The sequence below is a fragment of the Columba livia genome, chromosome 2, assembly GCF_036013475.1.
Source record: "Columba livia isolate bColLiv1 breed racing homer chromosome 2, bColLiv1.pat.W.v2, whole genome shotgun sequence".
Taxonomy (NCBI): Eukaryota; Metazoa; Chordata; class Aves; order Columbiformes; family Columbidae; genus Columba; species Columba livia.
The window spans coordinates 136,024,730-136,168,908 of record NC_088603.1 but is presented as its reverse complement, the minus strand read 5'-3'; the positions used below and the strand labels follow the sequence as shown (position 1 = coordinate 136,168,908).

At 40.1% G+C, this 144,179-nt stretch overlaps 4 protein-coding genes across 10 annotated transcripts in view; 2 read left to right on the top strand and 2 right to left on the bottom strand.

The window, feature by feature from the left end:
* Positions 1 to 7,535, bottom strand: part of OTUD6B (OTU deubiquitinase 6B) — a 14,609-nt gene extending 7,074 nt beyond the window's left edge. The window contains exons 1-3 of one of the 3 annotated variants that reach the window (XM_065053957.1): positions 7,069 to 7,225; positions 5,816 to 5,968; positions 3,963 to 4,117 (exon numbers count right to left, since the gene is read on the bottom strand). In XM_065053957.1, coding sequence (XP_064910029.1) covers positions 3,963 to 4,103 — 141 coding nt within the window. In that variant the 5' untranslated portion in view covers positions 4,104 to 4,117; positions 5,816 to 5,968; positions 7,069 to 7,225. The other 2 variants (XM_065053958.1, XM_065053956.1) reach the window with 2 other exon arrangements.
* Positions 7,536 to 23,512: 15,977 nt separating this feature from the next.
* Positions 23,513 to 48,128, top strand: PIP4P2 (phosphatidylinositol-4,5-bisphosphate 4-phosphatase 2). 2 transcript variants are annotated; one of them, XM_065053952.1, is made up of 7 exons: positions 23,513 to 23,841; positions 29,767 to 29,912; positions 31,183 to 31,289; positions 32,903 to 33,026; positions 38,719 to 38,771; positions 45,346 to 45,436; positions 46,545 to 48,128. In XM_065053952.1, the coding sequence occupies exons 1-7, from the start codon at positions 23,736 to 23,738 to the stop codon at positions 46,686 to 46,688; spliced, it is 771 nt and encodes a 256-aa protein (XP_064910024.1). In that variant the 5' UTR covers positions 23,513 to 23,735; the 3' UTR covers positions 46,689 to 48,128. The 2 variants fall into 2 exon arrangements, with proteins under 2 accessions (XP_064910024.1, XP_064910023.1); XM_065053951.1 differs by having other exon boundaries at positions 23,531 to 23,841; positions 29,764 to 29,912.
* A 13,153-nt stretch (positions 48,129 to 61,281) lies between these two features.
* On the top strand, positions 61,282 to 75,620 carry C2H8orf88 (chromosome 2 C8orf88 homolog). Of its 3 annotated transcripts, none has more exons than XM_065053954.1 (6): positions 61,282 to 62,075; positions 65,134 to 65,226; positions 66,004 to 66,074; positions 70,087 to 70,171; positions 71,504 to 71,610; positions 75,339 to 75,620. In XM_065053954.1, the coding sequence occupies exons 2-6, from the start codon at positions 65,148 to 65,150 to the stop codon at positions 75,375 to 75,377; spliced, it is 381 nt and encodes a 126-aa protein (XP_064910026.1). In that variant the 5' UTR covers positions 61,282 to 62,075; positions 65,134 to 65,147; the 3' UTR covers positions 75,378 to 75,620. The 3 variants fall into 3 exon arrangements, with proteins under 3 accessions (XP_064910026.1, XP_064910025.1, XP_064910027.1); XM_065053953.1 differs by having other exon boundaries at positions 61,283 to 62,141; XM_065053955.1 differs by lacking the exon at positions 61,282 to 62,075 and adding an exon at positions 63,230 to 63,253.
* A 1,067-nt stretch (positions 75,621 to 76,687) lies between these two features.
* NECAB1 (N-terminal EF-hand calcium binding protein 1) lies at positions 76,688 to 134,919 on the bottom strand. 2 transcript variants are annotated; one of them, XM_005499498.4, is made up of 13 exons: positions 134,728 to 134,917; positions 130,404 to 130,428; positions 118,543 to 118,651; positions 106,005 to 106,030; positions 103,571 to 103,668; positions 94,433 to 94,569; positions 93,753 to 93,865; positions 90,294 to 90,370; positions 84,988 to 85,041; positions 83,370 to 83,482; positions 81,201 to 81,278; positions 79,973 to 80,064; positions 76,688 to 77,062 (listed from the first exon to the last, which is right to left on the bottom strand). In XM_005499498.4, exons 1-13 carry the CDS (start codon positions 134,767 to 134,769, stop codon positions 77,034 to 77,036), a joined length of 993 nt encoding a protein of 330 aa, XP_005499555.3. In that variant the 5' UTR covers positions 134,770 to 134,917; the 3' UTR covers positions 76,688 to 77,033. The 2 variants fall into 2 exon arrangements, with proteins under 2 accessions (XP_005499555.3, XP_064910022.1); XM_065053950.1 differs by lacking the exon at positions 79,973 to 80,064 and having other exon boundaries at positions 134,728 to 134,919.
* Between the last annotated feature and the right edge of the window lie 9,260 nt (positions 134,920 to 144,179).

Below are 144,179 nucleotides of genomic sequence, written 5' to 3'. Positions count from 1 at the left end.
GGGAGTTGATGCTTCTCAAGGAGGATGACAAAGCCAATCCCATAAAGGTAAAAACTAGATGTCATCCTTGAAAACATCAATCCAAATAACATAGTTGAGAAAAGAAAGCAATCACACATTTCAAAACAAAATCCTTTCAGGTAAACCTATGTCTAGGGCAAAGATTTTAGCTTAAAGGTCCTCTATCATAAAGTTTCGACAGCTTATTTAGCAAAATGAAACAAACTCTTAAAACTAATCTAAGGTACAGGTAAACAGAAGCATTATGTCTAATGCTCATGCATTAATCATCCACTTAAGCATCTGTTATTTTAAAATTACTATGGAAGATTTTTATACGGTCATAATTCTCACCATCAAAACAGCTTTTTTTGACAAGAACTCTCAGCAGATGTTTCTCAATCAAATCTATTTCCCTAAAGTCATTCAGAAATGTTTTCACACTTGTTTTCAAACAAAAGTACATTCTGCTTAATGCTGTGTTAGGTCACTAATCAGAAAACACCTAGTCCAGACAGTGTCAGGCAGACAGGTTTTTGTTTCTTCACAAGACTTCACAGTATCACAGTATGTTTGGGATTGGAAGGGACCTCAAAAGATCACCTAGTCCAATCCCCCTGCTGGAGCAGGAACACCTAGGCGAGGTCGCACAGGAACATGTCCAGGTGGGTTTTGAATGTCTCCAGAGAAGGAGACTCCACAACCTCCCTGGGCAGCCTGTTCCAGCGCTCTGTCACCCTCATTGAGAAGAAGTTTTTTCTCAAATTTAAGTGGAACCTCTTGTGTTCCAGTTTGATCCCATTACCCCTTGTCCTATCATTGTTTGCCACCAAGAAGAGCCTGGCTCCATCCTCGAGGCACTCACCCTTTATATATTTATGAACATTAATAAGGTCACCCCTCAGTCTCCTCTTCTCCAAACTAAAGAGACCCAGCTCCCTCAGCCTTTCTTCATAAGGGAGGTGCTCCACTCCCTTAATCATCTTCATTGCCCTACGCTGGACCCTCTCCAGCAGTTCCCTGTCCTTCTTGAACTGAGGGGCCCAGAACTGGACACAATATTCCAGATGGGGTCTCACCAGGGCAGAGTAGAGGGAAAGGAGGACCTCTCTCGATCTACTAACCACCCCTCTTCTAATACACCCCAGGATGCCATTGGCCTTCCTGGCCACAAGGGCACAGTGCTGGCTCATGGTCATCCTGTTGTCCACCAGGACCCCCAGGTCCCTTTCCCCTACACTGCTCTCTAATATGTAATTTCCCAACCTATACTGGAACCTGGGGTTGTTCCTGCCCAGATGCAGGACTCTACACTTTCCCTTGTTAAATTCCATTAGGTTATTCCCCGCCCAACTCTCCAGCCTGTCCAGGTCCCGCTGGATGGCAGCACAGCCTTCTGGTGTGTCAGCCACTCCTCCCAGCTTAGTGTCATCAGCAAACTTGCTGGTAGTACACTCTATTCCCTCGTCTACATCGTTAATGAATATATTGAATAATATTGGCCCCAGTACTGACCCCTGAGGCACTCCACTAGATACTGGCCTCCAACTAGACTCTGCACCATTGACTACCACTCTCTGGCTTCTCTCCTTAAGCCAGTTTGCAACCCACCTCTCTACTCTATTGTCTAGATCACAACTCCTCAACTTAGCTGTGAGGATGCTGTGGGCGACTGTGTCAAAGGCTTTACTGAAGTCAAAGTAGACCACATCCACCGCTCTGCCATCATCCATCCACCTTGTTACATTCTCATAAAAGGCTATGAGGTTGGTCAAGCATGACTTACCCTTGGTAAAGCCATGCTGACTGCCCCAATAACCCTCTTATCCTTGATATGCCTTGAGACGGCACCAAGGATAAGCTGTTCCATTACTTTCCCAGGGACAGAGGTGAGGCTGACTGGTCTATAATTACCCGGGTCCTCCTTCTTGCCCTTTTTGAAGACTGCAGTGACATTTGCTTTCCTCCAATCCTCGGGCACCTCCGCTGTTTCCCCAAGACTTGGCAAAGATAATGGAGAGCGGTCCAGCAATGACTTCAGCCAGCTCCCTCAGCACCCACGGATGCATCCCATCTGGACCCATGGATTTATGAATGTCCGGACTATTTAATTGCTCCCTAACCCAGTCCTCATCGAGTAAAGCAAGCTCATCTATTGACCTGGCCTCATCCGCGGTCTCAGGGGTACAGGGCTCCCCAGGACAGCCTCCGGCAGAGTAGACAGAGACAAAGAAGGCATTCAGTAATTCTGCCTTCTCTGTATCTTCTGCCACCAGGGCACCCACCCCATTCATCCATCAGTGGGCCTACATTGCCTCTGGTATTAGTTTTATCTGCTGTGTGTTTGAAAAAGTTCTTTTTGCTGTCCTTGACCCCTCTCGCCAGCTGTAATTCTAAGGAGGCCTTGGCTATCCTAGCTGCCATCCTGTAACAGCAGCCTTATATTCCTCCCAAGTGGCCAGCCCCTGCTTCCATGACCTGTAAACTCTCCTCTTCTGCTTGAGCATACCCAACAGATCCCTATTCAACCACGTAGGCCTCCTGGCTCCCTTCCTTGACTTCCTACGTGTGGGGATGCTCTGATCCTGAGTGTGGAAGAAGCAATCTCTGAATGCAATGCAGCTGTCTTGGGCCCCTTTTCCTTCAAGCAGTCTTGCCCATGGGATTTCCCCCAGCAATTTCTTGAAAAGGCCAAAGTTAGCCCTGCTAAAGTCCAGGGTTGCAATTCTACTTGCTATTCTGTTCCTGCCACACAAGATGCTGAACTCCACCATCTCGTGGTCACTGCAACCCAGGCAGCCCTCAACCTTTACTGCTTCGACCAGACCCTCCTTGTTAGTGAGGATGAGATCCAGCAGTGCACCTCTCCTAGTCGGCTCCTCCACCATCTGCATGAGGAAGTTATCATCAATGCACTGGAGGAACCTCCTGGACTGTGGCTGGCTGGCTGAATGGTCCTTCCAGCAAACATCAGGGAAGTTAAAATCACCCACAACAACCAGGGCCTGTGACTGTGAGGCCACTCTCAGCTGCCCATAGAAGGCCTCATCAACTTCCTCAGCCTGGTGGCCTGTAATAGACTTAAACAGCCAAAAGACACACACTCACAGACAACTGTATTGCACCAAATTAGCCGTAAGCTCTATTCCTATTTAGGTAAGAGAAAGTCTATGAACAGGCCCACTTGCACAAACAATCCTTAAATTCAGGCACGTGACACAGACTTATTTGCAGTACTGGAAATACAGAATTAAGTTTATGGACTGCAAATTCACTACGACAAGAGTTTCCAACACTCTACTTACTAATTTAGTGTTAAAACATAGGGGAATTTTTGTGTGTCACACAAGCATTTAATAGTATATAGTTACTCATGTGGTCATATTTCCTGCAGCTAAATTCGAACAATGATTAGTCTCTGTTAAAAATTAAGTGGTTTGCCATCAACAGCACACTGGAAGCATTTGCATATGTAGCTACATTGCCAACATGGCAAAACATTAGCACTTAAGAAGACAAGTCTCATCACAGAAAGTGTCTTTTTACAAAAAGGTCAGTTACACAGTTCACAGAACTGTAAGACAAAACACACAAGGATCAATTAAATGCATATTGAAGGCTAACAATCTAGTAGTCTACATAAGATAACCAGAGTGACAATATAACAGAAACTTAAAAACAAAACAAACACCACACTACTTTAAAATATGGGGGCTACTAATGCGGCCTTAAGAGGAAACCCAAATACTGCTAACTACAAAAAACCCCACAGTTAGATGCCCCTTTCTATCAATGCCCACCCACTGTAACAGCTGAATCTTTCTAAAGATCAAAAGAGTTGCCAATACTGTAAGGAAAAGGAGAAATACTTTAAACTTTTAGTCCATTATAATTTTCAAAAGTTAAAGAAGCCCTAACACAAATTGTACCTGTAAAACTTCAGCTGAAGTTAAGGCACCTACCTTATTCTGCTCAGGTGAAGCTTCTTTCAGCTGCTTTAATTCTTCCTTGTGCTTCTGTTCAAGTTCTGCTTCTAGTTTGGCAACTTCGTCAGCCAACTGTTTTCGTCTCTTTTTATCATTCTTGGGAACTGCATTTTTCATGCCTTGAATTTTTGCTGTTAGAGAAGTAGTGTAATAAAACATTATCTCTAAATATAGATACTCCACAGTCATTGCAGAAAAGAGAACTGCAAGCCACACAGAAAAAAAATTATAAATATCAACATACTAGTATGTTTTAACAGTTTAGCTGTGACGCTGCCTGTTACGATCATCACATTTTAAATCATCTGTATTTTTCTTAAAACGTGCAAATGCTATACCTGAATAAGACAAAAAATTGTGCCAGGTTGCTATTATAAATACTTAGAACTTCTTCAACACAGCAGACCTCAGCCTATTGCCTTCAAAAAGATTATTTGAGCATTGAGATGTCAAATCTTGTCACAAGAAAGATGTGTAAATTTTTAATCACACAAGTAGCAGATTAAAAGTAAACACAGAGTTCACCTGTCCTTAAAATAGTTTCTAAAAGCAAAATGGATGTTCAAGAAGAAAAAAACCTCTCAATTTGCTTTAACTCCGCAAGTGTTTTTAGGCTGTAAGTCATGGCTCCATTTCTCAAGTCATAGAATAGGCTGGTTAGAAAGGCTGTCCAGAGGCCATCTAGCTCAACCTCTGCTCAAAGCTGGGCTGAATTAAAAGCTACAACAGTTTACATTAACTCAGATGACCATGCAGTCTCCAGGGATGGACATTCTTCAGCCTTTCTGGGCAATTTTTTCCAAGGTTTAACAAATCTTGTTAGAAAAATATTTTCCCTTTTACCTCCCAAGAGGAGTTTTCTTGTCACCACTTTCAGCCATTGCCTCTAGTTCATTCTCTCCATCCGTCATGCAGCGGAAACTACAATCAGAACTATGTATTTTTTTCTTCTCCAGGCTGAACAAACACAGAACCCACAGCCTGTGTTCTTACATGAACACCCTGAGAGCTCTTGTAACTTCTTTATTTGCTCTTTTGGAGTGACAGCACCAATTACTTAACACCCTGCTCATTATTCCTTACCTGTACATTTTCCTGTCCTTCACCCTTGACTAACACAATTAAGCAGAAGATGATGGGCATGATAATGAATCTTTCAAGAAGAGGCAGCAAGAATCCTCACACTGAAAGATTTATGTTAAGATTCAGCCTCATAGATGCATCAGCTGAGTTTGACAGACAGAAAAGCAGTTTTGTTCATAAAAATTAACATAATGGGGGAGAAGGAAGTCCAAAACTGAAGAGGCACATATAGATCCACAAGGAAAGTATACAGGCAACGGTGGAGACAAGGATTATCAGCTGGAGGAGATGCTGAATGCACCTTATGTTAATTCTTATGATCAAACTGTTTTGCTATCTGTCAAACAGTTAATCATTGTATTTATTAGGAATGTATTTTTCAAGTGGGAAAATGTGTGCCTATAGGTCACCAGCCTTTCCTACCTGAGAAGACTGGAGCTCTGTCTTTTGTACAAACTCCCATCTTTAGGTAGTGTAGGACTGCAATTAGGTACCCCCTTATCACCTGTCTAGGTGGAAAAACCTTCTGTTCCTCAGACTCTCCCAATCAATGTACCATGTGCTCCAGCCACCTAACCACAATGCTTGATTCCTACCCCTCTTTTAAATCTGAGGAAAATGCTTCTCAAAACAGTAAATTCCTGTAGATTTAATGACAACATGCAGCCCAACAGTGTCTCTCCTCTCCTTTAATTCTCTAACTGATAAAAGGCTGCACATTGAACTCCCAACACAAGGACATGGACCTGTTGGAGTGAGTCCAGAAGAAGGCCATGAAGATGATCAGAGGGCTGGAGCACCTCTCCTGTGAAGACAGGCTGAGAGAGTCCAGGTTGTTCAGCCTGAAGAAGAGAAGACTGGGGAAACCTTAGAGCAGCCTTCCAGTACCTAACAGGGACCTACAAGAAAACTGGAGTGAGACATTTTACAAGGGCATGCAGTCATAGGGCAAGGCATAATTACTTTAAAATGAAAGAGGGTAGATGTAGATTAGATATAAGGAAGAAATTCTTCACTCCGAGTTGGGGGAGGCACCAGAACAGGTTACCCAGAAAAGTTGTGGCTATCCCACTCCTGGAAGTGTTCAAGGCCACTGTGGATAGTGAACAACCTGGTCTAGTGGAAGGTGTCCCTGCCCATGGCAGGGGGTTTGGGACTAGATGATCTTTAAAGTCCCTGCCAACCCAAACCATTCTATGATTCTACAGGTCTATTTCATTATATACCAAAAAAGCCAAACAAGAAAAAGGCTGTATTAATATACCAACCATGGGAAAGGCTTAACAAAAAGATTACAATGAACTATAAAACTCAACAGAATCCAGCTAACTACTTAGTCAACTGCAATAAGGTAGGTAAAACATGGCTCATGAACAGTTCTTATGCACCACTGTAAGACCACAACACAGGTCTTCTACTGTAGATACTTTATGGAGGCTGGACAGAACGTGGAAGTTTCAGATCAGCTGCACTTTGAACGAAGACAGCTGTCTAGGCAGCAAGGACCTATATGCAGGCTTTCCAATCTAAAATGCCTTACAAAAATACACTTCCTTTAACCTAAAAGCAAAGTAGCTAAAACTTCAACATAACACTAAGGGTCTGCCACTGTGTTACGAATGCCAAGCACTGTCAGGCTCCCAAGACTACCGCACGGCTCATCCAGCAAACCTCCCGCATGACGAGAACCACACCCAGCGCAAAGCGCGGCTTGGACACCAAGAGCGGCATTTCCCCCACCGGCCTCTTCTCCTCTCCCGTCCGCTCCGGGAGGGCAGCGCAAGGGCCACTCCCACCCTTTCCGAAGCCGTGCGGCGGCAAACGCGCCGGCCAGCGGCCCTCCCGCTCCCCCGGGGCCTCCAGCTCCGCTCCGCGCTGCGTCCGCCCGGGGAAGGCTGAGAGCGGGACGCTGAGCCCGCCCCGCCGCCTCCTCCCGCCGCGGGCGCCTGAGGGAGCCTTCTCCCCCGCCCGTCCTTCCCCGGCTCCGGCCGCCCCTCACCCTGGAGCTCCCGCTTCTCCTTGCGATGCCGCTTCACTACCCGCTGCAGCGGCCCCTCGGCCCCCGGCTCCTCGTCCCCGGAGCCCTCCATGGGCAGCCGGACACCGGCGCCCGCCGGACGCCCTCACGCCGCGGCGGCGGCGGTGCGCGTGACCCCCGACCCCGGCACGAGGAGGGAGCTCGCTGCGCTTCCGGCAGCCCCCCCCACCTGGCACCGCCCACCGGCGGCAGTCGCGCGGCAGTCGCCTCAGGCGGGAGGGAACGAGCTGCCAAGTGTGGCCTTCCCGTCCTCCCTCCGGTTCTCCCCTCTCCCGCGCCCTCTGCGGCTTCCCCTCCCGTTGGGGCTGCTCCGTGTGCTGCTCGCTGTGCCCCAGGAGCGGTGGTGTCGCCGCCACGCCGGCGGGAAGGGCGGGCGCTTCCCCCGCTGCTGAGCCCGCGTGTTCCGGGCCGTGCGCTGGGAAAGGGAAACGTTTATTTTCACAGAATCACAGAGTCACAGAATGTCAGGGATTGGAAGGGACCTCGAAAGATCATCTAGTCCAATCCCCCTGCCAGAGCAGCAACACCTAGATGAGGTTACACAGGAATGTGTCCAGGCAGGTTTTGAATGTCTCCAGAGAAGGAGACTCCACAACCCGCCTGGGCAGCCTGTTCCAGTGTCTGTCACCCTCACTGAGAAGAAGTTTCTTCTCATATTTAAGTGGAACCTCGTGTGTTCCAGTTTGCACCCATTGCCCTTTGTCCTATCATTGGTTGTCACCGAGAAGAGCCCGGCTCCATTCTCGTGACACTAAACCTTTATGTATTCATAAACATTGCCCTCGGGTTGTGAGAGTGCGAGAACAGCGGCGGATGGAAAAGGCTGTTTTTACAAGAAAAGTGACCCCGCTCCTCATTTGTGTCCACCTGAGGGAAATAATGGCGGGGCTGCTTGTTGGTAGCTCCTGCCTGGTAAAGGACTAACATGGACACGTCTTCACTGAGGAAAAATGGTACATTTAGGTCAACTAGAAGTAAAGAGGTAAATCCTATTAAAGAGGAAGGCTGGAGGTGAGAAAATAATTGGTTGGGTTTTTCACATGATTTATCACCTTGAGGGAAAAAAAAAAACCAACAACTTTTTGTGCAAAATACACTGCACCCTTTGTGTGTAAGTCCTTTACATGAAGTTACTTAAAAGAATGCCCAGCAAGACTCCGGATTTTCTAAGTTTTGATGTTTCTGATTTGTATCTGCTCACCACTGTGAAATTATGTCTCATAAAGAGTTATGTTTTTATTACAGTAAAATCCAAACTTCCTGGTTGGGGTCAAATCCCTGTCTCAAAGTAAGAACTACAAATTCTTGTTGAGTGCTAGTGTGGAGTGAGATGCTTTGCAGTGCAGGCACCAACATTATTTTGTGGAATGTTCGGTTCATCTGGGCAAAACATAATTGATAAACTTTAATATTTTAATTTGGTTTAAAATTATTCAAATTGAGCAAAAACCTTGCTAATAGAGACAGTAAGTCTGTGCTTAAGTGTTACGGCATTGGTATTATTCATCTACATTCTTATCAACAGATTCTCTACAAGAAGTACAGTGTCACGTGCAAAGAAAGGCAATGCATATAAAGCAGACTAGTAAGATGATAGATCAAACTCTCTTGCTGTACAGAGCCACCCAACTTTTAGACCCCCCCTTTACAATTCTGTTGAAATGTAAATATTTTTATATCTGTACCTAGATATATAATATATTTTACCCTTACCTCCACTTGCTCTTTGTTGGAATAAAACCAGCTCACAGACTAGATCGGAAAAAAAGAAGTTTCATCCAAAAGGAATGGGGGATGGGGCGTGACTTTTGGCTAGGAAAATAGATTAGCACTGAAAATTGCTAGGGTGGCCCTATAAATATTTCTATATACTACCAGTAAATCCAGAATAAGGACAAATCCTGATTAGATTTGCTTTGACTAATATATATATGTGCTCTATATAATTTTGTCAATGACATATATTTGTCCACACATGTAGGTATATATGATTATGCTGACATTTAATACATGTTCCTAAAATGCTCTATATTAAAAAAATAATAAACACTGTGTTATAGCTTCTACATTTTAGTTTCCTTTGGAACTTCATAAAATTACAGCAAAGAAAAAAACATTGTCTTTTTTACCACAACAAGACACTGTAATTAGGTGTTCAGACATATGACCCAAGCCCATTATTGAAGCCAGCTAAGCTGTTCTGTGTTTTGGGAGACTACAGGCTCAAGTCTTTCAGGAAAGAAAAGAAAATAAGGTAGCAGAGGCTCCTTCCCTCCAGCGCAGCTGTCCCCAGTCAAAGGAAGGTCCCTGTAGTGACTACTGTTTCTAGTCCACACTTCTCACATATCTTTAGCAGTAAAAAGAGCGTAGAATAAATACCAGCAACCAAATAAATAAATACCTCAGGTGACCAAACATGAAGTGCTAAGTGATGTTAAATGTAGGTTGATTAAAATTATCTTACCATACGCTAGCCTCATTTGAACAACATGTATCTTAATACAGTTGAAAAAGTGACACAGGAATGGAGATCTTAGGGCACCCTAAGTGTGAGCCAATTTATTTTAGAGAAGAGTGGTACGATAAATGCTGGGGAGGTCATGTTGCACAGCCAGCTGAAGATGAGTTTCCTTGGCTGCCATGAAACTTAGAATAAATGAAAGCTATTAAGAAGAGCAGCAGAGGCCCCAGACTCGATGCCAACTTCACAGGGCCCCAGTCCTGGCCTGTGGGGCTTGTTATCAACCTGTGGTGAGAACCAGCCCTATGAGCAGGAGCTTTGCACCAAACAGCTATTCTGAAGTGTTTAATGTGGGATAACAGCAAAGGCCTTGAAAAGATTGGAATAGGTTGAAAATAGAGGACCCAATGTTATAAACAACTGATGGACAATAATTGGTTGAAAAAAACACAATATTGCACGTTATGAAGATGAGCATGCCAAAAGGAAGCAGCAGCTTTGCAAGAGAAAAACAACCAAGCAACAGGAAGAGGCATTTACTGAGACCTGAGAAAGTAATGCTCTCCAGTATCACAAGATGTACGTATGGCTTAGGGAGTGGAGACCAAAGACTGCCAGTTGTTCAGAGAGCATCTTATAAAAGGAAAAATATTTTAGTTTGGGGAAACTGTCACCATGGGGATCTGCAGTCATGACGTCTCTGGGATTGCCAGGGCTGCAAGCGTGCCACCTGCCCTCCCTGCCTGTGCTCAGGGCCCCAACACTGCCTCCTGCGCTGCCTGTTCCAGGGGCCTCTCCCTGCCTGCTTGCTCCAGGATCCCTGGCTCCTCAGGGACCTCTTGACCTGCCAGCTCATCAGGGCTGTGTATATCAGGATCATGTACATGTGTTTTTTCCTCCACAAATTCTGTGTTTTTCCTCTCTGACACTCTTAAAACACTTACACAGAACCTGACTGCATGTAAGCTCAACTTGGCTAATTATGATTCCTGGGTAGAATGGGTTGTTTAACTGTTGGTAAGGTCATAATAAAATATAATGGTTAGAAGCTGAAATGAAAAAAAAAAATAAATAATAAAGAACTGAATTCTGAGGTAACTAACTGTGAAGCACTTTATCTGGGATGTGATAGGTTCACTGTCACACAGGTCTTTAAATCAAGACTGAATGCCTTCCTATGGATATGCAGTAGCTCAACTGTAAGTTATAGAATTCATGCCAGTAACATTTACTGACATTCTTTCAGAATTCAAAGAAGTTCAACTGGATTGCTGTAACAACCCTTTCTGGGATTTCGTTAATCTTTTTTGTAGGAACTTGAACCTCTCATTGAAAACAATGCTAGCTGTCAGATCCTCTGTACTAAGCAGAATCGGTATTCTACTGTCAGAATTGAGATTTTCAGAATTAAGGGGCACTTTTGAAATGTGACTATTGTCAGGTAAGTCACTGAAGTCAATCACTGAGGGCTACCCTTGATAACAGCTGATTTGGACAGTGAATTAGCCAGCTGTCATGTTCTCTTGGTTTCATATTTCTTTTCTGGGAGGAAAGCATGCATAGCTATTTAAAGTATTACACTTTGACATCCTTTCTAGTAAATCTGGAAGGCTGTTTGTTCATTGGTGTATTATAAATAAGTTTATGTGGGACACCTAGTACTTCTGTCACTCTCTGAAAGACTTGATTTTGTTTCTTCAGTTGCAAACCCAATAAGGTAATGCTTTGTGGCAGACAGTTTTCGTGACAGCACTAAAGAATATCCAAATCTTACTCAGCCATATGATATAAAACGTTCATCACACAAAGAAGCTGTCTTACAACTTTTAAGTAAGTGTGCATCTCATTTCCCTCCATTATCTCTAAGATGTTTCATGCTGAGCATTGAAGTGAATTACAGACTGGTTGTAGCCATACACAAAACTCTTGAAGTGGGTCTGTTGTTTCACTGAGGTTTCGTTTAGAGTTTTCTGATTTATGTACTGCATAACCACTCAGTCTGGGTCGCTTGATGCCAAATATTGAAGTAAAAGTAGCTAAACTTTCCTCATTGTCAGAAAATTGGCTGCTAGTAAGATTTGCAATCGTTCTACATGAACTAAGGAGTACATGTGACCTTGCAATGAAGCCTTCCCAGAACATGAAGATCAGTACAGTACATTCTATTGGGCTCCTAAAATTTCCTAGCTATATATTTTTATATATATAATATATATAGTATATATATTATACATTATTTAATGTGCTATATTTGTTGTCTGAAAGTTCAGTTATATTTGTAAATGAACTAGCCAAGCTTTTCCTGTTGTTAGTTTATGTTTGCTGGAAATAGTACTATTAGAACAGATTTTTGCAGCAAGACATGCAACTAAGATCTCTCATCTGTGAAACTATTATCTGATAATTTTTCAATTCAATTTTTCAACACAAATCTGACAAGCGTCAGGACCTAACACAAATCCAGTCACTTAATGAAATCTGTAATGAGTCAGATTTATCAGTTAAGCAAAACGGGGTTTTCTTTTAGTGGATTTGACATGTTGGAGCTCACAAAGCCCAATGTATTTACCTTTACTATTTGTAGCACCAGAATGTGTAAGAAGAGTTTCAGGTCTCTGTTCATGCAGACACAGTCAGGGTCATCCATTCTTCACAGTTATCTTACAAATGCTGGGGTGCAGAGAAACTGTGGCTGTTACCTGAGGACGTCCTTGATTTCTGTGAGGACTGCTATTGAGAAATGTGTGTATTAGTGGTAGGACAATTTTGCCAGCCTCTGCAATTGTGTCATTAGCTTTGCAGTGTTTTGTTTTCTTAAATCTCAGCAATTGGAATGGAGCGATTTTATGAAAATCCAGGAGTCCTGATTTTCTTGGATGTATGACTGCAGCATGTGCCCTGTGTTTGACAAGAGGTGATGTGAATGAATCCTAAGTGCTCAGAAACAATAAGCAAAGAGAAAAAGCCCAGCTCCAGCTCTTCATACTGCTTTTCCGTAGGAAAAAAAATAAAAAATGGACACTTGGGATTTCCAGTACTTAAGTACAACCACTTAACACATTCAGCAGAGACTGTCAATCACAGTTTCACAGGGTTAGCACTGAATGTCATCACATTTTGCTGGTGTAGCCTTGGCAAGAATCTTGGCCAATAATTGATGCTCTGTTTAAACCCCTTGAAGCTGCCATCATTTTCATTATCGTCTTTATTTACTTTCTAGACTGTGGAGCTGCCAGCTATAGTTCATGCTATTGCTATAAGACAATGAAAGTGAGTGTCATATGTAAGCAGACGTTTTTTTGCCAGATAATCTTCCCAGATCTCATGATAATGAAAGAGAAGAAAAGAGGGATGCTAGGTACTCCTTAAATTGCTAAAATATATAACTTGACAGTTACTATAACCTCTGAGACTCTCAATGTAGCTTTCAATAGTAAGCATTCCAGCTAAAATTGCATTTTACTACTATATAGACTTCAAGACAAATATGACTACAAATTTGTACCATGATTTGTGCAATATGATTTCTCGTATTAGTAAACTACAATTACACCTTAGTCCAGACCATTGCTGTCCATCATACAGACCACTGATTAATTGTCTCCATCAGTATCACAGCTTAATCCAAAGTATTTGTCTATGTCAGACAAACTGCTGAAGTCCTTGAGCAGAGAACCCACACATATATGCATACACAGCAGCAATGAGAAGGCCATGGGGGCATTCAAGAGTAGACCTGTGGGATGACAATCCTAAATGCTGGTGGTCTGTGACTAGTTTCAAGTCCCACCTAGTGTACGCACCCCCACACATTCAGATCTCTAACTAGGAACTTTGTCTACAATGCTGTGCAAAGAACTCGTAGCTAGGACTAAGTTTTGCCCTACTAATTTAATGTTTGAGCATAAGAATGAGGAAGCCACCAAAACAGATCCTTAATTAGGAAATACCTTTAGTATGGACATGGCAGATAGTACGATTACCAGAAAATTTTTATTCTCAGATTCATTTTTTTTTCCCATGTTCCTTGTTAGCATGTGTGATTGCATCAGCAGCCCTGGCACTGCTCCAGCTGAGTATGGCTGGTGCTGCAGGCTGGTGGAGCACAGTCTGGCCAGGGATGAAGCACCAAGTGAGACCCATCCTCTAATCCCAAGGCTGGGCTACCATTACCCTCCACAGGACTGAGAATTGGAGTCCACCCATAGTGCTCTCATCTGCAGGCTACCTGGGAAGGGAAGAAAGGAATGTGTATAACTTAAGTACCTTAAGGACAGGGAAAAGAGAAGCAGAAGAGCCAAAAGTCTGGAGACCCGGACAGGGGAACGGGAAAGGGAAAGGGAAACCTCTGACAGAGAGCTGTGAAAGGAACATTGGCTTAGAGAGGCTGTGACAAGAGGAAGGAAGATGAGCGCTAGTACAGAAAATGGAAGAGGGAATTGGAGGAGGCATATTTGACAAAGGGACAAAGGGAATTTGCAGAACAGACTTTTTAGTAGAGCCTGTTGCAATAGGGCAAGAGGTTTTAAGCAAAAAGAGAATAAATTCAAACTAGATATAAGGAGGACATTTTTTACAATGAGGGTGGTGGTTGCCTGGAACAGGTTGCTCAGAGGAGTTGTAGATGTCCCATCACTGGAAACATTCAAGGTCGGGTTGGATGGGTCTCTGAGCAACCTGATCTAGTTGAAGATGTCCCTTATCATTGCAGGGTGGTCAGACTAGGTGACATTTTAAGGTCTCTTCTAACTCAAACTATTATATGATTCTACACATTTTAAAACAGAGGATGAACAATAGGATTAGGACTAGTCAGAGAAGGAGACAGGGAATCATTGATCCCTATCACAGACAGGTTGAGTCGGGAGACAGCTCTGGCAAGATGCAAAGCTGCAAGAGAACAAGAGAAGATTTGGATAAGCTGAATGAGAAGCCAGAGAGAACCAAGGAATCGTTCATGTGGAGGAAAAAAGCAAAAGGTAAAACAGGGTAAGGACCTGGAGTGAAAAAAAAATCAGTGCTGGGGCAGGAAAATGGTAAAAAGAGATTAACAAAACAGATGGATGAAATCCAAAGCCCTGCAATGCAATCCTAAAGTGAGTGGGCCACACAAATATTCTGATTGACATGCAGAGACATTGCTGCACACACTCCAAAGAAAACTATCACACTACATTCAACATTTACAAACAAAGAGCTGATTAAATTGTTGATGAGTTTGATAACAGACTGTTTGCTCTTGCAGCATGTTGGAGTCAACATCCTCTATGTGGAATGATTTATGACTGAATTGTGGAGAGGGATGAGATGGAGTAAACAACAAATTATTAGACAACAAGTGCAATTGAATTATTTGAATAGGTGCAGAACGAATAGAGGATACAGCGCTTGGTAAATGAAGAGAATAGGTCAAAGGAATCATGAAGCTGCACATTACAATGATGGGGCTGCAAGTACAAGAGCTCTACTTCAGATGTTTCAAGCCAATGTCGGTACTTAACGTCAGCCATCTTTCAATCCTTTCAAACCGCTTCATCAAATTTTCCAGATTCAGAGAACCTACTAATAAGCACCTGCCAGAGCTTTCTATACCTTTGCTATGTATCATAGGGGAGTAAAAAGAAAATCCAAAGTTTTCCCCAAAACCAAAGCATGAAATAAACAAAGCTGATGTGCATTTCCATTCATCTTAGTACACATTTCACAAAAATCCTTTTCTATACTTAGAAGAAAGTGTTACTTACAGAAACAACTGACATTATAGCTTCCAGTGTTTATTGTTTCTTTGTTTGGGGTTGTTTGTTTGCTTGTTTTTCTGTGTGTTTGGTGTTTTGTTGTTTGTTTGAGGGGTTGTTTTTTTTTGTTTCTTTGTTTAGGTTTTTGTGGTTGTTTGGGTGTTCTTTTGAGGAGGAGGAGGGAAGCTACTTTCAGGGCTTGAATCTGTGCCAGAATTGAATTTTCAGTTTCCTTGGAAATCCTAAATCATGGCCTTTGAACTCCAAACTCCTCAACTTCCAATAGCATGCTCTCAAAAATATGTTGGAGGATTGTATGCATTCTTGCTTTGTCATCCGTTCTAGCAATGTGCCAAAGTGCCCAGAGATGGTGCCATGTCTGATCGACGTTAGATGCTAAGGGCGCATCAGAGAACATAGATATTATAAAATTCTTACGGAAGGTTGTTGGGGTTTTTTTGTGATCTGTAGTAGACAGCATACTAGAGACCTCAAATGGTAGAGCAGGTCACCTGGGACGGCTTATGGAAGGAAGGCAGGGCTGGAAGTGAAATAGCTGCCTGCAGGAAATAAGGGAAGTCAAATGAATAGGAGCATGATGCAAGGTCTTACTGCTCTGCAGGGAGAAAACAAAATATTACTTCACTGAGTTAACTGGTAGCAAGATCACAAGAAAATTGTGTCATTGGCTCCCAAAGCTGATGCACATCAAAATAGCTTTTGCAGAGATACACTGGAACAACTAAGTCTCTGTTTTTTTACCCCCAGATAAAAAGATCACAGGAATCAGATAAAAGTATCACAGGACTCATGTTTCACTCATTATTAGCAGAGTAACGATGGACAAAGGATTCATGTTTATTAGCTCTTCATTAGGATAACTACTTATAAAGATGCTGCAATGGCATTAACTTCATTGCACCTTTTTTCAGGTGTGTGAATCTTGAAGCCTGTCTTTACCACTGGTAAAGGATTTTTTTCTATTCAGTTATTACCTTAATTGCACCATTTTGCATTCTTTCTCCCTGCTATACCTCCTGCATCTTTTCCCCCACAATCTTAAGATTTGTCAGTTGATAAGGATAAATAGCTCCCAGCTCTGGTTTGACCTTTCCCAGGAGGATATTGGGTTTTATATCAAAAAACAGTAAATTATTCATCTGCTGAAGATGACGGTACTATTGGCATGCTTTTCACATCTTTTCCATCAATGTGAGAAAAATGTATGTTTCCACTTTTCCATTTTCCATCTGTACTGATAAGATCTAGATATAGGAAAAAAAAAATGTATTTATGTTATTTTTATTCTTATAGCAGGAAATTCAGCCTTGTAGTAGCTGGAGTCCCGCCAGGCTTCTAATTCATCTGGTTTCTCAGTGCTACTACGTTTTGCAGTTAATGACAATTTCCTTTTTATTGGTGGCTGTGATTAGACTAGCTGTTGTCACCCTTGCATCACATGCTGAGAGACACAGAGTAGGACTCGATATCTATAAAACTAAATTATTTCTTTATGAAAATAATTAATTGAAGAGATTCTGCAGGTGCAGCCAATATTTAGATGCAAACACGCAAACAATTTAATTTCTGTGTATCTACACTAAACTCATCCTCCCCCCTCCCCTTTTATTTCCCATACAGTTGTATGGAGGTTTCCTAACTCACCGAAGTCTTGCAGAACCTCAAGCTATAGCGGAGCCAGGCTCAAGGCACCCAAAGTTCTTTAAGAATTTCATTCAATGGGATTTCCAACATCTACACATTCCTTCACCAGCAACATCTCTTTTGGCAGCTCTCAGTAGTAAAGCTTTTCTTAGAGACAGGCTGTCACCAGCATTTTCACTTTTCCAGTCTGATTTGGAATGTTTACTTCCAAAGCACTGGTGATTCAAAGACTGCCAGTTAAATATGACTGGTCTTGATCACGTTTGAGCACTATGTTAACAAACACAGTTAAATCTGAAAATCAGCACTGTGCCACTTCAGTCCACACAATCCATATCTCTGTGGAACAGTCTTTGCAATAGAATTTGCAGTATTGTCATGAATCTACTAAGCATCAGGTCATCAGCAAAACTGCTACTTAACTGAAACAGAGATTGATCCTCACAAAAAAAATAAAAACAAAGTAGCAAGCCTTGTTACTCTTTTTTATTATCCTGGACAAATAATGAACTTCTTTATGTTACTCATCGACTTCTGAAATGGAGCAACTCTCCAGTGAATATGTTGTATGAAACAAGTTCTGGTTGAAATTGAAGAAGACTGCTCATTGAGACTGAAATCGCAAAGGGAATTCAAGGCAAACAAATAATTATCCACACTGGAGTTTTACCAAGATGCTGCTGTTCTTGTGATTTGTGTCATGGGATAGCTCATGATCAAAAGCTGTCATAACCTTGACTTCAGTTTTAAGCTTCTTTCTTTATACTTACTCTCCACCTGGTACCAGAAGGGTACAGCTGTTTCTTTCCTCCTTAGAGCAAAGGGTGCCATCTACCGAAGCACCAGAAGTATAATAACTTTAGATCTTTACCTTGGGTGTAGATTTTTCTTGGGTGTATCTTTTCTAGGTATTGACTAAGCCTGATATTGCTTGCTTTCATGATGAAAGTCTCTGAGGTGTTTTTGGCTAAAAAGTAACTCAAATCAAAACTGAAAAAAATGCTCAAATAAAAACTGAAGACAACTTTCTTCTTTGTTGTTCCCTCCAAACCCCTACACTCCAAACTAAAAATCAGAGGTCAAGTTAAAATTGTATATGATGCCAACATTTAGAAGTGTCTACAAATTTGGAACTGTCTAATTACCTCTGTAATATTCATCCATTCAAGAACAGAAAAGAAAGTAGAAAAAAATGAATTAAAAGATTATTCAAAAGCTATTAGTACAATACAAGTTGACTAATGTTAGTAAACAAATTGAATTATTTTACAGAAGGAAGGGATCTAGATACAAGTATTTATTAAGTAGCAACCTCTGACAAATAATAAAGGAAGGAATCCTGAGTATATGTAATGTGATTAAGAGAAGATAAATATATTAAGACTTTTGAAAGCAGGTGGTGTCTTCAACATCACCAAGAAAGTGCTTAGCAGTTATGGTAATGCACTGATAGGGAGCTGGGCTGGAAATAAATTTAAAACCCATAAACAGTTTTCCTGCCAATCAAGATTACATTTTCCAGTATGAACTGCTTCTGAATTGAGACTAAAAATTCCTCCATTATTCTAAAAATAAGGTTAACTAGAAAAGCACCAAGACTGTAAAAGAAATGACAGATGTGCAATCAGGAAAAGATGATAACAAGAATAAGCTTTACAAGAATTGCAATGAGAATTCTCCCTTTGTGTAAATGAAAACATCTTTACCGTGATAATTTCTGTCTGTCGTAAAATTAATGCAATCCAGTAAATTGCAGCTTTATAACAGCAGCCTCCATACATACATTTGCATGAGCACTCTTTAGTGACAGGAATAGAATATACAGGATAAAAAGTTACCAAAAATAGACTTGTCGAGTCACTGGTCAAATGGGTAGCCATTGCTTTTGGGAACAGAGGGGTGGCGACAAGCAGAGGCCGCAGCACGACCCATCCTGCTGCTCTGGTGTGCTGCTCTCCTGCTGGTGGCCCTGCAGGTGGGGACGGGTGGGTTGGAGGAACCTCCGCTTTGTGCAGCATCGGCTGCTGTCAACCTCACAAGTCATCACTGAGTAACATAATGTTCTTTGTCTGTGCTTTGCCAGTAGGAGGGTGACTGTAATGGGATGAGCAGTGTTGATGGGACTAGAGATAGAACTCTTCTGCACATAAGCAGTTTGTAGTTAATTCCTGTCCTCTGTAGACTTACTATCTAATTTCTGCTGTATGGCGAGGAATCAACCCTTTCTCAAGTACAGACAAATATGCAGTTGTATGACACTCCCATTTTCATGGTGCTTGTGTACTTTTGCATGTGAACAAATGTCAGACACTTGTATTAAAATTACAAAAAAATTAAACATGACAGCATACTAACAACTCCAGAGGCTATTATTGCGCATATCAATGCCAAGTTACAAACCCATCTTAAGTCAGGAGTCTGTGCTAGGTTGTGGCATGGCACAAAAGACAGAAGTGAGAAATGTTTTCAAAAGACTTGCCCATCCGTCAAAATATGCTCTCAACTACTATCCTGGATACTGTATCATAGTTATGATATTAGATTAGGTCACATTAACTTACCTGAAACCTCATACACAAACCTATAGTTAGTTATTTTTATAACTGGTGCTAATTATTTCATACTATATTTCATACTATAAACAGTATTGTAATTACGTTTCTCAGACTATGTACAGTATAAAATTTTATCTCATTATAGACTTGATCTTGCAACACAGGATACCTCTGCAAATTAAAATCATGGGAGGATTTCCCTGAATACTTTTTCCTTTTTTTTTTTATCTTTTAAATGGTCAGGGTGTTTCTCTGTGTCTTTGAACAGCTTCTACCACAATGGATTGAGGCTTGCAGGATTTTTGTAAAGGAAAACTGCACAGAGGTGTAATTAAATATATGTCATAAGAGGGGAGACCTTATTGCTCTCTACAGCTACCTGAAAGGAGGTTGTAGCATGGAGGGTGTTGGTGTCTTCTCCCAGGTAGCAAGTGATAGGACAAGAGGAAATGGCCTCAAGTTGTACCAGGGGAGGTTTAGATTGGATATTAGGAAAAAAATCACGGACAGGGTTGTCAGGCATTGGAACAGGCTGCCCAGGGAAGTGGTGGAGTCACCACCCCAGGAGGTGTTTAAAAGACATGTAGATGAGGTTCTTAGGGACATGGTTTAGCGCCAGAGTTAGGTTACTGATTGGACTTGATGATCTTGAGGGTCTCTTCCAACCAAAATGATTCTATGATTCTATAAGGCATTTGTGTCCAGAGGAAGAAGAGCAGGAAGTGTAAGTTCTCACTGCCCAACTTCTCTTCAGCTTGACCCTATACGATGTCTAAATTATTCCCTTTACAGCCTGAGTAACATCCAAAGAAGGTTTGTCACCAGCTGAGTGCATCGTCTTGCTCCACAGAACACCTTTTGGTACCCTCTGTTGTTACTAGCTGGGTCCATCCGGCTTCCCTTGGCTCCCACAGCTGACACAGATCTACACTTCAGGCTGCAATGTTTGAGTTGGACAGTCATGTAGACCTTTGGCTGCCTTAAACGCACGGACCCAAAATACTGAAAAACAGGTGCAGATGATTGAACTATGACCTAATTTCTGCCATTTAGACTGTTCAGCAGCTCTGGTGACTATTGGAGTTAAAGGATTCTGACAGGTCAAATCACAGGGGCTGGAGGAAAGCATTTTTTTAAAAATCCTGAATGGGTACTTAGTTAGATGACAATCATATTTCCAAGGATAGGTCAGCATGCTGGGACACTTAATAACAATAATTCTCAGAGGTATGTGCAGGCTTGAGCTGTCAAAGTGAGCTGTGACATAGGCTTTTCTACAGGCCCAGGGAGTGATCTTAAGGTTTTCAGTCTTTTTCTGAGGCACAGAACAGCAGTTCAGTGGAGGTGGAGGTGCCGCACAGACAATTTGCTCTACTTGCAGCAGGACAGAAGTGGCATTGGTGGAGTTCAGTGCTGCCCACTTGTCAGCTTTAACAAGATATAAAAACTTTTCTGCCTTTCCCCAAATAGGAGAAGCGGTAAAGAAACCTGGTTGCAAATGCCAGTTCCTGCATTAGAACTCAAAAAGAAAGCCTATGGCTCTGTACTTGTTAAAAACTGGGCAAGTGATAGCAAAATCATGAGATGAAGATGTGCTGAAGATACAACCTGGCTGGTAATATTTACGATCTACTTTTGACCTGCCAAGGTCAGCCTCACAGTATCTCATAAAGATGAAGGACTCGGGGCACAAAACACCTTGAGCCCTACAAATCCTCACAAAAAAAGCTTTTAAGTATTTATTTGAGCTTGAGAGAGTTCCACATGGCATCACTGCGTTTCTTGCAAGATGAACACAGTTGGCTTAACACAACCAGCTGCCTTGTAGCATATTATTCCTTACGCGGTGACATCAGAGCTTGCTTAAATTCAGAGTTTACTTCTGCAGGAAATAACAATGTTCAAAAATGCAATTTTGTCCCAAACAAGAAAGAATTAACAATATTTCAAAATTTACTTCAAAATAACTTTATTTTCTTTTATGGAAACATTAATACGGGAAAACATTGTGTTTTGCCATCACAATGTTACCGTAGCTTATTAATTCCATATTATAGCTGTTAAAGTGAAAATGAATAATTTATATATGACAGAAATAAAACACATCGGCCTCCATTTGAGTTTTGATTATTTCTCATAGTCTCTCAAATATATCAATCTGTTTTTGTAGAATGGTTTGATTTCCTAGATTCAAATTTTTTTTTTTGTGAAAAACAGCTCTCACAGAAAATTTTCATCATGATGCAAGAAATACTATTTTATTTTATAAAATCACAGTATCACAGTATCACAGTATCACAGTATGTTTGGGATTGGAAGGGACCTCAAAAGATCACCTAGTCCAATCCCCCTGCTGGAGCAGGAACACCTAGGTGAGGTCGCACAGGAACATGTCCAGGTGGGTTTTGAATGTCTCCAGGGAAGGAGACTCCACAACCTCCCTGGGCAGCCTGTTCCAGTGTCTGTCACCCTTACTGTGAAGAAGTTTTTTCTCAAATTTAAGTGGAAGCTCTTGTGTTCCAGCTTGATCCCATTACCCCTTGTGCTATCATTGTTTGCCACCGAGAAAAGCCTGGCTCCATCCTCGTGGCACTCACCCTTTATATATTTATAAACATTAATAAGGTCACCCCTCAGTCTCCTCCAAACTAAAGAGACCCAGCTCCCTCAGCCTTTCCTCATAAGGGAGATGCTCCACTCCCTTAATCACCTTCGTTGCCCTACACTGGACCCTCTCCAGCAGTTCCCTGTCCTTCTGGAACTGAGGGGCCCAGAACTGGACACAATATTCCAGATGCGGTCTCACCAGGGCAGAGTAGAGGGGAAGGAGAACCTCTCTGGACCTACTAACCACCCCCCTTCTAATACACCCCAGGATGCCATTGGCCTTCCTGGCCACAAGGGCACAGTGCTGGCTCATGGTCATCCTGCTGTCCACCAGGACCCCCAGGTCCCTTTCCCCTACACTGCTATCTAATATGTAATTTCCCAACCTGTACTGGAACCTGGTATAAAATGTATTATTAAAGAAGAAATATGACCAGCTCATGAACTCTCAGGCCATGATTTCATCTTTACCCAGTTGTTATGAAAATATCTGCACATATTCCACATAACACATTTCAAGAACTGGGACGGTTCTGTGTAACCATGCTGTGGGGATGCTGGGTGGCACTTGGCAGTCATGTCTGCTCCTGCACAAAGTAACTGCTTATCTTCCACTATCAACGCAGCCTGGCAACCTCTGACCTACAGACAGTGGATGGACACAACACACGGTGACAAACATTTGTCTTATCTCAATATAGGCTGAAAAATTCACCGGGGAAGGCTGTTTTCCCTCTTTGCCGGAGACTTGCAGATGGTGCCCGGGTGGGCTGTCTAGCAGAAGGAAATTAAATCCTTATGTCCTCAGAGAGCTCAGTGACACCAGGGGAGGGACTTCTCAGTTCAGCAGCAGATTTGAAAACGTGTAGATTTATCTCCTCACGTTCAGAGCGCCCTTGAAGGTTACCACCATTTTCACACCTCAGTGGGTATTGCCTGAGTCGAGTTCCTCACCAATCTGCATCCTCAGCCCCTCGGCAGCAGTTAAATCAACTACAGCACTTCATCTTTGTAACTGCAGCGTTTCGGAAAAATAAAATTAAAAAATGAAAACCACTCTTTTTATTTATAATATTGAAAAGAAGCACGTTGTTTCTCCTCTGCGCACCTTCCTGCTGAACCCGCCCTCGATTTACCGCTCCGTGCCACGACCACCGCCGACGGGCTGAGTGAGGGTCCCTCCCGCTCGGGGCTCGCCGGGCACGGCGGGGCGCAGGGACCCCGCACGTCCTGCCGGGGCAGCGAGGGGCGGGCCGGGCCGGGCCGGGCCGCGCCTCCCCGCTGCGGACCCTCCTCCGGCGGCGCTGCGGCTGGCGGCAGGCCGCAGGGCGGCTCTTCGGCCCGGGAGGCGCCGGCACAGCCACCCCGGCGTAGCCCGCAGCCTGCTCCGCCGGAGGAAGCCCGGCCCTCCCCGCTCATTAGCCCGTGACGGGGAGATGGAGGGAGGCAGGTCCGGCTAGCCCAGCCCCCGCCCCTCCTCCCCGCCCCGGTCCCATTCATTCCCAGCCCCTTCCTCTGCGCTCCTTCCCCGGCGCTGCCGGTCCGGCCGCCTCCCCGCCCCACGCCTCGAGCCCGGCAGCGGGAAGGGCCCTTCGCGCCGCAGCCATGGCCGCCGAGGGGGTGGACGAGCGCTCCCCGCTGCTCTCCGCGCCCGGCTCCGGCAATGTCACCCCGACCGCGCCGCCCTATTTGCCGGACAGCAGCCCCCGAGGTAAGGCCGCCGCCGACCCCCCCCGCTGCCCGGTGCCGCCGAGCCGCCGCCCCGGACCTGTCCCGGGGAGGGGGGCGGCGGGGCGGGGCGGACGGGCCCGTAGGGGTCGGGTTGGGGGGGGCAGGCCCGTGCGGCCGCGGGGGGGACACGGCGCCTCCGCCCGCTGACGGCGGCGCAGGGGCTCCCCCGCCTTTGTCGGTGGGGGCGGCGGTGCTGGGGGTGACTGCGGGGCCGGGCTGGAAGCCGCCGGCGCGGGGGAGGCCTCGCCCAGCCCCGGTGTGGGGAGGACGAGCAGGGGAACAACAGGTAACGCCGGGGCGAGTAGGCCGTGCGCTGCGCTCCGGAGTGAGCTCCTTAACAGAAAAAAAACAAGTAATTGTTTGCAGTGGCAGAACAAGTCCGAACCGGTCGGCTTGTTATAACTCACTGCATGTTGCAGCTTGCAAGATAATTGTTGGACTTCGGTTTCCCTATTAATTAGGAGCAGGATTAAGTAAAAGATCCTTAACTACGAGCAGCCGAACTCGGCGCAGGGAGCAGCTGCAGGGTGGAGGCGAAACGCAGGCGCGGAACCAAGTCTGCAGGTCCCCGTTCCGTCTCCAGTGACCGTCGCTGTGCGTTAGCCCAGGGGGGCCAGCCGATCAGCAGTCAGTTTTCAGTAGACAGGGAGCTCTGTGCAGCGTCGTTGTTGAAGTCCAAAACCACCAGGATGTCCTTGCGAACACGTTTCAAGGCCGTAGCTGGCTTTGGCTTTATTTTTAAAGCAAGTCAGGCACTGTAGTTACAGATCCGGAATTGTTGCTTAACAATATGGTTTTAACTTTGTCTGACAGACTTGGAAAATCATCTTGTTGTTCAATACCGAATATTTAGTAAGGAGGTGAAAAAAATTAACTTAGAAAATATAAATCAGGAAGTTTACAAAATATATTAATAGATTCTTTTTTTTTGCTAGTCAAATGTTATGGAGCAGAAAGCAAGCCGGGGGTAGAAAGCTGAAGAAATCAAGGCTAAGATTAGAGTAAGTTTTACTAGCAGTAGCCTTTAAAACATAACAGTCCTGATCTCACAGGCTCCAGTGTGTTGGCTCCTTCTTAAGGATTTTAATGTAATTGTATAGTTCTTTTACATATATATGTAATTAGAATGCTATGAGTGAATGTGTCTCTGTTTTGAATATTTAAGCCTTTGTAAAGTCAGCCCTCTTTGCCTTTATCAAAATGTATTTCAGTTACTGCTGTAGCTGGTGTTGACTGTTGACTTTCATTTGAGTTGCACGAAGGAATATTGGCCTGAAAAACAGTAGTGGGTTGTTTTTCAGTCAAATTGTGTAGGATTGGCATAATCCCTTATGTTTCGTAGCTTTAAAAAAATTCAGAAATCCTTAGTTTAAATTCTGTCATTTGATGTTTTAATTCTTAGTACTCCTTATTCTGTACCTATTACTTTTGTGTATGTTTCAGTCTGGTTTTGAAAAGGTCTTTATAGATTTAAAAAGTAATGAAAATGTGTCAGATCAGTGGCTCTTTCTTGAACCTAGGGTAAAACTCATGATCTGGGAACAAGCTGGCCCCCTCATGCCCACTTCGGTTGGTGGCTGTGTCCTGCTGCCCCTTCAGACAACCTCTGTGACTCCCTTTCACTCGCTCTGCACCGCTGGCAGGGTGTGGTGCTTCAGATAAGAGGCTTGTTCCCAAATATGAGGAGGAACCATAGAGCTCTCTTAAATGTCAGACATCACTTTGCAAGTTGAGGATCTTGTTTGATTGGTCCGCAAGCAAGCAAGCAAGCAAGCACACTAGGTAGCACTTGGAAACAGCTCTACAAAACTTACAAAAAGATACCTGCTGAACAAAATTTTGCAAAGCTGTCACATAAAGCAGGTAGCTCTAGTTTCCTTGCTCTGTTAGTTATCCTTAGTGAAAGGATCTATGCAAGCTAAACCTCCTTTTTAGCTTACAGCCAGTCTTCGTCTCTCTCTTTAGCGCAAGTCTAGTTGTAGAGGGAAGAAGCGTTCTCGTGGGGAGATGGGGTTTGCTTCCAACCCCCTTTCTGCAGAGCTCCCTTGCTTAACATCACTTGACTGGTGTGGAGCTGCAGAGGAAGGAGGAGGAAGCCCTTTGCCCTCCCAACTGCCAGCTGAATGTACATTAATAGATTTATCCCTGTAACTATCTACTGTGACCGATATGTCATCCTGAGCTTTAAATTAAGAGAGGCTGTGATTTGAAAGTAGGCTCCTCTTCCCTCGTTGGGCTGCAGCAGAGACCCAGCTGATCCCTCTCCATGTGAGCTGCTGGGTGGTTGGATTTTGGTAATGGCTCAGTGTCTGTTCCTAACGATGGAAGCAAGAAAAATTTTAAATGTGGAGTAGGGCACAGCGTTTAAGAAACTTTTTGCATAGACAAAGGGAGGGACCATCAGCTGTGCTCCCTGTAGTAGGGTAGTTATTCAGCGCTTTTTTCTCATTTGGTGAGGGGATCAGAGGGTTGTTCAGGCTTTCGCAGTTCTTAACTACCTGTCTCTGGTGTAGATCACTAACATTTTTTTCCTCACCCATCCCTTCCTGTAGGTCAGGATTAAGAACCTTTGATTCATAAATGTTTGGTTATTTGACAAGTAACCAAAACAACCTTATTTCTGTTTGACCTAGGTAAGCTTCAGGTGGTTCCTTGTGGTTTCTGTCCTTCCAAATACCAGGGAAGGAATTTCTGAGGTTGAATATGTGGTATCTTCTGCAGCATCTCTATCCTTTGGGGGTAAGAAGGGAGTCATAGTTTAGTCAGACATACTGCATGGCAGGGCACTCTGCTGATCTTTCTGAGCTAATTACTCTTGGACTTTTTTCTTAAAGAAATACTGATAACACAGCTGTAAACTTGTATGTCAGCAGCAGGAAATTCAGTATTATCATTAATTGTGTCTTGAAACACTTGGTGTGTACCTGACACTTGCCCACCATCCAGTCACATGCAACATGATGGACCTTTATGGGCTGTTTTTAGATGTTAGCCTGAAATTCAAGGTGTCAAAAAAAAACCAAACCAAAACAAAACACATATGTTAATGTGCTTTGTAATCTTTTTATTAAGAGGTAATGAACTGTGAACTCTGAGACAATGCCTTTATTTTCCTTTTCATATCCCCTTCCCCCCCTGCCCCCAGTATACTTTTCTTTAAACTTAATTTTGGTGGGTTTGCTGGTTTGTTTTTTGGAGATCCTCCAAATGCACTTTTTCTTTAAGTATGAAGGTTGCGGTGCCAAGATACCTCCGGCTTTCTGCTTCATAGCAAATGTTATTTGCGGCAGCACCACTCTGAAAAGCAGCCATTATTCTCTTGCTATCTGAAATTTGCTGAGCCAGCAGGACAGGAACAGAGAAGCTGCTTACCTGGAAGCCAAGCAGCTCCAGTGTGAGCCTCGAGAGGTGGCTGGCGGTGTCTGTAGGTGCTCACACACCTCATTTAACCAACTTCACATATCTTAAGAGTTGCTTCTTGCAAGTAGGGTATAGGTTATTATAAATGTCTAGAGGGGCATAGTTGTCAGTTCTTAAAGTATTCCAGGATTGTGGAAAGCTGAAAGGCTGAGGGGGCTGTGTGTCTTTTTTTTCTGTTTTATTTTCTAATACCCTTCAATATACTTTTTGCCTTTCCTTAGTACAGCTGCCCGGTGTCTAGCTGATAGAATTGAGAAGTTTCACTTTAAATGGAGAGGACAAAGCAAAGAAGTTCTGTAACATGATTGTTGCTTTTCAGAAAGGCAGCATCAAAGCTGGGGTTGAACTGCAGGAGTGTCTCGACAGAGAATTTGGTATGGGGTGTGCTGGACATGCGTTTTACTGTATGGCTGCCTCTTGTAGCCAGCCAGCGTGTCAGCTGCTCGCTGCAGGAGCAGTTCACAGCTGCTTATGGCCAAACCCCCCTTGCAGCAGCCTGGGCTTTGCCACTTGCAGCTCAGACACTGCTGTTCCCATCATCCAAATCTAAACCCGGGTTCTGCAGTGATCTAGTAGGCTTGAGATTGTTTCCAGTTGCCAAAATATGTGGATGTTGGAGCTTTGTTTTGTGTATGTTTTTCTTGTTTGTTAATTTCTTGTAATATCTCCTGTCTTGCATGTAGCAGTCTTGTACTGAAAATAGGGTGTCACAGGACTGCAAAAATATTGTTATCCTTAAAATTTTTTTGACTGGATGCTGTATTTTCTCAGAATAAAGTTCCTCAGGAACAGAAAAATCAGAACAACACTCTTAAGTTACTTAACGTGTTTTAAGGATGTTGGTTTCTACAACCAGTATATCAGAGCTGAAGGTGTGAAGTTCAGTTGCTCAAGTAACAGAGCATCAGTTTGTATGTTGACTTCAGAACTGCATTGCTGCATATAAGTTAATTTTGTTTCTCATCTGAAATAATTAAAATGCGTAGGATGTGATTCTGAGACCCTCAAGGTGTCCAGCTTCCTTCCACTGCCTCTGTGAGTTAAAACCAAGTATAGGTCTGGCTTGTTTGTAGGCCAAATAGCAACAACAGCGAGCACTGAACAGCAATGCTGCTTCTAAGGTTTATGATGACTTTTGGATCTGAAGGGCAGGCAGGGTTTCTTATATCCCTCCAGCTTATGACATTCACTTTAAAACAGAGTGAAGGAGTGATGAGTGCTTTCTTACAGGCTTAGATTTAATACTTGGGCCTGTCAGCCCTGACAGCAGTCTGTGATTTCCCTGCTCTGTTCAGCACTGTTTGCAAAGTGAAAGTAGGTTGATCTCTCATTGCTTCCTAGAAGATTTTGTTGACTGCTTGGATGTAATTATGAAATCATTTACTGAAATCCAAGGCTAATAATTTCAAATTATTAGTATTAAAGAAAGTTAACTATGAACTACTAAATATGCCTATTCCTTGTTTGCTTACCTGAAGAACCCTGAACATCTCGATGAAATAAAAGCTGGTGCTGCTACACACCAAGTAATTGTGGTAATAAGCTTGCGAGACGTTGCTGTGTTGAATTGTTTTCATTCCATGGATTCTTCAACCAAGGAGGATCCTGAGTGTTTCCTCCCGAGTTTGTTTGCCGTGGGGTCAGAACTGGTGAAGCCGAAATCTGCTCTTCCACAGGGGTCCGAGGCTGCTGTATTCTCCCTTGTGTTAGTGTGTCTTAATAAGTGACTTAAAAACATCCTTGTGCATCAGCGTTTTGGATCTTGGACAACAGAAATACTTGGAACCCTTAAAAGCAGAAGCTCTGAGTGTTCAGTTCATCTTTTTTCTTCAAGATAACATACGTTTGCTGTTGCACTCGAAAAAGCAGCAGAGTTTATGCCACTTCTCATTCGAGACTTGTTTCCTTAACAGAACTTTTCTGTATTTTTGCCTGTAATATTTGATACTATATAATAAATAGTTGACTGTGTTTCGGTTTCTCCAGATGTTTGTAAATGCCAGTTACGGCTCTTTTGCCTGTGTCTTGTGTGTTGTGGGGGGCTTTTGTTGTTGTTTGTTTGTTTTTGTTTCACTTTTCTTCATAAACCAGTCTCTGGTGGCTACTAATCTTTAGTGGGTTTGGGCTTTGTTTGGGGGTTTTCCCCCCGCTTTTCTAAAGAATGTAGCAAGTTGTTTTGAAAATAAAGTTGTATAGATCAGCCTTTTCTGTGATCCACTTTTCTGGAGTTATGTGTGGTGTGTCTGTATTGTTGGTATGCTTTATGTGCAGCTACGGTTGATGTTTAGGTACACAGAAGTTGTGCGGAAGGGGGGAAAAAAACTTAGATTTGTCTTATGTTTATACTAATCAGTAACTTTTTTTTTCTTATTTTCTTTTGTTCTGTATTTTTCCTGTATTCCCTAGATAGAGACTACATTTGCTGGTAGTGTTTTAGGATCCCCTGTTTGGTTTTCAACTGAGATTTCGTGGTCTCTTGCAGCAGAGCTCCCTCCTCCGTACACGGCCATCGCCAGTCCCGACGCCAGCGGCGTTCCCGTCATCAACTGCCGCGTGTGCCAGTCGCTCATCAATTTGGATGGCAAGCTACACCAACACGTTGTTAAGTGCACAGTCTGCAATGAAGCTACGGTAAAATGGATTTTTAGCCTCTTCTTTTTGTGGGGGGAGGTTGAAGTATGTTGTTGGTAGAATTCATGTCCTCACGCAGGAAGGGCGAGTCCCTCCTGCTGTCCCTGCCCAGGACCTGCCAGCGCAGCTGCCTGCTGCTGTGGCTGTTTCCTTCTGAGACAGAGGACAAAAGGCAAATATGTTGTTTAAGTAATTATTCTTCTGTAAAGAAGGGTGAAACTGTTGTGATGAAAAGAAATGAAGAATTGAATTGTTAAAGAATGGAAGAAACAAAATAACTAAACCACACCTCTCCCTGGATGTGTGCTTTCCTCCTGCAGTACTGTTCAGTCAATTTGCTTGCTTGCTAACAAACCACAGCAATTTTGAAATGCAGAAACTGTAGGTTATGTTCCAGTGATCACAGACATTTTTGCTCCTCCTCCCCTTTTCTTAATTCAAATCTTCAGCTTTTGGCCTCCTGCTTCTGTTTTTTCCTTCCCGCCAATTTCAGTTTTGGGATCTGATACTGCAGCACCGCACAGCTGCTGGGGCATTTACATGAAAAACACTGACTGGATTTATTTTATGTATTTTATGGAAAGGATTTTTAAGTTATTTCCAGAAAACAAGAAGCCTTGAATCTGTAGCAAAACTTTTTTTTTCCCCTCTCTCCAGGTAAAAGAGAGAGTAGAGAACTTGCCATTAATACTCACTTCCCCTGCCAATGTATGATGTTTCAGGCCAAACAAAGTATCTTACAGCTTTTGAGACTTATGATTTGCTATATGAAAGGGACCCAGAAACTTGACTCCCAGACTGGAGAAAGAGAATTTCAGTGCAGTTTAAAATAAGACTACAGTTCAGCATATTCTCTTAGTGACTGAGAGACAGACTGAAGTCCTTTCACTGTTCAGTACCAGGTATGGAGGCTTTCTTGATGTTCCGAGTGTTTTTTAAAAAAATATGCCACTACGTAAGCATATATTTAAAAAATTAACTACACTAGAGTCTTGAATTCTTCATTGCTGAAAAATTTTGATTTTTTCCATTACTTTGCAGAATCTCTTTTTGTTCTAGTGAGGAAATCTGCACTTCCTTCTCTGAGCAAAGAGAGAAAGCTTCCAATGTTGTCTTGACTCTCAAGTTTCCTCTGTAAGAGGAACTTCAGTTCTCTGTTAGCAAGAACTTGTCGCTGGAGTTGTTCCGCCTTGTCATACTGTTGAGGAAAAATATGAATTGCTATGACTTCTGATGTGTGTTCTCTGGTGTATTTTTTTTCCTTGTTTAGCCGATCAAAAACCCTCCTGCAGGGAAGAAGTATGTTAGATGTCAATGTAATTGTCTTCTTATCTGTAAGGACACATCTCGGAAAATAGGATGTCCAAGACCAAACTGGTAAGAATAAAAAACTGTAAGCGCCTTGAGATAGTTTTCATTAAAGTAATGGTGCTCTTTGTGTTGAGTATGTAAAACTAAAAGAGATTCAAGCCTGTGCCTCTATACATGGACAGCATTACTGAATTACTGCAGAGACAGGTTGTGATAGTGTCAATTTTTAATTTTTTTTTTTTAAGGTTAACTTCAGAAAAGGAAAAAAAAAAAAATGTATTTAGTGGTAGTCTCACATGTGTGCTTCCCATTTTGTCTGCATTATAAGGAAAAAAATGCTATAAAGAACGACAGAGAAGAAAATAACTTGTTTCTGGGATTCAACATTCCTAAGTTCTTGCAAACTTAATTATTGTAAACACACAGGTTGCTCACTTTGTCTGGTTCAGAGTGGGGACTTCAGAATGAAACAGGAGAGGGAGCAGTAAGTTGGCGTCAGTCCTGATCTCCCTTCTTTGGTCCACTGAGTGTTCAATCTCTGCTCAGCTTTCAACTTTAGTTTACACGTTTGTTATAACAGGAATAAGCACGATTGCCGTAGTGAGCATTGTTACTGTTTGGCCTAGGGTGTTGAAGATCCCACTGTGGCAGGAGTAACTTGATAGTAGGTGGTGCAGTTCTAATAGGAGAAGCTGAGATGAAGGCTAGATCTGCAGCTACTTGAATGGAAGCTCTACCATGCCAAGTGCCCAGGTCACCAGTCTGTTGGCTCTTCTGGTTTTGAAACATAGTTTGAGACTTCAGTGGGAGGGATTTTTTTTGTTGTTTAACTAATCGAGTGTTTGGGAAAACTTCAAAACATTCAAAATTTTTTCTCAGAGTGAAAAAACTTTGAAGGAGAATGTTGTGAATATGCCCTAAATGGAAGGCTCCGGATTGAAGGAAAGGCATCCAGAATACAATTGTGGTCAGACACGGGGAGAGATGCAGTGCAATTTAAATAATACTTCATTTTAACCTTCACTTTTTCATGTCAGGAAGTCTGATCCTCATTCTTCTTTGGGTTGATTAATTTGGGTACTGTCATTTTGGACAGACAAACTGTATAATTAAACTGGAAACACATTGAATATAAAAGCACATACTTTTCCTGTGAATTGTTAGCATTTAGTCAACCTGGGGTGTTTTTGTTCTTTAATGCACTCCATTTGAATGGAATTTTTACTGTACAAATGTGGACAGGCTGCTTATATTGACATGGTTGTCAGTAGTGTGGGAAGGAGGAGTATCTGACTTGGGAGGATGAACTAGGTTATGGAAGAGTCCTTACTCTTTCTACAAGTTGCACATGGGTATGTACATTCCAGTTGATGGGCTTGCTCAGTCTGAGTATTACGATTTTGTTTTCCTGAGAAGTGTTTCTGCCGTATGATGGCAAGTCTTTGATCTCTACAGGGTTCTGGCTTGCATGGCTGATCTTACAGTGAAAGAGAATGTTTGGAGAACTGAAAAGGAAAATGCTTTGGAGAGAGACCAAAACTGGGTCCATCATCTGTTTAAAAAGCAGATCATAGTTTAAAAGTGTAAGATATTCAGTCATAACTGAGCTAATTGCTTGAAGGCATCGTCCTTCCCTTTTGCTAGCTTAATTACATGTACATCTAATGTTCTTAACACAGTAGACGCATCATTACTCTTGGTCCAGTAATGCTGATCCCAGAAGAGCAGCCAGCTCAGCCTGCCTTGCCAGTTCAACCTGATGGAACTAGAGTGGTATGTGGGCACTGTGGAAATACGTTCCTTGTAAGTAAAGCACCAGATTCTCCTTCTCACCTCACTGTGTTATCACACAAGCTATTTGTTGTAAGCACTTTTAAGAGGTTGTTGTCTCACTCTATGGCATCATTCAGAAACTAAAGCTGCTTCTATGCTTGTACCGCTACGGATGTATGGTCTGTATTTGGTTATCTTTACATGCATTTCAAGGAAACTTTTAACCATCTTTCTGTGCATGCATGGATAAAACCCGTAGTCAGTCTTACTGCTTAGTGATGCGAGAGCAAACGGTGCAGGAAAAGGAAGGTAGGCTTCCTGCTTCTGCTGAGACTCGCGGTGATGGTTGTGTTCTGCTGTGGCTAAGAGAGCAGCTCTGCTGCTACTGTATAGACCCCTGAAATCTGTTTGTTACAGCACTTGTTAGCATCTCTGTCAGCTGTTACAGAACTGGAGATTCTGGTTTAGACGTGAGGCTGACAGTTGATGATATTCTTGAAGTATAAGAATATTCTTCTTCAGTTGAACTGTTTACAGCCTTTTACATGGATAAAGGGCTGCCCTACACAAATTTTGATTTGGGAACAGTCTCTGCAGTACACAAGTAGGTTAGTTTTAGCTTCATCATCTAGCCCTGCTAGAAAGTTTGTCATGTTTGTGAGTTATGGGAAATGACTGAGACAAGTGGTACAGCTGAAGGACCTGCAGAGTCACCGGAGTGGTGGGATGTCCCTGAAATAAAGGATCATAAGATACAAAAAGGCCAGAGAATACTCAAGTGCATTTTCTGAAAGGAAAAAGGCAGCTTAGGGGATGGCACTGAATGTGAGCTTGTATCAGCAGTGAGAAGTGTGTGCTTGTGATGGGCTCTATAATGGAATGGACTTGTGTCTTCAAATCTTTACTTCAGGTTTATGGATCAGTGAGGCGCGCAATAATGGTTTAACTACTATAGTAGATGATGAATACAGGGAACAGGAGATGGCTCTTAACCCCCCCCCCCCTTTTTTTTTTTAAAGGAAAACTAGTGATTTGACTGAATTTACAAGTAATGTACTGAGAAACCATTAGAGAGATGCTTGAGAAATGCTCTATTTTCTAATTCTGCCTATGTATTAAAAATATATAAATATTCCTATTATATATATATAAAAATATTCCTATTATAAACCTTGCAAAAGAACAGTAATCCACAACTGGAGATATCTGGAGTGGGTATTCTGTTTGCTTTTTATTTAAATGCATGTCTGTATGTGACCTTAACTAGTAAGAACATCGTATGCAATACAGAATAATGTTGCTAACAGGAAACTACTGATGTATGAAAGAAAAAGGCTGTCTCGAGTACATATTCTTAACCAGGAATCTTTTACTAAAAGTTGCCTTTTCTTTTAGCTTTTTTGGTTGTTTTTTTTGCTTTTTTGGTTGTTGTTTTTTTTTTTTTTTCCAAATATAGTAGCATGTTACAAACTGTTAAGTACCTGCAGGAACACTGTGGTTTGATACAGAGTCATAATTTAATTTTGTAATGCAATTACGGTTTTTAGCACGCTTTAAAACTGCACAGGCAAAAGCACCGCTGTGGAAGAGTTACAGTATTAAGTTTTAAGGTGGTCTCTTAACACAAAAAGATCATCTCTACTGTGATTTTTGGATTGGGATTTTTTTTTTGGGGGGGGGGTGGAGTCAGTGTTATGAAGTAAAATTGTAATTGCTAAATTACTGGCCTATTTTTGATGGCTTTCATAAGTATGGGGGTTTTATTTATCCCCTATTTAGCTTTTTTAAGTGCAGCCCAAATTAATTTTGTAGTTTACACTATGAACTTTTTAGGTGAACATAAGGGGAAAACAAACAAACAAAACCATAAAGACTGTTTTTTCCCTTAACTACCAGATTATGCCTAGAAAGGCTGAGTTTTCCAATTTGGAATCTGCATGTGATTTCAGAGCTGATGGTTGCTTTTAGGGAACTGCATCATTTTGAATTTTGTAGTCTGATCTGCCAGTAAGACCAGTTTACCACTTCACAGTACGTTGAAAAGAAACCTTCAAAATCACTAGAAATTTGAAGCTTGTATTCTGCTGAGTTATCAAGAAACAAACCTTTTTTTTTTTTTTCTCACATTATACAGTTAAGGAGAATCAGGAAAGTTTTTGAGGTTTGAGAGTGAGTAGAGAAGTAAAAAAGTAGAAGAGCTTTAGCCAGTCTGGAAACTCAGCTTCTGTGATGGTGGTTTTTTTATGAGTCTTTTGATATCTCCACACTGTAAAGCAAATAGGGAATGCTAGATGCATCTCTCAGCAACTCAGTAAGGTATCTCCTTTACTTTACTTGGCAGTTAAAAAATAAATAAAATAGACAAGCAAAACTAGAATCCCTGCGGCGAAAAAGCTGAATTGTCAGTTGCTTGTTCTGTCTTCTTTTAAGAGTATTAACTTGTTCACCACCTTTCTAAGATTATTTTTTTTCACTTTTCCCATATAAAAGCATAAGTATGGGTTGTGCTTTCCCTGCCTCTACACGTGGGGAGTGTTGTTTATAAATTATTAAAAGTGTGCTCCATGCTATGGAGTGCCTTCAAGTTACTGTGTCTCAGCTGGGAGGATGACTGAGCACTCAGGTGATACTGCAGCTAAACTATCACTAGTTATTCACATTTTGTTCATCAGATTATTTTTTTCCCTCGGGTAACTGGATAGGAGTCTTTTCTGTGTTAAGGTTTCTGGCAGATTTGCAGTTCAGACAAGTGGAAGAAGTGGTAGAAAATAAAAGGAGGGCAGGATGAGAGTTCAGCTGTCTTGCTGAATCGCAGTCTGACCTGGTTTGGGCTTTTTGAGAGCTGGGCTGTGGCTGAGCCCAGTTTGTTTTCTGCCAGCAGTGAGTCATTCCCTGCCACCCCTCTCCCAGGGGTCTCTGGGAGGAATTGTGGCTGTCAGTGGCAGGCAGGGGAGGGAGGGGTGTCCCTGTCCCCCCTGCCATCCTCCTGCAGTCAGAGACCCTTGAGACAAACAGCCAGGACCTGGCTGTGTGAGTACCAGCTGTGGGCTGAGCGCTGCAGTTTGTCAGTTGTGCTCTGTCAACTCCATTTTTTTTAAAGCTAATCAAATGCGAGCAGTATTTCTTCTAAAATAACTGAATAGAAAACCCTTTAAATTCTTTAGAAAACTAGTAAATGCTGAAGTATTTTTTTGCTTTCCCAAAGGACCTGGGGGAAGCAGAGGGGAAGCATTTTTTGGCAGAAAAGTGCAGCTGTATGTACAGAGGTGTATATATATGTGTCTTATTTGTTTGTTTGGGGTGTTTTGTTTGTTTTTTGTTCAGGTTTTTGTTTGTTTGTTTGTTTTCCTCTGTCTTGTCTTGAATGCATTGAGAACTATTGTAGGCTTAAGAAGAAAGCTTGACATTATTTTTCTAGCAATTCCCTTGGTGCATGTCTGGTTTTGTCCACAGTTGAAACATTTAAGAGCTCTCTGAAATCCTCATCTGTCTTTCAGTACATCTAACCAGGGATTTGGCTATTGTTTATTGTGTTGTTTCAATGGGAAAAACACAGTTTGTGTTGTCAACAGAGTGCTAAATTTCATGTAATTGTAACCTCAAGTTTTCCTAAGAACAAGAAACAACATTAGGGTACTTAAAAGCACTCTGAAGTGTGAGTAAGAACACTAGCTTAAAACATGATTTAAACTACTCGTTGAACCCACCAGAACTCCAGGAATTAGAATGCAGGTGAAAATAACCTCTCCCTACTGTGCTAATGTGATCTGAATTCCTGTAGTTTGAAGGTCTTGTTGCATTTTATTTTTGTGTAATTATTTCCAGTGTGTGCAGAAGGCATCATAACAGCGTTCCTCTTATTTCCAGGTAACTCTCAATGAAAACAGATAATTTTTTTTTCCGTCAAAATTTTGAGCTCAGATGGGTTTGAATTTTATCCATCAATAATTACAGCTAATAATTGGAAGTCTTTCAATAAAACCCTAGAAAGATCATTAATGAGTAACTCCAGAAATCAGGTTGCCTGCCCTGGAATAAAACTAGTGTACAGGAGTGAAGTTGAATTACAAATACATAAAATATAAGTCCAGGATTTAGATTTGCTTCTGTTTCTGGAGTTGCAGTTTATAAAGCTGAAAAGACAGCTCTGAAGAAGCCTGTCTACATCCCTGGTGCTGACAACTGCACCTTAGCCCACTTTTGCTGTGTAGCATTAAGTGAAACTGAGTGGTTTTTGTCAGAGATGCAGGCAAATAGCTAACTTGTTCTCTGGTAGGAATGTGGAAGTAGAATTAATGCTCCTAAAGCCCATTGTTCAGGTGGGGAGTGCCAACAGAAGCTTTCACTTTATTAAGGGATAAAATACAACTCTGCTAAATCAGTTTAACCAAGTCTTTGTAAACAAATAAATTTAAAGAACAACTATGTAACTAGTAGTGTATTATAACTGGACACTTCAGAACCAGGCAAACAATGGTGGATTTCTTCTTAGTGGGGAATTAGCCTCTTTAGAAGTAAATAAAAATGAGGAAGACTTTTGAGAGGCAGGAAAATGCACTCTAAATACTACAGATCAGAACCTTGCTCACAGCAAAACCTGCCTGTACTGGTAAGGCATTACTAGCCACATCCTCCTTCTTTGCACATAAGATCATAAATTCATTCATGACATTTAAATGGTGCTGTGCTGTTTGTAGGTTCTGCCTTCCCTGCAAGGATGGGCTCTGATTTTGATCGGTTTGTTGCAGTTAGAACAACATGACTGGATTCAGTAGGCTTCTGATTTCTCACAGAGATAAGGGAGATTTAAGTGGAGGCATTGGTGCTCTGCAGCGTAGCTTCTTCTGTGATAGCAATTTGCATAGTGACTTTTGTGTAAGTTAAGAGGCAAGGGGAGAGGGGAATTAATTTAATGTGCTAACTACCTCCAGTTGGGAAAGGCAGCAGAGAAGAGCTGCAATTGCAGTGGAACTGCTTTCAGAGCAAAGAAAAATAGTCTTATCCTATAGTTGGAAAATGCTTGTTTAATACTTGTATTATCACAGAGTCAAATCTAACAAAAACTGCTGGTTTTAAACAAGTGTACGACTGTGTAACCTCTGGGTCAGGTAGTTCAAGGTATTATCTTTACTGAGGCTGCTTCCCATACAGGTTTTAGTCAGTGCATGGAAGGTTGTGACCGTAGCATCTATGGGTTTATATACTGCCTTTTTAAAATGTCATAAAAGTAGTTGATAATGTTCTCTGTTGATATAAAACCTATATTTTATAAAGTAGATGTTTTTATTTTTTAACCTTTCTGTGAACACTTAACTCTGTTTTCATGAGCGATGGAAGGGTTGGGAAAAGATGGGAAAATGTATCTATCTGTAATTGTGCCAAGGAAAACACATTTATTTTGATTCAGGGTATGTTCATAGTTATGGAAGTAAGAGAAAAAAACTTTATTAATGTTGCTGTGTTGCCCACACTCTGCCTGTGGATGAAACCACATTACGTCAAGCGAATCTAGTAATACTAAGGCAAGGCATGGGAAACTTTCACATGGAAATCCCAATCCTGTGTTGCCACTGACAAAAGGGCATCCCATTTACGGAAGAAAGCAAGAAACAAGTCAAAGAAAGCCTGAGAAGCAAAATGTTTTCACAGTGACATTTAGCATGGTACAACAAACATTTTCTCATGCCAGTTTTTCAACCTTTTTGTTTTTTTCTTTTTACAGTGGATGGAGCTGAGGTTTAACACACTAGCAAAGTGCCCACACTGCAAAAAAATGTAAGTTCTCTGAAAGCAAGGGAAATTTATTTTGAGATAAGTTGCCAGTGTTTCTGCCATGAAAGTCTTTGGAGTAAAACATGTCTACCATGCTGATTATTTTGCTGTGCTCATCTGAATTTCAAGGCTAAAGAGCATGTTACGTGCACCTCAATTCTCCATTCTTCATGCACAAATCAGTAGCTTTGACAAATCAACATGCATTTATTAAAATGCTCTGTCTGAATTGCTAGAGGCAAAAATAAGCTGCTAACAATAGGCAGGAATGAGTTGCTAAAATTAAACTTATGTCCTTGAAATTTTACTACTTTTAATCAGTGTTAAATGTAGAATGTGAATTGCCTTATTGTCAAAGGAAGAAGTAATTTTGTCTTAGTTTGAAAGAGGTTTTACTGATTTCATACACTCAACAACTGACTTGTTTAGCATCTTAAACAATAAACAAGGTAGTACATTGTTAATTACTGTGGAATAACTTGTCTACTTATTTGCTATTTCTTCAATAAGAAGGAGAAAAATTAGAATACAAGAGCTGTAAGACAGTTTCTTGTTTTGTTTTTTTTTGGGGGACTTTTTTTTGAGTATTTGTTTGGCCTTTCTTATCTGAGGTTGGGTATACTTAGTTTGAAGTGCTGTTAAAAGCTACGTAACTAACATACCTTAAATTTGTATGGAATCTCAACCACAAGGTGTGAAATAAGACTTACGAAAGTGTCTGAAGTAATATTTGTGTCTTACTGATTAATTTAAATATTTTTCTTCCTTTGATAGTCAAGTGCTACTCCCAGTTAAAGGAGCAAATGTGTTTTTTGTTTGGAATGGAGAACCACAGCTGTGCTGCATGTTGTAGGAAAACTGGCAAGTCCTTTAGGAAGCAGAAGGCTTAGAATAAATGTACTGTAGATGTTGGCATGGCCTGGCCTTCAGCAGTGATTGAAATCTATTACTGGAGTACGTGATAGACAACTCACTTCTAGTGATCTCATGAGTGTAACCGATCAAGTGTGGACTAGTGGATGTTCTAGTTTGCTCTGGTCTTGGTGACATGTTGCTTTGTAAATTGTTGTTGTGATTTTGGTTTGGTTTTTTAGTGTCTTAATTGCATTCAGTCTTTTCAGTCCTGGGCGGAGGGGTTGGTGTTTTGTGGTTTGATTTGTTTTTAAACTAACCGCAATTATGTTTTATATTATATCGTATCATGCTTGATAGCTGATCACAGCTTTTTTTCTTTACTCTCCTTAGGTACAAAATTATTTGCTGTTTAACTTTAAAACACCAAAACAAAAAAACCCAAACCCAACAATAACAGCAACAACAAATAAAACACACTCTAAGCAACAGTCCAAAACTCATTAGCATGTGATCTTTTGGTCTGTCTTCTTTTGACCTATGTTGCTTGTATTTGAAAATACAGCTGGAGCCCAAGGATTTCTTAGTATTTTTGTTTTCTAAAGTGCAAAGCATGCTATCTGTATGTAATGAAACCAGAGCATCTCTGCAGCGCAATTTGTGAAAATTACAGCTTTTGCGGCAACTGAGTTGCAGAATACAAAACAAATTTTAACAAACAGGCATTTTTGTCCTTGGGCTGAGGATGCAAACTATGGAATACTGTAATTTAGCTTTGAATTAGTTGCTTGGTGTCTTCCCACGTTTGGGATGCGATGGTCAGGAGTTTTGCACTTCCAGCAGCTTAAACACTTCTAATGCATGGATTTAGGGCACAGTATGGGTGAGGCAGAGCTTTGAATCGTGATGATGGAATAAATAGCTGCAGTGACCTGCTGCTTTCTATCAGCCCTTTGTGTTGTCCCACCTGTATCCAAGTGGTCAGAAGGGAATGTGGGGTTCTTTATTTCAGCTAATTAATGCAAAACTTCTTTCATTAGTAGCTGACTAGTCACATGCAAAACTAGTCATTCCTTCTGTTGACTCAGTTGATGACTGTCACTGAAAAAAAGGATAGTGAGGCAAAAGGCACCTTGAATTGCTGCTATGGTAGGCTTTTCAAGAAGATAGCTGCTGAGACTTTTAGATTCTCAAATAATTGTCATTATTTTCTTTCAAATGTTTTTACAAGTGTGGTCAATCACTGCAAATGGCTTGTTTGTGATCACCAGTTTGGAGACGAAAATGCCTTGTAAAACTGCAGGGAAAGTTAGGAGTTATTACGCAAAAAGGTCAATAACAAAATAATGTTCAGGGAAAATAAAGCGAGTGTGCCTCAAAGTTCATAAACAAATGAACCTTTCATATCTGGATGTCAGGGGAAACAAGATCTTGGTTTTCTTGTTTGTTTTCAGTTCCGTCTACCTGCTACCATTGTGGTCACAAATCTATTATTTTGCGACATACTTTTTGTGTGTGTGTCTCATCTTCCCCTCCCACCCCAAGAGTAATTTTTTTAAAAAATAACTTGGGAAATATAGGAAATTAGTTGTGATGCAGAGAATAAAATAATTTATTTGGTAAATAACCACATCTCTTTGGAAATGGGCCACAAACCTGGCCATGGCCATATAGGTATAAGCTGTTTGCAGAAGCCCTGCTGAGGTTGTCCTGCCTAACACAGGCAGTTAGTTGCATGTTACCTACTGCATTGGGACAACAAACATAGCTAATGAGGAAATTGTTTCAATAAAGTTTTAGTTAGGGCAATGAAGCTGGTGAGGGGTCTGGAGCACAAGTCTTACAAGGAGCAGCTGAGAGAACTGGGGCTGTTTAGCCTGGAGAAAAGGAGGCTGAGGGGAGACCTTATCGCTGTCTACAACTACCTGAAAGGAGGTTGTAGCATGGAGGGTGTTGGTCTCTTCTCCCAAGTAAAAAGTTACAGGACAAGAGGAAATGGCCTCAAGTTGTGCCAGGGGAGGTTTAGATTGGATATCAGGAACATTTTCTTCACAGAAAGGGTTGTCAGGCGTTGGAACAGGTTGCCCAGGGAACCAGTGGAGTCACCATCCCCAGAGGTGTTTAAAAGGTGTTTAGACGAGGTTCTTAGGGACATGGTTTAGTGCCAGAGTTAGGTGATGGTTGGACTCTATGATCTTGAAGGTCTCTTCCAACCAAAATGCTTCTATGATGCTATGATTTTATAGTGTAGAGGATGACACCAGGGAATGAGGGAGAAACTGTTTCTTTTACTGTTTCAGTGTTCTTTTGCGTTACAAAATACTAGATGTTTATCAGCCTGTTTCCCGAAAGAGTGAGCAGTTTAAGGAAGGCTTCTGGTATTTTTCTCATTTAATGAGGGAGTAGAAGCAGGAACTGTTTTTTGTCTGCTGCTCTCTTTCCCTAATTATTTATTAAAACGTTTATAACTTGAGGATCATGACATCGTTTACTAGAAAGGCAATTGAATGGTACAAGGTTTTACTTCAGAGTGCCAAATGTCTTTTTTTTTTTTTTCTTTTTCTTCAGAACCTACTTGTTTTTCTTTTTAAGGATGAACCCTAATGAATTTATAACGTTCTTCATACCATAAAGTCTGCAGGACCTTCAGGAAAGAGAGAGATGTTGGAACCCCAGCATTACTGTGGAGGTTCAATTCACCAGTGCATTTCACCTTCAAAATACTGGCATTTTGATCTTCCTCTTAAAAACTTCTCCAAAAGTGTGTCTGAAATTCTGGCAATAATTCCTATTATTTGGTACAGAAGAGATAATGAATTCTTTCTTGTGCTACTCCTATAATAGTCTATGTCCCTTGTGCCTGTTTTCCCTTCTTCTAATTACTACCTGATGCTAAATTGGCTTTGGTGTCTTTTATATCTGCTGCTGCTGCCCAAAGGTCTGGCACGTGCTTTTGCTTCTTTAGCAGCAGTTCAGAAAGAAGGAATCGCTGCCTTTGGGATGTTGAGTTCACCCTCATCAGTCCCACAATGGAAACAGCTGCTCCTGTGATTTAAAAATGTTCTTTTGATCCCAGTTTTAATATTTCTGAATGTGCTTGTCGGAGTTGCTGCAGTTGGTAGGTTTTGGGGCAGGGTTTTAGCTTTCTTTATTCAAAGTTAATTCAGGCTTTTAATGTGCAGTTTGGGGTGGGTAGAGGGAAACCTCACTATTTAGTGTGGCCCAGTGGCTAATATCATTGTTAGGAGATGAAAAATAAATCAAGATTTATTTGGATTGCTAAATATTCTGAGATATGTTATGTGACCATTGAAACTTAATATATTTATTTCAACTTTGCTTTCTGTGGAAAGAAAAAGGCAGTTCAGTTAAGACATTATTTACATTTCCCTTTTTGCAGTATATGAGGTGATGGATTTTCCCCAGACTTTCTGACTGAATAGAAGGGGACAGAGCTTGAGAGAAATATGGATGGAAAATACACATGCCACCTGCAATATTATGATTACAAAAACAAGATCATAAGTCAGACAGCTCTGACAGTGAAGGTCTCCTTCCCAAAATGAAGTTTGTCTCTGTGTGAAATACACAGTGCAGTAAATATCATGTGTGTTTTAGGTGTATTGAACATGACATTTCTATCGGCTTATCTTAAGGTATCCAGCTCTGTAATTGAATTAACTTTCGGAGTACAGAGCCAGGAAATCCTGCAAATGAGGGAACCTAAGGGCAGTTTGGCAAGTAGTTCAGCTTGGTAGTTCAGCTTTTGGAGACATCTCCTCCCTGTCTCCTTTTATAAAACTTCTGTTTGGTTTGGCGTGCATTTGGCTGGTTTTTTCCACATGTATCTTGTTATCAGAGAGATCACTCTTACAGAGTGGCTGTGGAAGTATTTAGGGTGGCTTTAGGGGAGTGTGTGGGAGTGGCTGGTGTGAGAGGGTGGTAAGATACGATTATTTCCCCGACTCGGAATTCTCCCATGCTAATCATATCCCCCCAGTCCCTCAGTCCCATCCCAAATGTGTATTCACCATACAGGCTTTTGGTAAGAAGTAATTTCCTCAGGGAAGTTAATGATCAGGGCAGTTTGGGGACTTTCCTGTTCTGGAAATGTCTAACAGGTGGCTTTTGAGTGGTCGCTGTGTTCAACCCTTGCCTTGCAAGGTGAAGCTCAGAGTGTGCATGTTAGCTTCAGGTCTGTGGCTTGTGTTCTTTTTTGTTGGAGAATTTTAGAAATCCCTTGTAACGAAGTAATATTGGAGTAAAGCTGCTTAAACCAATCTATTTGGAGGCTTTCTAAGATGAATGCTTAAAAAATTCTAGTCACATGCTAAGCATATGAGGCCTTACTATGTGGTTGATTAACTGCAGCCAGAAATTTAGTCAGTCATATGACAGATGTGCTACTTCAGTAGTTAAGCAGTGCTTTCTTCTGTTACATATATTTGTCCTGAATATGTTGAACTATCATGAGATGAAAATTATTTTCCCTTGCATTTTTGAACAACTAGCAACCCAGTATTTCCAAGGGTGTGTTGATCTCCCAGGATGGGATGAAGTTGGCTAATGACAGCAGGTTTCAGGATGCTTCCAAAATACCTCTACGATAGATGGTACATGTTTTATGAAGGCATCTCTGCCTCTCTAGTCCTTTCAATTGACCTGCGTGTTCACTGTGTTTCAATGGAATTAAATCATGTTCCTGTCTTCATTAGTAGAGCTGTATGTGATTGCAAATGTGTGACTCAAGATGTATTTGCTAAATGACACTGAGCTTCTGGAATAATTTTTCTAACCTGTAGTAAATAATGTATGGCTTTATTTGCATTTTATATTGTATTTGACTGAAGCACCGTAATAGTTAGCTTAATGCAGCTGGTAGAAACAAAGCTGTCTGTCTTGGAGTTCCTAGTCTACGTGATGAGTGACAGAATTTCCATGAGATTTATTTACCTTGGTTGTCAGCAGTGATTTGTGCAGCTCATGTAACTTGTACAACTCTAAAAGAAAGTAAAAAGAACTTATCACGTTTCTGAAGTTACTAAAGCTGACGTAAATGTGTCTAAAGAATTTCAATCTTTGGAAATGCTGAACACAAAAAATTTTTTGTGTTTGTGACTAAAAGTTTATTTTTTATCTTCAAGAAATGGGGTAAGAGTTTATCCACTCAACAGGATTGAGCAAACTATTTCAGGAAATAGTTGGTGCAGGTTATTACTGGTAATGAGATTTTAGGGATGGTAGATCTGATTTCCAGTTACTTACATGCATTAAATGCATTATTAGATGTATCAAAGCTACGTATTGATGTATTAAAAGTCTAAAGGGTGTCTTACAGCCTACACTGAAGTTGCAAAGCAAGCTTAGGTTTTGCAGTCCAAAGGTTATTTGAGATACTGATCTGGGTGCACTGTGGATATGGGAGGTAGACACGCTCAAACTGTAGGTGTGGCACCTCTCTCTTGGTTGTAAGCATCTAGATTTTTAGACACTGAATAAGCTTTACCAGTAGTTCCCCTTTGAATAAAATGTGGACTGTGTCTCTTACTGCTTGGTATAATTGTAGATTTTGCCTACAACTATATAAACTTAAGATGGTGTATGTGTATTGCCATTCTCTTCCCCGCCCCCCATTCAGACTGAACAGTTACTATTTACGTAGAGAGCTTTTTTTGTTGTGGGGCTTTTTGTTTGTTAATTTAAAATACCATTTCTTTTCTAACAGTTCTTCTGTTGGAAGTGCGCTGCCACGGAGACGCTGCTGTGCATATATTACAATTGGAATGATATGCATCTTCATTGGAGTTGGATTAACTGTGAGTGATATACTATGATATACTTGCAACTGTGTGCAGGGGTGTGCGTGTACAAAGGAGATTCCTGGGTCGACCAGTTCTTCTTTCACCAGCATTTGAGTAAAACCTCCTATGTTTGTGTGGCGTTTGTAATCTCTGTTAAAGCCATGGACTTTACCATCTAAGTTAGCCAGAAAAATGAAATGTTCCAAAACAAAAAAAAGTTCTTGCACTTTGCTCTTCCTCATGTTAACTTTGACTCTTCATCTCTGTAAAAACTTCAGTTTTATGAAAAATGGTTTTCACTGTAGAATTTTGGAACATCTGGCTTTTGCTAGAGCTCTCAAAATTTCCAGGTTTCCAGAAATACATACTGCTGTATAGCCAGGAATGTGAGTTCCACTGCAGGGGGTGAATGGGATTCCAAAAGTTAGAAACATGTATACACACTTGTAATTTGTACAAGGTATAAGGAGTAAAACCTGGTAATAAGCTATTTACAAATTAAAAGGTACATGTAGTTTTCTGAGCAATAGGGTAACAACCACCTGGCTTGCTTTGCTTTGAAGTATGTGGTAGTGGTTACTGGAGCCACCTTTCAACCCAGCAGTTCCAGAAGAGCATGTATGAGGAAATACCTGCAGTTTAATTCGTATGTGTGATTCTCATTACACCTCTAACTTGCATGATAACCAGAATATTTTTTTATGTGTGAGCCTGAATGAGTTATGAAGGATTTTCCAGTTTTCCTAATAAAATCAATGACAGCCAGAAATAAAACCACTTTTTTTTTAAACAAACTTACCGAGTTTGAAAATTATGATTCTGTTTTACCATGGGTGTGCCCAGAGGTTTTTGTAGCCTCCATCCTTGGAGCTTTTTGGAACCCAGCTGAATTAAAACCCTGAGCAACCTGGTGTGACTTTAGAGTTGACCCTGCTTTGATCAGGAAAGTGGCACTAGAGACCTCCTGATGTCCCTTCTCAGCTCAATTATCCTATGATTGTGTAAAATCAAACTAATAAAATATCTGACTGAAAGATGCCAAAACGCTTCTTTTAATGTGATTTGCTCTTCCTTGAAAAGCAGATAGTTCTGTATGTTTGATGCTTTTGTTTTCTCCTTTTAGGTTGGTACACAGGATTTCGCCAGGCGATTTCATGCAACGTATGTTTCCTGGGCTATTGCTTATCTCTTAGGTTTAATCTGCCTCATTCGAGCCTGCTACTGGGGAGCCATTAAAGTCAGCTATCCAGAGCACAGTTTTGCATAGAGAAATTGTTAGATTATAGCAGATGAACATCTAGTAATTCTGGATATGACATCTTGGACACTTTTAAAACCTTTCCTGTAAGGATTCCATTCTGTTCAAAGTAGTTTTAAGACTGGGGGTCTCCAAGAACAAATGTTCATTGCACTACATAATATGCAAATAGTTTGTTTTGCTGCTAGATTCCCAAGCTCTGAATACTAAAGCTGTGTTTACATGTTCATAACTCTGTCTTTATAGGTGTTGAATTTTATTTCAACAGACAGTATTAAGTTTTACATTTCTTTTGTTATGTTAAAATCAGTCTGCCATTTTTGTAGATGATCAGTAAGAATTCAAAAGCAAGAGTGTTTATAAGTGTTTCTACAGTAGCTTCACATTTGTACTTAACATTTTAACTAAAATTATATTAAAGTGGCTTGCTTTAAAACCTAAGCAATAAGCATTTTGCTTGAACTGCTTACTGTATCTTTTGCCCAAGATCATAGTGACCTTATTCAGGAAACGACAGGTATGAGTGAACTTTAAGAGACTGACGCTGTTGCTAGAGAGACATTTGTAAACACTGTACGCTTTGAGATTTTTCAGGTAGAGAGATGCTGTTTTGGTAGTCCAATTAAATTTCCATTTATCCAGGATTGGATTTCAGTTAGGATAAATGCTTTCTTCTCAAGGATCCTGGGACTTCGGTGTTTGGTTTTGTTTTGTTTTGTTTTTACTGGCAAATCACGACAGCCATGCTCGGATTATGGAACTTAACTCCGGTTATTCGTACAAGTTCCTTTACAGGGTCTAAGGGAAGTATTTCATATGACTTGTTTTGTAATACTTCAGTGTCACATAGGTGACAATAAGGTGGTGATGGGCTGCCTCCTGCTTTCCTCTGATCATGTCAGATTTTCCCTGTTTGGGAGAGTTGCGCACTGGTCACTGCAAAGGGAGACACTGTAAATTCACGTTAACTGCTGTAATAAGAAATGAGTAAACTATTACTTGGACCATTCCATTAAAATACATCTAGTCGATTTAGCACTGACTTGCCAAGAGAATACGGAAACAGAAAGCTTTTTCTAATGATGTATTCACAAAGGATTGAGGGACCAGTTCTTGCACTGCCCATATTCATAGTTTTAAACAAGTTTTTGCTAAATTCGGAAGGAATGTCCCGAGTAATTTAGATGACTGTAGTAATTTAGATAATGGGGTCAGATGGGTAAATTAATGTGGATGTTTCAGGGATACATGTAATTTAAATTATCTATGTTCCTGCTAGGACAAAATGATACTCAGATAAGGATTTTGGAGCACAATAAATGTAAATGATCAAACTGTAAATGATCTGTCTTTGTATGACGCTAAATGTATAAAAGCAGTAGCTCAGGATGACAATGTACCTTTTACAAATAAACTAATAAAGAAATAAAGATTATTATTCAAACTTAATATATTTTGTTATTTATTTATAAATAAAAATACACAAATGGAAGAATTTCTAGTATGATAGGGGAACAACAAAGGTATTATGCAGCGGAGGTGAGCTCTGTCTTTTTGCCAAATGGCAGCCTCAGGAATATAAGAGAGCAAGAACAAATTGCTGTTTTCTTGGTGTGTTGGAAAGAATGAGGAAGTAAATAAGGGATGAGACCACTGTTGGGATTATGTGGTTTTAGTCAATGGCTTATTGAGGGAACACAGTAATATACTCTCTTCCTAATGCTCTTTACATCCCTTCACTGTATGGATTTGCTGTGCTCCTTTGCATTTTTATCCTTGAAATACTCTTTCCGGTTGTCTTGTATTTCAAAATACTGCCTGCCCTCCTCATCCTGAAATGAAATAGTCTGGGGCTGCACAGAAAATCATCCGCTGCTTCAGTGAGGGCAGGAGGAAGCCCAGGTACAATGTTCTACTTGTGAATCAAAGGAAGGTGTACTTTCTTTCTCCTGCATTAAGCTGTATTTTATTTCTTATCTTGTGCTTCTCAACATTTCTGAGCAGAAGGGAAGATGCATGGACAAAGTAATTTATTTTTTGCATGGATCAGGATAAAAGCATGATACTTGCTACAGCTTTCTTTTGCAAAGTGGACCATTGTAGTTATTTCTATAAAATACAAAATGTATTGTGTCATGACATTTCAACCACTTCTGGGGACGTAAGAATCATGATATTTTAACCATGTAACAAAACTAATGGTAGAATCTGCAGGGCCTCTACCAGTGGCTGGAATAGATCAGGCTGTTTGTGGAGCCAGCTTGTTTGCAGTCATGATGTTGTGTGCTGGATGACATCTCAATCCATTAAACTTCTCTAACCTTTAAGTTAAAAAAAAATCCTGTCCTGTGCATACTGGCCACTAGAAGAACTTTCAGCTTTTATAATCACTAATTTCTTCCATTGGCTTTTAATAGTCTTTTCATCGATGTATTATTTTTGTGTTAGATGGGAGAAGGAGCCATCCAAATTCACAGTGAAGGGCTTCTGTGCTTTCAGGTTTTATCTTCCCCCTTTCCTACTCTCCTTCCACTCCTCACTAAAGAGTTTTTATATAAACTCAGTGTTGTTGACTAGGAAACACTCCAGACCTCAAACTGTGTTTTGTTTATTAATTATGAACCAACTGATGAGTGTTTTACTGGTTTTGTTTGTAGCCCTCATACTTGTGGATATGTCGTCTTTTAAAAATAAAAACTAGAGGGTAGTGTTTCTGAAAATTAGATTACCAGATGTTTGTCACAAGTAATGTGTTGTAGGAATCTAGAGGTTTCAGATCAGCCTGATAAGAAATTTGCCATAAAGTGCTTAGAGAAGATGCTGAAGCAACTTTGGAGCCATTAGTGGTTATTGCTGAGAAATGGATGATTAGTAAATTTGCTTTTTCCTGGTCTTTGAAACAGTGTATGTCTTTACAAACAGAGGGGAAGCCAGACCAGCAGCTTAGTATCAAGTGCTAGGAAATCCCTGTAACTAACTATAAGAACTTGAATAATAAATAGGTGGGTATCAGCAGAGATGGTTTGTCATGTTAGATCAGTCTAACTGACATTTCTGACAGGGCAAAAATACTGCACTGAATGTGAAATGCCCTCTAAGAATATCTGTGAAACGTTCTTCCAAGCAAGACTGAGAAACACATCAGTAAAATTATTCAAAGGTAGTGATTATCAGACTGGGAGGATGTGGCAAATACATGCCAGCTGTTTTGAAATATTTAATATTTTTGTAAAGTAACTGTGCTGTTTACTTCATCTATTTCACCCCTGGCGGATAGAAACTGCAAGCAAGCTGAACGCCTGGTTTAAGTTAACCAGTCCTGGTTTCCTACTTATTTGCCTTTTATTTGTGATTCAGATTTGCAATGACAGGGACTGAGCCTCCCTTTCAAAAGATTTGTTGTCGAGATATAGATCAGTGAGTATCACAACTACTTGCAACACATTCTAATAGTAACAATTAGTATACTGCGTGGTGCTCAAAAGCTGGACTCTCATTGTATTAAACCCCTTTTCATACCAAACATTCAAAACCCGCCTGGACATGTTCCTGTGTGACCTCACCGAGGCGTTCCTGCTCCAGCAGGGGGATTGGACTAGATGATCTTTTGAGGTCCCTTCCAATCCCAAACATACTGTGATAATGGAGTTATAAAACATGTCTCAGTAGCCATATAGATTAAAATGTCCCCATACCAATGCCTTCTATCCCTGTAGCACAGCTCGGTAGCAGAGCTGTACTGGAGGAGACCGGGAAGGGAAAAAGCCCCCTTGAAAATAACTTTAAAAGTTTCTCTTCAAGTTTCTTTCAGTGATTTTATTGGTACGGTTGCTGTGCAGCAGGTAAAGGAACAAAAGTTCATGAAGGAGAGAGGAACTTAATCCGATTTATTTGCAAGATTTTGTTATGGTTATTTGAGCCAACAAGAAAAGAATATCCAGGCTCAGTTTCCTACAGCTTTTAACCACAAAAGGGCTTTTACTTTAGAACAATGAAGCTACTTGTTAGCCTGATTATGTAGCAACTCATCAGGTTACACTTCACCAAAAGCTGGAGACATCTACCAGGGAGGTATCCCGGTATCACTTGCCCTGCTTTTATATTCACCCATAGGCGTTCACTATGGCTGCTTTTGGAAAAAAAGGATATTGAACTAAACAGATTTTGCATCCAGACCTATATAGCTGGTTTTATGGTTCCTTTTTACCAGAATATGAGCGTGAAGTGTGTTCGGTTAAATCTTGTGAATGAAAGTAACAGATATGACAGTATGGAATGGAAATTGCTGATCCAGATGATAAGTTGGTGTCATTGCAATGATTTAGTAAAATGATTGTCAAATGGGTTTAAGAATGCTGCCTATAAATAATGGTTAAAAGATAAAACTGGATGAGATGTGTAGGATCATAAGGACACATGTATATTATGATTTTATCCAGTAACAGTGTATCTTGTAATGGAGAAACAACAATTTATTTCAAAATAAATGCAATACTAGCTCTTTTGCAAAGCTCAATAGTAATATGTAATGACATGGTTATAGTTCCAGCTTGCTTGAATTTAAGAGTGCTTCTTAGTATTTATAAAAAAAAAACGAGGGAGGGACAAAGAGGCTGGGGTTAGAAAAACACCTCTGAGGGCATGCTGCTTATTTTTCTTGCAATATTTCATAGGGAAAATGATGTGGCTGATGGAATTTCAGGACTGATTGAAGTTAAACTGTATGAGAAAGAAGTTGCTATCAGGCTTAGGGGTCCAGGTCAAACAACATACAGCATTTACCTTCACAGAAAGCTCAGACTGAATTTCTAGTATTTCCAAAGCAACATCTCTAAACTTTCACTGTTACTTAATTAAGTTTCTTATCCATATATAATACATTTTTCTTGGCATACTTTCAATTTGTCTAAAAAAATAGCGTAGTTGCTTAGATAGGAAATAAGTATAGAATTTTATTTTTATATTATCTGCCTCTAAAATTTTGCCTGTGTAGTATTACTGGAGTATTTTGGGTCCTCTTTATTCTTGTAATGTGATTATCATATTTTTCTTTGGATTTTTTTTTAATCTGTAACATACTACTGTGTGTATTATCTGTCAGTTTCTCAAGTTAAACTTTTGAAATACTTTGAATTCTTGCCTATTGAAGGGATGCCTTTACAACACACTGAACATCATTTCCAACCATTTTGGAGAGATAAAGTACCTTGAAGAAATGAATGTTTACTAACAGGATTTCTACTGAACTTCAGTTGGAAAGGTGTAACGTGTCCTGGGAAGCTCCGCGAGCTTGGAGCCTCTCACCCTGAGCCAGCTGCCCCGAACACCCAACAGATGAGCCCATGGAGAGCAGCAGGTTTACACAAGAGTTCTCTGGCTGTATCTCACTGAAAATGCAATCACCCTAGGAGTGTTTCCTCCAGAAATCTGAGTCTGACAAACTGGCATTCTTTGATTTCCACCCCCTCTCCCAAAAAACCCAACAAAATTACCCAGCTAACTAATCAGTGTTGGAGAAGGCTGAAAGGGCCGACAGTGCTATTTATAGGTTGTGTATCTCTCTTATTAAGGAGTGAGAAAACAGTACCTTACATTCCTTTTAACATAAACGCACACTATTGTTATTTTGATGGTAAGGTCAATGAACTAGAAAGTGTGCTGTAAAAATTATTTAACTTGCCTAATGTTTTCCATTCTCTGAGCTTTAACTGTCTCATTTCTGTTTTGATGCTTATAATGTCAAATATTAACCTTTTAGATCAAAATTTTCCATCCCAGGTGGCTGTCTCAGGCATATTTTCTGTGCAGTTTCAGTGTAAATAGTACTGTTTTTTCCAGGAATGAGAGCAGGGGAAAATTGTTTATTTGTTTATGCTTAAATAAAACCACATAGCCAGAAAATTCCAGCTGTCCCTGGCCCATGCTTTGGAGCAGTTTGGCAGGATCGGCTGGCATTATGTCAGGCATGTTTTCAACTCTCCTGTGAAAGGGAGCTGAAATATGGCGAAGTTTGGAGACTCCCGATCATTATCTACCTGACTTCACAGCAAGAGGATGAGGATGGATAGAACCTGGGCTATGAGCTTGTCTTCTGGAGTTATTCTTTGATATCACCACTGGCTGCATCAGTCAGTCCTGTATCAGGTAATGGGAGCTGGAAGACCCGTACAAGCAAGAAGTGAGGCTCTGAGGTGAAGAGCACACTTGTCATCCCCACAGGTCCCATCCATCAGCACTGTGCTATGTGACCAAGGGACCCTGGAGTTCCTGGCAGAAATGCCATGAACTTGACAGCACCCTGCGGGTCCCAGGAAAAGGGGGAGCCAGTATAAATTTTAGAGTTAAATCCACCTTCCAAAGGCCAAAATAACTAAGAAACGAGAACTATTAAAACAAGAGCAATCTTACTTTTTTTGCCCTTTTTTTTTTTTTTTTCTATAAACAGGTTGCTGTATTTAAAAGTTGCTGTACTTAATGTTGTATTTAGATCGTCTAAACTGGACACTAGAAAGCTAAAGGAGCTAAGCAAAATCATTCAAAATGCATGCACAGTACAAAACAGAACAAAAAATCAAAGCCTGCTACAAAATAGCATAGATTTTCCTCAGAGCTCTGGCTGATGAAACACTTATCACTGAAAGCATCACTGTATACCCACTGTCCTATACAGTGCTAACATGAGAACTGCCCCCAAATTAATGAATGTTATTCTCATTAGAAAAACACTAAAGTCTCATCTACATTTGCTGAAGAGAACAGATACTGTAGGTTTCCTGAAAAATCATTAGAATCTGCATTTCTATTAAAAAGACATCCAGTTTTGTTTAAAATGCCCTGTCACCAAGATTGGAGGTGATACACAATAGACTTCACCGAGTGATAGATTTCCAGCAAATTAGCACATTTTGTGATTGTTAATAGTTAAAAGAAGACACAACTTTACAAATGCGTTTTTCTTTCCAAATATGAAAACTATAATGTAGCAGCTATTACTGATAATAAAACCTCAGATGTACAAACATACTGTCATTTACTTTGCAAAGACAGAAATCATGTAGTAATAATGCAGTCCTGGTATTACATCTGTGGCAGGAAACCTAACAAGAATGCTTCTTCCTGATTACAAAAGTAAAATTAGTGACACTAACTTTTTTCTTCATCTTTGTTTTAAAGCAAGAAGCAGAAAACATAATCTGTTTGAATACATTTTTAAGCAAATTTCATTAAATCAGAACAAATCACTCTGCAGACCTTCTGTTTCAATTTAGTTTAAAACAAAAATGTAGTGCCATTGGCTTTATAAAAAAACACCTTTTTTATTTTATAAATGCAAGCTGAAAGCTTGGAATATATCTCTTTTTGGGAGATGATAGATGAAAGCTTCCCATAGTTTGCTACCTGATGAATTATAGAAAGAATATTGTTGCCTCCTGTCATTCAGGCTTTGTCAAACGAACTATTGAATTCTCCTGTGCTTTTAGCATTAAGACAGAGCAGGTCAAGAGTGCAGAGAAGCCAATGTCATGCTTCACTGGGTGTGGGAAAAGCTGTGTTTTCTGTCACACGCAGACAGGGTGGCACTGCCTGGAGTGTGACACTGCCCTTCTCTGCAGCCCGGCTCTAACACCAGCCAGGCACTAGCACAGCCAGATGAGCAAAACCTGCTAGAACTGACAGAAAAGCCAGGATCACGATTCATAATCTTGTTATGCTCAAAATAGCTCATGTATTTTTAATGCAGCATTAGGTGTATTGGACCGTCACTAATACTGATTTTATTTTTGAGAGTAGGCAGGGGAAGAAGAAAATGGTAACATTCACAATTTATATATTTATATTGGTGAAATTTAATTGACTTCCCTACTAGGATTATCTGCTTTTAGTTTCACAGTCATAAGCACACAGGCTGGCTGAGCTAGAAGGCTTGAATGGAATTTTCAAGTAACAGTAGATCCTAATCTTAAATAGCTTGAAGGAAAGACTTGGTGTAAGCTGATACAATGAGATATTTATGTGAGCTAACTGAATTCTGAGTTTCCTATTTCATTATTATTTATGGAATCTCTGTCATTCTTCTAAGTCTATAATATTTTCTAAATTGATGAGGAATATATGCTTTAATGAATATAACAATTTCTTTCTCTTTAATATTCTTGGACTAGACTGATATAACATTTTCTGTTTAGTATAACTACCTATAATATGGTTTCAGTGACAGCTATACTGCTAACTTTGCTTGGATTCAAGACATCAAAAGTTAGGATTTACTTATCCTGCAAAAATGTTATTGCTGATAAGAGACTGAGACCACTGGGGTCCTTGGAAGATGATTTCCAGGAGTGACATCAGACTGAACAACAAATTCCCAACCCAGGGCAGCACATGCTTAATGTTCAGGATCAGATAATGACACCCATGTTTAACTTTTAAAACATCTACCCCTGGTTGTGGGGGGATGGAGAGCGGGTTGCAGCAGCCAACAAGCTCTTTTGTTTCTCATGGAAACTGATTTCTGAAAAGTAGGAATAGCTTTCTGCAAAGAATGGCTGTGAATACTCCCTCAGTGCTTTTGTGCCGAATTAAAAACTTTGGATTAAAAATTACATAAATCTAAAAATTAGTTACATTTGTTGATGAAACTGCAGTTGATACATTATGAAAGAGACCACTCCAGAAAAGTTCAGGTTTCTCACAAATCTCTGTTTTAATTTGTAGTGGCAGTTAAAAGCATGAAAAGTCAAATACTTGCCTACAAACCTTTTTTTTTCTTTTTTCTTTTTTTTAAATTTTATTTACAACCTTTGAGGCTTTCTTCTCTGTTCCTCTTAACTGCTATTTCTCACATGACTTGAGTGCACTATGTTGATACTCTCCTGCTAGTTTCCACAGCAAGAGATTGCAGTTCCACACAGTGAAGCGTGGAATGATGTTCTTGCCTATATTTTCACTGTCTTCAACAGCACACACAGCAAACAGATGATCTCTGTGCTGCAGATTTGGTTTTAGGACAAGACTAAGGCTCTTCTGCTGCCTCTTCCTTGTCCTGCTTCCAGAAGGATAGGGAGTGTGAACCGCAAAGAAGCTGCACAAGTTCTCCCTGTCCTTTTCCACCATTGTAAAGTCTGTTGAACATTACATGACACATTATCTGTTCTGCAGTATACATATAGGTGCAAAGCAGAAAGACAGATATGTGCTGAAGTTATACTGACTGCTGCCTTGATAGCTCATTGTTACAAACTACTAGATATACACAACCACTTAGCACATGTCAAACTCATTTTCATCAGGGACCACATCAGCCTTGCGGTTGCCTTCAAATGGCTGAATGTAGTGAAAATGAGTTTGACACCCCTAAGAAGAACACTGAACTGACTTAAGACAGACACTAATTTAAAAGCCATAGAAATATTACTCTCTTTTGAAGTAAATTAAAATTTAAATGACAATACAAGTAGGAAACTTTATTCCGATTCCTTATAAATCAGCTATACCTCAAACCTAGAAAAACCTAAATGAGGTCAGAATTATTCCGTTCCAATATTTGGCAATTTGCATTCAGTAATTTTACAATAATAAATTCAAAGTGACAAAGCAAATCTGTTTTTCCAGGATGCATGACAATGGATTCATTTACACAGGATTAATTTTCATTTAGGTCATTCTTACCCTCATATGTATATACACACAGCTGAACACTTAACAGTTTCATTATCTTGAAATCATATTTCCTATCTGGCACATAAGCCAAAATTGTAAACAATTTTTCCCCACAGCTATGACATAAACAGATTATTATCTCAATCCAGAGAAACATGAATGCATAGTCCTAATGTATGCAAATTTTAAAATTACTACTCTTTTGCACAGCTCATGTGCTTCCTCATGTCACGTTCCAAATTTTAGTCTTTTTTTTTTCCTGTTATGCCCTTGGTCCTAACTGCTTTATACCCATTTCACTGTATCTTTATCAGTACAGGTTTTGGTGGCATTTGCTGAATCATGCTGATTTAGTCTGAATCTAAATGTAGCAATGTCTTAGTCATAAGACTCTGTGTATTCCTGGAATTAAAATCTATAACAACAATCTCAATCAGTGTAAGAACTAAACCCGATTCCCGTGACTGAAATACTAGAAAGCAAAATTCTGCATTCTAGTGTAGGATAAGCTGATTTCTCTTGCAGTTTCATTTCAGAGTCAGAGTCACTTCAGCATATATAAAGATTTTTAGGTCTTGTAATTCAGCTATGATAGACATATTACACGTTAGAATTCAGAGTAAAGGAGTCTATACGAATAACAGGTGAAATCTGGCCCAAAACCAGAAATAAAAGTGCAAAACTTGCAATCAATTAATTAGGCAACAATTTCAGACTTTCAGTCTCCCAAAGCAAACTTGGCTCTTCCAGGGTATTATCAACTATTAAATGTGGCTCTTTTCCTGTGCACATATAAAAATACACAAGAAATGTATGTGGTTGGTTTGTTTATTTAATCTGTTTACTATTAAGTGTATGTGTACATACATTATAAGACTTTGTTGTTCTAGATAATGATGGATATGCATGAATTTATATTGATTAATGTAGGACCACAAATCTTTCCTAACTTCTTTTTCTTATGATTTTGTTCATACCAAAAAATGAGCAAAGAGTAGGTATCTTGATACTTCCTGATATCCTCCTTCATATACAAAGCTAGTTCATCAAGCTGTTAGCTGCAGTCTAGCAGTTTTCCTTCTCTAGGGATCAACCATCCCACAGCATCTTCTTCCAGTACCCAATGCAATCCCAGAAAAATAAAGCTCTGCATGGGAGGTGTGCCATGCCCTTATATGCCAGTTCCTCCAACTGAGGCACAGTTTAGCCCACCAAAACCAAAAGGGCAACTCTGAGAAGGGTGCAATACCTGTGCTGGTGCAGGCAGCGAGAGCAGAACCAGCTACCCAGGTAAAACCCCTGTGACACAACAGAGCCAACAGGTTCCATGGATGTTTCTGCCTGTTAATTCACCTGACAGTCACTGCTGGGATCCCCTTCATGAAGCAGGTGGTTTTTCGGAGCCTACAAAATAAGGTCAGTTGAAATGTCAACGTTTGGTGTCTGCGGCTATTGAGAATATTCAGTTTCTACATCCTGAATGCTCTGTTCAGTTTAGGTCCAGTAACCAACTCCCTACTGCTGTCTCTCAGGGATGAGAGATGAGAAAGGCAGTTATCCCACAAAATAACAAATGTTTAATTTAATGTCTTTTATGTATTTATTATACGATTCTTTTAATTTGTCATTTGGGGACTTTTTTGGTACTTGTATGGTGCCTTTGAGCCATGTTGTCAAGATTTTTCTTCACGTTCACAGAAAACAGAAATTTTGAAGACAAATGTTGAGAATCTGTTATAGTTAATGATCCCATAAAATTAATTTTAAATAAAAATACAAAATCCTAATCCAAGAGAGGCATGACATTTGAGAGAAGTGAAAGAAGTTTTGTTTGTGAAGAAAATATATTTCCATACATTAATGTGTACAGTATTATATGCTGATCATATCATATTCAAACCTCTTTTTAGTTACATGTGGTAAGCACTAAATACAGCAACAGCTTCCTACTTCTAATTCAACAGTTTCTCTAGTCAAAAAGAACATGATTAATATTCTGAATTCTCCAATCCGTTGAAAGAACAGCAGCAGTATAGTAAATAGTTCAACTTCAGGAACACGCAGGGGGTAATAAAGCTTTTGCATTCTTTCCCTATGCTGCCGTCACAGGACAAGTCACTAATTTAGCTGAAGTAGCCACTTTACCAACGTACAACTAAAATATTCTGTGTGCACACATATGAATTTACACGTATATTCTTGTCTCTCTGTGTTTGTTCTGTTGACTAATAAAAGGATACAACATTGGAAATAATGCTTTTTTTTTGCTTTCTAATGAAATTACTTTGAAGGTGGCTTTAGGAAAAAAAAGTACTGCTAAATAAAACACAATACCATATGCAAATAGGCTGATTATATTTGGCTGCACAACTGAATTACAAATTACACTGAAAATGGCTTTTTAAATGTGCATCTACAAGTCTGCCCCCAGGCTGACCCAAGAGTCCTTTCATTTCAGCACAAAGCCACTATTTTGCTATTAAGTGCCATCCATTGCAAAGGTAAAATCATGTGCAATTACAATTACACGCTCATTTAGATGCGCAATTGCTCATTTTTACATGTGCAATATTGATACCGTCTTCCATAAATGTTTTATGCTTTCCTGAACCATATATAGTAAAAGAAGTGTGACTGTGTGGCTTTCTGCAATCTACAGCCTTTAGGAACACAAGCACTATGTTAAAACAACAACAACAACAACAAAATAATCTGATTAGTTTGCTAAGTAGAAAAAGCCAGTTGCTTTGGGTGTGGATTTTTTCTATAGATACGCATTTTTCTTCCACAGCAATAAAACCTGTAATATTTATATTTTGCTATATATAATAAATCTCTCTTGGCTAGACATGTTATTAGCTCTTCAAATTAATTATTGTACGTATCAAGTATCTGAGAGAACTCTAGATTATCATCAAGCAATGTAAGAACATAAACAATACCAAACGAAGTACAAATTTCCAGTAGGGTAATTACCAGCACCAGGCAAATCAGGAGACAACTGATAAAGTAGGAAAAAACATTAGCTTATGTTTTCATTTCCGACAATCAGAAGCAGGATTCTCTCCAGGCACAGGCAAAGTTGTTGAAGAGAGCAGGTTGCTGGGATCTGCGAAATGGCCGTGGTCCAGGGCTCCCTCTGCCTGCCGGACGGCTGGCCTCACTACTGCTGCTGGTATTGCCAGCTCATGGGTGGCAGCGTGTGAAGCAACAGCTATTCCTGCTGGGATGGCCAGTGCCGCAAAAAACAGCCATTACCACCGCTAATATTTCCATCTATCCAGCAGGCCCAGGAGCAACAAGCTTTCTAAAGACCTGGCACACTCCATTTGTTTCCGCTTGCCGTATTTCTGCTCCTGCCCCTTCTGCTTCCCTGAGATATTAAAAGCAGCAGCCCAGTCTACAGACCCTATGAAATATCCGAGTGAGGTTTTTTGCTGTTTAATTAGTCCTTAGCATATGGATGCTACAAACCTGCAAAAATACCAGAAGGGTATGTACTTTCACATCACTGTACATGACACCATTTCTGGATGTCAACCACAAAAAGGATTGTGCTGATCCTGTGCAAATGTGGTTTGCAGCACCTGGTACTCTTCTTTCAAAAAAACACAACAGCCCTGTGAAAATTGTACCTTTATCTTGGTTGCCCCATTGCCTTTCCTGTCAGTAACTGTTCTGGAGCAGCAGCAGACATTTAATATTTATGTGCACTTACATATTAATAATTGATAATTGGTCTGATTTTGCTAAGGGAAATGGCTGACGTGAATAAGGGAGTAGCTGTTTTACATTATAATCTTGTGAGAATAGATGATGGGCCAGAAGAAACATGATATGTCCAAGTATAAACTAATTCACTTGGGAGAAATTACTTCAAACGAGTCTCTAAGTGGCAGCAAGTGAGTTAGCAAGTGTGCAGATGCACGGCATCCATGTCTGCAAAAAGAATGTGATGGTGCACTATGCGCGAACAGTTCTGGAAACTGACTGGAAGATTATCTGTTATAAGATAAAACTATAGGAGCATGACATATACATTAGCTTCTGTTTCAGGGACAGTATTCAATTCTGCATACATGACTTAAGAAAAACAAAATTCAGAGAATGCAGCAAAGAAGAACCACAATGCTTGGTGGAACAAAAATGTCTTTATATATAACAAATCAGGATTGTAAATCTTAACATTGCATATTAATAACCGAATACCTATTATGTAAGTACTTGCTATTTCTATAACTAAGCTGCATACTTGATCTTAGCTACCTATTCTGAATGTCTGGAGTCAGAGTTAGTAGCTGCTACAAAACCAAAAAAACAAAACCACATAAAAACCCCTCACAAAACCAACCAACCAACCAACCATGCCCCCCTCCCCTCCCCAACAAACAAACAAACAAACAACAAAACAAAAACACAACTCAAAATTTAACAAAAAAGGAGTTTTCATTAATGCATACTGATGTAATGTAAGTACGGTGACTACCTGCAATCTAGCAAATTAACATCAGGGAATTTTAGTCTGCTCCTCTGGGAGTTAGCGGGGCATATCCATTGTTATTTTTATTATGTGTTGTAAGAAGAAATACATTTCAACTTCCAAAACATGCAAGATGTCATCACTTATATAAATGACAAGCCAGTGGCCATTCTCTGGTCCCTTATCCACATGTAGCTGGTTGGTGCAACTGGGCAGGTTGACAAGGTCAGTTTTCTGAGTCACAAACCACACCTGACAGCTTCCCCAGGCCTGTAGATTTTTCTTTTCCTTCTGGATGAGCTTACTTGTGGAGGACCCATGGCTGTGTTCAAAAGTCACTTTTTTTCCCTAATTTCCACTGTAAGGAAGGCCCTGACAAAACATTACTATACTTTGTAGCACAGAGTAGTTCTAACGATAAATAAACTTAATTTTCACAGGAGTGGGGAAATCTCATTAACTACCAACAAAGGCAGGAGGAAAAGTATGTGGAGAAGTGCTTTCTCTTCAGGCAGTAAATCACCCAGATGCAAGCTGACTCCTGAAGTCAACTTTTCACGGGCATTATAGTCATTGAGACCAGAAATCACCCTCAAGGACACTGGACCCATGCCTCAGGGAAGAACACTGGCCGTATGCACTCTCTCATACAGACCCCAGGATTCTCCCTCAGCCAGCAGGTTTCCGACTGTTGGCGCTGGTGGTGGCCGAGCTGCCCTCTGCACAAAGAGGCAACGTACACTTCATTATTGAGACATACATAACCACAACCAAACACCAAAAAGCACTCTCCCCAAAAAACATAACCACAAATCACTCAGCAACCTGAAAAGGCAGAACTTTGAAGGCAAGTGTGGAAGGATCAACTAAAGCATACTGCACAAATGACACCGCCTTTAATTTGCAGTCTCAGCCCCGACACTCGAGGGAGCTGGCGGCAGCACCTCAATCTCGCCTTTCCCGCTGCCTTCACGGTGCCGACAAAAACCACCACGCCTCGTACGGCGCCCTTGGAGCCCGCACTGCCGCCCCGGAACGCAGCCGTCGTGGGGAAGAAGCGGGGGCAGCCCCGCTAAGGGACGTTCGGCGGCGCGACCGTTAACCGGCCGGCGGCGACCGAGCCCGCCTGGCACGCGGCTGTGGCACGCGGCTGTGGCGCGAGGCGCCGCGCGCAGGCCGGGCCCGCCCGCCGCTGAGGGGAGCGGCGCCGGGAGCCCGTTGGGGAGCGGGGACGCTGCCCGGGGAGGCGGTTAGAGGTGGGCTGGGGCTGCCCTGCGATCCCTCGGCACAAAGGCAGGCGGGAGGGGCTGGCGAGCGGCGAGGTGAGGGGCCGGGGAGGCGGCCCGGCCGGGCCAGGGCGTCGCGGGCTGCTCGGTAGCGGGCGGGGGGCGGCGGCTCCGGTGGGGCTGAAGGAGCTTGTGTAGGTTGTGGTGGGCCCTGAGAGGCTCGAGTGAAACCCTGCTGTGCCTCTGGCAGGGGCAGAGGGTCAATTTCTGGTTGGTTGTGGGCCTGCTGGCATCAGGGCATTTTTTACAAAAAATGTGTTAATTCTCTTTCGTATGTTCAGAAAAGGGCCTTCCAAAGAACATTTCTGATGTATCCTCGTAAGCTGTCTGCTGTGAACATCCAGCTTGTTAAGATACTCAAAGTCATACAGAAATCCTGCCGGGCCTGGTTGCCACAGCAGAGGGCTGGCTGGCTGGTGTCAGGTCACTCACTGGAGGGACTCTGAGAGGCAACTTGGGCTTTGTAAAGGGAAGGTCTAGGGATGCAGGAGGTGCCCCCTCAGCAGTCGTCTCTCCTGGAAGCATTTAGTTTCTTGGCTATTAAAACTAATATATTTTTACTTTCCTTGATATTAGTCAGCTAGAACACTGTATTAATCCAGAAGGTCGGTCTGGAAAACTTCTTGAGATCTTTTCTATCCTCTTCCTTCAAATTAAAGGAGGAAATAGAGCTGTTACGACACTATACTGGATTTCACCTGTGCCTAAACTTGCCTCTTGTATTCTCTCTTCGGCATTCTTTGAGAGTATATGTGGTTTCTTAGGCATCTTCCTCATGGAAATTAAGGGAGGGGGCAGTAAAATGTGTTGTCACCACAAGTTACCTTAAAAAGTACAGGTGTGCTGCATTCTAGAAGCTAGCCAGCCTCTTAAACAGGTTTTCTTGTTTTTAAAAATAGTATGTGCATATCATTTGCAATCAGGGTGTGAGGGAAAACTTGCCTTTTTTTAATCTTCAGATGCAAGTAACATTACTGTATTCCTTTATGTAGAAATTTAGTATGTAGTATAAACTTGGTTTAAACAAACATTCCTCATCTGGATATAGTGAAATATATTGTCTATGTCAGTAATCCTAGTTCATTCATCTGCAGGAATTCTTCTTGTTGCTTTTCACTACAGCTTTCAAGGTTTTTTAAGTTGAGAAGGTAGGAAAAACAGGGAATCAAACCACAACGTTTTCCCTACATTTAGCTCAACTGTTCTAATTCAGACAGTAATCATTTAACAATTGGTTTCTATGTTGGAAAACTGTTACTTGAATATAGTAAAAGTTCAATGTTCAAGTTCAAAAGATTATAATGTAGTAAACAGATTATTTTTTTTTTTCCATAATGCAAAGTGGGAAGTAATACTGGATCATATTTTAAATATCCTGACTTCTCTTTTCTTGTTCCATACTGGAACTGGATAAACTCTTGGAGTCATTAAAGTTTCCTTTGAATATTTTTTGTTGCAACAGTTCTTACCTTGTCTTGTAAAGTCTCTTAGAGAAAACTGAATTTCAGTACTATTGTTATTGTGCCAATTGTTTTTTCTGCTATTCTTTTTCTTTAAAAGAAGCTGCAATTCCTTCAAATCATGAAATCTTCCAGTTGACAAAGGAGATCCGTTTGGGAAGGAGAAGAATTAAGATATAGATGTCACAAATTAAGATACTACAACTGCTGGTTTACTTATAGTGGGAGATCTGTCAGCCCAGCACCACTGTAGCAGTTTTTGGTGCTTCTATAGTAGCCTGAGTGGGAAGATGCAAAACTGTATTCACTTAAGTAGATATTAAAAAACAATTATGCAAGCTTATGTAGATAGATATATATAAGGAAATGCTGTGCAGCCAGCAGACTGCAAAGGATGCACTGATGTTAATTAATTAAAACCTTGGTGAATTAAATAACTCTTAGAAACTAGTTGGGCAGGCTGGAGAGTTGGGGGGGGGAAATTTAATGAAATATAACAAGGGCAAGTGTAGAGTCTTGCATCTGGGTAGGAACAACCCCAGGTTCCAGTATAAGTTGGGGAATGACCTATTAGAGAGCAGTGTAGGGGAAAGGGACCTGGGGGTCCTGGTGGACAGCAAGGATGGCCATGAGCCAGCACTGTGCCCATGTGGCCAGGAAGGCCAATGGCATCCTGGGGTGTATTAGAAGGGGGGTGGTTAGTAGGTCAAGAGAGGTTCTCCTTCCCCTCTACTCTGCCCTGGTGAGACCGCATCTGGAATATTTTGTCCAGTTCGGGGCCACTCAGTTCAAGAAGGGCAGGGAACTGCTGGAGAGAGGCCAGTGCAGAGCCACAAAGATGATTAAGGGAGTGGAGCACCTCCCTTATGAGGAAAGGCTGAGGGGGCTGGGTCTCTTTAGTTTGGAGGAGACTGAGGGGTGACCTCATTAATGTTTATAAATATGTATACTGGGAGTGTCACGAGCATGGAGCAGACTCTTTTCAGTGACAACCAATGATACGACAAGGGGCAGTGGGTATAAACTGGAACACAGGAGATTCCACTTAAATATGAGGAGAAACTTCTTCACAGTGAGGGTGAAAGAACACTGGAACAGGCTGCCCAGGGAGGTTGTGGAGTCTCCTTCTCTGGAGACATTCAAAACTTGCCTGGATGCCGTCCTGTGTAGCCTCATCTAGGTGTTCCTGCTCCAGCAGGGGCACTGGACGAAATGGTCTTTCGAGGTCCCTTCCAATCCCTGACATTCTGTGATTCTATGATTCGTTTCCACCACGTCCCCATCTCCTTTCTCCAAGTGTACACATATGCATAAAGGAAAAAAAATCTTTTTCAGTGGACATGTCTGATTCTGTCTTGATGCAGATTTTAGCCAGCATATTCTGTCACCTAACAAAACTTCTGTGTTAGGCCTATCTTCTTTTTCCTCCTCAGATACTAAAAAACAGTTATTTCTTCTTGTCAAATGCAACTAATGAGTTGCTAGGCTTGCGTGTAGAATGCTCTGCTCACTTAATATCCGTATGTGAAACTGAATGCTGTGTATTGATTTCTGCTGCTTTTTTAAAGTGTGATGCTACAAAATGTTAAAGGAACCTAAAAAGTTAATTGGTAAATCCCTTCAGCCAGCACGACCTGTGCATCATCTGTCTCCTAAACAAGGTGAGTAGCATGGATAACATACAGTTTGCTTTGCCATGCTTCAGTTGATCTTACTACACCATCTCTGTGCTAAAATCTGAATTTCAACCAGGTTAGGTTTATGCAGAACTCTCTTTGGTGGTATTCTAGCTTGGCATCTGAAGTTCTGGCATCAGAAAGCCAAATTGGTCTTTTCTATTAAATTTGCATTTCTTGGGTTAGTTGGTGTCTGCTACTGAAAACATAAAATAGACATAGTTTGACAGATTATTAAGCTTTATTGCAAGTTTATTAAGCTTTGGTGATTATTAAGCTTTAAGATTATTAAGCAAGATTATTAAGCTTTATTGCAGTACAGTATGTTGCACCGTACCGTTCTTATCTTGACTTCATACAAATTTAAAACAATCAAAAAGCCTAAAAAGTCATGTGGTATTTATGTCAGGTGTGTATATTTTGGTTTTGTTTTTAAATCTTCGTATGCCTTCTAGATATTGAAGTATAACCACTCTTGTTGTTAAGTTAGAAATTCTTGTTGGTCAGAGAAACTGTGACAGCAGTGATGATGTGGACACAAGTTAAGTGACATGCTAAAATTTTTCTTGTTTAAAATTCATGGAAGAAATGGAAAAATGGTGCTACAATGATTTAGAGCTTTTCAGTTGTGAATAAATGCCCATACAATCTATTTGCAGTTGGATTTCAGTAATGTTCTTGTGACAAGTATAAAAAAATAAAAATGTGGAGTCTATTTAAAATATTTTTCTTAATGTTTTCTCTTATTTTCACTGGCATCAGCCATTCCGTTAAACTTTGAGACTGAATTACCTAGCGACAGTGAAGTATGTTTGCAGCGTAAGGTTGACTGGGTGAGTACTGAGTAAACAGTAGATGACAAAGTTGATGAAGTGTGTTTTAGAGTGCTATAAATTGGAGGTTAGCTGATCTCTTATGTTACCAAGGGAAAAGTTAACTGTATTTCCAGCGGGGAGTCCTTGAATCTGTACGCTATAAACCAGCAATGTTAGAAGTGTTAAGTATGAGTTTCAGGAATGCCTTTCCCTGATATTTGCATGCACTAGTAGCTGAAAAGTACATATAATGAATTACTTATTTAAGAGTCTTATGAAAGTCTGTGTGACGTTTCTTTAGTCTTGATTGAATTTAAGACAGCTATTTTAAACTTAAAGTACACATATTCAGTCTTTGCTTATTATACGTAAAGAGTAACATTAGATTTTTTTTTCTTTCTCCCGTATAGCACATGCATGAATTCATTTGAGGCAGCAAACTTGACAAAACTAGATTCTTAAACAGTACCAGTGCATTCTGTAGTTCTCTTTCATTGACTCTGCTGGACTGAGCAATAAATGGGCCTTAGCATCCCCAAAAAACAGAAACACACTAGTGTTTTATTGCCAGAAATACTTGGTTTTAGACATGGTACAGTGTGTGTTTCAAACTTGAAATTGGTTGTAGCTATTGAATGAAGTTTGTGGCGTTCCAACTGGAATGTTTAATGTTTCGTAGTCTGAATTTGATTTTTCTGTTGGTACTGATTTGAATGTACTTCAGACCGTATAGGAAGTTTTTTATTTTGTTGTCATTGTTGGTCTAATAATCCCATAGTTCTTATTGTATGAAGCTTCTGGAAGCTATCTTTGACTTTTTTAAAAATCAAGATGTTGACCACCTATTTTTGATCACACATAGAGAAATCAACAGTTAGACTTGTCTGTTGAACAAGGTGTCTAGAAGAACAAACTATTCCCTTTTAGAACAGGTCGGTGGTCAGTAATGCTGTGGTACTCAGTTTTGTCTATATTAGGCTACATGTAGCTAGATACTGCATTTCTTTGAGGTTAGTGTATATATATATATATATATATATATATTTTTTTTTTTCCTTTGGGATAGGATACTGAGAAGGTTTTTTAATGGTTTTGAGTATCAGCTGTTTCATGGGTACCTGCAAATTCCAGCTCATTAGGACTCTGTGAACTTTTTTTTTTCAGTTGATGGGCAGCATTGGCTTGGAGGCTGGCATAGCAAATTCACAGAACATTTTTCTAAGCAAGAACATTCAGTAGCTAGCTCTGAAGATACAGAGACCTGAATCTGATGATACGAAGTTTTATATTATCACTCTTTAGTGAATCTTTCCCCATATTCTGTGTGTTTAAAAAAGCATTAGTGACAATCTGAGAAACCTGTATTTTCTTATCCATTTGCTTTTTGGCTCCTGATTTGGCTCCCCATTCTTCGAAGAACAGGTTTTTGAAGCACAGTATATTATTCTAAATTGTAATTGTATTTTAGGTGATGTAAATCTTATTGCCTTTTTGGCAAGACAGTAATAGTGCTCTGTATGTACAAGCATAAAACTTTAATTATCCCCATCCCCTTTTCTTCCTCCTCCTTTTACAGAAGATAGGAAGATAAAGTATCACAGCAATAAACAGTCTAAGATGAAAACAGGAAAAACTGTTGAAATAGCACTTAGTATTGCTAAAGGAAAACCAACTTGTTAGAATTTTTATACCACTCATGGTCTTATGTAGCAGTGGTCTATTAAAGATACAATAAATTTTCAAGTTTATATAAGTTATGATACAGGAAATACAGGTTACTTTTTGGAAAGCTTGGTGAATGGTGAAGATTTTAAAAAGTAAAGCAAATTGTGTTTGCCACTAACTTATAAATAGATTTTAAAAAACAAAATAGGCTTTAGAAATGGAGGAAAAAAAGCCAACTCTGACAAATCAGATTCTTAAAGCAATGAAAGAACTGAAGAAGGATCTGGCAATCGAATTCTCTGAACAGCTTTACTCTGCGATATTTAGTATGCATGCTTAAAGCTGATTAGTCTTCTTCCAGGAAAAAAGAATCATCATTATGGCACATCAAGAGTGCTGGTCAGTGTTAGATTCAACTCTGAGTGATCTAAAGAACTGTAAGACTACTGTCTGAGGAACTTAGAGTGTGAAACTTGTAGTCTTAAGTCTTAGAGGAAGTGCAAAAGAGCTACTGTTAATAATGAACACAGTGGTAGTGCTCGTATCTAAGACGTTAGCCTGTATTCTAGGGAATTTCCATGAAACTGGTGTTTAGAGTGAAAGTGCCTGAATACTCACTGTGCCCTAGATGGATAATTTAAAGCAGAGAATAATTTTTACTCCGTTATGGTATACAAAGAATTTTCAGAAGATCTGGAGAGTGTTGAGTCCACTACCTCAGATCTGTTTGAGGTAGAGGGACTTGTAAAGTCTCCATTAGTCATTATGAGTTTTCATTTATTACTTCTTATCTACGATTTAAAAATAATGTTGAGCTTCAGAAATACATGCACTGCTCTAGGGATATTCTTTGTGGATAGATTCCCTCTTTGTGAATGGATTTCAGATAGAAACATGTATGAGTATTGTGGTGATACTCAGATGTCACATTTTGGACTTAAAACCAAGGATAATAGAACTCTTGGTATTGTAAAGCAGTTGGCAGGATGATGTGATGGGAGATGGTGCAGAAAGAAGTGTTAAAGTATTGTGATGATATTGTCTGGCACATTGCTGTAAATTCTGCTTTATCATGCATGTCTTTCTTGTGGATTTGAGAATCTGTTAAATCCTTGTTTGTACTTGGAAAGAGCCTTTGAAGAGCCAAGACTTGTGAAGACTAGTTGAACATCACAAAGCAGTTAGAATTAGCAGTGTGGCTGTTAACTTCATTCTCTGAAATACCTAGATTTTTCAGAGTTTTTTCCCCAGAAGTTGTAGACAAATCAGGAAAAGATAACTAAATTTCAACCACAGAAAATGGCAGTGTAAGCAGGGTGGATAAGATGCTATTCATAATTTCTAGTCTTAGTAGACCATGAAAGCTGGTGCTGCAGTTACAACACAAAGTGTAAACTGCCATCTCTGTCTGCTTTTGACAAATGCTTCCCAAAATGTTCAGTTCTTCCTACTCTTCTCCACCCCCAAATCTGTCTCAGAATGAGGTTAAAATTCTTAAGCAAAACCTGTGGAGCCTTTTGGGAGCCAAGATAAATTGTTGAGAGTAAACTGTTTTCCTCCTTTCTAAAACACTCACTTCAGGGCTTTGGCAGCTGGAGGGAACTTGGCATTATACTGTAGATGTTGGATATTGATGCTTATGAAACCTTTTGCTAGGTGAGAGAATGCAAATCTCTCTTTTAGTTTTAAGGAGAGTTCTTCCTGCTTTTATTACTCCCCAGGGTAGCAGCTTCTGTCTGTTTTCTCAGCGAGATAAGAGAAAAGGAGGAGGTAATTGTGTTCTTTTAAAAAACTAGCAGTAGCACTGTAAAATTTTTTCTAAAAGATTGCTGTCGCAAATGTCCTTACCTATACTGCTTTGAAGGCCATTTAATTCCTTTATTGTATGTAATCAACAGTATCAAGAGTAACAAACATTCTACAGGGTCAAATTAAACTTCTCAGGCATTTTAAATTACTACTATTCCTATTTTCAGTTTTCTGCAGTTATTTTACAGGTCCTTCATCTTTCTAGTTATGCATCAACTGTTATAAATAGATATAGTTCTGACTACAGTTAAATTTGTGCAAGACTTTCTTTTCAAACTGTTGTTATACTGTAAAGAAGATGGTGATTCACTTGCAAGGAGTAGAAAAAATGAACAGATGTTTGTTGTTTTTTTTTTTTTTTGTGCACACATAGTATTAATTGTCCAAAATCTTGCTAATGGGAGAAGGCAAAATTGAGTACTGAAACTGTTACAACTGTTATTTTTAACTAAGAAACCTACATCCTTGTTTTAATAAGTTTAAAGGAAACAAGTTTCATAACTTAATTTTGTAAAATATATCACAAAAATATTTTAACTCTTCCCTCATATTTTAGTTATCTGAAATGACTGAAGTGAAGATCTTAACTCAAACTATGATGCCCTGTCAACCAAACCAGCATGAATCAGAAGCAAAAAAAGGTAAAATAGTGCCTGAGTGTCTGTGTCAGAATTGTATTTTCTGGATGGAGGACAGTTGAAATTTGAAGAGATGTGTGCTGCATGTTATTTTTTCTGGTTAGCCAGTGCTTTGAGAGTTTGGATTCCTTCTGTACCTCAATTTGAGAGCAATATGAAACTTTCCTGTTCTTCACAGACTCTAGAGAAAGTGTAGAACATGGCCATAGGTGAGGTGGGAAACCCTCACTGGTAGACTTACTTGCATATAATGGTGTACCAGTCTTTAAAAAAAGACCAACAAAACCCAAGAAAAAACAAACCCCAAGCATGAAAAAATTTCTTCACGCAAAATCCCAGTTTTGTGTAAATTGCTTCTGTGTATAGAAGTACAGGTCTGAGTTGTGTCCTTTAGCCTGTTGCAGGGGAATACAATCTTTAAGACTATTGTATGCACTCAATTTAAGAATTTAGTAGTTTGGCTTCCTTTTCCTACTCTTACTATAGTACTTCTGAAAAATGTGTATTCTGATGGTTAGAAATCACTTAATTTCTTTTATGATTAGTCCTGGACAGTTTGTTGTTGTGTAAACACTGTCCTTAAGGTTTGCCCTATGTGCTTTTCTTTCTGTAGTGCCTGTCCCTCAACACCCATAGAGCGTAGTAGTGTTTCTGTCATGGTTTGGTAGCTTAGAATGGAATCATTGAATAGTTTGGGTTGGAAGGGTCCTTCAAAGGTCCAACTCCCCTGCAGTGAGCAGGGACATCTTCAACTAGATCATGTTACACAGAGCCCCGTCCAGCCTGAACCTTTGAACCTTCACAACTACTTCATTGGTATTAATCTGTTTGCAACTTTACATGCAGGAGATCTGATAATTGCTTTTACCTGTTGAAAGGCATCAACTTAATAGCTCCAAGAAAAGAGACAGTTGGCTTTTGTTATTCATCCTGTAGAAACATGTGCCACTTTGGCGTGAGTTATAAACAGATTTTCTTCTAGGCTTTCAAGACTAGTTTGTGGTGTTCCTGTTAATTAGAATAAGATACAGAGAGTCTGTCTTTCATGTAGGGTTGGACTCTACCTTTTTGTCTTCTTTTGTATTAATACAACAAACGCTAATGAGCTTGGAATAGTCCTCAGTATTTACTAAGTCAGTTTGATAAAGTGAAATGCTCTGTAATTTACTACAAATTGTCCTGATGGAAGGGCAGACTGCTGGTTTTGGTATTGATTTTTTGTATTCCACATGCAGCATTTTTACCCTTCTATAAGAAACCAAATCAGTTCTCTGAATTCCCAACCTTGATACCTTAAACAGCAGTGCTGAACTTAGTAATTTTATATGTTCACAGAAAGGATCAAATACAGCAGAGACTTCCTTCTGAAACTTTCAAGTGTTTCTCTCTCTCAGAAGAAGCCAGAGTTTCTTCCTGATCATCCAATTGTACTTGAAAAGCCAGTAAGTGCATTTTTCATATTAAGTGGAGCTATAAAAACATAATGGAGGTTTTGACAACCCATTTGATAGGAAACCTTCTTCTTCAGACTAGCCTGCCAAATTGATAAAACCTTCAAAAGATAGATTGCAGTTCAGCTTTGTTACTTTTGTACATAGCTTTCCCAGTCGGTATTTGGCATTTTACCATGGCAAGTACTATACAAAGGAAAAAAGCTTTTTCTTTGTTTTCAGGAAGAAGATCAGGTGTGTTTCCAAATCTGAAGTCAGTATGAAATCATATTAAAGCTTTTTACTATGAAACCACAGTACTTAGCTTTGGTGTTCTATGTGATTTCCATCTCTGTCTTTTCAAAATATTAGAGAACAATATTGATAATTTCCTAGCTTGGTGAAAGTCTGATGCCAGTGTTTAAGTTGTCCATTCGTCAGTGTCCACTACAAAACTATTAATGAGCTGAATGCAGTTTGTGTTATCATTGTCTCTGGTCTGTGTTGTTGGGAGAAATGAATAGAAATTAAAATTAATGGTGAATGTGAAGGAATGTGAGTGCCACTTTAACCTTTGACATTAAATACTCAAATACTCAAATACTTTGTATGTTAAGAGAAAAAAGCTAAGGGTTTGCCTTCCACACACCAAGTGTGGAAAAATGTTCTTGGGTAGAAACATTATAATATCTAATCAAGGCTACTTACTAGGCTGCTTTTGAAGCCATTGGGGTTTAGTTCTTCTAGAAATAGGATTCCTATCCTGGAGAAGTATGTCCAGATGACTACTGTGTTGGCCACAATTTGAGGCAGTTTTAAACTTTTAAAAATTTACATTTAGAAGAACAAATTTGAAGTAGTATATTAGAGTAATCAGTTTTCCCAGATCTTATTTTTTACATCTTTCTGTTACATTTGTCCTCAATATGAAAGCTTCACTTGTTTGAAAATCTGCCTGTAGACAGGGAAGTTTCAACTCTTAAATTTCTTATTCTGTCCTCCCCGCTCCCCACCTTCCTGTAGCTTGAGTTTCTAAGGGAGGCACATTTGGTCATATATACACTTTCACATGGTTATGTTCATAGGCAAAGGAGGAATCCTGCAGAAATGGAATTGGTGGATGAATGAACTCTAAAATGGCTCAACACATGGCTAAATTGCAAATAATTTGAGTAGAGGGAAACAAGGATAGTAGAAACTGCTGCAAGCCAAGATGGGTTGCATGTATTTTAAAAGTTTGTTTGGGGGCTGGAGGATCTATGTCTGCAGGATGTGTATCCAGTTATATATAGTCTTGTCTTTAGAATAAGAGTATCTCACTGTTTGTGATGCCTGCTCTTAAAATCTTTCCCTTGCTTTGTGTTAGTACTATGTATGTGAGCCCCCACCTGCATATGCTAATTTGTCATACAGATAAAAAAGCAGTGAGTTTTTTGATTTTATTCAGCTGCAAAAGGGGATGGGCAAATTACAAACCCTTATTAGTCAGGATGTTGTATTAGAATAACAGTGCGTCACCTAGCTATCATTATTGGTGTCTTAAGCACAAAGTACAAATGGTTGAGTAGGAAGCTAAAGGACGTTCACATTAAAAGAAAGCAAAAGCTGGTGAATTTGCTGTGTGATCTTGGAGAAGGTATTGAAAAGGATATTGCAAGTAGACTGGTCTCATAAATAAATAAAGGTGATATTATTAGCTTACCAGTCATATTCAGAAGTTAGTTGCACGTTGTAAGTATGAGACTTGGTCAGTGATAGTCTGTAGTTTTTTTTTTCTGATTTGACTAGAATAAATGTTTTGCTTTTAATATAGTATAAAACTATCCACTGTTATGCTCTAGTGTCGAATTTTAGTACAGGCATTTGAATTTTCAGTATTGTAGGAGTTTGGAGGAGTATTCAAGTGAATTAAACATATAAGTTCTTCGGACTGTCTTAAGATGTATTTTGTATGTCAGCATGTATATACCAGCTTGCTTTTCAATAAGTAGTTTCCTTATTGGCAAGGAAGAGGAAAAAATTACTGGTATTTCCGCAAATGTTATAAGAGCTCAGTTAAAGTAGAAACCTTGTTAGAAATCCCTTTGCCATATACTGAAATAAATATTTTATTTGTGGGACATTGAACCCTACCCAGCAATTCACTTTCTATAAAAAGACTGAAGCACTCAAAGATGTTAAGTTTTTCTGTATGGGAACATAAATATAGGAACCTGTGAATAGAACAGAAGCTGAGTCTTACCCAGGAATGCCTTAGACTTGACTTGGCCTGTCAACTAATGGATCTTACTTTCAGGTCTCGTGTATTAGTGTGAAAAATACATGTTGAATGTCAAGAATGAGCAGTGACAAAACACATTTCAGAATTAGAAGAAAAAATCCCCAATAACTACAAACAATTTTATGGGACAAAGACCTGTATTATTTCCTCTTCTGAGTTAGCTGCATTTCTTGGAAAGCATTACTAGTGAGACTTTTGTGAAATACAGGACTAATTAGTCAATATGGAAATAGGAGAGTCCTCTGTTCAGAATGTGGGGCTCATTGGCAGATAGCTCCTCTTAAAACAGTGACACTGAATAAGCAATTTTTCTGTCCAGGAGAGGGTTTATCTCAAATGAGAATAGTCTGAGCCCAATATCCCATAAAAAGATTGAGCCTGGAATGGATTTTTCTTAATACTTCTTATAAAATGTAGATTGAAGGAAAACCATTTCATAATTCTTGGCCATGTTACCTGAGAAGGCACCTGAAATCAAAGAAAAAGTGAAGATAAACTCCAAACTAATATATCCAGAAAAGGCAGTGATTTCAGGCCCCTTCTGTTGCAGTGCAGTGACATCAATCTGTCATGTTAAATTGCCTTCTTTGTTTGACACCATGCTTATTGAGACAGGCTGTCAGAGTTCGACCATTCTGCACTGAAGTAGACAACAAGTTGATTAATAGTGGAAGGCCTTGAAGAAGTACAAACAGCTTTAGTTTTGGTGTGAACAGTGTTTTCCAGATGCTGTGTCTTTCTAATCTGTTAGTGATGAGACAGTTATAATCTACAACCTTGTTTTGGGTTTTTATTTTTTCTTGTTTGTTTGTTTTTCTTTCCTAAGCATGTTTTTGGTAGCTTTTAATGGATTTTCCCAGAATCATTTAGTTTGGAAGGGACCTGTGGAGATCACCTAGTCCAGCTCCAGTGCCCAAGCACTAGTGTAAGTTGTCCAGGATCATGTCCAGTCACATCTTGAGTATCTTGAGTATTGTATTTTAGAGTAGGTGGTTGTCAACGGTTTGCTGAAATGAGTGTTCAGGTGGTTCCTACCCATCTTAAGATTTCTGTAGTTGTGAATTTTTGAAGTTGCTGCTGAAGTATATGGCCATCTGTGTGTAAAAGTCATATTTTCAAATGCAGAAATCTTCCTAGAGTGACTTGTACAAGTTTGTTGTTAAAGTTAGTGGGCTGTGGGTTGTATTTGTCCTGAGAGACATTGAGGTTTTTGAGATGTGGAGACCAGGCCTACATACACACAGCTCATGATTTGAACTGAACTGATATTACTGTGTTAATAAAGTCTGACAGGAAGCTTTCAGATTAGTGAAAGTAGAACTGTTAGCATTAATTTAAAAAAAAAAAAAAAATTGTTAAATGTATGTGGATTAGAAAAGGGTTACAAGCAGATCCATGAAAACTTGGCTTAAATTACCTCTTATGACTGAAGTAATTTGAGGGTTTGTTTGTCTTACAGGAAAAGAGCAACCCTTTTATGGACATAGGCAAGAAGTGACAGGTTGTTTGGAAGATAAGAAATCCATCAATGAAGGAGCTACATATGATGCAGATCTCTGATATTTTTGAAGGTACTTGGGTACCTACAGGTCAAAGTCGGACCCCATGAAACTTACCGAAGTGCCTGTTTCTTCCTGTAATTGCCTGAGTGCTTTAAAAGTCAAACCTTTAATTTGTAATGCCTGAGATGGTAATACAATGACAGTGAAAATAAATAATACTACATTTTGCTGTGACAGAATTTTGTGCTTGAATTGTCTGTGTTATGTAGCTACATAGTTTGTCTGACCATAAAGTCTGAACCAATACTTGACTGGGGCTTCTGGGGCTTTTTGCTTGCTCCCACCTCCCCTCCTTAGCAGTAATAATGGAACAACAAATACTGGCTGTGTCCAATCTCAGATGTCTTAGGGTATGTACTCCTCTAGCTTAATTTCTTTTTTCCCCAAAACATCTCTTGCTTGCTTTCTTCATTTGAATTCTCCGTCTTGACACAAGACTTTCCTTAAAATTTAGGGAATACGTACCTTCTTTCAAGGTACTCATTACTAACAATTTCACTAAAATGAGAAATCTCTCATCATGAATCAGAACAAGAAAACTGTCTACACGTTGCATTAATAGAGTAGAACCACAGAATCATTTGGGTTGGCTGTTAAACATAATTGCAAAGTCTACCACTAAACCATGTTCCCCCACGTACACATCTTTTAAATGCTTCCGGAGATGGTGACTCCACCACTTCCCTGGGCAACCTGTTCCAATGTCTGACAACCCTTTCTGTAAAGAAATTTTTCCTAATATCCAATCTAAACCTCCCCTAGCACAACTTGAGGCCATTTCCTCTTGTCCTATAGTTTCCTACTTGGGAGAAGAGACCAACACCCTCCATGCTACAACCTCCTTTCAGGTAGTTGTAGACAGTGGTGTCAGCCCCTCCGCCTCCTTTTCTCCAGGCTAAAAATGACACACAATGTATAGATAACTCACGTCCTCAGCTAGGAGCTGGAAGACAGTTAGGATACCCTACATTTACTCGGGGCCTTTGTTTAGGCAACTCATTTTGCCTCATAACTCCATTGATACAATGAAAGCTAAAATGCCTTGGTCATGTGCAGATGAAGGGAAAATGGTACTGCCTTGTTTTGTCATAGACAAAACATTTCCTGTATGACCGAAGTTCTGTACTAGCATTAAGAGTTGTCCCTATGTTTGTTTGACTTAAGCTTCTTTGAAGCATAAGTTATTTATGAAAATGTTTGTTCATGTTCATATATGTTTCTTCTGTAAAAGGAGAAAACAGCAGTATTAATATCAATTGTTTATTAACATAAGACTAAAACTTTTCACAAATATTTAGTCATACCAGCCAAGACGCACTTTTTTGTGACAGTTTGGACTGAATATACTCAATAACAGTTCAGCATAATTGTCTTATGTCAGCTTTTAGAATGCATCATTTCACTGAATTAGTCACAATAAGAGAAGGCAATAAATGTGCAGTTATCCATATTTTAAAATAGAAAGGATCACATCCATAATAACCAACAGAGTCACATCATAAATTCATAATGCAGCACACCTGTACACTGCAATATGAATGTTATTGTAATGAAAAACAAGGCAACATTAACATTACTTGGAACCACAGCTTCTAGTTGTTATTGAGGACCCACCATGATGCTGAAAGAGAGGAGAATTTATTTAGTTACTTGTTATCACAAGCAGCATTTATTTTTCTACCTCTTGTAAAAATCCTAAATAAAATAGCTGTAATATATATAAAGAAAAATTCATTTGTATATGCAGCTAATACTACTTTATTCGAAAGCTGCATACTTTCAAGGACAAAACTTCTCTAGGCATGAGAAGAATATTTAGAATACTAGGAGAGTTGAGTATAACTGGTAGGGAGGTGGCTTTAGCACAAGAATTTCTCTCCCTTTTTGATCACATCCAGAGAAGCATTAATGTGTCATAGGTGTGACTGCACAGAGTTAAGCGCCCAAATTCCAGAAAGCAAACCATATAAATCCTCATTCCTGTTTTGCTATGTCTGTCCGTATTTCAGGTGAGCGCTGTGTCCCCGTCCCCTGGGTGGCTGTGCTGCCTTTAATGGATTTCTGTCCTGGTGACTTTATTCAAACCTGGTGCTGTTCCTTTTACACAACTCTAGGAATCAAGAGTGTTTTGCCCCAAAAGTAAGAGATCTGATGGACTTGTAATTTCCGTCAAAGAAGATCTGTAATCACCAGATTATAGACATTTATACTTCTTCCCCACAGCCCTTAACCTTTGCTCTTTTCAAACTGAACCTTATGCAGAGAGGAACAACAAGATATATGGAGAGATAGGAAGGATAGGAAGGAACTGTGACTGTATCTGAGATGCTGAGTCCCCTTAGCAGAGGAGTGTTCGAGGTTTTGCACTACGGTTTGAGGATTAAATTAATGAACACAACTTGCTTCTATGAATGTGTCCATAAAGCCTTCCACTTTTGGCATTTTTCTGAAAAATGTTATTCTTGAAGAAGAATCTTGAAAAGATTTAAGAATCTTACTGGAATTTGAGCTATGAAAGCCTAGAAGTCTCTCACATACCAGTGGATTAGTGAATTTTGACCAAAAACCTGCCAATTTAACAGTTTTTTTCATGTATTACAGTGTCATAAGCGTTCAGTGATTTTCCCCTAACTTCGATTTTTTTCAGCAAAAGGTTCTCCAGAGTCCTCAAGTTCAGATCTTACATAAAGATTGGGGATTCACTGAAGATATACTGGGTGTTTCATGGCATCCTGGTAGATTGGCCAAGTGGATTGGGCAGTTAACAGGTGTGCAAGTGATCATAATAGGCTGTGGTTCACGCTAACTGATGGCAAATGAATTTGCTTTAAGATAATATTGGATCTAACACTCCTGATATCCCGTGTCTTTCTGAATAATTCTTAGGTAAGTGTATCCTTATTAATTTTAATTAATCGTCTGAGTGAAGATTTTAGGGTTGTAATCTTTGAATCAGATTCAGATTACGAGTTAGAATTGTTTCAGTTCTTAGTTAATCAGGTGTGTAAAAAACTGTAGATGTGTCTGAGCTAGGGTGAACTTGTTTTTAAAATGGAGCCTATCCTTGTGCTAGTTGCAGACAGGTTGGGGCTTTTTTCAAAATTTTACACTGGTGTCACTTTACGGTGTCTAAAATTCTTTCATAAAGTGTACTGGTAGTATTGCAGCCATCATTTTTTACTTCATGAACATTTTCTGTCTTTCAAATACAAATATGATTTGTATAGCTCAAAAATGGGAAGTACTTTCCATGAAACAAAAGTTCAGATGTCTGCACACAGTTCTAAATTATAGAATATCAATAAAATTGTAAAACTAACTGTGAATACGTTACTTCCCTTTGCCCACCCCCACCCCAGCAAGGCTGCACAGTGAGAAATGTGGTTTCTATGGCAACTGCCTGCCAGGATGGAGAGCTGCGGACTGAAATCCTCCTTAGCAGGCAGAGTGGATGCTTTAATGAGCATTTGGAATCCCATTTCAGACATGTCTACCTTTAGGCATTGATAAATGATGTTTACATTTTATTTTATGTTAATTGCACTTTACCTGTGAGTAAAGCACCCCTGGAACACTCCTGGGCCATACCTGGTCTAGCTCTTGGACACAAAGTAGTTTGGGAAAAGGCCATGTTGTTTTCTACAGCCAAGTTTGTCTTATATCGAGCAATTTCTCAGTAAGATACAAAATGTGAAGGGTTCTTGGTTCATTAAGTGCAATCTCCTGATACTGCAAGAATCCCTGGCATATAATTGCATGTTCAGATCAGGTTCATGAGGTCTGAAAATGTCTTGGCTGGTTTCTTTTAAAGAGAAACCTCAGGTATACAACCATGTAATTTTTTTTTTTTTTTCTACTGGGTCAGGTTTTCTTATTTTAAATTTAGTCCGTACTCAGACATAAGGGAAAATGGGGTTTCATTGTAGTAGATTTGTGTTGCACAAGATAAAATTGTTGCTGTCCTCCCTCTGTAGATGTGGGAGTGACGTTTGCTTTGCTTCATCTTGCACTCTCAACTATAATTTCTTTAAGAAGATTTTGCAGGCTCATTGGTTTGTGTCAGAAATAGTAATTTGGAATCATTAACAGCTTGCTTTTTCAAAGCAGTTTGTTTTTTTTCCCTATTTCAACATAGAATAGCAATAATTGGTTAGTAAATATTAATTATTAGTAATTAAGATTTGTGTCAGATGATTAAATTGAAGTCCTCCACGGTAAGCAATTTTTTGCCTGAAAATCTATTTTACTATTCACAAATAGTGTTGTTTCTTCTAGATATTTTCTTAAATAGTATATGCTAGCGTATCTTTGTACCATATAAGATAAAGCACTGTGGGTATTATTCTTGCTGATGCAGTGTACATTTCTGTGCATAAAATAAAAACATTTGGAGCCCCCTTCTTCTCCATACTTTGCTAAAGAAGATCTGATTAAGGGTGATACTATGGAGTGGGCCTACATGTGGAACACACTAATATAGTAGAACTCATCACATGGAACAAACAAAATATTGTGAAAAATGGATATTTACCAGGGACCAGCATTGTTGTGATGAGCTCTGGAGTTTCCAAGAAGTCCACGTTACTTCTTTGGAATGTCTTGCTATAATTCATTTGAAGGTGGCTAAATTATTGTAAAAAAGAAGATATCAAGTTTCTTAAAGCAGCTAAATTTTTTTATGAGCATGAGAAATTTTACAATTGATGCTGTAATAGAGATTTTTGTGCTTTAAGACTCCAGCAATGGTGATAGTGGGAGAGGAGACCAGATAAGCTGTGAGGCGCTTGCATATTCTGTTAAACACAGGTTTCTTTCTGTACAGTTAACTGTGACTCTGATGCTCATCTCTTGGTTGTGACCCACTGTAATGCTGACGCATTACAAGTGTTCTTGAGTCTTCCTGAAAGTTTTGTCCAAAAGGAAAGAAACTCAGCTTCAAGAGATTTCTCCATCTTCCTTCGGAATGTTTTCTGTCTACAGATTTAGAACCACAGGGGTTCGTTGGTTCGTTCTTGTGGTTGTTTTTTGTTTTGTTTTGTTTGTTTGTTTGTTTGTTTTGTTTTGCACTTTTTTTAGTTTTGCTTTTGTTTTGGTTTGGTTTTCTTTTGGTTGGTTGGTTTTTGTGTGTGTGTGGTGTTTTTTTTTTTAATAATAGTAAATGTAGTTAAAGAAAATATTTTTGTCTCAATTTCTTAACCATCTGCCTGCTGCAAGCTGTAATTCAGCTGACAGGCCTTTTAATCATTATAACTTCTATTTTGGGCCCAAAAGAGACACCCTTGGAATCTTTTGGATGGGTTTTAGTGATGTGGATTTGAGAAGCTTTGGAGGAGCTCCCCATGGCTGCCTGCATGCTTCAGTGTGTTGCTGGATGGCACCGCTCCTGTCTCACTCATGGGCTCCTTTTATTTCTTTCACTGTCACTAAACTGTAGCAATATTGCCATTTCCCTAGTCTTTTGGCTCTGATCAACTAACATCCGATGCCATTGCTTTCTCTATTTGCTTTCAGACTTTTTATGTTCTATTCAAGTTAGCTTTGTCTTTCTGGCATTTTTATTTATATGTTTCAGTATATTTTAGTCTTTAGGATCTGAAGTATTACCCTGCAATATTGATTGTGATATAATTAGCAAGAGATCCATTAGCAGTATTTAAAGGAATTTATATTCAGTCTTGCTACACAATTGCTTTCTAACCTTCAAAACTGTCTGTATTACCAAAACAAACAAACAAACAAACAAGACCCCCGAAACTTACCTATTCCAGGCATTGCTGTTCTTCCAGAACTCATAAACAATGAAGCGGGAATCACTGGGAAGCTTCTGTATGGAAACACTAAGAATTGTAGGACAGAACTAATTTAATCAAACATGACAAAGTTATTGGACATACATATCTAATTCCAAATTGCTTATGAGTAGGAACCAAATGCAGTGATTTTTGAACAACAAAACCAAACCAAACAAAAAAACAACCCAAATAATAAATTTATCAAATAAGTGATCATATACTGCAAATTATATGAGCTTTTTTAACAAACAAACAAATGAACTCTTGGAGAATTTTCATGGCTTTTTATTTATTAATATTTTATATTACTGTGCTTACGATTAATTTCTCTATGAAACTAATTTTTCATATCACTCTAATAGTGTCATCTATCTAAAGAACTGCTAATCAATAATACAGAAAATTAATCAAACAACTGTGGTTCAGGGATGATCAGCTAATACAGCATATTGCACATTGTAAACATGGAAGTTTGTAGAGTAACTTGTGCTGTTTCATTGAAGAATTACACTGTGAGAAGTCATCCTTTTGTATGAGAGCTGCATCAAAGCAACAGAGTTTAGTTGTTTTGAAAGCAAACATTACTGAAGTATAAAACCAGACAGGCTGATGTCTGCTGCAGATACACTTTTTAAATAATACCCTTGGGTACTATTTACTTATGGTACTCAGCTAATAATTTATCATGGGTGAAAAATGACCCACGGAATATCTGCTGATCACCTACACAGAACCATCCCATTTATTTTCCTGAACATAAAAGTTTTATAGCATTTAGGGTGCTTAATGCACTTCAGTACTCGAATTGGTGTTTAGATGTACAGCACAAAACATATATATCTGTATTTCTGTGAGTACCCAAGTGTGAGATTGCTGATCTTACTATTACTGATGTGCTTGCAAACTGGTCTCAGATCGTATCTCATACTGTAATAAGCAATAAGTCATATGATTTATTGGTTTTTCTCCTGCTGTATGTGGAAGTACATTGTAAAATAGCAAAAATATCAAGAACTATTGGAAAAAAGTCTGCCATGGACAGCTACAGTAAAAAGCAACCGGTAGGTGGCATTACAGATTTACCAAATGTCTGTAAATGTGGGAAGGAAACGTTTTGCCATCATTTAAGTTGCATTCTGAAGTCATGTAATTTCTTTTGCCTGCCAAGTTTGCAGCCACTGGAGTGTTTTGCTGGATGTTCCGTTTTGGAAGGTGGCCGGGGAGGCTTCTTTTCTATGTTTTTTCCAGCTCTTGGCAGACAATATAATTTTATTTTCCTCATCTCTGCCTTTACAAGTGAACTACTGTAAAAAAGGTTACTCTTCTTCCAGCTTAATTTACTTTTTCTGGTGTGTGTGAACACTACTGATAGAATCTGAAGTGTGATAATCTCATAGCACCAAAGTTTATAAATTAGGGATGTGATAAGCAAACTTTGAAGCCTTTGAATATATAGGAATATCTTGTATTGTATACGCATTATACAAATACTTATTTCGTAATGGCCTGTAGTGTTTAGAGTAGTAGCTTTCTCCAGTATGTTAAATTTATTCTAAATTTATTCACTAAACTTTATTCTTTTGTTTTATTCTAATGTTTTATTAGTTCTAAAGGAAGCAAAGCAGAAATACACTATTTAATTGGCAATTTTGCTTTTTAATTTTTTCCCATTCTGTATTATGAATGAAAATTTTAAAATGACAGTCTAAAGGGAAGATTCTGAAAGCTGCCAAGCAGAGCACTGGCAAACAAGTCGATAAGTTGCTCACTTGCCAAGTAAGCACAAATGAAGGATCGCAAATGAGTTTTCCAATAAAGAGTGACAGCCTAGGAGCTTCCAGACGCCGTGAATTGATGAGCTGCAGAGTTGAGAAGCCTTAAAAGATTGTCTAGCATCTTTGGCATAGCCTCTGTTGTCATATTGTGATACAAGTTAAAGTCTGCACACCTGCTTTGACATGTCTTTCTGGTTTTAGTTGTCTTTGAAAAGCTCTGTCTTACACACATGCATAACCAGCCAGGAAGGAAGATTTTACAGATTCTTTCTTCGTAAATAATCCAGCTCCACTTAATAGTTAGTCAAGAAATCAGACTACATTCCTTCCTTCGAACCAAAGACAACAACGTTGCACTTACTGCAAGCAGCCACCCTGAGCAGAAGCAGATTCCACGTACTGCTTCAGAGCAAGCCGGAATTCCTCAATTTCTTCTTCTATCACAGACATCTGACGCTGAACAATCATTATGTGCTGATACAAAAACATGACAATATTACTGCCGTATCATACTCTGAATTCCTTCTACTATAAACTCAGAAAAGTCTATTATAAACAAATAAAACCCTCAATCATCAAAGAAAACCCACAAAAGTTCCTTCAAGGTTTGCTGTCCCTGTTTTAGCACTCTGGAGCGGAGAAGTAGAAATGCTTGAGTGTGACTCTTTTGTCTAGGCAGGCTGAGGCACAGAATGAAAACACCCAAAATGAGTGCCCACTCCAGAGAAAGCAAGAAACATCCAAAGCCGGGATGTGGGAGTCTTTTCGGAAGACTGCAAAGCAAATTTTGATCTTTGAAATGTTCAGTAATAAAGTCAGCACATTTCCTTGGATGAACCTGGGTGCAAGTGGGCATGAGGTTTGAGACAAGAGTATATTGCCACAGTCTGCACCGGATGCAGTGTTACACTGGATGAGATGCTTTTGTGGTCTTTTACCTTTTAGAGCTCTGACTCACACCTGAATGAGATGCCTAAGGTAGCCCATGTTAAATGATAAACACAGAGTGTTTTTTTCCTCCAACTTTCTGCAAAAAATGAGTAATCTTTATAAAAAGGACTGTGGAAACACAGGGCAGTACAGAAGACCTATTCATCCCAAATCATTATTATTATCGTTTAGCTAATGCTAGCTTGTCAACTTTACTAATGAAATATTTGAAGACAGTCTATGTGCTTCTTAATTAATACAACTTCACCTTTTGCACCAGTTTTTGACTTGTTTCTGCCTTGATTATTCATCCTGTTGTCTCGTGGATTATCCCTTCTTGGCAGCCTGTGTAGCAATATTGTATAATCTCGTTTAAAAAAGAAAAAATGTAATACAACTCCTGTGATGGAATAAGGAATTTGATGGATCATCTATTTTGGTTATTTTTTCATGTGTATTTGATTTGCATTTTGTTAGGTTCAAAGCCCTGAATTTAGGAATGCTAGTGTATTTGAAAAATGCATCTTGATCTTGGGAAATAACTTAATTTAAAGTAAGTTTATTTCTGTTTCTTGTTTTGGTTTTGTAAGTTGTAATATTGGTTACTGCTTAACACTAGATACTCTCCCATCTTTGCTGGTAAGGCTTCCTATAGCAGTACTGTACAACCAGGATTTAAAGCATGCATGCAGCGTCAGGTGATTGGGAGCTGAGAAGATATACACACATAAACACTGAAGCGAAATTCAGTAAATCTTATTAATGACACCTTTTCCTTCTATGTGAGTGGAGGTTTTGGCTCACTGTATCATTTGAAAACAATGCAAAAATGAATATAAATGTTTTGCCTATACATTCTAACTTCTGTTGTGTTGGCATTTTACACAATACATTTTGCTGACTAAAATGGATTCTTACCACTGGGATAAAGTGAAGATGGTGGGTATTTATTTATTATTTTTTAACAGAAGAGATCAGGTGAAGTTGCTGTCTTACTACCTGGCATTGAAAAGCAAATGTCAAAAGTCATAATCTTGAAAAGCACTTACAGATTTTGCATTTTCTTCCAAAACTTCCTCTTGAAATGGCTCAAGTTTTAGGTCCTTTCAGGCAGTTGAAAAGAAAATAGAAATATAAGAGAATAGAATACAGCTGTACTCTGCTCTTACCTTTTTAACAAACTATTCCAATAGCTCGATTCTGTTATATTTCCAGAAGTTATAATTAAATCCCTTCTTTATTAGTTGTAACCCAAACACAAGCATTGCATTATTTGCAGAATCCTGCACATTTCAATGGTTAAATCCAACACAGGCAGTTTTGTGTTACAAAGCTGAGCAGGTAGTCTTCCATTTGTATCAAATCCGCTTTCTCACAAATGTATGTTGGGTTTAATTCGGAAAAGACAGAGACCTTCTCAAATTGTCAGGTGGACTACAGAGATGAGCAAGGACGGTAATCTGAGATGAACTATCAGCTACTATTATGGCACCAAAACCTTTATACAGAAGAAACTTTTTGGGGTGGGGGGGAGATAGTTGCAAGGGACTGTTTTCCATCATTGAATAATACGTGCACTCTGCTCCAAGTCAGGTTTCTGGACTGCTGCACTTGTTTCTGAGGACAGACTGGGCAGCAGCAAGGAGAGGCATCTGTGGGGCTGCAGTGTGCTTGCCTAACACGCAAACTGGCTGCACGCTTCATGAGTCAGTGATTCATGCAAACACCATATAGTAACGCACACAAAATTATCAGTTACATGCTAGGCACACGCAGTACCCTCTAACCCAGTGCCATACGGATATTCTAAAAAATATCCATATGCCTGAAAAGAAGCAGATAATTTTGCAACAAGCAACTGGAGCAAAATGCACTGTTAGTGGTGCTTTGCTTCTCATTGCAAACAATTCTTGTGTAACAAAGATTTAAAAAAATCTTCTACTTGCAGCTGGGTAGGGATTGATTAACCTCAGGTAGCAGGCGTTTTGCTGACATAAATTCAGTACTCGCTGAGAAGCCAATGAGGTGTGCAGGCAGAATTCAAATGAACAGAGAACCTGCACCAGCAGCAAGCGGCAGAGCTCGGCAGGAGCGAAGCACCAGTCGCACAGTAACCGCTGTGCAGCTGAACCTCTTCTGCACAATGTGCATAGAAGGGCATGAAATGGGGGAGAGGCGGGGAGGAAACACCCAGCTCATTTGGCACTGCAGATAAAAACCCTGAGAGAAAATACATATTCCTGTGGCTGTTCCTTCCAGTGCATTTTTTTTTTTCTGGGGAAAAGTATGGAAAAAGAGAGGAAAGGGATGACTCGAGTAAACTTAATTCTAGTTTTTCCAGTATATATAACTTCAGAACTTCAGGAAAAACAAAACAAAACAAAACACAACAAAAGGATGACTTATGGGATTAATTCATAGTTAAATTCACCTGTGACAGAAGATAGCAGAAGAGTTAGACAACACTAAAAGAACCATTCACCAGGTAGTTTTCCAGTAGGAACTACTAAAGGATGATTTGCTGGCCCCCTCAAGAAGTTAAAAATAATCTATACAAGTTCTTCAGTAATGTTATGTCATTAGCCATGGCAGGACTGCACACATGAAGTAAATCTATGCAGACAGCCTGCTGTGACCTCGGAGCGTGTGAGCACTGGCACACAGTCCTCAGCTCTGTGGAACGAGCGCTTGGGCATCACAGAATCACAGAATGTCAGGGATTGGAAGGGACCTCGAAGATCATCTAGTCCAATCCCCCTGCTGGAGCAGGAACACCTAGATGAGGTTACACAGGAACATGTCCAGGTGAGTTTTGAATGTCTCCAGAGAAGGAGACTCCACAACTTCCCCAGGCAGCCTGTTCCAGTGTTCTGTCACCCTCACTGTGATGAAGTTTCTTCTCATATTTAAGTGGAACCTCCTGTGTTCCAGGTTGTACCCATTGCTCCTTGTCCTACCATTGGTTGTCACCGAGAAGAGCCTGGCTCCATCCTCGTGACACTCACCCTTTACATATTTATAAACATTAATGAGGTCACCCCTCAGTCTCCTCCGAGCTAGAGACCCAGCTCCCTCAGCCTTTCCTCATAAGGGAGGTGCATTGACTGACTCAGTGTTGAGCATGAGTGAAGGAGCCCAGTGTGGAGATGAGAGCTCGACCAGACACTTATTGTGCAACCTGGAAATAAAAACCGACCAAGGCTGCAGCTCAGAGGCGAGGTTTTGTGCCGCCTTCTCAGTCCTACCTCAGCTCAGCTGAGGAGTGGTAGCTTGTGAAATTGCCTCTCAGTGTGATTGTGTGATCCTGCTAATCTGCTTCAGGGCAAAGTCAAAAAGAAGAGTTTTAGTATAGCTGCTGAAAGACAGCTGAAGTGTAACACCTGGCTGAACATGATGGGTTAACCCGGAACATGGGCTGGGCTAAAAATGATGAAGTTACTGCCGAGAGATGACACAAGTAACAGCCTCATCCCAGGTGGGAAGTGCTGACCGACCACTTGATATTTCTGCTTAATTCATTTAAGTTTGAAGTCACTGGTCATTCGAGCAATCAGTTTTGCTTTTTCTTGGCTTTGCCTTTTCTTGACTTGACTTCATAACAGAGTAGATGGACTGACGATCTACTGCTAAGAGGTACTGACATCCTTTTTGCAATACATGCCTGTCCCAGTTGTGACCCAGATGCTCTTTTGCTAGATGCTGTTTAAACATGGGTCACAGGGATCTTCTGCAATAAAGTGTAAAATCTAATAAAATTGGGAGAAATGTTGTTAATACAAAAGAATTCTCACAGCCTTTTAAATACGCCTTAGGATATTTTATAGAACTAGAAGTTTTATGATTTCTAAGTTGTGTGCCTAGTAATCTGGGTTTTTTACTTCACAGAGGCCAGAAAGAAGGTGCAAGGGAAGACCAACCAAAGGAGTTGGTCCTGGAGAAGCTGCAGAAATGGTGGACTTCTCACCTCTCACAGTTAGACCCGACCGTGAGATACAAAGTCAATGAGATGCAAAGTTAGGCAAAAGTGGGTATAGTCTGTCTATTGGCAAAACTAGGCTTGTCTAATTGCTGTGTTTTATTAATCAAGTTTTATATTGATAAGGAAATAATTATAGAAGGTCTATGCCCTGCCACTGTTTCCCTTTTCAAATTGAGTTTCTTTGTCATCTGTAGCAGATTGAGTCATTTTAGAACACCCTTGTTGTATGTTTATATACTACAAAATGGTTGGCTGCTTCCTGTAATGTTTGCACTACATTATTAGTGTATGCCAGGTTTCTTTTTTCAGTAACACTCTTTTAAAAGTTAAGTTTCCCTAAACTGCTTTTGGCATTAGTCCGCGTTGGGAGGTCACTGTGGGAGGCCAGTGAGCTGCTGTTTCCGAAGCAGAACTGGGAGTAAAGCTGGACTAAAACAGAAAGTTACATTTCATGATGAGCTTGGAAATTTCAAAATACAATTTACAGCTATTCAGAAAAAATCAAGTTGCTACTAAAATGTCATTGGCGTGGCAACTGCTGTGTAATTGCATTTCTCATGCAGAAATGATCTCTGGGAGGAAGCTGCTGTGTGCAGGAGGATGAGTCTGCCCTGGCCAGGGGCTTAATGCACTGAGCAGACCATGAGTAGCTGCTGAGCATAGCAAGGAGCCAAGTGAGAAGCTGATAGAAGTTACAGACAGTGCCATGAGGAATGGCCGAATTTCACAGCTGGTTAAGGAGAAGTGATGCGAGAGACTGTCAGACCTGAGGGATAACCAAAGGGAGAACTGGACTCCATTTTGGAAACAGAGTCTTGCAAGGCCAGCAGTGCTGGGGTGACTATTGATGATGCAGCTAATCAGTCATAAGGCTGAGATCACAGAAACACCAAATTTTGGTCCGAAACTGGGACCAAAGGGGAAAAGAATTAGGAGCACATTGTTAATTTGGGAGGGAGTAATGGCAGAGAAAGGTCAGCATGCTTGTCTTGCTGAGCCCTGTGCCAGATCACCACCATTTAGCTTGTCTTCTTGTTAAATCCCTTACTTAACTATTTTCTAGGTATATAATTTTCTACTGAACTCAAGTTGGACTAGCGGGCGAGGAAGAGACACTTGTCTGCCAGGACCCAAGGTCTGAGCTGATGCCTCAGCAAGGGCCGTGGGTCCAGCCACAACTACTGGGTGGACTTGAAGCCTGTGACAACATTCACAGGGGAATGTCCATCCTGATCAGCTGGAAAGAAGGAACAGGGTCAGGCTGTTGCACTTTTGTGTTTCTGCAGGTGCTGCCTGTCTGTTTGTGGGTGCAAAGACACCCACGCTGGTGTGCGTGGATCCCCATCTCTGGGATACATGCAGAGCCTCACTCATGGTGAGCACTCACCTGCAGGCAGGGGCAGCATCAGCCACACTGGGACTGGAGCAGCTCCTGGGTCTGAGAGAGTTTCAACCGAAAACCTCGCCTCTACTAGACCAGGAGGAAGAAATACTCTGGGTCCCAAAATCCTCTGAATTCAGCCACTCCCTTAGCGCCTATCTGAAATTGTCCATCTGCCCTTCAATAGGGACACTTTATGTAGAGAATGACACAGGAATTTATACTTTACTTTTTCTTCTGCTCTTCTTTCTTCTCCAAAAATAAAAAAAAAATCACCTCACACAGACATAAACCTACTTATAAAACCTAGTGTAGCAATAAACCTGATTGAAAGCAAAAGAAATAGATATTTTCTGTACAGACAGATGCCACTCGGGTTTTTAGAAGCCCTGGGAAGCATCATTGGATCAGACGGGTCATTTGTCGGACTCCCGGAGGGCTCTGCTTTGGCGTGGGAACTGCAGAAGGTCTCAGGGCTCTGGGGCCGGTGCAGTCCCTGAGCTGGAGTGGATCCTGAGGCTCCCAGCCGGGATGATGGGATTTGCATCAGCTTTTGGATGAACTGTACTTATTAGGGAAGTGCTTCAGTCTTAAGAAATTAGTATTCTCTGATGCAGAAGGAAGAAACAAAACTTTCTGTCAAGCTTTAGTGGGAAAGTTTGGAGAGGAAGAGGAAAAATCAGACTGTGAAAAGAGAGGCTTGGCCCATGTGCCCCAAAACAAGCATAACTAAGTACAGTAACATCCTCCAGTCATAGAATAATGCAACTTTTGGATCTGTGGTGATGGGAAGGGGAAAGAGGAGCTTGGGAAAATCATGTCATGCTTTCATGAAACAGGAGAGAATATGGTGAAAGGAATATGTTGGTATTTAATGAATGTTAGCTCTCTTAGGTAATATTGAAGTTTCACTCATTATCGATTGGAAAGCATTTGTGGTTTAAGGATTGCTTTACTGAAAATGAGAGGAGAAGCAGGTGAAAAGAAACACACACCTTCTTTTCCAGCCTGTCAATCAGCTTTTGCAGTCTGTTTATCTGAGTCATCCACTGGCTGTCTTCCTCAATCCAACCTTTGGAAAATATAAATAATTAACATCTATAAAATATTACTAAATGCTGGAACATAGTGTATTCATTTATTTTATAAAAATATTCATTAATAGGTTACTTTACAATTTATTTTGCTTCTTGAGGATTGTACTGCAACTAGTTCAATGTTCGTTTAGGTGTAACTAAAAGAAAGCACTATATGAATTGTTTTCCTTCTTTGTAAGATCAAATAGAAATAAAATACAGAGTGAAAACTACATTCTAGATTAATGCTAGTGCTTTTGAAATCATGCTGATACCTGAAGAAAGGAATGTTCTCCTCTGCAGATGGAAGCAGCTCATAACCTGAGCGCCTTCTGCTCAAAATGCAAAATAATCCTGGGGGACAATGTGTGTGTGTGTGTGTGTGCTAAAGCTTTTTCTATCTTAATACTTTTCTCAGTTTGCCATTTCTTAATCTTCTTTATGTGAAAGTTTCTATGAAAGTAAGACCAAGCAAGCCTGTCTCTAGGATTCCTTTCAAATACACCCCATGGAGGGACCATGTGCAGTGTCTTTTCTGCAGTTCCTCTTTCCCCTGGCGAAGGTGAAAGAAACACAGTCAAGACTGTCTTAAATATCCTGGCATGGCCAATACAGCCAAGGTGATGGGATCTTCCTCCTGCAGAGAGACAGCAAACCTGCTGTAGGGCCCTGACTCCAAGGACATTGCTGTGGTCAGCCTGGTGCTGTCCTTAGGGTCCTGCCATGGTGCTTCCAGCAGGATTCCAGGATTATTCAGACTCTAAGAGTGTATATGTTCCTTCACGATTCAAAAAATACATTCTTAGGAACTGCAGAAAAGAACTAGTTGCGTGTACATGTGCAGCTAAATGACCTAGTTTTTTGGCATGGCATATTCAGGAACCTGATATTGAGGGATTCCTGAAAGAGCCTCCTAAGATAATTGTAGACTGTCTCGCATGCATTGGGAAGAAAGGGCTTTCTCTTTGTTCGGAAAAGGTTCATTTAGCTGAAACACCTCTTTTTTATACTTACCCTCTGAGGGGTTTTCGGCTTTGTTAAGTCATATGCAATATCCTGGCTTAGGGGTTTTCATATGTCTGTCCATTAATTATGTATATAATTTTGCAGTGGACTCTATAGCTGATTTAATAACACTAACTGGATGTCCCTTGCTAATGATTCTTCTTTACCTTTCCAAGCAAACAGCCTTCCTAGATGCTTGGTGAATTTCAGCAATATGATTCTTAGGACTGATCCTTCCTATACTAGATTTTTCTAGAATAACATTCTGGTTTTGAGCTGTATAATTTTTGCTTGTGCTGATTGCAAATTTTGACGATCTCAAGACTGATTATGTTTCATCATAATAATTTTTCTGCTTCTATTTTTCTCCCAAGTTATGGAATCCAGCAGCAGAGGAAAGACTAGAGACACTGGATGTTAATTATTTCTTGTCTCTTTATACAGATAAGGCACGACCCTGTCAGAAGACTTACTCCATTTCTACTGCAGTCATACTTGTGACTGTATAATCACCTAATGTCATATAGAAAAGGTGAAACTAGAAAATGTTGTTCTACAAAGGCACAAGCATCTCTGAGAATCTCTCAAGTCTCTGCAAAATTTTGCTTTGTTTAAGTCTCAAGAAAATTACCTATTAGGTGGAAAGGATAATACTCAAGGAAACAGGAGCATTATGAAAGCAGTTCCTGGCATCACCCACCATGTGAATGTGTACATAAGTGATTGCTCTAAGAAGAGAGGAAGGTTGTTTATCCGAAAGGGAAGATTTTTCAACACATGCTCTTGATATGCACATTAATTAACCTGCTTATTTTTCAGCTGAGAGTTCTTATGGCATTGGACAGTGTCTTGGCCAGACAAATCCTCATGCTGGGGACATGCCACAGGTGTGATATTTACAGGAGGCAGAGTGTGGCTTCACCTGAACAAGTACAAAGGCTAAAGAAACGCTGGCTTGAGTGTTGAGTTCATATTCACACCTTCAGCGTTACTATGCATGTGGGCAGCAGGCAGTAAGGAGGAAGACCAAGTGCCAAGACACAGATCTTGTCTAGGAAAGCAGTCAGCTGTTAGCTAGCTGTTTGAATAGCTGTGTAGAAAGATTTTAGCTCTTTAAAATTACATGAATACAGTAAGAGTATTTGGTACAGTTTCATACGTATAGGTTCCTTCTGAACTATGTGAATTAGGAGTGCAGCAACAAGGTTTGTTCAGCTTAGAGAAGAGAAGACTGAGAGGAGACCTCATCATGGTCTACAGCTTCCTCACAAGGGGAGGAGGAGGGGCAGATGCCAAACTCTTCTCTTTAGTGACCAATGACAGAACCCAAGGGAATGGCAGGAAGACGTTCCAGGGGAGGTTCAGGTTGGACATTAGGAAAAGGTTCTTCACCCAGAGGGTGGTGGAGCACCGGAACAGGCTCCCCAGGGAGGTGTCACGGCCCCAAGCCTGACAGTGTTCAAGAAGAGACTGGACAACGCCCTCAGACACATGGTGTGAACTGTGGGGTTGTCATATGCAGAGACAGGAGCTGTACTCGGTGATGCTTGTGGGTCCCTTCCAACTCAGGATGTCCTGTGATTAAGGCTGTGTGACCTTCCTTCTTATGAACACCAGCAGTTCACAGCAGGGGACCAAACATCATCTTGCATCATTATACTGAATGAACAGCATCATTTGGTGAGTGGCAGAAAGTGAGTCGTTAATGTCAGTGACAGAAGGGTCTTTAAAAGAGGGTTAAAAAGGAAGAGGTAAGCACTTGGCTGCAAGCAGTCAGATCTGCATAAGCGGTCAAGAAGTGGGCTTGGCCCACCATGTACTTTGGTGTTCCAGTCATCTTCATGCTTTGATTCTGAAAGACATCACTAAGTCCGAAGATGTCTTCATTGCAACCTCATGTTTAATGTCACTGTGTCTAAAGAATCCTGTTTACTGAAGTGCGCCCTCATGTTTTCCAAAGCAGAAATGCTCTTTCCGATTTTTTTTAAAAATCATATTAAAGGAAAGCTCTTTTTTCCTCCTCCTTATACAGAACCTGGTTCTGTATAAGTTACAGCCTTCACCTTTTCATTCTTATCTGCAGGCTACAAATATTACCTAAGAAATGTTGAATCAACCCACAGCCCCAAAATTACATCACTGTTTGGCCCACAATATTGTATTTATTTTTTATCAGTTCAGATCTGTGTATGTATTTATTTTCTTTACAGTTTCAGCTAATACCTTCTATATTATATTGAAAATTGATATCTGTCAGTACAGTGTCTTAGTTACCATGTCTAAATTAAGCATTTGAGAGGAAGATACATGTATTTTTTTCTTTAGATGAGTGTGCATGCATCTTAAATATCTTTAAAATGTGAAATACCGTACCTGTGCTAAAAAGAGGGCTATTTGGCGACAGGCTGTTGTTCCTTTGAAGCCTTCGAGCTGAGCGTTTTCCTGGCCATTGAATTGAGAGCACTTCTGGTTTTGCTGGGCCTTGTCTACACAGAAACACAGGAGAGACTTCATGAGGTAAAACCTGTGGGAGAGCTCTCAGCCCTGTTCTCAAAAAAATGTGCTTGCATGTTCCCTTTTGAATTAAAAAAGGAGGAATACCTGTTGAAACCACTGAATTATTTTCCAGATTTTCGCTGTTACTAATTAGTTGTTTTGAGGTTGCTAGTCATTAGAGAAGTAAAAAAACAACTAAAAAAACCAAACAAAAAACAAACAAAAAGAGGATAAGAAGGTTAAGTTGGTATAAACCAGGGAGAGAAAGCTTTCAAGGAGAGAAAGCTCAAGGTCAGTGTCTGTCTGTGGTCTGGCTCTGACCATGGGAGTGTCACAGGAGTTTCATAGCATCTCTGCAGAGGAACTAGGATGACAAGAACAGCTAAAAAAGTGAGATATGAACTTTAAACATTGACTCCTTCAGCTTAAAGACTGAATAAACAGCAACACGTTATTCCCTAGGTCAGGTTGCTGGGTGAAATGTAAAACGGTGTCGGAGGGTCACTGTGACCCAGCCCCTCAGCCTGTCACTGCAGCTGGGCAGAAGGGTCGCTCACCTCTCCTGCCGAGTCTGCTCCTCCGTGGTTTCCATGGCACACTCCAGGGAGCTCTGGAGGGACTGAAGCTGGTTCAGTGTTTCCTTCAAAAGAAAGCGAGTTACAAACTGCTCCAAATCCGAAGCTTCCTGATAGTCCTAAAAATTACAAGAAAAAAATAAGCTAAGGATTTGCCTCCTTGGTGAGAATGATGTGAGATGAGATTCAGACTTCATTCTGGAAGGAAGCTGATTGGATGGTTTTGTGCATATGCATACAGACCACACAAGCAACCTGTATGTTTCTGGATGAAAAGACCTCTGAATTTCCAGTTATAGACACTGATCCCATCCAGGCTGAGAGAGGCACACAGTGGCACAACATAGTTTATACTCAAAAAACCACCGTTTTCCTTGCATTTCTTAAGTTCAGTTGGTGGCAGTACCACATCACTTCTTAAGTACTGAAAAGCCAATAAATGACTGACAACTGCAGAAGTGAATTTAACGTTTTTTTCAGATCTACTCTTGTGAAAAGCTGTTTATCTAGCTCACTGGCCTGTCTCTGACAGTGGTTACAGGAATAGACTTCAAGCAGGGCATGTGCTTAGGTATGCAGGTTTGGAAAACTTCACAGCAGTTTGGCTGAAGGACTGCTTGTGCTGGAGAGATTGCCTTCTGAATTTAACAGTCTTTGACTGATTTTTGTTCCTTTAATTTGTTTAATTATTTTTGAACCACAAATTTATGTATTTCACAATTACATGAAATGTATCTAAATGTTGGAGTTGGAGCTCGGTGTTGTGGTTTAACCGCAGCTGACAACCAAGCACCACACAGCTGCTCACGTACCCCGAGTAGGCTGGGGGGGAGAATCAGAAGGGTCAAAATGAGAAAACTCATGGGTTAAGATAAAGACAGTTTAATAAGTAAAGCAAAAGCCACACAGAGAAGCAAACCAAAACGAGGAATTAATTCACCACTCCCATGGGCAGACAGGTGTTTAACTGTCTCCAGGAAAGCTGGGCTCCATCGTGCATAATGGTTACTTTGGAAGACAAATACCATCACTCCCACCCCCCCCTTCCATTTTTTTCCCCCAAAATATATACTGAGCATGACACCATATGGCCAGTTTGGGTCATCTGTCCAAGCTGTGGCCCCTCCCAGCTTCTCAGGCAGCTGCAGACTTCTTGCTGCAAAGTCCTTGACATGGTATAAATATCACTTGGTAACAACCAAAACATCACTATGTTATCTACATTCTTCTCATACTAAATCCAAAACACAGCACTATACCAGCTACTAGGAAAAAAATTAACTTTATCCCAGCTGAAACCAGGATACTTGGTTATTAGAAAATTTGCAACTACATTTAGCAGTCTGTAGTGGTTCTTTGTGTACTGATATTTGAATACATTTTATATGTTAAAAAATATGACTATTTTGTGTAGATAATTTCAGAAATAAATTCTTAGGCCTGCCATCTTCTTGGACAAATGAATCATATTTCCATGGATGGGGCTGACTTTAATGTCTCTGGAAAGCTCAGATCTCTAAAACCCACTTCTGCGGTGACATGCAGGTAATGCTGTGTGAGGGGGGTCACAATAATATAAACACCTTCTTTTTTGTTTTCTCATTAATAAATGTAATAGAGATGATAGAGCCTCTGCTTACTGTGTAGAGCTCCCATTAGGAACAGAGAAGGAAAATGGACTTGCATCTCTTAAACTCTGAATGAATTTTTAGGCTCTTACTCTAACAAAAGCATCCTCGTATCTATTTTCCGTGTGCTCTATCAGCTGATCTTGAAAGCCTTTGGTTACAATACCTTCTGAAAGGGTTTCATAAAATATGAGGCACATTGTATGAATGTTTTCTCAAGTCACCACATCTGAAGATAGATGTTGGTCTGTTATCTCCAAGCTTTAAAGAAAACCTGACATTTGAATGGTGTTGCCTCCTACTATAGCTGAGAACCCATTTGAGTATTTTTGGCAATGCATATGGATTTTTTTTTTAGCTCTTCTCTGTTGTTCCTGATGTGAATTACAGTCAAAATGCCTTCTCTCAGAATTTTTGCATGTATGTGTTTGCAATCAGAGCACAAATATGTGATGGTTTGAAAATTAAACGTAAAATAAAAGATTGTAAGATAATAGCTTTATAAGCATTTTGCTCTCAAATGAGAGCAATCTCTTCAAGATACATGTTATTGAATTAGATCTTCTTTGAAGAATTGTGCTGCAGAAGTCTCAGATGTTAAACCACTCATGAATCATTAGAAGTTACTTATGTAGCCAGGAGCTTCATAGTCCTATATTTACTTCTTCTGTCTTTGGATTATTCAGGTATGAGCCACTCTCCAACAAATACTTTCTTATTTATATACTTTAGGAACAGATATCCACGGGAGATTGTTTGTCTTTTGAATGAATACCTGAGATTCATACCAGTCCTATAAATAATATTTATGGCAACCTTTATGATTACTAAAACTTATTATACAATAGGAAGGTTGATTTTTTTCTTCTTCTTCTAAATTGTGTCTATTGTAACTGATTTAAAACTTTGATGCACCTGACAGAGACCATTTAATTCCCAAAAATTTCGATTCTCTGTAGCATGTTAGAACAATATGTGCAAATCTGTGTAGCATGGGCATCTAAATAAAGCCCTGCAAAGGAAATCCAGGGTATGTTTTTATTTTTTAGCTTTTGCCTTTTTTTTTTTTTTTTTGGAAATAAGTGAACGAAACATGACAGAACTGACTGTTTGTTGGAAGTTTTTGAGGGGGATAATCAAAGTGTTTTAAAATTCTGGGTATCCAAAGAGTAAATGCTAAAGACACCTCTATATAGCTTTCTGCTCACAGTCATGGTACGGTGTTTTTCATCAGAACTACTGCAGATTTCTGCATTGCACCAGGATTTAGCATTTTTTTTTCCTGTTCTGTTGTCTCATAAGTTCTATATTTAAAGGCTTCCCTATGGAAAATATCCTTGTGGTCTTTAAATATAGCTTAGAGTTATCAGGTACACAGAGCTTTTTTGCAAAGATGGGCTAGGCAGGCAGGATGCTAACATCATCTGTTGGAGTCTGGAGTTATCAAAGACTTTTCCTTATGTGTGTTTTACCCAAATATTGGTGTTTACAACTCTTCTGTGTGGAACTACTTAACTCTCTTAATGCACCCAGTTGGGCAAATGGTTACTCAATATTTCTTTTAAAATGATGTCTCTGACGCTAGCAATTCTGGGCTTACAGCAATGTTGAGCGACTTTGACTCCTGCCTGCTGAAAGACAACTACTTCTACCTTTCCTTCTAAAGTTCTTCGAGGATCATGGAAGAAGGTATTCAGTATATAAAAATTGTCAGCATTATTACAATTTAAGTCATGTAGGGAAAAAGATTGTCTATTAAAATTCAACATAAACCTCAACTCCAGCTCTCAGCACTGAGGAATTACCAGTCATGCTTTGTTATTGTTTCGCCACTCTACTTCCTACAGAAAAGGGCCTTCATTTGCATTTTATTAAAGGTACACTGGTACAAGATTTCGCTTGAAGAAAGAAAATTTTAATTCTGAATGAAGAAAAATGTCTATCAATTTATTAAGTGCGTGTGATGGTAGAATCAGTTTAACTGGCATGCCCAGCATTTGTATTGTATTGTACTGCACCACCAAGTAGTAATGGGACCCACTGATAGTGTCTGCATGTAAACTAAAAAATGGCCTATTTCTTGAATTTCATTAGCTGTAAATTACCGTTCATTAGCATATACATTATAGTGCACAGCATTTTGGGCAGTCCAGATGAACTAAGCCTGTGTTAACATATCGTTCTACTTGTTAGTTTTACTGATTGTGAATGAATGTGGGTAATTTTCCACATCTCTCTCATCAAGAGACAAGTGTGATCTTTGTTAGCAGCTAAGATTTGAGTTTCCATTAATGCGACTGAAAATACACATAATTAGTGATTTCCCTGTAGAAAAGGTCACCGTGGTCTTTAGAACTGGCTTATGGCTGTCTTAAAAGGTTCAGAAGAGTTTCTCCTTTTATAAAGGCAGAGGAGGCAGGGTTTAGGTATTTCCTAAGGGAGTCCACATCTCAGGGTTACTATGGGTTCAGCAACTCTGTTGATCTTCTCAAGCCCTGGTACCAGCTCCAATCCCCTCCCCTTGGGGGACCCGACACCACTCTGGTGCACTTATCAGAAGAGCAGCTCCTTGAGGTGGGGAAGGAGGGAGATACCTGTGGTCAATTACTTGAGGCAAGCAAACTAAACTGGTTTGGGAAAAAAAATAACTTTGAAATTTCTCAGAATGCTGGGAGCTTAGGCAAGAGCTTCACAAACCTAGTGGGAAAGTGTGTCTGGCTGTCTTCTAGTCCAACCTGCTGTTCGGAGCAGGTCCGACCTCAAAGCTGGTTCAGGCTGCTTGGGGAGGGACATGTCAGATGAGTCTGGAACATCTCCAAGGATGGACATTACATCATCTGTCTTCTCATGCTTTTGCTATACACCCCTGAAAAAGACTTTGTGTATTTGTCTTCTCTATAACCCTTCTTTAGACAGTAGAATTAAATCTCCTCTCAGCCTCTTCTCCAGGCTGAACAAACCTGGTCCCCTTGGCCTCTTCTTCCTATTTTGCTATGTAGTAGTTTATGTTTTATAACATTTTATAACTTATTCATACTATGATGATTATTATTAATTTATTTATTTAACCACCACTGTGAGACGGTTCCTCTGGAAAAAACCCCTCAGAGACCTCAGAGCTATTCAAGTACCTAAGCAGGAGTCTGGTGACCTACGGTGACCCACCTTGTTTCCAGCCATTGCCCCAGAAGAGGGTCTCCTCCTATCGCTGGATCTCCTGGAGGTCCTGTGGGCTATTTGTCAGGCCTATGCAGACATCTTGGACACCCCTGAATACCCCAGGTTTTCTAAAGTACCACTAGATGCCTGTTTAAATCCCTGAATACTTCCATATTGCCAACTTAATTTCATAGGAAAACTATGTTTTTGGTGATTAAACGAGCTTTTGCTAGTTTACTGAGCACAGAGTAGTTCATCATCAGCAGCAGGTCACATTTGCAATACCAGAAATAAAAGCAATAGAGCGAAGTTTGTTCTTACTGAATAGCTGACAAATAGCAATAATTTTATGGCTTGATAGCGTGAGGAAGATACGCTCTTTAGTCTGTAAGTTTCTGATTTTCAGTATTCACAAGTCAATAGAACCAAAATGTCAAGCATCTTTAAAAACCTGGTCTATTTTTATCTATCTACATCAGTACTCAGTGACAGATTTTGTTTTCTGTGCTGCAGGTTCCCAAGTTTCACTTCATTTTATTTATATGCAAGCTATGGAATGTAATACAAATGCATCTTGCTGATAATGTTATGTTTATTTGGCTAATAAAAAGGTTAATATTAAATATTTTAATTAAATATGCTTCCGTGTTTTACTGTAAAAGATGTCAGAGAAAGAAGGCTTAAGGAAACAAGCCTTCCAATGTGTTTGTGAAGTTTTGCTGAGTATTGAATTTTTAATGCTTCCTGTGTGCAAGATGAAGAAGCAGAGAGATAAACAAAACTATCTCAGAGCTTGTACTTTGATCAGGAAAATATCAGCCTGGCAGGTACAAGAACAATTGACACCAATGAATAACATGTCCCCACCACTCCTGTATAAGCAACTCATGCAGATTCTCCATCCTAAGGAGATGATCAAATATCAGATTGCCATAAGTTCTTCTGAAAATCTTAAGATATGTTGTGTGAGGATAAAACACAGAAGTTGAACACCAAAACAGAAGGGCTGTAGCTTCCCCAGCATCCCCTGGGTGAGGTGTCTTTTATACTAAAAATATTATTCTTACAAATGCAACTCAGTCTTTTCTCTGCTGAAATATGTTCTTTGCTATATTTCTCTGCATTTTTGGCTTTGCACCTTCCCTTCAAGCGACAGAGCATGAACGATTCCTACACCACCTTCCCAGGTGCTATTTCGTTTGCGCAGGCTGGAGGAATCTGGCCCCAGAGTGATGACAGGAAGGCTCATTTCCAAATGTCTTGAACCTGCTGACACACTGGTACATTTTCTCCCAGCTCGATATTTTCGCTTTCAAATAGCACAGGACTGGAAGACTAGAGAAAAACTCAGTTCAGGAAAGCTGTGCTGACAACCTTTTCAAACCATAGGAAGCAACAGAGTACACAGAAATTATGCTGCAATTAACTTGCAGGAGTCAGCTGTCTGCTAATTTGTTGGGTTAAAAACATCCACACGTGGAAATAATTTGGAGTGATGGGTACAATTTTGTTGATCTCAATTTAAATCCAGGAATCCATAGCCAAGGCAAACTCCATTTGCTCTTGGTGAGAGATCTTTTTGACTAAAGGCTGAACAGATTGGAAATATTTGTAAACAAACTCCAATGTATTTATTCATTAATGCATGTGATTTTCAAAACTGAAACAAGATAACATGAAGAGTCAAATCTATTTCATGTGCAAAAGTGATTCAGAGCATACTTTTGTACTAGATTTAGGTATGAGTCAAATAATGCCACACACTTTGGTATTGTCAAACTTACATCAAGGCACAACAAAAAAAAAAGTGTATTAACTTACATTTAGGGTTTTTAAAATGTCTAGTTCTACTTATATCTGGAATAAGGAGGGTTTCTAGATTAAGTATTTAGATTTTTCAGACATTCTGATCCACCGTTCAGCTTTTTGTTGAAGACCGACACATCTTCCTTCTCCAGGGTTTCCTTGGAAACCAAAGCAGAACAATTTTTCTAGGGCTCCAATTCCACAGCCGCCTCTTGTGCAAAGTGCCTACTGAGTACGGGCAACGTGAACTGGTAGGAAAGCAGGGACTTTCTATAGGACGGACAGAGTGGTCCTTGTTTATCTGACTCTTAACTAGATAAACAAATTGGAGGAAGTACCAATTGCTCCTATTTTTACGCCCCCAGATATTTAAGAGTGAATGAGCTGCCTACTTGTAGTGGCATGCACTCTGTGAAAGTTTAGCAGAAGACTTATAGTTAGAAGCGCTGAGCTTTCCCAAATTCACAAAAAGTAAGAGGGGATGGAAGGCTCACGGCAACCCACAGGACTGGGTCCATTCAGCCCCATGCTCTGCTTGGGGGAGTTCAGCTTCAATCTGAGAAGTTTTCAATTTTGGTTTTTAATAGGACAATTTGGTCCTTGGAAATTTGGTCCTGGTCATGGGAAATTGCCACAGCTGCTGTAGATACACTATGTCTTTGTAGCTCTCAAAGTGTAGTTCTTCAATTCTGGGCTTTTTCTGTTTTCTGTGTATGAATTTTCCAACTAGGTGATGGCTTGCATGACAGTAATAAATGCTTCCAATACTCAGTGACTATTCAAGGGACTAGGTGGCACTGACAAAGTTTTATTCTCTACTAGGAGTGAAAACCCCAAGCCTCGCTCTGCATACATGCCAGTGGCTGTTCATAACCAGACCACTCATTTCTGACCACCTGCTTGTTTGAGCCGGAGAGTCAACTAGAGCTAGGAGCTACATCACATCTAGTGTGTGTCACTGATGATTAACATAATTTATCCATGCTATCTAAATATGCTAACTAGCTTTTGCTGCACTCACAGCTCTGATTTTAGGTGGATATATTCCAGATTTTAGACTTCAATACAGCTCAAACTATTTAAGACGGAAATTTGTTATTTGCATTCCAAGGATTTATCGGGTAGTCAGGTCACATAACTTATCTGTTTCCTAAGAACTCAGTTCCTATTGAAAATAATCCCATGTTTGAACTGAGAAATTAATTTCTATACAAAGTCATAGTTGCTGGGCATATCCTTGGCTGAGAGCTCTATTTTAGAATATTTGAGGACACAAATTTTTTACTGTGTTCACACAGTGTATCTACTAATTGGAATTAAAAGTATTTTTTTCCATTGCTAGCCTTGTTCTACTTCTGCCACCTCTAAGGAACAGTCAATTGTGATATTCTTGAAAGAAAGATAACCCATTTAACTTCTGTCTTCAGTCAGGAAAACAAAAATCAAAGAAATAGTGTGGTTTTGTTTTGTTTTGTTTTAATGTGTTCTTCAAGCAGACAAATGAAACATTTATTAGTATTCTCTTATGCACTTCCTAGTCAGGCCAATGCTTACTTCTTACAACTCTGATTAGTCTACTGGGGCTCTTCCTCTGCAATTAACTTCTGAAGTAATTCTTAAATGCTGTGTTCTGTTTACTTCCTGTAGTTATCAGATGAAATGTCCTGCCCTTTAGCAGTAGTTTATGCACATGGTTATTTTTTTTCCTGAAGTATGCATAGCTAGAATAAACTAATCTGTTGCTTTTCAGTGTGCAGCCCAGTGAGGCACTGAGTCAGTGCACATTCAGTTCCTTATGAGTGGAAGATGCACAGCATGAACAGACTGACATTCAGTTTACTGGCTCAAGCTCTAAATAAATAAGCTAAACTTTCAGGTTTTTATTTTGGCAGTTTATGTAAAATGTGTGAGTACTGCACTCTTGCATCTACACATCTTTTAAACCCCTCCAGGGATGGTGACTCCACCACTTCCCTGGGCAGCCTGTTCCAATGCCCAACAACCCTTTCGGTGAAGATTTTTTTCCTAATATCCAATCTAAACTTCCCCTGGTGCAACTTGAGGCCATTTCCTCTTGTCCTATCACTTTCTACTTGGGAGAAGAGACCACTAATATAGTTTAAGTCATTAGCATATTTTACTAATATGTTTTCTACTTCAAAAACTTGGAATATTTTTTCAAATTTGGTCTATTTTCAAATATTGATATGTTGATAATACTTACCCACATTTGGCATGGGACATGGAACCCTCTCTTGGTACGACGATATGCAGAACATTCTTCAGATCATTTTCAAAGACAATTTTGATTATATCCAAACTGTAGCACTTTGCAGACAGAACATTATGGCTTTGATACTCAACCATTTTTACAAGCCTTTTCCTACTGGGCTTTTGCTGCAAACATGTATTATGTGTAAGAACTTAAATGCAAATTACTAACTTTATCTAGATAAGAAAAATATTGGATTCATGTTCAAATAAACAAAACATACAATGTAAAGAAAATGTCACAGTTTTTACTTACTTTCTTTGTTTTGTCCATTGCCTTCAGTACAGTTATGTTTAAGTCTTCCAAGACAGACAGAACATTTCCATACTCTCCTAAGTGCTGGGAAAAATATTCTAAAAGAAGAAGAAAACCCATGTTACATATTAATGATCTGAAAAATGTTGTTTCATTAAATAGAAATTTTATCAAGTCTGAATTCAGTTATGGTATTATTCTCTATTTAAATATACAAAATTAGCAAGAATTACAATGAAAAGTACAATTTATTTTAAAATTTTGTACTATTTCCATCAAAATCATTCCCGGAGTACTTAAAATAATAAAATCAGTATTTCAAAACATTTTCTTTCAATAAATATGTTGTTAAATTGGCCAAAAATAAAATATAGGTTGAGAGATGAAACAGACCTATTTTCAAAATATCTATCTTTTCTTTCTTAACTGGATTTTCAGTTTAATGGTCTACTTTACAGTTACTAGCATGCAATGAAGTTTTCCTGTGTATGTAGTTAATCTGATTACATTGACAAAAAAATGAATAATTCTGGCAAAGCCCTTGGAGATAAGATCAAGTGGGGGCTGTTATGGGTTGGGGTCAGCTGAGACCAGTTGTTTCTCTCTGAGAAGCAAAGAAACCACGAGTTGCTCAGATAAGCTTCTAGTGTCAGATGCTGCGATTATATTTACAACAAATATTATCCATGAAAAATACTTTTAATAAAAATCATGGCGATAGCGTAAGTTGCAGGCTGTCCTTGCATAGCTGCTCAAAGTGAGGACACGTTAACAGAAAGATCTGATGTAAAATCAGGGGGCATAATTCAGTCAGAGGGATTACAGCAAGAGGAGGAAGCAAACCTGGGAAACCATGACCAGAGTTCCCATTTGTTCAGTGCAGCAAAATACAGTAAAAGAAGCCACAGAAAGGAAAAAAACATAGAACAAAAATTATAGTAAAGCTAGAGACTGTGTTAGACAAGGCATTGAAATAGCAGATCACCTGGAAGAGCATGAGAAACAACATCTAAATAGCAGACAGGAAGAACTAGATTAGATAGAAGCTTTTTAGAATAAAAAATAGCAATACTTTGAGGCTTTTAAGATGCCAGTGTGAGTTTCTCAGGGGAATAATGGAAGCATAAGGTTTAAGGAGCCCTGTGACATAACCCGTTATTGCTGAGAGGCTGAAAGAAATTATTGAGAATGAAAATGTGCTGTGAATTAGTATCCTGGAAGTGAAGCTTCATTTCTGAGAACTGAGATAACTCAAAAAGAGCTGTATAATCACTAGCTTTAACATATGTTAAGTGAACTCTGTACCAGTATGACAGATGAGAAACACCCTAGTGGCAACCTATGGAAGATTTAAAAGACAGCTGAAGCAGCCCATATTTAACCAGAACAGACAGTAAATAGAGGCAGCACTAGGCTGAGACTCCCCACCAAGTCCTCTGGCCAGCCTGTGGTGGCTGCAAGGCTCAGGTGCTAAGCAAACTTATAAGTCTCCAGTGCAACATCAACAGCAGTAAACACCTGTCTTCCTTGGCCAGTTTTACGTAATTTTGGCCAGATTCTCAACCAGCAGAAGTCATCATAGCCCAATTCACTTCAGCTGAGTCTCTTGTCATATATTTGTAAGCCAGAGGCTGAGGTGTTTCTCAGTGGGTTCTTGGCCATGGCTAGAGTTACTCTGTGGGTGAGAGAGCTTGGCAGTATTTCCAGCTTTTATAGGTCTTCAACATTCTTGAAAATTCTTGAAAAATTAATCAGGCTACCATCTTTACCTCAACCATAACTCTTTTTTTGACATTTTGTGGGAGGACTTGCAGAATTTTGCTGTGAATTGTTTTCTGCTGCAAGCAGAAATAAGGTGCTGTAAGGTTTAGTGCTTTAGGGAAAAGACTCACAGCCCAGAATTGGTTACAGGAATGAGTCACTGGGCCAAATTCTAGGCCTCATAGGAGCTTTTTTGATGAAGGATGATAAAACTTGTTAAACTGCTGTTTTCCCTGGCTCTTGTTGAAGGAAAGTAATGAATTTTTCTCCACTGGGATACCAATATGACAATCTCTTTCGAAATTGCTAAAACACTGGTACCTCTGAAAGTGATGAATTAACTAGAAAAAAATATCTCACAGGAAAGGAAAATAAGTTATTTATCTTTACATCAGAACAAATTTTGAAGCTCAGAGAAGTACTGATTAGGAAAAATATTTTCCAAGTAATTTCTGCATGTGATGGATGACAGAGTCTGAAAAGATTATAAGCCATCTGCATTTTCCCAGGAGTTATTTCAATGAAATTTACTTTGTATTTGAGCTACAAAGACTAAGCAAACAAAAAAAAACCCCACCAACCAAACAAAACCAACAACAAAATCACATGGCGTGTTCACTTGTGCAAGGCTCCCACAGACATAAAATATGCTCTTGACCAAAAAGGAACTTACCACAGAGCTCTTCTGTGTCAAGATTGCTGGAAAGCAAAGAATATAGAAGGTTAGCGAGCTCAATACTGTTTTTTGTTGGATTGGTAAACAGTAGAACTAAAATATTAGCCTGACAAGGTCATGAAGCTCCCCTGCCTGGGCTGTAGCAGGAGATACGAGTGCCTGGCCCTGGCTGGTCTTGCTCTGCTTGCTTAGGGAGGCTTGTCCTAAGCCAGTGGCTGTAGCTGTGCTGCAGTCTTTCTGGAACTGGCTGTAGCTGTGTCCTCCTTCCCCAATCATGTTTCCACTGTCACCTTCCTTCTCACCAACAACCATCTCTGAAGTTCCTCATGCAGCCTTTGTGCAGCATGGTGCAGAGTTACCGCTCCTCAGGCTTTACACATTTGGTCCCAGTGCTGGCAGAACTCCATCTAAACACCAGAAATTGGGTTTTTTCCCCACTTTTCTGCCTGTACTCCTCTTCTGTGGCTGTGATGCTGGACAGCATGGCTCAGAGAGCTCAGATCTCCATGCTAAATGAGGGAAAATGCGATAACTTTCTCCTGTTTGTGATCCTGGCTAGGCAGTAGTCCTTCATGGGAGACACAGTACAGTAGGAAGATAAAACTAGACATAGCCCATCAGCATGCCTAATTTCTAAGACTTTTTGGCCATGCAAAACCATTTCACTAGTACTAACTTCAGCGAAACTAGTGATGTGAAAAGTATAGCTGTATTGCCACATTCCCATGCCAACACTACATAAATACATAAATATATGTAAGTATTCTATACAATTCAAAACTGTTCACTTCAGATTTTTTCTTGATTAACTCTTAAGCAATATTTTCTCTCTTAAGCAATATTTTCTGAGCCTTTAATAGTCAAAAGAAGAAACATTTGACCTACGGCTCAATTCTGAAAGTTAGCATATTGACTTTGTTCCAAGGAGAAGAAGAAACTGGTTATTAAAGAAACTTAAAAGCATGTGTGTCCTTTTTGAATTTTGCTGAGGGGTGAATATTGAATGGCTGATTGCACTTAGGATTTTTTTTCTCTTATCTTTTTAATGGGATTTTTTTATTGACCTTTTAATAAAGTGATGACACAGTATTATCTTAAAGTCACTTTCACCAGTACTAACTTCCATACATCTGGCTTTTATTTCATCAGAGAGACAGACAGAAATTGCAGGACCCTGGGTTGTCACAAACTTGCATACTCAGGACTATTAAAACTTATGATTGCTTTTAATTGATGATGTAAATGAGATTTTCCCAAAACCTTTATTAACAAAAGGTGGCCTTATCTTTGAATAGGCCAAGTTGGACGGCTGCAAATGAAACTTGCATCTGATGTTTTCCAATGACCTTGGTGGCAAGTATAATGAAATTCATCGTCTGTATGAACTGTTGCTGAAGCGGAGACACTTAACTCTTAGGTCAACCAACCATGTGAAGGGAAAAAGTGTCTGCGACTCCATAAGGCAGTTCACCACAGATCACTATGGTATCAATGATCAGTCGTGTCTGACCAATCACTTCTGCAGTTCAGCAGTAATTTTTGGAACAGTCCAGTTGTTCACACCTTGAATGCAAACTGAAATCCTGAAAGCTGGAAAACTGACTGAATCATAAAGCAGTGACAGAATATGATGATGTTAAATGACAGGAGTTTGCTGTTATGATGCCTACTCTTTGTTCTTTGTCCCTGCATTTTGTGCCTCTTAATGTCATCTGCCTTCTCTTTGTAAAAGACATTTCTGCATTTCTTAACGTACAGCCTAATAACTGTGTTTAAAACAGTCTTTCATATTGTTAGCCAGTCAAATTAATGTTCTCTTTTCAATGTCATGTTAAAATCCATTCTGGTCCTTGTTCTGCAGTATCCTCAGCAGTGTTGTAGCAATGGAGGGAGGGAGGGGCTCAGAGGCGTTCAGCATTTCTGTCATCAGAACATTGCTGCTAGTCCTATTGACAGAAGTGATGCAGCTGCAAATGGACTATGAGTAAAATGGAAAAGCATTTGGGTTCTGAATTCATTTTCAGCTAGAATTGGGCACCTGAAGAACAAGAAAATTATTGTCCAAAGTGATTTGTGCAGCAGCTTTCAGGAAGCCTGTGACAGAGCATAGAAATGACATAAAAAGCGTGGATTTCAGTCTAGTGTACTCATAGTATTTTCTTCTCTATTATAAATACCCTCTGAGGCTCCATTGTTCTTGGCATCCTGTTTGAAGGGGATGCTGTTCTAGGCAGTAAAACTATAATTTTGTGTCACTGATTATCTCATTTTTTCAGTAATAATATGCTGCTTCAAACACAGTCATGAACAAAGCTAGAAATTCTTTTTCTGTATACAAACAATACTGAGCTCCCTGCTGGATGTTACAGCAGCAATTAAAGAAGTTTGGAATATATTTAATAGTGCAGGAGTGATGTGCACACCAGAGGGCTGTTTCTGCAATTCAGTACTCAGGTTTATAGTGGGCACCTCTTCATCATTTCAGTGGGTACGTATGCCAAGGATGTTTAGGATTAGACTTGTAATCTGGAAATGCTGAACATATTATTTGCAATATTTGCTGGATGATTCATATCCAGGTACCACAGCTCCACTCCTGATAAGCACACAGTGCAGTCAAATGCATTCACGCCATGTCAGCATGATCATTTTTTAAACTTCTTCTCTCAATTTGCTTTCTGACTACTAAATGCAGTCCCTCTACATGTCTGACTTTGTTTCTAAAATGTTCCCTACCTAATAACGTGAGCTGTTTTTAAAGGACTGTTACAAATATCCCACTGAGCAGTCCTGATCACTGCAAAGCTGATCAGACCTGTTGCTCAGTGACTGCAAGTTCACTTGTGTGGATTGCGGCAAAAGTGCCTATTTGTGGTACCTCTGGAAGTGGCCCAAAACGTAGGGGTGCAAAGCAGCTGTGATCACGCTCTTGTCCTGTGCACCACAGTCAGCTGTGGGCTGGGGCCAGCCAGGAGGGAGGGAAGGTTAAAGCTATTCCACCCGTCCATTGGTGTGAATCCACCAATCCACAGCCCCATTGCTGACCTGACACATACCATTCTCTGGGACAAAAGGCACCTCTAGGCAAAAGTACCAGCAGAAGATCTGCGTATATTCCCTGGACCACAAGAAGAGGTAATGACATCTCTTCAGTAGCAGAATCATATATAAAGGATGGATTCTGGCATCTAAAGCAGCTATTTTATTGAAGAATCCAATACTACAGGGCATTTCAAAAAGATGGACCCAATGACACACTGCCTCAATGTTGCATAGATCGCATGGGACCCCAAGATTCGACGCTACATTCTTGGCCTCCATGATCCCCAGACATGACAGCCTGCAACTTTTTCTTGTGGGCAGACATCAAAAACCATGTTTGTGCCACCATTAGCGACTATTGTGATGTAATTCAACTATTGTCTCCATGTTGTCTGTACAGCAGGTGAAGGGAACACAGAGCATTTATAAAAAGGTTTCTAAAACTTCATAACTCAGTAAACCATTCATAAATTTTTATGTAATTGTAACGTGTTACCACCATGAAATATACTGCTTTGAAATTTGGTCCACATTTTTGGAACACCCTGTTTATGAGAGACTTTATGAATCAACCTAATTTAGGAAATTCATTGCCAGGACTATCATATCTAGAAAAGGATAATGCTTTCTTCAGATCTTTCCTCATTCTCAGATATGAGAAGGATTTATTTCAGAGGCTTGAACCAATTCTTTTTTGAGTTCCGTGTGCATATCTCTGCTAAATCTGGTTTTAGGGAGGAAAGTTTGAGGCTGGTATCTCCTATCATTAAGTAGAAACACGATTTGAGACTGAGCAGTTTAAGTGTTACTTAGACTGTGCAAAGGTAAATTGACTTTTTTGAAACTGAGATTAAATTAATTATTGTTATGCAAATTAAAATGTTTATTTTCGTTTATTAAACTCCTTGGAAATGCACATATTGATAGAGATAACAAAACTGCAGAGGTTCTCTGGGAAACCCAGATTATGGAAGGGACTATGTCCTCAGACTATACCTACCATTAGCAATGAGCTCACTGCTAGGAAACCAATGTTATTAATACCTTCTGAAAAAAACGAAACATTCTAGGTCAGCTTCACTTAGGTCAATGCAATTGAAACTACTCATTACCATTTGATTTTCCCAGTGTGATTCTCATTTTTTTCTGCAGAAAGCTGAATTTCCCATTAAAAATGACTATTCATATGGAAAATTTCCAAGCAACTCTATTTGCAGCCTGTCTGTGTGACCAGAGAATCTGTTAGCATCAGGACTCTGTAAATCATTCTCAGTGAACTTGTGCTCAGTCATGAAATACTAAAGTGTATAATCAGCTCATTCTGACCTGTATCTTGCCCTTTTCTCTGTACTTCATTTCCAAACTGATTTCTGTAGCTATTGTCTTGAAAAGTCTGAGAGTTAAAGCCAATAGCTGCAATTACATCTCTTACGTACTAGCAAACACACCTTTCTGATGGCAGTGCTGCACCATGTGCCTGAAATTCTCATTTACTCTAAAAGATCTAGTTTTAAAAAATGGACAAAACCCAATGTGTTATTTTCTCCCTGCATTTTTTGCATTCAATAATTCCTTTTCAGAAAAAACACTTTTCACTCACCTGCAGTTCACCTAAGTAAAGACCCTGTCTGTATTTCATGCTGGTTTTAATAATATTTTTTTTTTCTTCATTGTACTTAGTAGTTAATTATTTTTTTCCTCTGTGCTTGTATTAAACTGTGATAAATCAGCAATAGCGTGAGACTAAAACATGCCTTCCAGATGAAACAAAAGAAAACCATCCAAGGCACAGATAATTACTATCCTTAGATGGCTGTTAAACTACTGCAGATTTGCCATTATTATCTTCACAAGCAGACTATTGAAGGAAACACTGTGGTCCTGTATAAGATGTGTTTAATTTTAGTTGCTGTGCACAATACTGGATTGCAGGCTAATGGAGTCGGATGGGTTCTCACTGTTGCAAGGATAATGCCAAACAACTTCTTGCTCTCAGGCATGAAATCGACATCTTTTGGAGTTTGCTATTAGGGCAGGTGATCTCAACGTTTCTCTTTTGACTCAAGTGAGGAACTAGGGCTCTGCTAATGAAGATCTGGGCAGGTGGGAAGGAGGTGGGTTTGCTTTGGGTCTGAGTCCTAAATGTAGATGTCCATATGTGTGCTGGGTGTCCAACCTCCCTTGCCAAGCAAATGAACCCCAGTGTATTTAAGGGAGTTGGGGGATTTTCGGTGGACTAGCTAGCAGGAGCCTGAGTAATTGGATATGAGATAGGCATCTAGTGTTGTTTCAGATACTCTAGCATTTCTGCCACAACCCGTGTCCCAGCTGCTTGTCCAGTGTCATTCTATCCACCTAGGGCTGGTGTTTCAGGTAGGAGCTCCTTAAAGGCCTTATGCCTGGGGAACAGTGCTGAAGGTTGTGTGAGCAGTGACTTCTTAGGTGACTTCATTGACTATCGCGGGCCCTTAGACCCTCTGCCAATACATACACATGAAAGTGTAGATGTCTGTCCATACTGTCAAGTCCCATCCCTGTGTGTGCGGTACATGAAGCATGACAGACTCCCCCAAATGCCCACCATAAGCTTGGCTTTACAGGTGACCAAGGCTCTCAGGTCCTCACCAAATTCATCTCTGGTTTGTGCATAGTTTATCCTCTTTAGTTTGTTCTACAGGCAAAGGCTTAATGAGACCTTCTTGTCTTTGGGAGGTTGTCTGTACTCAAGGTCTGCCTCATCCCTCCTACGTTGTAACTGAGGTTCTGGTTGAGGGTGTCATTTTACCAATGAGAAAAGTGAGAAAAACAAATTTGATTCCCTACTGACTCATATGAGTCAGTAATCAGTGAAGCATTTATCGCACCATCTCTCCAGCAGCACTGCAGACTGAATCCCCTCGAGATCCTCTGTATATCTCTTAGTTTGTAACTTTGCCAAATCTTCTCATTATCTCCTGACACCTTTTCCCTGAGGATATTGTTACGGAAAAACAATTTCCATGAAAGTTATGAGTGAAGTGAGGGAAGAGAGAAAGATAGGAGTAAAAGGGAGGTTTACATCTGCAATGACTGCTAAAACCTATTCACTAAGCCGCTAACCATGTCAAGGATTCATGATCTGCTGAAACATGGGCTCATCAGAGTTGACATTAAAATTAAGCAGGGGCACATTTACCAAGAAAATGAGCTATAAAAGCATTCACCCCATAAGCCACGAATTTCAAACTTTTCTTGCATACTTCTCTCCATGGAGAAAAAGATCTTTGCTACCGATACTTTTCTCTACTTTGAGCACATTTATTCGGGCAATAACATATCTAAACAAAACAGCTATATTTCTGCAGAACTACTCCCTCTGAAGCTGAACTGTGCTGCAATACTGTGTTTCATGCAAGCTGCTAAGCGTTCAATAAAGACAGATATGAAGTCCAGGTTATGCAATATATTAATTGTTTAGAAAACACTAACACCACAAAGTTAGAGTTTTCTGAGTTGGGATAATTGAGAGTTTTAATAGTTTCTTCAGCAGTATTACAACTCCCAGACAGGTGCACTGAACATGTGCCCACGTTGGATTTAGAAAACAGGTGAGAGCTCAAAGAAATGTGAAGATACAAACTAGGTAGTTCACATTGTTCAAGTACTTGAAATACCAAGTTAACAATAAAAACACCACTTTTTTTCTGATTAGACGCAAATATGGGAGGAAGGTGATCTTCAGATTTGGGTTTGGCATATACATTATGATTCAGTGATTTAAAAGGGCCAACAAATGAAATAGCAATGGAAATAACACCACAACAGTCTTTTCAAGTTTCAAAATTTTTCAAGTTGGAAGTTAGAAAAAGCCAGTCATGTTCAATGATTCTTCTTCCTATTTAATCTGCAAAACACTTTTGTGCTCCAAACTGCTCCTAAAAATAGTGCCTGGGAGAGTATGTTAAGAAACACAATACTTAAGGCTGTGAGACAATTCTACTCCTCTCTTCAGCCTTAAACTTCACAGATATTGCTTTGTAAAAGCCTGCAATTTTTGAAAACATAAAGTGTTTCTTGTAGTTAACACCACCAGCTCATCTCTCTTATCTCCAGATGGCTTTGAGCATCAGCCACTGATAGCCTTTGCCTTGAGCTGTGTCTAGTGATTTACACTTGTGTCATGGTAGTACAAATTGCTACCCAACCAAAATGAGTGTTTCACATTCACTTGATCAAGGAGTTAATAATGAGGATGCTCCAAGACAGCAGAGCATGTGCGTCTTCAGGTTCACAATTACTTCAGCTATAACCTGCAGACCGCATCCTCCGTGCACTGTATGTTGTCACTCTTCTTGTCAGCCCTAGGAAAGACTTCTTGTGCTTTTGCATCACCTGCATTTGCCTTCAACACCCTTCCCATTGCTCCCACCAGCCCTGCAGAGCCTCACTGGGCTTCTTTCACCCTCACAAAGCTCTGAAAACATTAATTCAGCTTTCACATAGAGTGCATTGAGGTTTTTTTGAGGGCTCAGGACAAGAACTCACAAGCTGCCAACTGTGACATTACATGTGTGTAACACAGATGTCATGTCAAATATCTGTCAAGTCAGGGGGGAAAGATGAGCTCTTCCTCTTGCTCCTTCCCTGCTCACAGCCATGCTTTCACATTGATCTAACTTGTGCTGTGGTGGCTTGACTCCCACCCAACACACTATGGGGATCTACCTTGTCCTCTTGATACCTTCAACAGATCTTAAGATGTTGCCCAGGTGCTTATAGTATGTCTATTTTTGGGCTATCTGCAAAACACTTAAACCATTATGAATAAGGGGAGAAGGACTACTGTACAACTCTAGGTTGAAACTTAACTCTTTAATAATGACTTCTCTTGATTTCTTGCCTATGGTTTCATTTTTTTAAGAGTCTTTAAATACAAGACACTGCTTTGCAGTAGATGAAAGTGCCAAGTGCTGCATACTAGGAAAGGAGAACCTGGAGACCTGGTTGTAACAGCCCAGACCTAATCCCTGCTGCATCCACACAAAGCCTTATTTTACACGGGCAGAGTGAGGGTGTCTGAGTGGGGACCCTCCATAACAGCTTCTTTATACTATTTGATGGTAAGTGATTGCACAGGGATTTCTCAAAAGTTTAATGAGATCCTGGAAAGACCCAAATAGAAGTGACTTTCAGTGGAAGTCAAATGCCTAGTTGGCTTTCAGCTTCAATCTGAGGTAATGACAATACTGGAAATTGCATTTAAGGAAGAATAATTAACTGCTGCCCCCCAAAGCAGTCACCTTGTGCTAATTACGCATCAGGAATGCTAGTTGTATGGTCTAATCAAAGCAGTCTACTCTTTATGTAGCTTTTGAAGCACAGTATCTCTGAATAATCAGAAGTTGCTTCTTTCACTGAAAAACATTAAAATTAATTTAAAATATAATGTAATTCTTGGTATTATCTCCCTGCCTTGATTAAAAATTGGGAGACTGCCATTCACTGGGTCACCACAGTGGCCCATTGGTGCCATGTCCTCTTGTTTCTTGTGAACATCTGTGAGCTATTCTCCCCATGGGGGGAATTTCTGTGTAACTCTGTGTATCCAGTAGTTGACCTTAAAACTAATTATTGTATTGGCTTATGGTTCAGTGGACAGAAGGCTCATCCACAACTTCTAACAATTTATCATTTTGATTGCCAGCTCTTACAAATACAATTAATGTATTAAAACACCTTCACTAAAGGTAAAACATCATAGCAGTACCAAACTATGAGAAAAAATACTTTCTTTTTTCATGAACACACTACTTCACTTAATCTGGTTGTCTAGATAGTGATAGCATCATTATTAATTTACTTTTTACCCGATGTATATTAATTTATATATTTGTTCCAGGCTGTATCAAAAGGAAAAAAGGAATGGAATTTTAAAAATAATCAGGCAATCAATTAGTATGATGTGTCTTTACCAGTATTTATTTAATGCTGTAAATGTTGTAAAAAGATAATATACATTTTATGAAATAGAAAGAAAAAATTAATAAGTCTACACATAAGCATATTCATAAATTGCAAAATATATGTCAAAAAAAATCTACTGAGGAAAGATCCTTAGCTAATATAAATTTTCAGTAAAAGCAATGTTCTGTCCTGGATGAATAACCTGTACTTTGGGATCTAGAGAAATTTCACATCTAAATTAATCCTGGCACAATTTGCTCCTATTGCACCTATCTTTTGGAAACTTTATCCAGTGGTAACTGATTCCTAGTCATCTGTTTTCTTAGTGATTATGGTCACTGCAGTACCAATTGTTTCTTCTTTTGCTCTGTAATAAGATAACACTTGCCTACAAGGTGCAGAGAACGTAGTCAGGCAGACACAACCTTAACTACTGGGAAGCTAAACCCACTGTGATTTGCCCCTGCTATCATCTTGAAAATGGTAATTGCTAATTTTAGCAGTCTTCTGTTCTGTTACAGGTATGTTACATTAGCTTCGCTTGGTCTTTTTAAAAGTTAATAATCTTCTAAATGTCTCTTCAACAATACTGACATTAGGACCCATCTAGCAGGGTTTTTAATACCTGGTTAATTTAGTTCCCTTGAAAGTGTTGAGACAGTGTCTTTTATGTCTGAATATTTTTTTAAAAGATCGATGCAGCAGAACTGAGAAGGGAAATCAGATTTCCTGAGCTTGTGGATCATGGAAATCACCCCAAGGCCACCTCAACTGCTTCGTCTTCAGGTTTTGAGATACAAAGACTCATGTACACGGACAGTGAGGTTTTCAATGCTGGCAGAGGTAAAAGATTTAACGCAGGTGGAAACAACTCGAAGTCTGTTCTTGTGACAACCTAGGTGTGAAATCTTGAGCTACTCCAATAAATGGTCTAGTGGATCCTGACATGCTTCCCTCACCGTATGTTGAAGGCATTTATGCGTTGTGTAAACCACTGTGTAATCTCAGTGCTTATTTCTGGGATAGGGAACTACAGTCTGCATTTTGAAAATAGTGCAGCAGAGAGAAGATAAGTGATTTGCCAAGAGTTTGACAGAGTCTGTGTTTTAAATGGATAAGAGAGACAAAATAATCTGTGCAAATCTTCTCCTACTAGATACACAACTGAGTAGAATTTCTCACCCTCCCTCAATAAAAGACAGCCATAAACTACTTGGGAATTATAGGCACAAACCATGATTTTCATTTCATTCCCTTGGGTAATTTGCAAGTGAAAACATGACAAAATAGGTAGTTTGGGGATTGTTTGATATGCACATATTCTCCTAATGCTTACATTACAAAACTTCCCAGGGTTCAATGAATATTTTTCTACTTTTCTTAGCCAGCTGGTTAATTTGAGACAGTTTACATAACCTGCCCTTTTCAGCAAATGCCAGTGAGTAAAGTTTTTGCCTCCTTATTATATCTGCTTGATGTGATTTTTGCTGGAAAGTTACACTAACAAGTAATTTATATTATACTGTCCAAGCTGTCTTTCTTTGCTATATTCACCTGATATTTGGCATGCTCCATCTTGCTGCCTGCCTGATGGCAGGGTTCTCAAAAGCTTTCAAAGGTGCTAGGGGAAAGCCTTTAAAATGTATTTGCATCTGTTAAACATCAAGCAGTGTAGAATGCTTTCAGCTGCAAAGTCAGGCGCTAAGCCTTTTATGGGTTAAAGACTTCATGAAAAACCACTCAAAAAGGCTTCTTGTTGCTGTTTTAAATGTAAGCTTTAAGCGTGTTTTCTTATTATCTATATGTAGGTTTTACTCTATAACAAATGTCAACCAGTCAGAAGAAAGCACCCTATCTTCTGATTGATAAAGGTGATTTAGTAGGTTTTCTTTGTCTTCTATCTGTTCAGTTCCCTTAAATACACAAAAATATGCTCCTTCACAGTACATATGCTCTGTGACTTTTGTGCCCTGCTTTTTGACAGGAGTTCTTCTGGACAGTGAGAATGATCTATCTCAGATGGCTGCTGTGCCAGTTTCATTACCAGTTCTCAGCTAGTAACTGTGGCATTCAGCAAAGTCTCACGTATTCTTCAAATGTGCCTATCTCCCAGAAATGAAACTGCAATGTTATTTTCACTTTTCTACATATTTTTCAGGTCCAGATATTCTGTGTTAAAGAGAAAAATATTTTAAAATAATAAAAAAATTTACAAATAAAAATATTTTACAAATTTTAAAAAAAGGTTTACAAATAAACATTAAAGAAAAATAGCTTTAGAACCCCAATCTATTTGTTTTAGAAATCTTACATAGTCATCAAGGATATTTGTCTTTATTAGGATGCTCCCTGACAAATGCAGACAAATGGAATCGTGGTAAAATAAAACCACTCTGATGCAAATATGTGGTACATGCAAGGAACTCCAAAGCTGTATGAATGAGTCTTTGGCTCTGAAATGAGTCTTTGACTCTGGGTTAAAAATTTGTGTGAAGGCCCTTAATCTGCTAAGCCAGTTCCCATGGTGTTCTAAGAAGCGTGTGACTCATTTTGCTAGGATTAGGTAGACTGCATGCATTGTATCTGTTGAAGATCTTATTTGTTTCCCAGTCTTTGCCACTGATTTTAAGAACCCTGAGGAAAATAAAATGTTACACTTATTTCTTCTGTACTCAGTACTTATTTACTTAGCAACATTTCTGCAACCTTCTGCTTTGAATTTATAGCACATAAGTACTTTTGACAAATTAGGGAAATATAGGAAATTAGGGAAATAATGACTGCCTGTTCTTCATTTCTTATGATAAGAGATAACCTGTTTATATTGCTGCTTCTCCTGTGATGTCTGTTAAGGAGACTGATACATCTGGGAAACCTATATCTCTGTTGCATCCTAGTACCAAGAGTATTCAAAACAGGATGGTTTACTGGATGCCTTGGGATTAGGAGTCCAATTCCACACTTCCATTTTGTGACAGCTTAAATCTGATGATTCTGGGGAGGCTATGCCTGATTTACAGCAACGTGAGATCAGTGCAGGACTGGACCCAGTATTGACCTCTGGGGTGCAACATTAGATACTGGCCTTCAACTAGACTTCATGCCACTGATCATCACCCTCTGGGCCTGGCCATTCATCCAGTTTTCAATCCACCTTAATCACTGTAGATAGGGACAAGTTGCCTTAAGAGAAAATGCAATGGCACATGTTTGGCTGCGTGGAAAGCAATATATGAGGTTCTTCGCACCCTCATTTATTTTTTTTACCTGCTCAACATCTCCTCCAAGTATACATCTCAGGTAGTGAATCAAGTGAAGAGGTGCCAAGAATTGAGGTACTTATATTCAAGCCTCAAGGAAGCCACAGACCCATTACTGTCATAGATGGGCAACACAGAAGGCATCCCATTTCCACCCTGTGTTTTCGGTACCCAAATCACATTTGTTGGAACATTCAGGTATTTCTACAAGGTTTAGAGAGTCTTCACTTTTACACTGTAGAGACATTTTGACACAGTCTAGCTTCTGATTGTAAGAAGGGGTCACTTACTCAGTGTTGTGTGTATCAATTGTATGAAAAAGTTCATGCAGTTCTTCTCCACTCAGAACTCCATCAGCAAAGTAAGCTTTGAATTCATCAAAGGACAGTTTTCCATCATCTGTAACAATGAAGAAATGGAAAGTGCCTTAGTTTCACTTATGGTTTTGCTTGTTTACTTCATGCAGTAGAAGAGGAAACCATTTAAAAACCCCGCCCTTCACACTAAATGTAGAAACTTTGCATACTTGATCAAGAGACATAAAGAACATGATGTTAAGTGCATCAGCTGTTGTATCAGAGTTCTCAGTTTTCCTAGAAACCCTGGTATTCTTCCTCATTCTCATCTTTCAAGCAAAGATAGTTTGGATTGGGTAAATCTCTACCAACAAACACCTCAGTACAACCCCAACTGTGTACTGATCCCATTCACAGCAGCTTCTCCCTGTCATGCCCCATGCTTCCCCTGCCCATGTTCTCACCTCTGCATGGAAGATCTGAGACTGAGAAGGCCAGAGAAAATCCAGGAAAATGCAAACCCAAACATTTGTTGAAGGAACACATTGGTTGAGTGAAAATTTCTTCAGCTATATAAAGCTATCTTCTTATTTCCCTTTTCTTTTCCTCCTCATTCTTTCCTCTGCTCCCTGCCTCCTCATGGGAGACAGACTCAAGTGCACAACTCAATAGCAGCTCACTTCTAAGGACACTAATTAATACACTGTACTGGTTTGCAGCATTTTGATTCTCTCTTTCTTTATAAAATATATCTTTCTCAAAAAGCTCTATGTTTGGTGTGAAATTACAAAATAAATTTTTAAAAGTTCAACTTGCATGGACTAGGAAGACAGCTTTGTGTCTTCCTCCAGTGGAAAGAATTTCAGCTCATTTTCTTACCGTAGAAAATAATAAATTTCTATTTGCCAACATGTAATTTGTCTAGAATTATACCAAAATTTAGGAATGAGAAAACTGTTTTGGACACACATCAGATGTCAATCAAAATCCTCAAATGGATTTTCAGATGGAGTTTGAATAGGCCATGCAATATACAGTGAAGCCCAACTATGAAGATATTTGACTTTTTATTTTCTGAGTATTTGCTCTTCTCTTTTGTTTGGGACAAAATCAGTCATCACCACATGCATCCTGATCATCATCAATAACATGTTCATGTAGTTAAGAAGTGTCTACAGGACTAATGGGACTCAGAGGGAGGGGAAGTACCATATGATAGCATTTAGAAGAACAGTAATGGGGTGCACATTAATTCAAGAAGAGAGAGTCCTTATTACAATCTCTAATACATTATTTAATTGAGTTGGTTTCACCTGTTTCTTAATTTAGGTTTAATTGTAGCAAGCCCTTGACTACATGAGGCAGAATCCTTGAGCTGAGATGTGTTAGGCAGAGATTAACTCATCTGGTATTTTCAGGATGTTGCCACTTCAAATTGAGGCTCTACCCAACTTTTGTCAGATCAAACTCACAACTGTGAGTGCTTTCTAAAGGGTATTTCAATAAATACTACAGCATTTTATTGAAGTAGTAATTGTATTTGTATCTTAGCTCACGCATATCTCAAAAACCCGGAGAAGGTGCTATACTACAGATTTTCTATGTGTTCTGTTTGTTTTGTTTGGGTTTTTTTTGGATTATTGATGTCAGAAATGGATAAAATGTGTCACAGTTTGGACTGCCTGTCCCATCCACAGGGTGGCTGTGACAGCAGTGACAGCAGTGGCTGACTTAGGTCATTGTCTGGTTTTGAAGGTAGGACTCTGAGTTGCAAAGAGCATTAGACTCTCAATTCTGGCCTCTGATCATCAGAACAAATCATCAAGGAATCAATTAAAGGAAGAAATGCAAGATAATTCTGGTTACTGAAATGAACTAGATCCTGGACAGAGCTTTGAATGAAAATGTGTAGAAGGTGATACAAGAAACCAACCAGTGTTAAAAAAGTTAAAGAAAGAAGGTCACAAATGGAAAGCTGGTCCAACACAAGTCCTTGAGATTTGGCCAGGGATCCCTCAGCAACACCTAACATTTGCTCCTGTCCTGAAGAACAGCTGTCCTCTTTTCTTTGGTGTACAGGCATGACTTCAGAAGAAGTGTGTGGGTCAGGATGAGGCAAAACCATAACTCCATGAAAACAGTTATGGCAAATTGTTCCTCACTGACTAGTGTATCTGAATGAGTTTCAAATGCAAGATTAACAATCAGCAAACAAAAGCCAGAGGAATAATATCCATCTATTACTTCTACTTAGAAGAAGCTGGAATGGTTAAATAGTAGTTAAGTAATAATTTAGCTAAACTAATTGAGCCTTTGCATGAAGCATAGAGAATATTTTCAGAGCTTAAGACTTTGTAACTCCGTTTTGGGTAGCACTGAATTTAAGTACACATGGCTCTTACTCTTCCTTCATTAACATACTGAATCACTGACAGGCCACTAAACAACTGTAGAGGGTAAGACTAAGATGTCCTAAGCACCAGATAACTCTACAACATATTGCTGCCTAATTTCAGAGTGGCGAAAAATCTATTATAAAGGCAGTATCTGAATCCTGTCACTACGTGTTTTAGTAGAGCATACAGATTTGAAAAACAGAGCTGAGGAGGTTCCTCACTCTTTTACTTGCTCTTATTTCATAATTTATATGGCTTCAAATACATAATCTTCAAGAGTTTTCAAAGTTGGACAAATTGAATGTCTGATTCAGCAAAAACATTTTGAAACATTTAATATGAAAATACATTGTAGCTGGAGATAATAATTATTATGATCAACATTAAATGTCAGGATATACAAGACCTAAAAATCAAAATGGCACAATACTGGGTTGAAGGTAGGCAATTTTCTTTGGCAGAACTGCCATAATTACCTAATTAAGAATCTAAATACATCTGCCATTTGGTAGTGGTTACAGAGAAGGAATATCAAATATTGACCATGTTGAAAGGAGCTTCTTTTCACAGCTACGCTTCCTTTGGCTCATACAGATAAAATCGATTGTTTAATCAAACTGCCTCTGTAGCTTTAGCCTTTGCTGGGAAGCGTGATCTACATGCAAGTTATACTCAAGAAGCTAGTTTACTCATAGAACACAAAACCTGAAACATCTGTCTGTTTATCTCTGTTCTTTCAGGATCATTGGCTTTACATCAATCCAGAAAATCAATGATCTGCCAACAGCCAGATTGGACACTTTAACTCTTCTCTATTTTTTATCATCCAAGAGCAGACATTGCCTTTTGCTTCATTGCTATTTATTCCCAGTAACATTTAGAATGCCTATGACATTGACTGACACATCACTGAGCTTGTTGCTGGCAAAACCCAAGGAGGTTTTGAACCTATTTGGTTACTTACAGACTTCATATGGTTGCATTTACTGAAAAAAAGCTATGGTTCTCCAGAGCATTTCTCTGATTTTGTATAACTGTTTTTCTAGTGCAGCTGGGGACTCAGCTGCCGGTGGCCCAGACCACCCATACACTTCCTCGGTGCTCAGATGAAGCTCAGACCAACCCCTAACTAGTGCTCCTTGTGCTGTTTAATTGCAGACACATATGCCTAACCAAGTTTTTTCTTCAAGCATCAAGAACAGGTTTTATTTTAACGTCTGCATAACACATCCTCAGCCTCACATCCCTGGGGCACACCTCACTGCCCTCTGAGTGCCCAGATAAATACTATCTGGTGTAAGTGCTTCAGAGAAGCTGAGTGGAAACCTGTATCATTGATGCTTCAATCCATCTCACTGGCAAAGTAATAGGGGGTGGATGATTCATAAAAGACAAACTTTTCTGAAGCCATGCATCCCTCAGATAAATCAACCTGCAGCAGTGTTTGCCTTGGCAACGTTATCTCAAAGAAGCTGTTTGGCAAGCCTTGCTTGCTTTTGTGTATCTTCTCTGACATATTTCAAAACCAGAATGTCTTCAAAAACAGGCGCAGTTGCCTGTCCTCCTTGGAGCCAAAACACTCCTGACTGGCAGACAAAATTATAAACAATAAAATGAATCTCCCTGCATAGTGGTTGCATGTTTAGAAATATATTTACATGGTGTTTTAGAAGAGTCTTCCTTTGGGTTACAATTACATTCTTAGATTTATTTAAGTAAAATACACCTCTCTACTGAACAGATATTTTTATGTGTAAAATAGAACCAAGTGATATCCCCCAGAAAGTCCATTCCAGAAACCTGAGTAATCTCCAGAACACAGTTTGGATAGTTTATGACTTCAATAGACAACAGCATATCTGATGAAGGAAAGGCACAGACATACTCTCTTTTTGCACTGAAAGATGACTTCAGTAATGGAAAAAAATACCAAGCAAATAATGAACAAGGGCATATATGTATTTGGAGTCTACATACCCAAAGATGGTGACAAATAGTGAGTCTGCAGGCAGGGAAAGAAGTTACAGTGATGCACAGGAGCAGGATGACTTGCAGAGATGCCAGTAAATGCTGGAGGGCAACAAAACAGCTTCCACTCCCACCTATTTTGGGCTTCTTGTTAGGACTGGGAGCCTTTCCCAGGAGCTAAACATGCCTGTGGGCTCCTCAGAGGACACCAAAGCAGTCTTTTTACAGAAGGAGCCACATCACATGGAGCTTCTGTGGCCAAATGGTAGCCCTAGGGCTTATGGCAATTGGAGGATCCACATCGAAGAGTTTATGGCAACTGGAAGGAAAAACCCCACTGGCCTAAAGCTGATCCTGGGGTTCACCTTGGTGGGATGGGATTTGGAAAGCAGAGCCTATGGCACTGTCCTTACCCAAACAAGTGGTGCCCAGCCTGCCTCCAGGCTGACAACATGCACACTGCCAGCACAGTTGGGTTATTTAGGGTCTGGGGCTCCATGAGCACAGTCCTCTGCCCTTATAGGGCAAAAATTAGCAAAAGGCGAAGAGATAACAAGAAGTGAAACCACCAAATAGAAAAATCCCCTGTGGCAGAAAGTATTTGTGCCCCAGGAGGGTACAACAGGGACTAAGAAATTACAGTGCTCAAAACGGATCTGTCACTTTGGCCGTGAGAAAGACAAGGGCCAAAAAACAACCCCATCCAGGTCCTTACAGTTCTCAATAGGAGCTGACTTCCTAAATCCCTTGTGGGAGTTGTGACAGCCCATTATGGGTTTTTTGAAACCTGGCTGCCTTTGAAGAAGTTAAAGCTTTAAAGCACCTCACTCAGGCCACAGTCCCACAGTGGGAAGGCTGTGTAAACGTGGGTCCTGCTCCCAGCTCACCCACTCCTGGGGACCTGCTGTGTGACTTGCCTTTTTGGAAGGGACTGATAGTCTATACCTGCTGTAAAACGTTTGGATCAGGGCACTTGAGTGCTACAAGATATTGCCTTATACACAGAGAAAACGAGGTAGTGAGGGACACACACATGACAACAGACATGGACAGACTGAACAAGATGCAAAAAGTTGAAAAAAAAATTGATTTATTGGCATACAGCACATAAGCCAGAATCAGACCAAGGAAGAGCTGCCAAAATAATAATTTTCAGTGTGCCAAAGAGTATGCTGATAATATCCAGTAGGTCCCAGGCATGAGGGGTTGCATAAGAAAAAGCAAAGACATAGGCTGAAGCTTTAAAGATTCTGAGCAAATGCACTAAGCTTTCATTGACTGTGATCTGTACGAAGTACTAACATAATCAGAAATAGTGATTTTGAGCCATTACGCTGGAAAAACTTAGCACACATAACCAAATTGTCCCAAGGGGACTAGCCTAATAGGGAGAAGGCTTAGGTTTAAAAATAGGCATTTTATCTTTATAGAAATAATGACATTTGGAATCTGGAGTGCAGAGTCCAGCCCTGCAGCACCTGAAGGACCCAGGGAGATGGGATGGGGAATCCCACCCCAGGCAGAGCCTGAGCTCTGAAAGAGGAGCCAGGGTGGTGTCTGCAGCGGAACCAGATGTTCAGGAGGCAAACAGCAGCGTGGTAAGAGTTCCTAGAGGTTGTGCGGCAAGGGTTTTGCCTTACAAATCCATTTTACCAATACTGATTGAAAAATCTGGGAGCTCAAATCAGCCACACTGCAGTTCAGAAGATTTGTGTCTGGCTCCTATTCAGAATATATGTTGGGTAAAGTCATCCAGTAAATGTATAGCTCAAATGCAGCCACTATGGGCAGCTCAAACCTGGTGCTGCTGGGTGACATGGTGCAGACAGCTTCCCCAAGGGATTCCTGCACATAGCTGTTTCTTTCAAGGAAGGCCATACAAGAGCTGGTCACCCTGTCTCCAGCTCACCTGGAGACACATGAGTAGATGCAGCTGGTAGAAGACTCACCTGCAAAGTCAGTGTTTGTCCTGAAATGGTCCTGTCAATAAATAATGTATATGTAAACACCTATTTTGATCACAGCAAAACTGACTTCAGAGTGAGCATTGTGAGATTTCCTCTTGATTGTCATGTGGATGTAACTCCATGGCTTTATGTTTACTCTGTGGAAATCTTTTTGGGTGGCTCAAATGTGTATGTCAAATGTGTATGTCAGTGCTTTGGTCACTGACACTGGTGGAAGTGATAGGATGCTACTGCTGCACTTGCCTTATTTTAAAAAATCTTTTATTTGTAACCCACAGTTTTTTGTCAGGCTAATGTTCCCACGGTTTTAGAGCTAGGCTGAAATCCCCAGATCATTGCAATCAACTGCAATTTTGCTACTGCATATATTATCATGCTTTCTTATTTATTTTTAGAATTCTACATTTAAAAGTGTGATTGATATCCCTGTGCTGTACCATGGACATCAGAGGGTGCTGAGTGAAGACATATGATAGCATGAGAAGATTAGTCTCATCTGACTGTATTTTTCATTTTACATATTCTAGTTCAATAACATTATAAATTATCTATTTTTAGAGGGGAAGAAAAGGCTTTCAGTGAGTGCTTCTTTGAAATGTCAGAAAAAAAATTTAAACCAGACATAAATGTGCTGGTTTTGGCATTGAAAACATTTTGCTGCTAGTCTGTTCTGGGCCAGTCTGTTCAGGTTTGGCCATTTCTGGAGCTTTTTCTCTCGTTTAGTCAATTTTCAGTTTTTCCCTCATTTGGTTGCAGTCATTCTTGACTGCCTGCAGCGTACTGTTTACTGTGTTCTTTATAGTTAATACGGTTAAGGTTTGGTGGGGTTTTTTGTTTGTTTTTGTTTGTTTGTTTGGTTGGTTGGTTGGTTGGTTGGTTGGTTTGGTTTTTAAGTCTCTGCTTCTATGGCCAGTATTACCTATGTTGTTCTCAAATATCTTTCTCTTAGGGGCTTTAATGATGTTTGAGGTATAGTTATACCTGGTGGTTTTTCATAGCAGCTGACTTGTATTTGCAAATCAATGACAGCATCTATACACAAACAATCTTTTCTAAACCTCTCATATTAGAGCAGAAGCTCTAAGTTTGGAACAAGGCCATAATCAAATACCAGTTCTAGACTTGTGGAGAAGAGAGACAGCTAGAAGATCCTTCTTCTGGAGGACATGGTTGGGAGTCACTCCCTCCTCCCTCCAGGTTTGACTGGATGGCTATTTCCATGCTGAAAAGTGCTAAGCAGAGTTTTAAATGCTAGGACATGCCATGTTCCCAGAACAGGAGAGAAGGTTCATGCATTAAAGGGTGGCTCTTGTGCTGGTGCATACACTCAGCAGCCCACAGGCAGACAAGCCCACAGCCACGTCACCAGGCTTGGAGTAATTTGTTTCCACCATCAGAAGAGAACAGATCTGAAGCACATGGAGATGATAAAGTAGAAGGGCTCAGCTAAAAGGGCCCTCTTCTTCCGCAGGAGGATGGGAAGAGAAATGACCCCCACCTTGATGCAGGCAAAGGCAGAACACTGCTCTCCAGTTATTTTGTTGTACTCTCTGATTCTGGTCAGTGTTGAACCATCAGGGCTGAAGCACCTTCCCTCAGCTGAAGGAAAACTGTTACTCTTGCAAGATCAAGAGTTGCATTCTCAGTAGATTATTACCATTTTTTTCTTCTCCATTTTGACAGTCAGACTGTGATTGGATTTCTGCAACATAGTCTATATTTGAATTTCCATTCCTGTGATAACAGGGGGAAATTATATCATGTGGCTACACTACCAGGGCACATGTCAAAGCTGCATGGTCAGGCAAGGCCCTGGGGTGACATTTACCAACAACTGATATTGTTTCATTTGTTTGCAAATCTCTGCAAGGCCCCTGGGGTACCCCATGTCCCTCTTAGCATATAGGAAAACAAGAGAAACAAGTCATGAAGGAAGATAAGCACATATAGGTACTGCAGTCACATGTGTGTGGGGCAACCACTGTCACCTGTGAGATGAGTGAGGTAAAAAACTGACTTGATTAGGAAAGACTGCATTTGACTTTTCCAGTTTTCCACATTTCTTGACACTGCTGGCTATGGACAAGATTTTACTTTTTGACAGAAATTTAATGAGTTTGGTTTTGTTTTAAATAGTAAAAGGAATGAAATAAATGAAGAGCTTTCCATTTAGTTGTTGGGGTTTTTTTCTGGTGTTTTTTTTTTTTCTTCCCAAATTAGGTTTCCTTTGAATGTGTGGAGTTTTGTAAAGTAAACCTGGCCAAAACTTCATTTTGACATGCAAACCTGAAACTTCTCATTTCCGAAAAGGTCAATGTGCAACATCTCACCTTTAAGAAATTGCCTTCTTTTCCCTTAGGGTTTTCTGTTGCTTTTGTGAATATTAGGAACCATATATTTCTTAGAAATGTGATGTTCCTTCCCTATGCTTTGTTCACCTTCTAAGAAAATGACATGACCTTTCCAGTTACAGGAGGAGAGTGGACCTGCTCCTTAATAGAGTGGATCTCCTCAGCCATGAAATAAGATCTATAGGTAGAGTTTATGAAGCTGATGCTGCTGTGGTCTATGCACAACTGATGTTTCCAGAAACAGGAGGGTGACAGAATGATATATGTGTCTGGGGTGGCAAAGAAAGAAGCCACCACTCCCAAAAAAACAAGATTTGCATGGCTTCTTTCAAATAGGCAAATGACTGTTAAAGGAGTTTCTCAGTTAAACCCAGCAGTCATAAATCATTTTAGTATTTTTGAGTGACAGCAATTCTGCAGGATTTCTTGACTCTTTTGATCTCTTATTTTATATTGTCTTTGCAAGAATAGTTGGTTTTCCTTGTTGTGGAAGGCTAACATGAAAGCCCACAGTCCCTACAATCATAGTAAGAATGCTGTCACCTTTAATGGAGATAGGAGGAAGAATGGGGAAGAAATTTTTTACAATGAAGGTGCAAAAATACTGGAACAGGTTGTCAAGAGAGGTGGTAGATGCCCCATCCCTGGAAACATTCAAGGCCAGGCTGGACGGGGCTCTGAACAACCTGATCTAGCTGAAGATGTCCCTGCTCATTGCAGGGGGTTGGACTAGGTGACCTTTGAAGGTCCCTTCCAACACAAACTATTCCTTGATTCTATGATTCTATAATATTCCTATTCATCAGCTTGATCCACTTTTTTGGATGTATTTTTTCTTGCTGTCAAGCATCTAGCAAGGTTTTTGATGATAATTTTTTGGGTGGAATTTTAATCTCACAGCTCTGAGAGAGTCCTATTGAAAGTGCATGGGTTAACAGGAGCGTGCCATGGACAGTAATCAAGTATTTGTTACTGTAAGCCAACATTTGGTTTCCTGTAGCACAGAAAGGTGACACTAAAAGTCCAAGTATCCTAGTCAGCTAATAATTGCTGTTGACAACAGTTTAAACATGTTAGGTAAGTGTTCACATATCCAATAACCTTTCTGAGAAGATACTTAAATTCCCAGCCTTAAAACAGATCTGCTACTTATTAATGTTGCATGAGACTGTGCAATGCTGTCTTAGCAAAGTGGAAGTCCCACAGGCAGCTGATCATTGAGCAAATACAATTAAGCAGATAAGAGCTGAAATAATTTCAAGTTCATGGCCTTAAATAAATAGAAGTAAAGTGGCTGAACTTATAAGTATGAACTCCAGTGACCAAAGTCTCTAGGGCCGATGTGGCTTCATATTGCTCTGGAACAAGCAAGTGAGCTGTTTCCCCTATTTTAATAGTAAAGTATCAGTAATAAACTGTGGAGTAACCCCCATGAGGACTGGAAGACTTCCTGACCACCAAACTGCTGTGGATCCACCAGGGATGGGACAGAGCATGAGTTCAAGTCCAGGACAGGGACATGAAGCTGCAGGGGCTCGTTTTGGCTCTGCAGGAAAGAAGACAACCTCAGTCTTCAGGGTAGACACATAAACATCTATTCCAAACACTGAAAGGAGGTCTGCAGGGGAGCTTGTCTGTGGTTGGCATGTAATTAAGCTGGTATGGCACTGCTGAAGGGTCCTTCTCCTCCCATCCCAGCCCTTACCTTGGGATTCAGCTTGCACCATCACTGCCCTTGCAAGCCACTGGCAAGCTGACTGAGAGACATAACAACAACCTCTCAGTGATGGATTTTGTGGCCCCTGTGCTCTTTGAAGGAGCCTGTCATGGTTTTGTGGGAAGTGCCAGTTGCCGCACATGAGCTGGGGCAGGAATAGTGGCCAGAGGGGGGCTGTGGGGTGGGATTGCCATCTCAGCAACAGTAAACTGTTATTCAGTAGACTCAGTTATAACATCAAAGTGTATGGAAGCCCCTTTATGTCCAATAGTTATTCCTTGAAAGTTATTATCACCTTTGATTTTCTCGATGGTGCCCCTTTGCCTTCAGCTATCTGAGAGTACAGTATCACACCTGCACAATACCTGTTTTCTGAAGATTGAGTGGGAATTGCTTGTCAGGGTTAAACCTGTCTGAGCTGTGGGTCTGACACTGTTCAGTGCTTTTAGAAGAAGACACAAGTCTGGCCCATGATTCTGCAAGAAGTTGCATCTCCTTTCTTGCCATACTTCAGTATTACAGTGCTAAATAATTGTGAGCTTGTGTTTCCTTCTCATCCTGAAAGATGTAACTCTGATTATCTGAGTTATGTATAAATACTCTTATGGTAACAGAAGCTCTTCATAGCCTCAGGCACACTGAATCTCTCACTCTGTGTGACGCAGGGACATGCTAGTGGCTTAATTTCTCTGCTGGGCTATGTGGCACAAAAGTGGTATTGTAACTTGTCCAAAATTGTGCAGCAGTTCTGAGATGGGAAAAGGAGCTAAAGTCAGGTTCAAGACCATGACTATGTATAACAGCAAAAAAATCCAGTGAACACACTTGTGGTCCTTACAGCAAGGACCTTCCCCTGCTGTGGCCAAAATGGGAGTATTTGTAAAGCCTTACGGTACTATGCTCCAACTTACTGAATTTAAATAAGGCAAAAAATAAATGTGGAAGGAAAATCACTCAGTAGCATGAAGGAAAAACTTTCAATTAAGAAGACAATAAAAAGTTATGACTTTTGTGTTACAAATACGTGAGTTGAATTCAAGGCTTTATTCTGCCTACTGACAAGCAGAACAAATACATAACTGCAAAATGTAAGAAACAAGTCTGATTGCTGGATATGGCCTATGGTGTTTCTAAAAAGTAATAAAATGGAGCTACTAACAAGTATTTCAAAGCTTCTTGTGAACATAATGTTACCAATAAAACACCCACATGCGCCCAAAGTGAAAATCAAAAACACATGCCAAATTGTGAAAGCACAAGATTTACCCATAAGGAAAGAACCCACAGGGAGGATCAGCGCACAACAAAATACATTACATTGAATGTGTAGAAAACATAAAATAGCATGAGGGATGGCTAGTTTTCCTTTTGGATGTTTAAAGCTTGACTTAAAATGCTGAATCAATGATGGATCCTTTTTTCCAAAGGGAGGGGGAAGACATGTGACCAGCCTTACCATTCTTGTCTGCTCTTCTTAATATCTAAACGAAAAGAGAGAGAGAACAGAATCACTTTTTTGTTGTTGGTGGTGGGGTTTTTTGTTTGTTAGTTTGGGGTTTTTGTTTGTTTATTGGTTTGGTATGGGTTAATAGCACACAGTGCTGTATTTACTGGGCATTTGTAGTTTGAGCTCTACATCATATTTTCACAAGGCTGTATAAAATTGAAAAGCCCCTAGTGTGTGTTCATCCTTCCCTGAATATTGCTTTCTTTAACTCCTCCTGTGCTGTATGCACAGAAAACCAAGAGCATAATAAGAACCAGCTTTATTTTCTAGTTTGTGCATGGCTTATAAGGACGTTGTTTGGGCACAAAACCTGATACCATATGGCTACCATGATATTGGATTTGAGGTTGAAAGATGTGGTTTAAAGAAGCAGAGCAAGGATATTACCTGGGAGGATGCACTGAGCATCTAAGATGGTGAGAAAGACTCAGGGTTTGCATGAGGGGAGAAAGCAAAGGGATAAGTCAGGAGACGAGCCGGGCGTCATGAAAGGATCAGACTGAGTGTAGGAGGCAGCAAGATCAGATGTGTGGGAGCAAATTTGAGGATTGTTCTGACAACAAGTAGAAAGCAGATACAGAAGAAAGAAGAGAGAAAGCATAGAGGTTTATAAGCTGGGAAGGCAAGGGCAGGGTGGGGGTGCCTGCTGTAGATCCCCAGCTTACCCTCGGGGTGTACAGGTCTGCCTTGTCTCCCCACTGTAAACGGTACCTGCTCGAGAAGCTACTTGAATACATAAGCAAGAGTCTGTAACACCTCATGCAAATTCTCAGGAAAGGATCCTGGGGGACGCATCCCATGAGAAGAGGTGACAGAGCCTTCCAGGCCCAGCCCTGCCATCAGCGGGGGACACAGCACCAACACATCCAGGTCTGTATGCAGAGGCACTGGCCCTGTCTTACCGCCAGTGACACACTGGAGTGTCTGCCTGCCACAGCTGCAGTCCCACCACAGGGACCACCACACTCATCCACACTTTGGAGAAGGGATCGGGGCCAAGGAGTGGAAGTGACAGAGGAGATATCCTCCGTTTTCTTTGCTAGCTCCTTGCTCTCAGGATGAGGTAGTTTTGTGGTGGCACAGACAAGGTGCCAGCCATGGGTCATCACATGACATATCAGATATGTGCAATGGCCACCTGTGATCCCGCTACATTTCCAGGTGTAGTCCCCATCATTACGTCAGCCTGAGCTGCAACAGGGAGTCCTCTGGGCAATGCTACAAACAAATTTAGAGAAGGGAAGAAAGCAAACGTCCCAAATATGGTTTCTATTGCTGCTATGACTATCAGTAGTTTCAAAATGGGCACAAATATTTTTGAGAGCTGAAGGCAATGGAGATATTGTCTCGTTTCACAAACTGCCAGTAGTATTTCAACAGTTTCTCCAGCACATGCCATAACTGTTCTGCTCCTAGTAGTGAAGCCAAACAAGAAATGCAAGGATCCAGGTGCCAAGCTCTGTTGGAGCATCTTCATGGCTGTATTCTGTTGGGTGGGGTTGGCAGGGAACTAACAAAATTGTGACTTACAACCAGGACTTCACTGACAGTCTCTAAGCTGAACTTTGCATTGGAACAAGTTTACAGCACATAAAGTATGAAATAAACTTGGTAAGATATTCTTCCCTCCCTATACATCCAAATAGATCATATATTGCAACTCATTTTTCAGTGTGAGGATTGGCCTGTTTAGGTGTTTTAAATTTTTACTTTTAAATTGGAAATTTTCTCCTGCTGAGAACTAAAAGACTAAATGCAGACCAAAGGAAAGACAAGTAAAATACAACCCCAGATTCCTGGCAGGTTTGGCTGGTTTTTTTGGGGTAACAGTTTTTGGTCTTTCTTCTACCTCATTGGCAAGTAGCCTTGTTTTCTTTCTGTGTCACCTGAAGGAAAAGACAGCCTGCTTATCAAGGTGCCTGTCACCGTGCTGCCTATAGGACTTGGTGCTGCCTTGGAGTTGGTAACTATATGTTAATGGAGAGAGCAAAGCCAGCATGCTGAAAGGTTTTGCAGCTTCAGCTGGAAGCAGAGAGATTTGTGAAATTTGGGGAGCATGGATAAACATGATGCTCTGAGATCTAAAGGCTTTCTTCTGCCCAGTTACACTTGATAAAAGGAAGCAGTGAGTGTCCCCAGGGAGATGCATGTCCCACTCCTCATCTTGCAAGGGCACAGCTGCACTGACCACTGTGGCACATGTGCCAGCATCTCTGAAGGGAAAGAGCAACATGTGCTTCAGCGAGGTGGTAAATATGTCCAGCTTGGACCCAAGCAATATTAACAGATGACTGGTGACTTGTGCCACGAGTAGCAGGTGGCCACGCAGAGCCACACCGTGTGTTGCAGCCACAGCAGGTGACACAGCCCACACCTTGTGCAAGAATTCTGTGTGGAGCAGCCGCACCAGCTGCTTAGCCTTGGCAGTGGGGTTTCCATCAATTATATGTGCCCCATAAATATGAGTCAAAGGTGGCAAAGGTTTCTGCATAAGTAATTTATCTTTAAAAAATTATTGATTATCACTATTTTAATTTTAGATCAATTATTTTTTTTAAACCTTGCAGAAATGTTAAAATCCTTTGGACACTTGATAGGGTCTTTGACACAAAAGCAGGAGGAAGTTGCATTAGAAATCAGGTATTGCTCTCATTAGATATCTGCCCAGCTCCCAGTGGGACTGAGACCTCAGTGCCTGCCCTTTCTGTGTTGCCTTACAGCCAGTCTCTTGCTGCCTGGTCTAATACGCAGTAAATGTTTACACAAGGTGGAGGAACTTCACTGGGGGGTTATCAGAGAGCTGCACTCCCCCAAACAGTTATGACGTGAGTGTACTCCCACAGCAGGAAGGGCCCCAAGGGTCCAGTTCCTGCTTTGAATCAGACAGAGACTAGGTTTGAATTTAAGGTTTTCCTCCAAATGCAAGAGCAGAAATAACGGCAGAAGCCCCTCTCCCTCCCTTTCACCAGTTTTGTGAATGGTACCTGCTTTTCTACAAATATGAACCTGATACTGGTTTAAGAAATTGCTGAAAATTAAACCAATAATTTTCATTTGAAATAAATTTTTCACAGTGGGTGAAATGAAAAGTTTTCAGTTTATCAGATATTCTGACCATCTGCAGTTTCCCAACCCAGTGTGCTGAGGTAAACTGGAGAGCTGGCTCGATTTGAATGTCTTATCTCTTTCCTGACAACCTGGGTTTCTCTTCTGTCTTTGTATGGTATGCGTGTAATTGTCTGGTTTCCCTTAAAAGAGGAATTTGCAAGACCAAAAAGCTGCATTTTTCATTGTACACTTGAATGCATATTATAAAAGTCAACAGAGAGTCTAATTTAAATGATTTCTCATGGAGCCTAGAGCAATCAGGAGAAGAACAGATATGGCTTTCATTGGAGGCTGATTGAAATTATTTTGGGAAAATATTGGGGAAGTTTGTGTGGGCACATTAGAGAAGATATTTAGATAAAGAGTCCTTAATACAAGCTTTAATTCAGAACATGTTATTTCCAGCTGATATTGTGGACTAGCCCCGTTACAAGAGTTTGTCTGCAGTAAATCAGAGTTGGTTGTAGAGTTAGTCTGAAGACTTGTAGGTCTCATCAAGACAGAGGATATTTTGGAGATCTTTGAGCAGGAGTCTGCTTTTTATGCAGAACTTGCCTTGGATCAATAAATGCTCTGTGCTAGGCAAGCTTAGACAAAAAACTTTACAGCTGCATTTTGGGAGATGCTGAGCCCTTGGTGATGCTCTAGCACAGCAGCCCTGAGGGGTGGGATGGTCAAGTGCACAGGAGGGCACCTCGCTGGGCTCTCCCTTACCGAGCTGAAGGGCTCAGCATCACCCTGATATCGACCCAGACACTCTCCAGCGAAAAGCCCAGAAAAAGATAAAAAAATAAAAATCCAAGCAGTGTCTTTTCAAAAGTGACAGCTTTATCAGTCAGCGCCTCTCCTAAGCATCCCCAATTGCTAACCTGGTCTTCTCATACATGCACGCCATCGGATGCAAACTCATTCCCCTCATTAACATTTTAAATGGTAAAAACAATTAAAAAAAAAACCAAATGAAAGGGGAAGGGGAAAGGGAAAAGGTAAGGCTCACAGCCTCGCTGGGCTTCACCCCTTTCATCTCAGAGAGAAAATCACGGCTCAACAAACAAACAAACAAACAACAAAACAAACACCCCCTCTCCCTTCGCCCTCCTCCCACCCGCTTGCAGCGTCCGCCTTTGCTGGCGGGAGGGTTCGTGTCGCGGATGCCAGTACTCACATCGCGGAAGATGCGCAGCCCCGCTCCCGGCTCCGCCGCCATCCGCCCGCCGCAGCTGCCGACCCCGCCCGGAGCTGCGAGGCCGGGAAAGGCGGTGGGGATGGCGGGGGCGGACCGACCGCTCCTCCGGCCCCCGGGCTGGCGGCTTTGCCGGGGGGACGAGCCGCACGCCCCGCCTCGGCTGCCGCGGGAAAAGCCGCCCAAAGGAGGCGGGAGGAGAGGCTGGTGCTGCTGCTTCTCACCCCAGAGGGTACCGGGGGAGTTTATCCCGTCCTGCTCTGCAGCCGCCTTGTTGCATCTTTACCGTGTGTTCGCGGCGAGGCTTGCTTTCTCTCCACGAAAGAAATTTGGTTCTTGCAGTCTGCCAGGTCGTTTTCATCATCATTTTGGCTGCTTTGCCCTTCAATATGGTCACTTGGGGAGACCTTTCTTGAACCGCAAGGCCCAAGACTGAACATGCTTTGAAGTCCCAGCGGTGCGGAGGGGTGATGGGGTGTAACTGTACTTCCACATGGCTGGTGTAGACACCACGATAAACGGCGCTCTGCAAAAGGGCTCAGGCTTGAAAATGAGATCCTTAAATATAACATACCCCTCCAGGTGTTCTGGCCAAAAATCAGGGACTGTGGGGACATGGGAGTGCTGGTGTTTCTGGAGGGGAGAGAGCGGGGGGCTGGAGGATGCGGTAGGAGCGGGCTCTGGGGTGAGGGCAGGGAGGAGGAGGATGCCGGGGTGAGGGGGAGAGCAGATCTCAGGGAAACTCCCACCCCTGTGTTATATCAGACACGTGCCAAGAGGTTATTGCATGGACATCGTGTAACAGGGGCTTTGTCTTTGCTCTCCTGCCTCGCACCACCAGTGCATGGCATTGTGATTATACATTATATATGACGATAATATTATATATTATACATTATATATTACTATAAATTATTATAGACGATACTATCCTCCAGGACAAATGTTAGAGGGAAGTTTTTCCTTAAAAACACCTTAATGTATGAAAAGCCTCGGCTGTGGCAAGACTTGCTGTGTGTGGGTGCTCCTGCTTCTTTTGCCTTCCTTTCCACGTTTCAGAAAACCTGAGAGAGGGGAGAGAGAAGTCTCCAATAGGAAAGATAAGGAATTTCACAGGGTGAGAAATTTTTAAAGATGGTTTGAAAAAGAGATGGAAAAATAATCTCAGGCTATTTTAGCTTTTTAATAATACTAAAAGATTTTTATTTAATCTGATTTTTGTGATGAAAGTATTGGAATGTATTTCTTTCCAGAGAGACAAAAGAAGAAAACAATCCAAAAGTTGTCTCAAGAGCCAGAAGGGTGAGTGGAAATAAGGAAAACCTTCCTTAGACTATAAAGGGACTTGTTTTTGTTAACTGTTATACTAACAGCAACAATAATAATTTACATATTTAACTTTATTGATCAACTATTATCTTGGAAGGAAAATATGTTTGTTGAAGAACCATTATCTTTCCCCATTGATTAGTCTTAACATTCACTGTGAATATTTTAACTTTGTCTAGAGCAATCTTCCCTAAAAACAGTAAGAAAAAAAAAGTGTAATCCTCATATTTTTAGAGCAAAATTTGAAACATAAGAAGCAAAAATAGGTCATAAGGCTTTTATTGTACTAGGAAGAATTATTTCCATTATTTAAAAAGTTACCTGCAAACCACCTTTGCATGATATAGAAATATGACTGTACTATTTAAGTGATCACTTTTAGAGACTTTAGCTTTCAGGTTCAGATGAGCAAACAGTATGTGTAACTTACTGGTGATACTTTTTTATACCACTTTCAAATTTTCTGAAGTAATATCTCAATTTTCACAACATGAACAGGATGCAAGCTCTGAATTTCACCAGCCTCCCTCATCATTCAGTGTTTTCCCTCTTACTCTGAGCAAGAGGCTGTGAGGTGGAGGAGAGGGGGATGTGGCTGCGTGGTTCCCCATGATGTGAGAGTACGGGTACAGGACTTGCTGCCTTCAAGGGAGGATAGTGCTTTTGTGACATTCCCAGGTGAGGTCAGCAGAGGTCGGCACTCAGTGATACCCTCACTTCTGCAGCCACAGAACTGTGCTGCTCGTGATCTCCTGCAAGAGATAAAGTTGTTCTGCCTGTGGATGAGGATAAACCTAAAAGTGCTTGCTCTTTTTCTTGCCTTGTGTCACATCATTAAACTTTTATTTAGAAAGCAGCCTACTGTACCAACATCTTTGCTCATGTGAAATGAAGTGTTCAGCCAGTATTTAATGATTTTGCCCTTTTATCTGGGAAAAACAAACAAGTGAAAACTGGCAACCAGCGCTACCTTACGCTCACTGTGCAGTGGACTGTGCAACAAGAGCCATCAGCGCTGAAATAGACAGCAAAGCTTCATTTTACTGAGGAAATGCAAGCTGCCTAACTGTCTAATCAACTTTCTAAATCATTCCATGATGGTTAGCTACGCGTGTTGCCTCTAAATGACAGGAAAAGCACTATATAATGCTTGTGTCAAAATATAACCTTTCCAGCAGAAGAACAGCTTCCACGCTTGGGTACCCCATGAGTCTGTGGTGAAAAGTACTGTTTGCTCTTGACTGAGGAAATGGATCTGCTTTATGGTCCTATTTTTTGACTGTAGGAGTGGATTGGTACCTATGAAAAGAGTTGTGTTAGCATAGTAACGTGTCTCTCTTCAGCTCCCAAAACATGTAGTTTCATCTTGGTTTGAACATCTGGTCTGGTGCTTTGTAGGTCAACCCTAAAACATGCTCCAGTTTGAGTACTCAGGAGCTGCCCCCTGTAACAGATTCCTCTTGACTTTTCTAGATCACTAAGCTGTAACAACAGAAAAATTTCAGGGTTAGTATGTGTGTGGCCATGGCTTGTTATAGAAGCAGTAACAGAGGATGCTAGAGGTCACCTTCCTTTTCCTTTTGTGTCTTGCACATGGACTAACCTGACCCAGCTAAGCAGCCAGTATGTTTATAGCTCAGTGTTTCCAGGAATGGGACTGTGAGGATGGAAAAGTGAGTCCCCTTCCATGTTGTATCTGTGCCAGTGGCAGCAAGGATAGATGTACTGAAAGATACAAGCAAGGATACACGTACTGAATCCCAAAAGGAGTGATGAAAAGCGTCAGGTCAACCACTTATGCAGGAGTATGTTGCTTACCTCTGGTTCATCAGATGAAGAACACCTCAAAGTTGCCATCTCTGGGAATTCATTTTATCCTCAATCCTGATCCCTCCTGGTACAAGACTTGAGTCCTCCCCCATGCCCCTTTCTCCCCTCCCCCTTTCCCTCCACTCTGGTGTAAAGGAAACCCAGACACAGGTTTCCCTGGAGCCACAGTGCACTCCAACAGCAATCCAGTGTAGGCAACTGGGATGTAGGATGTTCATCAGCAGGTGAACCTGGATGAAGTCTGTGTGCATTGGAGATCTTTTCTAAATCACCAGGAAAAGAAAGGTAAAGCCATAATGACACATGAGGAATTCAGGGAGATGCTGGCTTCCACGCTGGTAAGAGCTCCTGCAGGAGGAAACCATACAGCTTGCACCAGAACATTATTTTATTCTTTTTGTTTATTTGTATGCTCTTCCTACAAATATTTGGAAAAAAATCGCCAAAAATCTACTAATTCAATCCAGTTTTCATGTATGTTCCCAAGCCTAATTTTTCTTAATAGTTTGGTGCCCTTGACAGACTGTTCCCAGTCAGTGGGAAATGCCAGGCCTGGGATCTCAAGAAGACTTTAGACCAGCAGCTATGAATCTCAGTCTCTTTCCCAGCCCCTTTTCCATCTGTTGGAGGATCATAAAACTCCTGAGATATAACAGTATCATTATAAAGATAAACACAGTAAAGATTACACAGTTCTGGGCCAGTAATGCACAGCAGTGCATTAGAAGTGCCTAAGTAAACTATATGCACATCATTGTACCTGGAATATCAGTTGTTCCTTGCAGGACATAGGACACATATTTTTTTCACACACGTAGAGTGAGGCAATTTTGTAGCTTTTAGAACAACTTTTTAGGGACATGTGAAACGCATGAGATGTGTAATGATAATTAATATATCACACAAACTCTCCTATGCACATTTTGTTTGTGGTCAGACCTGCAGGAGCATTTGGAAGCAAGTAGCATAATAAAACGACTGTAATGGGGCATCAAGCAGAGACTACGGCTCATGTTGAGAAAAAGCCTGCTGTGTGGCTGGATGGTGAAGTCAGACGTTTAGTCAGATCTAAGAAAAGGAATAAAGGAAGAGATCAAAACATGACAGAGAAATCAGAAGCATAACAATGCAACAGCACCGTAGAGAAGCACTTTCATTCTTTGTGTTTTCAATATTACCCCCCCCCAAAAAAAAAGGTAGACGGAAAATGCTATTGTTAGTCTGCAGCGAAAAATAATTTCACATTTAATCCAAACCCAAAGAAGTCCAGTTCACAGTACCTGTCAGACTCAGATATAAACAATGATCCTGAGAAGTCCATATGCCACAGCTCCTTTTCTCTTCAGAATGAAGATGATAAGGTTATTTTTATTGCAAAACTTTAGTCACTAATTATTTGTCAAATGTTTTTAAAACTGAGAAGACAGTTTTCCATACAGCTGAAGAAGGGAGTGAGGCTCCACCAAAGAGTTAAGTCCTGTCTTTAGGGTCCTGGTCTAGATTTGCTCTGAAGAAGCCATTGACTACAGAATAATTTTAGGACCCTGGTGAATTTATTCAAATGCTTCAGGCTTATCAGGGTGTATAAATAATCACTGTTTCCTGTTTCTTCCCTGCATATGTACTATCCCACCAATGCCAACCTAAGAGTAACAAGATTTGTTATAAAAAGTGTTTGAGGACTGCCACTGAGAAAAATGCCAAAGGGTTTCTGCATCACAACTGTGTCAGAAGTAAGTGCATATGCACACAGAGAGCACAGCAATGGGGGAGACTGTCTGAGACATATGATGTGGAGTCATGGTTTTGAGGTTTGGCAAAGCTTTGGCACCTGAGCTCTGCTTTAGGTATTCAAATATTTTCCTAGGTGTAGGCCATCATCCTTCATATACAGCAGGGGTTTAATTACATGAATCCAATAACAAGATCATTGGTCTGAGAAGAGTATCTCAAGCTCATTTTGATAGCTGGATTTGAGAAAATTGGAAATATTTTTTAGAAAAAATTGTATTATTTCAATACTTTTGTGAAATGAAGAATTCTCTCTCTCCAATTCCCAGGCTGCTACTGCTCCTGCAGTATACATCTCCCATGAAACAGTGTCTGACGTGACGATGCCAGCTCTTTTCTTTGCTTTTCAGTTTGAAAACCTGTGGCAGCTGTTGAAATTCTGCTCTCAGAAACAGCCACCTGCCTTATTCCAGCTCAGCGGTTTCATCACTTAAAGCCACACTCACAGAGTCTGCTGTGGGCAACCCCTCTCCCCGCGATGGGCAGTGCTGGTGGCACGTCTGGGCCTTCTCACCTGAAGTAAAGCCAAGGGCTCTTCAAGCTCTTTTAGACTGATGTTTGCAATCCTACTGTTACAATTATAGCTGATACTCCGTTTTACTTTCAGAAAATTTCTTGGGAGGACCGAATTCTTGCAAAAAAAGTAGATATGGAACCATCTTATTTCAAAACAATCTCTAGCAACTTTATATTACCAGAGCCTGAAGTGACAAGCACTCTGTTTGCTCCCCAGGTGTTACCATGTTCAGTCCCAGGCTAAGGAGAACAGTGCAACAAAATGCTAAAAAGGAGGGGGGAATTAGGATGTGAAGTTCTCTGGTTAAAATCCTGGCCACGTTGCAGACTTTCTGTAGAGTCCTAGACAAATAATTTAGTAGCACTGGAGTGCCTAGGAGGCCCTGAATCCCTGAATTATCTGCAGACTTGCTGGGGGTGCACCCTGTCCCATCATCCTTGTCAATTATGAAGATGTTATACAGTACTGGTCCCAGTATCATGCCCTGTGGTGCATCACTAGCGACTGGGCCACATTTGGCCTGGAGAGGCTGAGCAAGCTGGGACTGTTCACTCTGGAGAAGGGAAGGATCAGGAGGAACCTCATCAGTATATACAGACAGGGCAGGAAAACAAAATTCTACAGATAGGCATATGATCTCAAAATGTGCTCACTCACTGCAATAGTAACAGGGAACTGTAAACAGCATTTTAGCATGCGTATTCTCTACAAAGGCCAAAATACACAAACTTAGTCATCAAAGGATGCGATAAAAAAAGGGACATTGTATGTGTTTCACTGTGAGAGGCATTTTTTTAGCATTCAGGGAGTGATTGTACAAATCGCATTAAAATTAATGAGAATTGCAAGACTGAGTTTTCTACATGGGACATTTATCCTCTCTCTTAAATTTTAAAGACTCTTTATTGCCCTCAGTTAAAAAATAAATAGACAGTTATTCTTCTTAGGTCTGTTTCTGTGCTGATTTATATTAAGACAATAAAAGAATAATTGTATTCTTTGGTGTCAGCCTTTTGAGCTCTGGAGAGCCTCCTGAAGCTACACTGCTGGTGTGAGTAGAGGATGTGACAGCAGGAGATAAGAAGTTGACTCATTTCATTTCAGTTACCACTAGAGCTGTAGGCATCAGTCACCACTTGCTCTCTCCTTTTCCTTCTTGTCTCCTCTTCTACGTTTCCTTTTCTTTTCCTAGAGAGCTCTAAGTGTGCATTCTTTCCCTGGGAAAGATTTTAATCTGAAGACTCAGTGCCCCATATCATTATGGGCATCATGGAAGTGCATTCAGTGTTTGGCAGATTGAGTCCTAAAGTAGACACGATACAGCAGGGGACGATAATGACAGAAGTATGGGAAGAATTAGAGGGGGAAGAACATTATGTGTTCAAATCCCTCAGGTTGTTTTGAAAATCATGTTCATGATTATTAGTGAACATCAGTGACTTAAATTCTTACTTACTTGTATTAATAAGTATTATTACACCAAGCATAGCAAGAACAGACACAAGCATTTCCCACTTGAAATAAGGAAGATGTCAACCCAAACTCCAAACTTGCTAATCAGAGTTTCAGATCTCATTTTAAAAAATGCAGGCTTTTGTGAATCTCCTCACTCTCCAAGTTAGAAAGTAGTTTCCCTGGATGAAATGTAGCAAATTTGGAAATGCCAGTTTTTCACTTGGATGCTAATCAGGAATTCTGATTTTCTACAGGAGGACCTGACTAATAAAGTTAATATTTTATTCCTTTTTGGATATTGATTAGATGATTAGATACAGATATTTCTGATGGACTTATATCAATCTGTGAAAATTCTTGATGAATATGGCAGCACATAAACAGATGGAAAGTTAATATTTTTATTGCAGACACTCCTAGAAATCTTAATCACGGATCATCACTCTGTTATGCTGGATGCTAAACAGCTGCAGGACAATTGGCAGAACCCACTGGTGAATGACAGAAATCATTTTTTTGTTAAAAAACCCCACAACATAAACATAATGAAATTCTGCTTCCCTGCACAGTCCTCAATATATGTCTGCTTCTCTTTACCTCAAATCATCTCCTCAGTAGTTAAGGGATAATAAAAGCAAATATCCTGGAGAAAATAAAGCTATATTGTCCAGTTCCTTGTGATACACTGCCAGAGTAGTTATCGGGGTAAATTTCCATAATACTTTCTGGGTCATTTGGAGCAGTGAATCTGAATCCCATAAATCAATATTACTAACATTGACTCAGGGAATGCATTCATTGCCTTGCTTCATAAAAAGACTGTTACCAAAAGGTCATTGGTATCTGAAAACTAATTAAGGATTATTCTCAAATTCATTTGCTACTCAAAAATTGAAAGTGGTTGTAAATAGAATGTCTGTGGGACAGAATTTCTTGGTATTAAAGAATTTTCCAGCTTAAAAAAAAATAAAATGCACTAAAAGACTATTCCATAATCTTTGTAACACTTGACTGAAAATAATCTAAAGTCACAGGATTCTATTACATCTCAGACAAAACTTGTTCCTTGTTCCAAAGTTCTTTCTGTTTTGAAATTTTTTATTGTTTCTTTTGTGTTTGTTTTTAAACATATAAGCAGTTGATTATTGAAAATATTTCAGCATTGTCTGTTGTTTATAGGCCCAGAGAACACTTCATTAGAAAGAAGAGCTTTGTCACCAGAACAGGACATTTTTTGCTCATTTCCCCCTATCTCTAACCGATATTAAATACTATGTTAATTTTTATTTTTACTCTGTTGATGCCGGCCTTCCTTATCCAGTTCTATATAGCCACTACAGCTGTGCCATCTTGTGGTCTGCACAACGCTTGTAGTGTTTTGTAGCTTGGAGATTAATCAGAAGTGTAGCAACTTGTCATCAGCCACAGCCAAGGCAGCACAGATGAAATGCCCCCACAAGCAATAGTCCAGCCACTCTTAAGCAGTTACTTATTGTGGGCTTCTTGTTCTTGTTGCCTTTCTTTGTTCTGAGGAGCAGTAGCAGGTGGGTCTATAGGAGCTAAGGAGAGTTGATTCCAGTTTCACTTATAACTCCAGAGCAAAAAAACAGCTTTTGCTGATGTAGGACCAGCCTTTCAATCCCAGCGTTAATAGCCTGTGCTTGGATAGCAGTCTCTCCTGGTGAGAGGAGAAGAGCTGTTTTTACTTACAGCCATGCAATTAGTATCCCTTGGGCTTCTCTATGTCCAGCTGCAAATTAGAGATGTCTTATGGCTTCTTTTCCCTGCTGCAGAATGGCAGTGTTCAAGGTGGCCCTTCCATTTGCTGATTAGGTGCTGTCCTAAAATTGCATCTGGTTTTATTTGCCTCTTTGGGAAACAACCCTGTTCCTTGATAGTTAACTTTTTTTTTTTTTCCTGTTTTCCAGCCCCAAAATATTAATGGCCTGTTTATTCCTATGTTGTGCTGTGTCAGCTAAAATGCTTTTTCCTTCCCTGAGGTTTGGTCTTGATAGCTTTACATAGAACAATTGCTCCTTCTTTCAGCCTTGATTTTGCTAGGCTAAGTTAAACTCTTTAGTGTTTCTCTCATTAAGAGAAGCTGTTAGTTCCCTCATCATGTCTGCCTTCTCTGCATGTTCATGTTTGCTTCTCTTTTCCAAAGCAAAGGACAAGAGTTTTATGCCATCTTCCAGAAAGAGCTCACAAGGAAAATGTCATAGTAAGTTTCCTCTTTTCTGCTAGAAGTAGCTCAGACAATACCTTCTAGGTACCTTTGCTGCTTTGAAAATAAACCGCTGGTCCATCATCTCCCTGAATAACAAACTTCCAGTCTGTAACACAAATCTCATTGTAGGTTCAAAGGGCATGTTCTTACAACATATTTGATGGAAGCTCATTACACTGCTGTGACTCCATGCTCAAAGGTCCTCTAGTTCCTCTTGAATGATACGGCAGTCTTCTGCTTTGTCACATCTGCAATTTCAATTAAACATTCTATGTTCATTGTTTG

Bases quoted from the DNA above. Each gene is read 5' to 3' on its own strand.
- PIP4P2 (XM_065053951.1), top strand. From the start codon at position 23,736: ATGGCCGCCGAGGGGGTGGACGAGCGCTCCCCGCTGCTCTCCGCGCCC. The intron at 29,913-31,182 runs GTAAAATGGATT...TTCCTTGTTTAG, and splicing joins CAGTCTGCAATGAAGCTACG to CCGATCAAAAACCCTCCTGC. The intron at 33,027-38,718 runs GTAAGTAAAGCA...TTCTTTTTACAG, and splicing joins ACTGTGGAAATACGTTCCTT to TGGATGGAGCTGAGGTTTAA.
- NECAB1 (XM_005499498.4), bottom strand. From the start codon at position 134,769: ATGGCGGCGGAGCCGGGAGCGGGGCTGCGCATCTTCCGCGAT. The intron at 106,031-118,542 runs GTAAGTGACCCC...TTTGCTTTCCAG, and splicing joins ATTGATACACACAACACTGA to CAATCTTGACACAGAAGAGC. The intron at 80,065-81,200 runs GTAAGTTTCGGG...ACAATAATTTAG, and splicing joins AACAGCAATGCCTGGAATAG to CCACCTTCAAATGAATTATA.
- C2H8orf88 (XM_065053954.1), top strand. From the start codon at position 65,148: ATGTTAAAGGAACCTAAAAAGTTAATTGGTAAATCCCTTCAGCCAGCA. The intron at 66,075-70,086 runs GTGAGTACTGAG...CTCATATTTTAG, and splicing joins TGCAGCGTAAGGTTGACTGG to TTATCTGAAATGACTGAAGT. The intron at 70,172-71,503 runs GTAAAATAGTGC...ATATGTTCACAG, and splicing joins TGAATCAGAAGCAAAAAAAG to AAAGGATCAAATACAGCAGA.